The sequence below is a fragment of the Chiloscyllium plagiosum genome, unplaced genomic scaffold (assembly GCF_037043375.1).
Source record: "Chiloscyllium plagiosum isolate Xiang-an unplaced genomic scaffold, Cpla_swu_hap1 HiC_scaffold_17, whole genome shotgun sequence".
NCBI lineage: Eukaryota > Metazoa > Chordata > Chondrichthyes > Orectolobiformes > Hemiscylliidae > Chiloscyllium > Chiloscyllium plagiosum.
Genome location: NW_028270155.1, coordinates 12,130,847 through 12,275,025, shown reverse-complemented (window position 1 = coordinate 12,275,025; position 144,179 = coordinate 12,130,847).

The following is a 144,179-nucleotide window of genomic DNA, read 5'->3' as shown; positions in this document are numbered from 1 at the left end:
GAAATTGAATTAAAAACCTAACCTAATGGTGACTACTGTTAACTGTCATTAGAGTAAAAAAAACGTTTACCCGGTGTTTACCCGAAGGGAAGGAAATCTGCCATCCTTACCTGAGTCTGGCCTACATGTGACTCCAGACCCTCAGCAGTGTGGCTGACTCTTAATTGTCCTCCAGGAGATTAGGGTATAGGCAATAAACCAAGCCAGCTATGCCCAATTCCTGTGAATGAATCAAAAAAATTCTCATTTTACCCAGTATGTAACTTAATGACTGGATAATCTTCACCTCTTTTTTGATGATGTTTCCTTCCAAAGTACAGCTACGTATGTCCATTGTCTAGGCTGGACAGACATCGGGTTTTGCACCAGAGGGTCTGGCTTTTAGGTGCTAAACAAAAACTGAAAGAACTGCGGATGCTGTAAGTTGGAGAAGGGAACAGAACGTCTTCCCAGTTCTGAGGAAGGGTCACTGGAACCAAAACGTTGACTCGAATTTCTCTTCCCAGATGCTGCCGGACCTGCTGAGTTTTTCCAGTGATTTCTGTTTTAGTTGGCCAGACCAACATTTTAGTCCATCATAATGGAAAAGGAACAAGAGCAAACACATTGCCCTACTTGCCCAATGAGACATTTGCAATAATACGATATTCCATCATTGCAAGTGTAGGCTTACTTTTACTTCTATGCCCTCATTCTTAATCATCATCGCAAACTGCTAGATTAAAAACTTTCTTTGTATAAAGACAATTCTCTCAAGCAGGTGTCTTAATTATAGAATGTAATTGCTCAGAATAGCAATGATGTTGAACTCCCTTGTTTCTGAGATGCGACTGGGAACTGCACCTCGACAATCAGGGAGGACACAAAATGCTGGAGAAAGTCGATCTGAAGATGAAGGCACTGCTTTTCTTTTAACCTGCGATTAGATTTCTCTTTCATGTTTCAGCATGCAAGCTTGAAATACTGAGAAGTCTCTAAATACTGCGGTCAATTAATGTGGAGGATACAAGGATGCAATTTGCTTATGGGTCAATGTTTATGTAGTGCAAAGGATATTGAAAATATTGAAGAACGCACAATGGACAGCATTTAGCAGCTCTGTTTCTGTAATGAGACTGTGAAATTGCCCTATTGGTAGTGAAGTTAATTGTTTTGAATACATGAAGTGGGTGTTTAGAGATGTCAGCTCTCTAGTTTTAATGATAGCTGGTCGAAAATGAAAGCTTAAAAATGATTTACAGATTTATCAATGATTAATTTCCCACAGTGTTCAGGGATGTGTAGGTTAGGTGCATTAGTCAGGGGAAATGTAGAGTAATAAGGTAAGGGAATGTGTTTGGGTGGGTTATTCTTCAGGTGATTGGTGTGGGCTTGTTGGGCCAAATGCCCTGTTTCCACACTGTTCTGTTGTAATATGGTTAATGCTATTCTTCTATTACGTACCAGAACAGATCCAACAACCTCAAATTAATATTAGGAATTACTGAAGAAACTCAACAGGTCTTGCAACATCTGTGGGGAAAAGAAGAGTTAACATTTCAAGTCCTTCTTTAGACCCATCTGTTTCTTTCTCTCCACATATGCTGCCGAGACCTCCTGAGATTCTCTAGTAATTTCGGTTTTTGTTGGTTTCAGATCTCCAGCATCTACAGTTCCCTGTTTACTTTTCTAGTCAAATCATTAATGTTAGATGGCTCCCTCTCCAACCACTTTGTCAACCCTTTCCTTTTCCAAGGTTTCACCTTGTTTCTCACCAAGCCCTGTACATTCATCACTTAGCGATATTAACTTGCAATCTAATGACACTTGCATTTTTAAGTTCTCACCCGTGTTTTTGTATCCCTCCATGGCCTTGTGCCTTTCCATCTCTGTTACAATTTCCAACGTGCAAAGATCTCAGTTTTTTGCACATCCCCAATTTTTCAACTCCATCACTGGTGGCTGTATTTTTAGGTTGCTGGGACTTAAAGCTCTGAAACTCTGTCTCCAACCCTCTCCCACCTGTTTATCTCTCACACTCTCCTCACTTAATGTGCCCCTTAAAAGAAACTACTCGATCAAGCAATTGATCAACTTGCCTTCATTGGTCAGAACATTCAGTATAGGAGTTGAGAGGTCATGTGGGGCTCTGAAGGATATTGGTGAGGCCACTTTTAGAATACTGTGTACAATTCTATAGAAGATGTTCTTAAACTTGTGAGGGTTCGGAAAAGATTTACAAGGATGTTGCTGGGACAAAAGTGTTTGAGTTATAGGGAGAGGCTGAGTTGGCTGGGGTTATTTTCCCTGGAATGTTGGAGGTTGAGAGGTGACCTTATAGAAGTTTATAAAATCATGAGGGGTATGGGTAAGGTGATTAGCCAAGGTCTTTTTCCCTAGGATAGGGGAGTCCAAAACTAGAGGGCATAGGTTTAAGGTGAGAGGGGAAAGATTTGAAAAGGACCTGAGCAGTAACTTTTTCACGCAGAAGGTGACGCTTGTCTGGAATGAGCTTTCGAGAGGAATTGGGAAAGGCTGGTACAGTAACAAGGTTTAAAAGGAATAGGAAGGGACATATGCTGGCAAATGGGACTAGATCACATTGGGATGTCTGGTAGGCATGGATGAGTTTGACTGAAAGGTCAGTTTCCATACTGTATGACTCGATGACTACGATTCTATAACTGACTGAGTACTTCATTCCATGGAATGTTTCACCAGGTAAAAGGTGCCATACAGTGGCAAATTGTTGTTATTGTTTTGCCTCTGTTCCCTTTTTGTCAGACCATACACTCAAATCCACACCGATCCCGAGCGTAACTATGGGTGCCCCTGGATGTTCCTGATATCTATTACCATGAGGATTACACAATATTGAGTTGGATATCTGAAAACTGTCAATCATAGAGTCAGAGATGTACAGCATGGAAACAGACCCTTCAGTCCAACTCGGCCATGCCGATCAGATATCTTAACTTAATTTAGTCCATTTGCTAGCACTTGGCCCATATCCCTCTAAACCGTTCCTATTCATATACCCAACCAGATGCCTTTTAAATTTTGTAATTGTACTAGTCTCCACCACCTCCTCTGGCAGCTCATTCCATACATGCACCATCCTCTGCGTGAAAAAGTTGCCCTTTTGGTCCCTTTAAATTTTTCCCCTCTCATGCTAAACCTGCCCTTTAGTTCTGGACTCCACTACCCCAGGAAAAAAAGACATTGTCCATTTACCCTATCCATGCCCCTCATGATTTTATAAACCTCTATAAGGTCACCCCTCAACCTCTGACACTCCAGGGAAAACAGCCCCAGCCTATTCAACTTCTCCTTACAGCTCAAACCCTCCAATCCTGGCAACATCCTTGTAAATCTTTTCTGAACCCTTTCAAGTTTCACTACATCCTTCCTATTAGGAGGGAGACCAGAATTTCACACATCTTGGCTCTTCAGAATACAACCTGCTCAACACAATAAAAAGAATGAGAGATCCAAACGATCCCATGATCTGTCAGCATGGCATGAAACCAACTGATCCTGTGACCCATGGTCCAAAGCTTGGCTCATGTGATCCCATTTTGGTGGGAAAAGGAGGGGTTTGTGTTATTCAGAAATTAGTGTGAAACCATAAGTAGTGGGTAAGCAGGTACAAGGTTCTATTTTATTTCCTTTTCTTGGATGTAAGTAGATGTCCAGAACGGGACACACAGCAGACAAGGGCATTCCTAATGGCTCAAATAAGAGTGATTCTGGTGGATCCACATCAACAAGACCAGAGGAAACATAGCTGAGAAGGTTCCGGAGAAGCACAGTCATTTTGTACCTGGTCCCTGTAGAACATGTGTGAAGTGGGAGACGCTATCTGATGGAAGGAGGTGGCTATATCTTTGAAAGAAAGGAGCTGTAATTGTACCTTAGAAAGATTAGAGCTTTTTAAGCACCGTGCAGATGAAGTTAATGCTGATAAATCTGTGAGAGCTATCTTTTTAATATTGGCTATTTAAAGTGTAATTTATAATTTATATTGACCTTGATTTTCCTGTTATTTCATCTTTTATTTATACTGATTTTGGTTTGATTGTTGAAGCAAAATTTACAAAAAGGTTAAAAAAAATTCTCATTGTAGGTCAGTCAGTAAACTTGTTGTTATTGTTTCTCAGCGGGCATCATGGCAGACATTATTTTGCTCCATTTTGTGGATTTAACTCATCCTTTTCCTTTTTCAGTCTGTTTATGCAGCAAAGAAGAAGACATAATATACATAAGAATATAAAAGAAGTAGCAAAAGTGTAGACCCTTGTCTCCTGTCCAATGCAACCAGCTCAGCTCAATATTATCCCCAACGACAACAACAACAATAACAAAAGTTTGCATTTATCAGACACCTATAACATATGAAACATCACCTGGTGCTTCATAAGAACATAACGAAACAAGCCAATTCAAGAAGACAGCTCACTGCCACATTGTAAAAACAACTAGAGATGGGTCATGCCCATCTTGGTGCCTGTTATATCTGCAGTGATTAGACAGCAACTGGGAGTTTATTCCGATACTGATATCTTTAAGGGATCATTGCTCGAGCACTTTCTGAATTCATTTCATGCCTGGGTCTCCTTTGAACACCGGACTGGCAGGATTCTACATCCTTGCTGAGCTATGGCAAAATCTAGGACTCCACGTGTCTATTAAAAATGCATGGAAGGCTTTGATTAGTGAAGACACTTACTGTTACCAGCAAAAGAGACAAGTGCTTCCATACTCATCTTACTGAAATTATAATGAGAGTAAGTGAAATTTAATCACTCTGAGTTCTGTTCACATTGTCTCAATTAGACTTTGAAAAGTTCAGAAATCGTTATTTTGTGCCTGATGCAGGTTCAGCTTTTCTCCGAATAGACTTCTACTGCAGAAGATAGATGTTTTTAATCTTGATATTGATATTGGAATTAATAGCTGAAAAATATGTTGCTGGAAAAGCGCAGCAGGTCAGGCAGCATCCAAGCAGCAGGAGAATCGACGTTTCGGACATGAGCCCTTCTTCAGGAATTAATAGCCCATGTAGCACACTGCTGAGGACTATAGTGCTCCCTAAAAGATTAAGTCACAAGAGACAAAACCAATTCCATTTTAGGTTTTGCCAAGATTCTGTCAATAAAATGTGAAGTAGCCATTGTCCTATCATACCATAGGGCTACGATCTCATTAGAGAGAGAGAGAGAGAGAGAGACAATGGTCAGTGATTTAACTGAGGGACACCACACCTCAGGGCAACAGGAGAGGCTGAGAAGGAGAGACTTTCAGGGCAAACTCAACCAGTACAGGAATTGAACCCATACTGTTGGTGTTAAGTGCTCAGCCAACAGACAGTACCACTCCCCAGGCACCCCCCCACCCCCTAACCAATTCTGATAATGCGTCTTCAATAATGACAGATCTTATTTTTGCAGAATTGTTGTGCCCATTGGATTTGGAAGATTTCCATCCCTTGATGCTGGCAGTCTGGAGAACAGACTCCAGCTGTGATACAAAGCTCAGTCAGTGATAGCGATTTTGATTGACACCTGACAGGTGAATTATTTTTATTCTAACAGCTCTGGTGCATTGGGATGGAGCTGAATTAGTTCAGGCATTTTTGAGCTGGAGGTCAGGAAGAGAAAGAAAGAGTTGCATTTACCTAGTGCCTTTCTGGGTCTCAGGCTGGGGCAAAGTGCCTTACACAAGAGCAGATATGTTTTAAAAAAATGTCATCGCTGCTGTCACTGCAGGAAACACAGCTAGGTACCACAAGCAGCAGTGCAGTAAGGACGAGGAAATCTCTTCAAGTCATGTTGACTGAAAGATAAATATTGGCCAGGACACTGAAGGGGACTGTCCTGATCTTCTTCAAAATAGTGCCACCTGAGTGGGTAATTGTAGCCCCAGTTCAACATTTAAGTTGAAAGGCAGCACCTTTGACAATGTAGCGCTCTCACAGTTGAATATATTCAAGGCTGAATTAGGTGGATTGCATCCGAGGAGCAGGAGAGTTGACCTTTCGGGCATTAGCCCTTCATCAGGAATGGAGACCAGCTGACAAAGAGGTGGTTGCTGAACAGGATTTGATGTGAATTAGGATGAAATGTAAGATGTAAATGAATAAACAACATGGGCCAAACACAGGCAAGTGGGACTTGTTTAGTTTGGGAACATAGTTAGCATCTACAAGTCAGATCGAAGGGTCTGTTTCCATACTGTATGACTCTCTGACCCTGCAACTTTAACCAATGACATAGCCACAGTGCAAACTGGCATTGTCAATCAGAGAACAAAGTCAAGCTGTTGTCATTCAGACACCTGGTTGCATGGTTACCAGCATCTTGTGTTTAGAAGGAGATAATTCTGACAGAGAGGTTTTTGTTCCACTTTCGAATTGCACTCATGAAAATAAACAACAGCAACCACAATATAATTTGGAGTTGCTTCTCACAATGGAAGCCTTGTTGCATCTCACAAGCACTGTACTGCACACACCTATTATTGAAGCAGAGATTTATTGTCATATTATTTTGTGAGATGTGGGATCACTGTCTTTATTGACCATCCCTAGTTTGTTGACGATTACAGTGACCTTTTGATCGAGCCATTGACATGAAGCCTGTCTCAAAATGCAGATTCAGGATGGGGCAGAACTTGACACCTGATATTCCTCAGCATGTGTTCTGGGATCTCAGCTTTGCCCTATATTCATAAATAACATGTATTAAAAATGGAAAGGGCTACATCCAAGTTTGTTGACAGAATTTAATCTTGATAGCTCAGTGAATAGTGTGGACAGGAGCAGAAAGTTACGACAGGACATTGAAAAACTGGGAAGTGGAGAAGTGAATTGTGAAGTTGTCAATTTTGGATTAACAATGTAAATTCAAGGTACTTACTATATGATGAGAAGCTGGAAATTGCAGAGGAACAGAAGAACTTTGTGGTCCCAGGTACAGAAATTGCTAAAACAAAACCATGGACACAATGTAAAAATTAAGTGTAATGTTAAAGGGGATGTGATACTGGTGATTTTCTCAAAAGGTTGTGGAATCCAAAAAAAGGTGGATGTTATGGTACTGTTATATGAAGTGCTGTTTAGACTCTCTTTATGGCATATTCTGTCTCTGCAATGTGCCTCAGAGAGAATGCATTAACCTTGTCACAGGTTCAGTGCATGTTCGTAATTATATTTGGCTGAGAAAAGTTAAATGAAGAATAAGTGCTTGGTGGCACAGAACATAAACTTTGCTAAATGAGACAGTAAGTCAAGCCTTTTTGAGTTGGGGTTGGTGGTGAAGGCTGAAGTTGGGACCAGAGAGTGGAGAGATATGGGCTTGGAGGTGTCTGGGGCATAAGAGGTGTACTTGAGTGGGGAATGCCAGGGGCTCCATTTATTAGTTACCCTGGGGTTAGAGTGTAAAGAAATGAAATGAAGATTTATGATTTATGACCCCTCAGGAGGAGCCTCTTGGTTCGAAATTGGTCAAAAGAATCAACGAATGTGGTCTATTCAAAAAGCAAGGGTCAATAGTTTAATGAATTAAGATACCTTGATGTATTTCAATTCAGCAACACAGAGGTTAAAGCTTCTGTGTTCCGTGGTGAAGTTGCTATAAGTTATAAGTTATAGGTTAGAGTATATATAAGTTATATTCTATAACCTATACTGGGTAACCATTAAGCTTATGCGAGGTGCAACACACCAAGTCTTTGATTGTAAGGTGTTTTTTGAAGGATTTTAAAGATGGGAAATTGCCCATCAGAATTTTCAATTTCCCAGACATTACCTTTGGAACCAGCTCCATTGGGATTTCCACCTGGTCCTGATGCGCATCCCCAGTCTTCATTGCAGAAGTAATTATCTGATCATTAGAATATCTGGAACAATTACATTCATACAAGTCAGCATTGCACGTGTTTCAGATAACACTAGTGTCCTTACATATGCCAGAGAAAGACACAAGAGAGTAGGTCGTAGGAAAATTTTAATGGTATGGACTCAAAAGGCCACAAGTCCTGTATGATTCTATGAACAAACAGTTGGATTAGATGAAGACAAAGTTTCTCACTCACTTGTTCTGCTTGGCCCATTGTTTAACATTTGGAAATATTTGTATAGCTGTGTGAGGAACACTTACGTAATGATTCATTATACACTGGCAGCTGATTGCTTTAATTTTTGTATTTTACTTAATTGGAGAGAGCCTTCAAACTTATAAATAATTGAAAGGGATCCACTTTACTGACATGAACAGCTGCCTGCACTTTCAGCAAAGTTAATCAAATGGAGAGAGGTTGGTTCAGGACCAGATTAGGTGTGGTAACACTATACCTCCCTCCACCTTTCCTCTGTGTCCCGCAGACCCTTCCACATCTACACCCCCCCCCCACCACCCCCCACCCTGCCACCTTCTACCTCCCATCTGCATAGTGGAGAGGCATGAAACACTTTATCTGTATCAAAGTCTGACATACATAACTAGCGTTCAGGGAGAAAGTGAGGACTGCAGATGCTGGAGATCAGAGCTGAAAATGTGTTGCTGGAAAAGCGCAGCAGGTCAGTCAGCATCCAAGGAGCAGGAGAATCGATGTTTCGAACATGAACCCTTCCTGAAGAAGAGCTCATGCCCGAAACATCGATTCTCCTGCTCCTTGGATGCTGCCTGACCTGCTGAGCTTTTCCAGCAACACATTTTTATAACTAGCGTTCATCCTGGTTTCCAAGGCAATGGATTAAACATAACAGGGACTGCTACCCCGTTCTCAAAAGGGAGCAAATAAAGTAAAAAAAACTCATTAAATTACTCAAAGGACTTGCAGAAGTCACACCAGAGAGGATAAAGTGATCCACTGATGTGTTGATATAATTGTCTTGAAAGAGCCTATTTTTGGACATGGTGACCTATTGTCCGGCTGAATTTGTTCAAGATCTTTGACCAAGTTCCAAGATGTTGGGCCCTGGAATATTGTTAAATTGGAGATGGTGTATTCACAGGTGGGGGAAATATTAAAGTGCGATTGGGGGTTGATTTGAAAGTGTGAGTAACACCACAGTGTACCATCACTGCTTTATTGTGCATTCCATGGTTCTCATCTTGCTGCTACATCTTCATCCTTTCAGCTTTGCTCAGATCTCTCCCACTTACTTGTTTCACCATCTACCCTGAGGCTCATCAGCTCCTCTAGTCATTGATGGATCCCCTTCGTGATTGATTGGTGATCTCTCCATAACTTGCCCATCTCTTCTATAGGGCTATTTCCGTTATAAAACTAGATTGGGACTTCCTTCCTCTTTGGGAGGACTGAAGTTGAAGAGGAGATTTGACCAAAGTTTTCAAAATCATCAGCACAGTGTAGATAGGGAGAATGTGCTCCTTAAAAAGGTTTGGGAACAAGAGAGCATGGATGGAAATGAATTCACGAAAGAAGCAATGGAATAGTGTTTTCACACAGAGAGTAGTTAGGGTCTGGAATGCACTGTCTGGCCTGGGCAAATTCTTATTGAGCTCCCATAATGACCCACACATGAAGTGTGAATGCAGTTTCTCTGCATATATACTGCAGAGTTTTCAAACTGTCCTGTTTCAGGTATAAGAATCAGAGATATTTAACTCCGTGTTCACAAGCTGACCATTGGGAATACTTACAATGCAAGTTACAAATTCCATATTCTAGATTGCTAAAAAAAGGAAGAACTTGCATTCATAAAGCATCCTTCAAAATTGTAGGTTGTCCCAATGAATTTTACAGTTAATTCAGTAATTAAAGTGCAGACACGATTCTGATGTAGGAAAATTAGCAGCCTTGTTTCTCACAGCAAGGTTCTGCAAGCAGCAATATAATAATAATCAATTAAACTGTCCAGAACTGTTGATTGAGGGGTTAATATTCGCCAGGTCATTGAGAGAAGATTCACCTGCTTTTCTTCAAAATGGTGCCCTATGATCACTTTCCATCCCCTTAGTACGGCAGAAATATAATATATTCTTAAAAAAAGAACATACCTCAGCTCTCAGAGTTCAGCTCTCTCTTGGGACCACACTGGAGTATCAGCCTAGGTTACGTATTTACATGCCTGGAGTGGAAATCAAACTCACGACTCGAGGAGAAAGACTCCAACTCCTGGACCACATCTAACAGCCTCTGAAAAGAATTGCCACAGACCTGTCAAATCTTTGGAGGAAGATGAAGTCAGATAGGTCCCCTTTGTCTGTCCTTTCCCTACAATCATCACTTCTTAGTTATAAGACTTAATTCAGAATTGATTCACAATGTGATGGAATATGTTGTTGGGAACAGAAACTGAGTGGAAAATAAAAACACTCTTGCCTTTGTGACTTACTGTAGCCTTCACCCCTGGTTTAAATATAAACTTGTAACTTTGGAGTTAACTTAGGCCTCCACTGGAGCATCTCCATTAAGTGCAAAGTGATTTCACCACTTGCCTGTTCAATTCTACAATTACACGGTGCTCGATATAAATGAAGTAAGGAAAGCGCAATTGCTTTGTGCTCTCAGGAAATCACATTGCAGGAGGTTGATCACGACATGGAATAAATACACTGATTCGTTTCAAAAATATACCCAGCTCATTAAATATTAAAGCTCTTTCTAATTTCTCAGTAGGCAATCGCTCCAACTCAGAGTGGCTGAAAATGACCATTGCACAAATGTCTTCCAATCACCAACTACTATTGGTTTTCTGACTTTAAATTATTCATGCAATGGCCTTTACAGCATTGTAAAGTGAAGCTTTGTCGCTGATTATTGTATTGGAAAGTAATTTAGACCTTTTTTCATCCTTCAACTGACTTATAGTAACATAATTGTGGCGTGTTCCAGAAAGGAAACAGATCGTTTTAAGTAACTATCTAATTTCCTTACAAAAGGATGCACAGATTCTCTTTCAACAGGAATTGGAAGAAGGATTTGCATTTGCATCGAACTGTTCATGAAGCCCAGAAATGTTTCATGGACAGTGAAGTACTTTTGACCTGGAGTCAGTGTCACATAGGAATTTTCACTGCTGCTGTACACACTACAAACTCTTACAAACAGCAATGTGATAGGACTAATGGTAATTGTCTTTTCCCTAGATGGGGGATTTCAAGATTAAGGGGCACATTTTTAAGGTGAAATGGAAGATTTAAAAAAGACCAAAGGGGTAAATTTTTAACAGAGGCTGGTTTGTGTATGGAATGAACTTCCAGACAAAGTTGTGGAATTGAATACAATTAATGGGCGGCATGGTGGCACAGTGGTTAGCACTGTTGCCTCACAGCACCAGGGACCTGGGTTCAATTCCCACCTTGGGCAAATGTCAGTGTGGAGTTTGCACACTCTCCCCGTGTCTGCGTGGGTTTCCTCTGGGTTCTCTGGTTTCCTCCCACAGTCCAAAAGATGTGCAGGTTAGGTGAACTGGCCATGCTAAATTGCCTGTAGTGCTATGTGTAGGGGAATGGGTCTGGGCGGGTTGCTCTTCGGAGGTTCGGTGTGGACTTGTTGGGCCGAAAGGCCTGTTTCCACTCTGTAAGTAATCTAAAGTGTTTAAAAGACATTTGGATGAGTGCATGAATATGGAAGGTTTCGAAGGATATGGACCAGGAGCAGGCAGGTGGGACTAGTTTAGTTTGGAATTATGGTCAGCATGGACTGGTTGGACCAAAGGGTCTGTTCCGTGCTGTATGACTCTATGACTAGATATTTCTTGTGGCCTTGTGGGCTAGATGTTGACCAGGACAGAAGGGAAAACACCCCAGCTTCTTTTCAAACAGTCTCGTGGGATCTCTTTGCGCACACCTGAGGTGACAGATGAGGCATCCAACTTTATTAAACAAAAAACAACAAACCAAAGGACTTTGGATGCTGGAAATCAGAAACAAAAGCAGAAATGGTGGAAAAACTCAGCATTTGTGGAGAGAAAGCAGAGTTTATGCAATGTTCATGTTCTGTGCCACCAAACCTTTATTCAGAACTTAAGCCTTATCAGTCAAAAATAATTGTTGTGGTTCTGTTTGCCAAGCTGGGAATTTGTCTTGCAGACGTTTTGTCCCCTGTCTAGGTGACATCCTCACTAGCCACGAAATGACACGACCAGCTATCCTTAGTAGCCACACACGCAGATGACAAGCCACATGAATTCGACTGGGACAACACTACTCTTATAGGACAAGCCAAACAGAGAACAGCCAGGGAATTCCTAGAGGCATGGCACTCATCCACAGATTCAATCAATAAGCACATCGACCTGGACCCAATATACCGGCCACTGCAACAGACAGCTGGAACTGACAACCGGAAGTGGCAGATGCAAACTACTACAAATGCCGGAAGAAAGATCACAGAAGCGCTTCACAGGAGGTTCCCAAGCACTGAGGATGTCACCTAGACAGGGGACGAAACGTCTGCAACACAAATTCCCAGCTCGGCGAACAGAACCACAACAACGAGCACCCGAGCTACAAATCTTTTCACAAACTTTGAGCCAAATATAATTCTGAACACACACACACACACACACACACACACACACACTTAAATACTCATGAGGTTAACAATGCACAGAGCAGAATGTAACAACTTAGAGGGCATCTAAACAGCACTTCATATGACAGTACCATGACGTCACCATTTTTGTATTCCACAGCCTTTTGAGAAAATCACCAGCATTACATCCCCTTTGACATTTCACTTAATTTTTCCTTTGTGCCCATTAGTTTTTTTTTTAGCAATTTCTGTATCTGGGGCTATTAGGTTCAGTTTCAGGTCCAGTGACCTTTCTTCAGAACCTGAAATGTTAACTCTGTTTCTCTGATCACAGATACTGCCACGTGCTGAGTTTCTCCAGCAGTTTCTGGTTTTATTTCCCCATTGAACTTCTCTTCTGAAAGATAGTAACTTCGACAGTGTAGCACTGGATTATCAACGTGAGAAGTTGATGCTCATCTGGACTGGGGCAGGGAGCAGAGGACTGATTGTGATGCTGAAGAAGCACAGCAGGTCAGGCAGCATCCGAGCAGCAGGAGAATTAATGTTTCGGACAAAGGCCCTTCATCAGGAATAAGGCAGATGACGGGCTTTTGCCCGAAATGTCGATTTTCCTGCTCCTCGGATGCTGCCTGACCTGCTGTGCTTTTCCAGCACCACACTCTCGACTCTGAAATCTCTAGCATCTGTAGTCTTCACTTTCTCCTTCCAGGGAGTAGAGGACTACAGATGCTTAGAAAATAGGCGACAGGTTTAGATGGAGGATCTGGATCGGTACGGGCTTGGAGGGCCGAATGGCCTGTTCTTGTGCTGTAATTTTCTTTGTTCTTTGTTCTCCGTATAACACGCTCTTCCTCTGTCTTGCATTCTTGTGGCAAGATGAATACATAGTGAGATGTTTCTTAAATAAAGTTAAAGTATCTCTCACACCAGGAGATTCTGTAGTATTCTTTCCTGGCAAGAACAAGACCAAGAATATTAGAGAAATATGCCATTCAGTTATGTCAAACGGCAAAGATGTAAACCCAACAGGTGTACCTGTGTCACATTGACTGGATGAAGTGGGCAATTCACTATCTTCTTTAAGGGAAAAATACGGAAGGGCAATAAATTGTATTCATGCCTATGATGGTCACATCCTCGAAACAACAAAACTTGAATCTTTTTTTGATTGAATGTATGCTTTTTCCCTTCTGTTAATTTGTGTTACTAACTCCACTCGCTCCAATATGAATCCTACATATTTATTGGAGGATTTCACATTATCAAGGCTGATACATCAGTGCATTGGTGGGAGGGTGTGCTTCTTTATTGGACACCTTGATTTTTTGGATGACATGTTTAATTCTGGGCCCCATCTATCCCTTGAGATAGGAACGTAGTAAACAGGAGTCAGCTGATCAAGTCTGTCCCACCATTTAATATATTCACAGCTGATCATATGAATGTCAAGTATCAACACTGTCCAGTTCTCCTGCCCTATATCCTTCTTCCAAAGGCACATCAAACAGACTATCCAGTCACTTGATCATTTATTGCTGCTTGTGTCACTTCACTATTCAGAAGCGGTCTGTCTGTAGCTGCTTCTAAACAACAAAGTAGGGTTGTTATTACCTCAGCACATTGTCACACTTTGGACTGTGTAGAAACCATGATGATGGGATAAATAAAGACAAGTTTTCTTCAAAGGAGAAAGTCAGAAGTCACATGACACTAGGTTATAGGCCAACAGGTTTATTTGAAATCACAGGTTTTCGGAGCACTGCCCCTTCATCAAGTGAAGTCCTGACCTGACCTTCACCTGATGAAGGACCTGTTGGACTATAACCGGGTGTTGTGTGACTTCTGACTTTGTCCACCCCAGGCCTGAACATCATGGCTGCCAAGGAGAAGCATCAGAACAGAACAGACCATCCAAACTCGCAACCTTCAATGAGATTACAACTGCACTGCATCTTAACACAAACAATTCGATTCCCTCAGCCTAAATACCATAACTCAATTTAAAAATTATCAATTTTAAGTCTTTGTATTTGCATTTAACTTTTCAGCTTCGATAGTTTTCCATGAAGATGAGGTTTCGGATTTCTGCTCCCAGGAGCAGGACAAGTCATTTGACACATGAAGCCTGAAGCATTCAGCTTCTTCATTTAATTTTCATCAATTTTATATTTAATTTTAATGCTGTGCCTCCTTGTTCTGAGCTCCCCCATCACAGCAAAGAGCTGCTCTAATAACCATTTCAATCACCTTTCCCATCACAGTGGAGAACCATTGTTATAACATCAATACATCGTGGATAATGTCACTGGACAAGTAATCATTGAATCACAGCATCCCTACAGTGCAGAACAAGGCTATTTATCCCACCAGGTCTGCACTGACCATCTAAAGAGCATCCCAAACAGACCCAGCCCCTTATCCTATACCTGTAACCCTGTATTTACCATGGTGAATCCATCTGGCCTGCACATCCCTGGACATTCAGAACGTTCAGAAGATAGTCTTGAATCCTCACATACCAGATGATGAAATTTGATGAGACTAAAGAAAAACAAATCTGGTATAAAGAGCTAGTCCAATGGCGATCATTGTAGTAAAACCTACCTGGCTTAATACTGCCCTTTAGGGAAGGACATTGGCTATTCATACGTGGTCTAGCCTTCATGTGACTCCAGACCCACAGCAATGTGGTGGACTACTAACTGCCATCCGGGCAATTAGTGAGAGCCAGTGATATCCACATCTATTAAATAATGAAAAAAAAAACACTGGGAGTTTGGAGTGTGGGCATTGGTCAGTAACAAATTTAAAACCGATGCAAACTTACTTGGACGATGCAAAAGTAACTCTAAAGGAGGAATAATGTAAAAGGGGAGTGATTTCAGTTAATCAATTATTTGAAAGGCTGGACGAAAAGCTGTTATTGAGACAGATGATCATTAATTTCAAACCAATGGAGACCTGACAAAAATTCACATTTTGCAGTTACTACATTTTAACAGTTGATCACATCGCAGGGTCAAATTTGAGTTTTGATGATTGGAGTCAATAGGTGTTAGCAAACTCAAAATGCAGTCCGTTGCTTTTTTTGACCCATATCACAGTTGGTATGGCTGGCGCTATTTTGAAAGGGGTCTATTTCAGGGTGCCTACATCACTGCCTGCTGCAGGCAATAGTGTTTTCTCGATTTGATGATTTGCTTTTATTTATTGTCACATATATCTAAGTACAATGAAAAGCTTTGTTTGTGAGCAGTACAGGCAGATCATAGTAAGCAAGGATATACAGATCTTACTTCGACAAAGTGAGGCACACAGGTTACACTAAACGGAAGGTGTTTGAAGCAAGATCAGCATTGACAAGATCAAAATTATGTAAAGTTAGAACATCCCTTCACCAGTCTAATAATGGCAGGGAAAAAACTGTTCTTGAATCTGTTGATGAGTGTGTTCAAGCTTCCATCTGCTTGACGGAATGGGTTGTAGGAGAGCATTTGTGGGCGGCACGGTGGCACAGTGGTTAGCACTGCTGCCTCACAGCGCCAGAGACCCGGGTGCAATTCCCGCCTCAGGCAACTGTCTGTGTGGAGTTTGCACATTCTCCCAGTGTCTGCTTGGGTTTCCTCCGGGTGCTACGGTTTCCTCCCACAGTCCAAAAAATGTGCAGGTTAGGTGAATTTGTCATGCTAAATTGCCCGTAGTGTTAGGTAAAGAGGTAAATGTAGGTGAATGGGTCTGGGTGAGCTGCTCTTCGGAGGGTCGTTGTGGACTTGTTGGGCCGAAGGGCCTGTTTGCACACTGTAATGTAATCTAACCTAATCTAAATTACTGGGGTGGGAGGGGTCTTTGATGATGTCGGCAGCCTTTCCGCTGAAATGAGAAGTGTAAATGGAGTCAATGGATGGGAGGTTGGCTTCAGTGATAGTCTGGGTTGTGCACATAACCTTCTGCAGTTTCTTGTGGTCCTGGGCAGAGCAGTTGCCAGAGCAGGCTGTTATGCAACTCAATAGCATGCTTTCTGTGGTGCATCTGTAAAAGTTGGTGAAGGTCTTTATGGACATGCTGAATTTCCTGTGCTGCCTGAGGAAGAAGAGGCATTGTTGTGCCTTTTTGACCGTCACATCGAGGGAGGAAGTTCAGGACAGATTGTCGGTTATCATCACTCCTACGAACTTGGATTCAAAATGGCGCCGATGCCAGGCGACACATTGCAAGCTCCCTTTTTTAAATATAGAAACCAGAGAAGTAAAGTTCAAAGAAGGCCATTATTGCTAAAGAGTCAGGGTTAGGGTGAGGGTTAGGTCAAAATGGGGAGGATATCCCTTCTTCAGGCTAAAAGTCAAAATGGACAATGTGAGGGGGTAAATGATCATTTAAAATGATCCGAGAACTGTATGTGATCAGCTTCGGAAGGTTCTCACTCACTCGTAGAGAAATGTTGGCAGCCATCATCAATAATAATCTCCTTCTCTGGTGGCCAAGGGAGGTTGCCTGGTTTTATTGTTGTCAGTCAGCACGTCCACTTTCTGAAATATTTGGCTTTTTACTATTTTGGTTTGTTTGCAAAGAACTGAAGGAATCATTCCATGTGCAGTAAATTTATGTGGCATCTTTACATTAGAAATAATTATTCCTCAGCACTTCATAGAGAGTTAATCAGTTGAAAATCAGGACTGAAGAGTCTTAGACTGAGATTAAAAATGATCTAGCTAAAATTGTGGCTTTGGAAAGCTGAGCTTGTGCCTTCTAAACCTTGTGCCATGACCCTATTATAAGTGCAGCTGAAGATTTCTATGATTGTCTGCCCATGCCTAAGGAAGAGTATCTGGGCTATGGTAAGGATACCTTGTGGAGAAGTTTCTTTTTATAAAGGCATTTCTGTCACATGACTTCATTGTCTTTTCATGTCTGTGCACCTTTCAGACACTCTCACTCATTCAGACATGTGAGTGCCTTCCTAAAATAGACATCAGATCAGGCCCAAAGCCTCACTGAAATGAGTAAACTTTATGTTCAAAATGTAATGATCATCCGGCATATGCAGGGGGTAGTGCTGTCACCTCAGAATTCGAAGGGAGCTGAGGGAAATGTACCTTTACTCCAAGTATAGTGACTGAGCATGCTCATACTGTTGTAGGGAAGTCAGGACACGGAGCTGGTGTCTGTCCGTGTAGTGTTCCAAGTAAGATGTCCTCTCTTACAATCCTCTGTGTGTGTTTAAGTTCAGTGAAGCCTCTTGTTTTCATTCAGATGTAATGTGGACTTGATCTCACTAGAAAGGATATAGGTTTTAAGTCACACCTCAGGGTGTAAAATATTGCAAACACTCCGAGTGCAGTACTGCAGAAATACAGTAGAGGTCATAGAATCATAGAATCATAAAGTACAGAAGAAAACCTTCAGGCCTTCAACTCTGAACTAACAAAAATATACTACTACCTCCATTAGTCCCACTTTCCCACACTGGGGACGAGATGGCCTAGTGGTATTACTGCTACACTATTCATCCAGAAACTCAGCTAAGACCAGTGTTTGAATACTGCCATGTTGGATTTCAAATTCATTTTTAAAGAAAAATCTGGATTTAAGTATCTGCTGGTAATCATTAAATCATTGTCAATTGTTGGAAAAACATATCTGGCTACTGAATGTTCTTCAGGGAAGAAAATCTGCCATCCTTACCTGGTCTGGCCTACATGTGACCCAAACCCACAGCAATGTGGTTGACTCCCAACTGCCCTCTGAAATGGCATAGGAAGTCCAATCAGTTGTATCAGTTGAGGTCTATGAGGTCTCAACAAAGAAATGGAATTGAATGGGCCCCTTGCTGTTGACCTAAGCACTGGAAAAGACAACAGCAAAACCAGCCCTGGCGAATCCTCCTTTTTAACATCTGGGTGCTCGTGCCAAAATTGGGACAGCTGTCTTACAGACTAGTCAAGCAACAGCCTGTTATAGTTAAACTCATGGAAGCATACTTGACATACTTGAAATACAGGATGATAGGATAGATCTGAGTAGGATGGCCTTTGAAGGGTCACTGTGGACTCAGTGGGCCAAATGGCTTGCTTCTGCATTGTGGGGGAATGCTATGAAGAAGGCAGCTCACTGCCACTTTCTCAAGGGCAACTAAGGATGAGCAATAAATGCTGGGCCAGCCAGTGACACCTATGTCCCACAAGACACTGTCATTGCCTTCCTTAGATTGTCCTGTCCTACAGGCAGGATCGACCCAACAGAAGTGGCTGCACATTGGTGTACCCTGGGAGTCCTCAGCATTGACTGTGGATCCCAATCCCCTCCAAGCCACTCACCATCCTGACATGGAAGGAAGTGAGGGCTGCAGGTGCTGGAGATCAGATTCGAGAGTGTGGTGCTGGAAAAGCACAGCAGGTCAGGCAGCATCCAAGGCGCAGGAGAATCGATGTTTCAGGCAGAAGCCCTTCATCAGGAATGAAGAATCAAGAAACGTTGATTCACCTGCTCCTTGGATGCTGTCTGACCTGCTGTGCTTTTCCAGCACCACACTCTCGATCCTGACATGAAAGTGTATCAATGTTCCTTTGGGGGTCAAAATATTGGAACTCCCTCCCTATGGGCATCGTGGGTCAACCTACAGCACATGAACTGCCATGGGCCAAGATGGCACAGTGTCTCAGTGTTAGGCACTGCTGCCTTATAGCGCCAGGGATCTGGGTTCGATTCTATCCTTGGACAACTCTTCCTGTGTGCAGTTTGCACATTCTCCCCATGTCTGCATGAGTTTGCTCTGGTTTCCTCCCACAATCCAAAGATGTGCAGATTAGGTGGTTTGGCCACGCTAAATTACCTTAGTGTCCAGGGATGTGCAAATTAATTGGATTAACTATGGGAAATACAGGATGATAGGGTAGATCTGAGTAGGATGGCCTTTGAAGGGCCACTGTAGACTCAGTGGGCCAAATGGCTTGCTTCTGCATTGGGGGGGGGGGGGAATGCTATGAAGAAGACAGCTCACTGCCACTTTCTCAAGGGCAACTAAGGATGAGCAATAAATGCTGGGCCAGCCAGTGACACCTATGTCCCACAAGAAAAGAATAAGTTAGGCCGAAAGCCTTGAATATTATGGCACATCTTATGGCACAACCTTTTTAAAGTTTGTAAAGTTTCCAGTTTCAATTACCCTCCCAGGCCCTTACCAGATTTTCCAGACCCTTACCACTCTCTGGGTGAAGAACGATTTTCCTCAATCCCCTCTAAGCATCCTGCCTTTCACTTTAAACAATGTCCCCTTGTTATTGACTGTATGACAAAGGGCGATTCTATCCAATGTGCCCATGCCTCTCATAATCCTTTACACTTTTATCAGATTTTCCCCCTCAACCTTTTCTGCCCTAAAAAAAGCCCAAGCTTATCTGAACTCTCCACAGAGTTAAAGTGCTCCGTCCCAGGCAACAGACTGGTGAATCTCCTTTGCAACCTCTCCAGTACAATGACATCCTTATTGCTTGTTGGTTCAGATGTTAAACCAAGACTGCACCTGCTCACTTAGATGAATACCACAGATTCCCTTGGCGGCATTTTGAGGAACAACAAGAAAATGCTGATTCCCCCAGTCAACATCACCAAGAGCCAAGCAGCTGGTCATTGTCACATGGACATTTGTGGTCCTTACTAATCCACAAATCGATGGTCACGGCTACATAGACTGCAATGAGGTAAATGGCTAGTGTTTGCTTTTGTTTAAAGAATTACTTGAAGGACAAATATTGGTTAGGACACCCTTATTTGCAGTTAACATGTCTAGCCACTGGTTAAACACTCTGTTTCAGACGCTGCCAGTTTCGATGCACGTCTTCAGTGCATTCTGTGGCTCTCTGAAGCTTTTCAAAGAACAAGGGATAAGAGAGAGTCAGACGTAAGAGAAAGTGAAGGAGGGTGAGTATTTAATCTGCTGCTGCCGGGGAGAAAGTGAAAATCAGCTGTCATTTGCTGTAGCTATTAACTGGACCACCTCAAAGCGAGATGCTGCAGCAGTTGAAAAAAAAATGCACCTGTCATGCAGTCTACAAATTGTGTGGTCTGAGGACCTATTAAACCAGACAGAAAAGCAGCCCGCAAATCCAGTGATTATACCTCTGTTGCTTATCACCTATTGACTGTTGTCACACTGTACCTTTGCATTTCCTCACGAAATAAATTAAAAGTCAGAATTAATTTGCTTGATGGAGGGTGCAGGTGGTTTTACGTGTCACAGGCTAAAATTATGTGCTTTTTCAGAAAAATAATTTAACCCTTCGATGGCAGAAAATTGCTTATTTTCCTTTGGTCGACAGTTTCTCATACGATGGGGACTGGGTGATAGTGCTAAGCAGAGATATGGATCTGATTAAAATTTAAAGTGAGAAATTGAGGTCTTGTTACTGTACAAAGTGGACCAAAGCCTCTCATTTCTATCTCAACATCACACGAGGATGAATTGTGTCTGCCAGATGATAAACTTCAGGCGGTCCTTTGGAAGTAATGAATGAGTGAGTGGAATATGTCACTGAAATGGTCACAACTCAGCATTGTTAGACGTGGAGCTGTAACCACTTGGCAACACAGGCTCAAGCGATTTTACAGACAAGCTTTAAGAATATAGACTAATAAAAGTACTGTTACCAGTACACAAACATATTAATCAAGAACAGGCCATTCAGTCTCTTGAGTCTGCTTCCCACTCAATAAGATCTTGGCTGATCTAACTGTAATTGAAAATTCATAATCTATCCTGATAACCTTCTAACGGCTTGCTTCACAAGAACTTTAACAAGCACTTCATAGGTCATAACATTCAAAGCTATGGGCCAAGTGCTGAAAAATGGGATTGATGGTGCTGACTCGATTGGCTAAAAGGCCTCTTCTGTTCTCTATGACTCTAAGGATCTATTGACATCTGCCTCAAACATATTCAAGGACTCTTCTTCAACCACCTTTTCAGGGATAGAGTTCCAAAGACACATGAGAGAAAATCAAAATGCACTCTGGTGCCTGACTCTATATGAGGTAGTGCAAAAGTCAAGGACTGTTCATGTGTAAATAAAGGATGACTTGGTGATGGGATACTGGCCTCTCCTGAGTTATTTTGCAATCTATCTACCAAATTTGCTGCATTCACAAAAATTGCTAGTGCTACAAATTCCTGGAATTTAGTCTACTATTACTCCAGAACAGAGAACTGTGCACCTGCCTAACAAAGGGTATCTAGTTGGGACTCTTTTGGGTGTAATGATGTTCATCACAACTGGAAGCCTCCATACAACACCCCTCCCTAGGCTTCCTGTCCTCACAATTGCCATTCCCCCTCCACATTTACTGACTGGCAAATACCCACAAGCTGCACGATACTTACCCACAGGTGACCCGTTTATAACTCACCCATTGTCACCTTCCATCTCAGTGCGCTCATATGGGGAATCTTCTTCAGCAAGGTCTACCAGAAATATTCTTTGGACCAAGGAACAGTAAACGTTGGGAAATCATCCACAGGTTCCTTGGGATGAATTCCGTCTGCCGAATGGCAGGCTGTGAACTACCACTGCAAGAATAGCTCATGCTAAACAGGGTCAGGACAAGCCTTAGGTCCACTCGCCAACTCGCCCTCAGTTCAAACAGCCTTATGTACTCAGAATTTTATGTACTTGGAATTTTGCAAAAAAACTAAGAGCAGTAGTGGCATGCAAATACCACCCACTACATGTGTGTGTTCTTCCTCATGTCAAACTCCATTATGACTAGGAACTACATTGTTTGCTGTTTAATCGTCACTGGGTTGAAATTCTGGATCTCTCTTCTTAACAGTACTATGGGCGTGTCTACACTACACACAATTGTGCTTCAATAAGATGACTCACCGTCCCTTTCTCATTGAAACCTGGGAATGGGAAATAAAAGGGGGTTCACTAGCAATGTTTAACTCTACATAAATATTTGAAAAAAATATATCCAGAATAAATCCACCCAGAGTGGTGCAAGTGACCTGTATGGACTTCAGTAAGGCGTTAGACAAGGTTCCTCATGGGAGACTGGTTAGCAAGGTTAGATCACATGGAATACAAGAATTAGCCACTTGGATACAGAACTGGCTCAAAAGTAGAAGACAGAGGGTGGTGGTGGAGGGTTGTCTTTCAGACTGAGGCCTGTGACCAGTGCTGTGCCAAAAGGATTGGTGCAGGTTTCACTGCTTTTTGTCATCTCTATAAATGATTTGGATGTGAACATAGGAGGTATAGTTAGTAAGTTTGCAGATGACACCAAAATTGGATGTATAGTGGACAGTGTAGATGGTTACCACAGAGTACAATGGGATCTTGATCTGACTGGGCTAATGTGCCGAGGAGTGGCAGATGGAGTTTAATTCAGATAAATGTGAGGTGCTGCATTTTGGAAAGACAAATCAGAGCCGGACTTATGCACATAATGGTAAGGTCCTCGGGAGTGTTGCTGAACATAGAGACCTTGGAGTGCAGGTTCATAGCTTCTTGAAAGTGGAGTGTCAGGTGATTAGGATAGTGAAGAAAGTGGTTGGTATGCTTTCCTTTATTGGTCAGAGCATTGAGTATAGGAGTTGGGAGGTCATATTATGGCTGTATGTGATATTGGTTAGGCCATTTTTGGAATATTGTGTACAATTCTGGTCTCCTTCTTATTGAAAAGATGTTGCAAAACTTGAAAGGGTTCAGAAAAGATTTACAAGGATGTTGCCAGGTTTAGGGGGTTTGAGCCTATTCAGGGAGAGGCTGAATAGGCTGGGGCTGTTTTCCCTGGAGTGTCGGAGGCTGAGGGGTGACCTTATAGAGGTTTATAAAATCATGAGGGGCATGGATAGGGTAAATAGACAAGGTCTTTTCCCTGGTTTGGGGGAGTCCAGAACTAGAGGGCATAGGTTGAGAAAGAGAGGGGAAAGATTTAAAAGGACCAAAGGGGCAACCTTTTCACGCAGAGGGTGGTACTTGTATAGAATGAGCTGCCAGAGGAAGTGGTGGAGGCTGGTACAATTACAACATTTAAATGGCTTCTGAATGGGTATATGAGTAGGATGGGCTTAGAGGGATATGGGCAAAGTGCTGCTAAATGGGATTAAAATAATTTAGGATATCTGGTCAGCATGTACAAGTTAGGCCGAAGGGTCTATTTCCATGCTATATACCTCAATGACTCTCTGACTCTAAATGTATTGACCCAGAAAGTAAAATTGAAACATTCTGGCCTAATTCCAAAATGTTAGTTCACCTGGAATTATAATTCTAGTTGATAGTAACACTGAAGAAGTCAGCTCCCAGTCTGACAGCTGGCTTGATAATGCTTAAGTTTTATTTTGTTGACCATGACACCAAATACTGAATGTATTCACAAGAGGCTGCCAATGTAGTTTCAACAAAAATAAAGTTTGTTATCTAAAACAAAAATATGAACTATGTTATACCATGTACAAAGAAAGATGGAATAAATTCATTTGAAATGTCAGAAAAAGAGATTCAACTCTTTTTGCTCCAACAATAACCTTATAGACAATAAGCTAACAGATACTCAAATCTTAGTGAAGGATGTCCACTATCTCTCCTCCAATGTTTCTTATTCAGATGCAAAAGCAGAAATTGCTTGTGAAACTCATCAGGTCTGGCAAGGACTGTGGAGAGAAAGCAGAGCTAACATTTTCAATCCAATAGATGGTCATCAGATCATCTTATTCAAATGTAATCAGATTCCTTTTCAACAAATTTCTCTGCATTTCCTCAACTTTATTTTCTTCAATTATTGTGCATGTAATGTTACTTTCAATAAGCTGCCAACTCAGCCTACTATTATTACTGAACTTATGTTACCAGCCATGTTGGATGTTTTCCTATCTGACACCAGCACAGCACCTTCTGATTCTGGAACTTTCTTATATGCAATTCAAGACTCCTTTCCTGCCCTGCTCTGACCGTTTCTGGCCTCTGTCTCTCTCTCTCTGGGTTGTAAAACTCAAATCAGCAAACATCTTCGCAATTATCTCTGCAGGGAGCTTGCCAGTCATTTGGCTAATATCACAGGACCTCTTACACATGTTATCATTAGTTCACTGTTAAAAATGACTTTCTGACCCTCAAATATTAAGCAAATCAGACCTTCACTGAACTGAAAATTAACTATTTTCTTCCTCCATATTAGAACCAAAATTTCAAAATAATAATAGACATTATGGACACTTATCATACTTGGATTGACATCACTGTAACATCTTTGTAATAAATGACATCAGGAAGACATTGTTTGATCAAGGGAGAGATGAATGTGTCATACATGATCCGAACGCCATTAAAGGTGCAACATCGAAGCAAACTTATCAAAATTGCATGTTTTAAAGTCAGCATTCTATTATTTTTTTAAATGGAAAAGACTGTCTCATTTCAACCTTCTTGCATCCACACTTTCCCTCCCACAATATCCCCCCATCACTCCCAACCATCTTTCCCAGACACTGGCCTTGTTTTCATTCTATGTCCTGTCCTTTCTTTTTGCTTCTTATGTTTTTTTTTTATCATGCTCTTTCTCTCTCAATCTTTCTCTCTAAGTCTTGTGATGTGCACTTTTTTCACTCAGTCTCTCGTCTCATTTCCCCCCACCTCTCTCTTGTGTTCCTCTCTATTTTTGTTGCAAGACAGTGTCTCTTCCTGTTTCATATTTCCTTTCTCTCTCACACACACAACTTATCCCATCTCTCTCGCTCTCATACTCCTGTGTTCCCCCTTTTCTTTCTCTCCCTCTCTCCTATGTTGCTAATTTAATACTGCTGTCAAATAGTTAACTGCTACACCTGCTCTGCCCAATAGACTTCATTCTCATTCTTAAAAGCCGTTTCTTTGAGCAGGCTTATAATATTTATACTATCTCCGTCTTTAGCTTGACATCCATTTTTATCTGATTATACCACTGTCAAGTGCTTAGAGACAATTTTCCTATGTTATGTAAAGAAAGCTTGCCATTGTGCTTGTTGAATAGCTAAGTTGTGTTGTTGTTTTCTTTTTGTTAGTGCTTTTACTGCGGAATAACGTTTAGACAGGGATCTGTCTTCTGAACTGGAGGAGCAGAGACATCCTGGAGGGCTGTGGAGCTGGAGAAGACAAGAAGGCATGAGACCATGGAGGAATTTGAAAACAAAGATGAGAATTGTAGAATAGAGATATTGTTCATCTGGAAGCCAAAAGGCTACAGAGGAGAGGACTTTTTGTGAGTTAAGACATATCATAGAATCCCTACAGTGTGAAAACTGACCCTTTGGCCCAACAAGCCCACACTGACCCTCTGAAAAATAATCCACCTAGATCCATTCCCCTTAGACTAATGCGCCTAACCTTCATATCCCTGAACAAGATAATACAGCCAATTCACCTCACCTGAATATCTAACCAGAGTACCTGAAGGAAACCCACACAGACACAGGGAGAATGTACAAACCCCACACAGACAGTCACCCGAGGCTGACTTGGGTCGCTAGCACTGTGAGGCAGCCATGCTAACCACTGAGCCACCATGCCACCACATGGTGGTGTGTTAAATGTCTGTGTTAAATGCATGGAGTATAGAAAGTGGGTGGCCTGGCAGAAGTGTTTTGAAATAGTCAATTCTGGAGTAAGTAACAACATGGATTTCAAGAGTTCTGTCAAAAGACGAACTAACGCAAACTATAGTGATGCCACAGCAGGTGGAAACAGATGGTTTTGGAGTCAGAAACTTACAGTGTTTTTATATGATAACTGGATTGCATACAATTTGCTTTAATGTCAGAGAATTGCCAGGAAGAGGGATGGAATGCAGAGGAACATGGTCTGAAATAGTCACAAGAAAACAGTGTCTTCTCAGTGGCTAATAAATGAAATTTCTGCTCCTTCGGTATTCAATATCAGATAAATGTCTGATTGTTTAACTACAACAGTGATCTGGTGATCTCAAGTTTGTGTTCCAAAATGTGTCAGTCTGAGCAAAAACCAAAAGATCTGCAGATGCTATAAATCAGAAACAAAACCAGAAGTTGCTGGAAAAGCTCAGCATGTCTGGCAACATCTGTGAAGAGAAATCAGAGTTAATATTTCAGGTCCGATGATGCTTCCTCAGAACTGATGTAGCTAGGAAAAGGTTGGATTATACGCAGAAGATAGGGTTGGGGGGGTGGGGGGTAAAGAGTAAATGGCAGTTAGGGATAGAGTCAAAATAGAGAGAAGACAGTTGGACAGACAAAGGAGTCGGTAATGATCTGGCTGAGACAGTGAATTGCTAATAATGGAGACTGTTAGTGGCTAACAATACACAGTGTGTAATAGCAAACTACGCTATAATAAGGCCTGGTGTGTGGGGCAGGGGGTTAGGGCATGGGAGACATCAGGCCCTAAAATTATTGAATTCGATATTGAATCTGGAGGGCTGTAGAGTCCCCAGGTGGAAAATGAGGTGTTGTTCTTCCAGCTTGTGCTGAGCTTCACTGGAGCGCTGCCTAGCTACCATCAATTCTGAGGAAGGGTCACCGGACCCGAAACGTTAACTCTGATTTCTCTTCACAGATGATGCCAGTCCTGCTGAGCTTTTCCAGTAACTTCTGTTTTTGTATTACGCTGGGCATGGCTGTTGAAGGAGAGATGTTAGGAAGCACATGTACACAAAAAGGGTGATAGATGTTTGGAACTGTCTTCTACAATGCAAGTTGATGCTAGACCAATTGTTAATTCTAAATCTGCAATAGATTTTTTTTGTGAAGCAAAGGTATAAAGTGAAATGGACCAAAAGCAAGCATATGGAATAGGACTACAGATCAGCCATGATCTCATTGAATGGTGGAACAAGCTGGAGGGGCTAATGGCCTACTCCTGTTCCTATGTACCTCGGTTTGAAACCTGAATTTTGAATGTAATTTGATATACACCTTCACCACCAAAAATTCCAAACTCCCCAGACTAACTTTAAAATGATAAACCTCCCCTCCCTCATGTCCTTTCACTGCTGCTGTCAAAAACAGACCGAAGATGAGAAGATACCTCTCAAGGAGACAAATCACATTTTCAAGAGGTCTGAAAGGCACTCGGACACAGACCTTTAAAGTTGTCTTCATCCCTAGTTTTCTAAACTGACCATCATTTGGTTTCAACTTAGAGCTTTATTCCATTTTCATCCTCATTGAATCTTATTGTCAAGGGAATGTTCCCTGTGAACCTAATGTGAAATCTGGTCAGAAAGCATGAGTTGAACCGAAGGGTCTGTTTCCATGCTGTACATCTCTATGACTCTATGAGGTGGCCTTATGTCTCTTTTCAGAATGAGATGGTTAAACTGTGACCCACTGTAAAAAAAACAGTGCTCCATAACAACATCTTAAAGCGGAGGTGCTGGTGTTGGATAGGGTAAACTAGGTAAGAAATCCCATGTCACCATGTTATGGACGAACAGGTTTATTTGAAATCACACGCTTTCAGAGCGCTGCCCCTTCATCAGGTGAAGCCAGCTGAAGGGGCAGCGCTCCGATAGCTTCTGATTTCAAATAAACCTGTTGGACTATAAGCTAGTGTCTTGTGACTCCTGACCACAAAATCCTAAGCTGAGAAGGCATTTATACCCACTTGTGTCACTTCAATCTATGCCAGAATCCAGAGGTAAACACTCAGTTTTATGGTCATGTCTTTGGACAGGGAGACTACACAATTACAGCAACAATATAAATATACCTTAGACTATTGCTGTCAAGGCTTAAATGCCATTGAGGACGGTCACAGCTGGTGAAGCTTGCACAGCCTTTGCATTAAGAATGCTTTCCGAGCGTTTAAAAATCTAATCTTCATATAATGACGGGATGGCCCCACTGGGTTATTTTTCCATTTGTTTTATACAAGTGCAAATGCCCTGTAAGAACAATGGGACTTATATCGATGCCAGGTGTTGGATTCTATTTATACAGGGTATTTTGGAGCTTAGGGTCGTTTCAAAACACCACATGCTGAATCTATTTCTAATGCATATTGGATTTCTCTCCTTATTAAATAGCGTTGTTAAACTGAGATGACAGCCCCGGGAGAGTCAAACACTCAAATGGATAAAACTCTGTCACAAAAGAAATGTTTTTGCATTCCTGTGCCAGAGTCTGAAGTTTCGAGGCAAACTCTTTTGTTGTAAGGTGTTTTTTTGCTGCTCTTAGAAGCAGGCAAAATCCAACTGGCTGAATCTCACAGAGCATGGATTGTCCTCATTCAGCAACGTTTCCTTCTGCGAGGTTTCTTCAAGATGCAGAAGCACCAGGTGTTGGAGCTGCATCTGCAAAATAAGTCTTTCATTGCTGTACGTAGCAAACGCTTGGCAGCAGCAGAAGACACTTCAACAACTAGGCAACGGGCTTTTTGTGTAGGCACCAACTGATTTGACCACCAGGGAATTGATTCCCTCACAGAACAGAACATGCCAAGAGCTGTAATTTCTTAAAAACACATCATCAGTAAAAAGAAACAAAAGAAACTGAAATTGCATTGATGTTCTCTGATCTCAGAACATCACAAATCATTTCCATGCCCAGTGAAGTCACAGATGAAGTTCGGTGTAAGTCAGAAGTCACACGATACCAGCTTAAAGTCTAACAGGTTTATTTGAAATCACAAGCTTTCTGAGGACTCCTCCTTTGTCAAGTGAAGCCAGTCAAAGGAGCAGCGCCCTCAAAGCTTGTGATTTCAAATAACCCTATTGGACTATAACCTGGTGTTGTGTGACTTTGTGGGAAAGGTGGTGTTGTGAGAGTGGGATGGGGTACTGTAAAGGAGTGATGGGGCACTGTGTGAGTGGAATGGGGGAGCTGTGGTAGTGGAATATGGATGCTGTGAGAGTGGCACATAGGATGCTGTGGGGTGTGTAGGATGGGAGTGCTCTGGGAGTGGGATAGTGGAACTATGAGAGTGGGATATGGGTCACTGTAGGAGTGGGATATGGGGCGCTGTGGAAGTGGGATATGGGGCACTATGGGAGTGGGGCAGGGGTGCTGTGGGGGTGGGATATGGGGCGCTTTGGGAGTGGGGTAGGGGCACTGTGAGAGTGGGTACGGGCACTGTAGGGGTAGGATATGGGGCACTGTGGAAGTGGGAAATGGGGCACTGTGGGAGTGGGGCAGGGGTGCTGTGGGAATGGGACATGGGGCGCTGTGGGAGTGGGGTAGGGGCACTGTGAGAGTGGGGTATGGGCACTGTGGGAGTGGGATATGGAGTGCTGTGGGAGTAGGATATGGAGTGCTGTGAGAGTGGGGTAGGGGTGATGTGAGAGAGGGATATGGAGCGCTGTGGAAGTGGGATGGGGGCACTGTGAGAGTGGTGTGAAGAGTATTGTGGGAGTGGGATAAGGGGTGCTGTGTGAGTGGGGTGGGTGTGCAGTGGGAGTGGGATATGGGGGTGATGTGGGAGTGGAATGGGTGTGCTGTGGGAGTGAGGTAAGGGGGTGATGTGGGAGTACGATAAGGGATGCTGTGGGAGTGGGATGGGTGGGCTGTGGGAGTGGGGTGGGTGTGCTGTGGGAGTGGGGTAAGGGGTGAGGTGGGAGTGGGATAAGGGGTGCTTTGGGATTGGGGTGGGTTTGGTGTGGGAGTGGGGTAAGGGGGAGATGTGGGAGTGGGGTGGGTGTGCTGTGGGAGTGGGGTAAGGGGGTGATGTAGGAGTGGGATAAGGGGTGCTGTGGGAGTGGGGTGGGTGTGCTGTGGGAGTGGGGTGGTTGTGCTGTGCGAGTGGGGTAAAGGGGTGCTGTGGGAGTGAGGTAAGGGGATGATGTGGGAGTGGGATGGGTGTGCTGTGGGAGTGGAGTAAAGGGTGCTGTGGGAATGGGATGGACTTGGTCTGGGAGTGAGATGGGTGTGATATGGCAGTGGGTTTGGGGATGATTTGGGAGTTGGTTAGGGGGTGCTGTTGGAGTGGGTTTGGGGTATTTTGGGAGTGGGTTGGGGTGCTATGGGAGTGGGTTAGGGGGTGATTTGGGGTGGGTTGGGGCTGCTGTGGGAGTGGGGTAAGGGGTGCTGTAGGAGTGGGGTAAGCTGTGCTGTGGGAGTGGGGTAAGGGGTGCTGTGGGAGTGGGGTAAGCGATGCTGTGGGAGTGGGTTAAGGGTGCTGTGGGAGTGGGGTAAGGGGTGCTGTGGAAGTGGATTGGGGTGCTGTGGTAGTGGGGTAAGTGGTGCTGTGGGAGTGGGGTAAGCAGTGCTGTGGGAGTGGGTTAGGGGTGCTGTGGGAGTGGGGCAAGGGGTGCTGTGGGAGTGGGTTAGGGGTGCTGTAGGGGTGGGGTAAGGGGTGCTGTGGGAGTGGGTTGGGGTGCTGTGGGAGTGGGGTAAGGGGTGCTGTGGGAGTGGGTTAGGGGTGCTGTGGGAGTGGGGTAAGGGGTGCTGTGGGAGTGAAGTTGGTGCTGTGACATTGAGAGCATGTTTGAGCAGGGGCACAGTTATTTAATTTGGTTAGAGCTCCATCATCACCCTTGCTGTCTGAGACCTCATGATCTCAACATTTTTGCTCATGAGCCCACTTTCGGTAGCCCTGACTAAGAGCGAGGAGGACCCAGTTATATAGTGTGGGAAGGAATGCTGTTTCTCACTAAACCATGTGATTGTCCTCATCTGCTGATTGTACAAAGCCTACCTGCTGCAACAAACTAACAGTGTGTTATAAAGATCTATCAGATGATGGCAAATGTATTTCCCTGAAGGGTTGTGAGGATTGCATTGACCATTGTTTGTACATCATACATATATCATACATACTCAAGATTTCATTAACAGTCCTGGGAAGAAACTCACCTGATGCAGACATCAATAAACCCACTGATTCATCAATTACTTCTTTCTGCTTTGCAAATATCAGCAGCATGAATCCTAAGGTATGACATTTCATACCTGATAAACTTGAAGCCGACTCTGAACCATTGCAAACCACTTCTGCCATTCTGCTGTGAATGAAAGTATAAGATCGGAACAAGATGAATCCAAAAAAAAAAATCCGTCACAAGTTCCTCGCTGTGGGTAATGAATTTCACTCTGGGACTTGCAGAGGAAGCAACAATTGCGAGCTTTAAAAGGAGGCCTATAATTTATTGTCAAACTCAAGCATCTTCTGGAGGTGACATTATACACTCTGCATGAACCGAAGTCAATGAACAGGGAATGGTTATCCTTAATAAAGAATGACCTGTATGAATTGGAAATGTCATACCTTGGGATTCATGCTGTTGATATTTGCAAAGCAGAAAGAAGTAATTGATGAATATCCTTGGGTTTATTGATGTCTGCATCAGATGTGTTTCTTCCTACGGCTGTTAATGAAATCTTGAGTTTGAACTGATATATGTATGATGTGCAAACAATGGTCAATACAATCCCCAAAACCCTTCAGAGAAATGCATTTGTCATCATCTGATAGATCTTTATAATACACTGTTAGTTTGTTGCAGTATGTAGGTTTGTACAAACAGCAAAGGAGGACAGTCACATAGTGAGGCAGCTAGTGTCACATCACCAAACAACTGTTCCATCTGGAGCCAGTGTTAAATCACAACAACATCTTCCATCTTTGCAATATCTGTATACTAAGAAAGATATTATTGCATTTAACAGAAATGTAAACAAGTGGAGACCAAACTGAAGAAGGGAAGATTAGATTAATGGAGACTGAAAGCTTGATCAAAGCGATGACCTACGAAGATGCATAAGGACAAAGAAAAGGGTTTATGGAAGTTAAAAAGAAAACCCTTTTGCCTCCTCCCTTCACACTATCTAAGATCACAAACCCTCCTTCGGATTAAAGCAGTGATTATTTTACACTTATTTTGACTTATAGAATCATAGAGATGTACAGCATGGAAACAGACTCTTTGGTCCAACTTGTCCATGCTGACCAGATGGTCTAACCTAATCTAGTCCTATTTGCCAGCATCTGGCCCACATCCCTCCACATCCTTCCTATTCATATACCCTTCCATATGCCTTTTAAATGTTGTAATTGTACTAGCCTCAACTATTTCCTCTGGCAGCTAACTCCATACATGCACCACTCTGAGTGAAAACATTGCCCCTTAGGTCCCTTTTATATCTTTCCCTCTCACCTTAAACCTATGCCCTCTAGTTCTGGACTCCCCCATCCCAGGGAAAAGACTTTGTCTATTTAACTTATACATGTCCCTCATGATTTTATAAACCTCTATCAGGTCAGCCCTCCGTCCCAACCTGTTCAGCCTCTCCTTGTAGCTCAAACCCTCCAACCCTGGCAACATCCTTGTAAATCTTTTCTGAACCCTTTCACATCATCTTTCCGATAGGAAGAAGACAGATTTGCACACAATATTCCAAAAGTGTCCTAACCAATGTTTTGTACAGCCATAATATGACCTCCCAACTCCTGTACTCAATGCTCTGACCAAATGCCTTCTTCACTATCCTATCTAACTGCGACTCTACTTTCAAGAAACTATGAACTTGCACTCCAAGGTCTCTTTGTTCAGCAACACTCCCCAGGACCTCACCATTAAGTGTATAAGTCCTCCGCTGATTTGCTTTTCCAAAATGCAGCACCTCACGTTTATCTAAATTAAACTCCATCTGCCACTCCTGAGCCTTTTGGCCCATCTGATCAAGATCCTGTTGTACTCTGAGGTAACTATCTTCGCTGTCAATGACAGCTCCAATTTTGGTGTTATCTGCAAACTTCATAACTATATCTCCTATGTTCACATCCAAATCATTTATAGAAATGATTAAAAGCAATGGACCCAGCTCTGATCCTTGTTGCACACCACTGGTCATAGGCCTCCAGTCTGAAAAGCAACCCTCCACAACCACCTTCTGTGTTAGAATACTGCACTGGCTTATTTACTTCATGGGACATGGATGCGAGCATTTATTACCCATCTTTGATTGCCATTGACCAGATGGTGGTGAGCTGCCTTCTGCAGTGACTGCAATCTATACCATATGGAGACGCCGACAGAACTATCATGAAGGGAGTTGATTGCACTATCCTGAAGGAACAGTAAGATGGTTGCAAGTCAAGACAGGATGGGTTGGAATTGAATTTCTATATAATGTTGCTCCCCTACACCTTGTCCCTCTCGTTGGTTAGAGCTCATTAGTTTGGAAGCAACTTCATTGAAGTACTTTATTGAAGTCTTGCTTATAGTATGCACCATTATCACTGAAGCAGTGGACATAAATGTTTAAGTCGATGAGAATCAAGTGGAAAACTTTGTCCTTGTCGGTGTCAAATTGGTCAATGTTGTCGGTGTTTCAAGCAATTACATAACACTCCAGGCTCTTGCACTGCGTGATGACAAACAGATTTTGGGGAGTGGTTGGATGAGTTACTCACCTCTTGGCAACCTCTGGCCTACTGTTGCAGCCACAATAATTACATGTTTTATCTAATTCATTTGCTGGTTAATGGTATCCCCAGGATGTTGATGGTGAGAGTTTCAGAGGTAATGACGTTCAATGTAAAGAGAAGTTTGGAGATAGTTATTGATTTGAGATTCTGAAATACTGGTCCAGTGACAAAACCACTACGCCACCACCTCCCCCGAGGAATGTTTGTTGTGCAAGATGTGAACATAGTTTCACCTGAAAATTCCCCTCCAAGCCACTCACCATCCTGACTTGAAAGTATATCACCATTCACCCAGTATCAGTGGGTCAAAATCATGGACTTGTCTCCTAAGGACATTGTGAGTCAACTCGCAGCATACGGACTGCAGCAGTTTGAGAAGGCAGCTCAAACACTACGTAGGACAAACGGGAAGAAAGTTAGCCACCAGGATACACGAACACCAACCAGCTACAAAAAGACATGACCCTCTCTCCCTTGTAGCCCTACACACGGATGAAAAAAACCACCATTTCGACTGGGACAACACATCTATCCTGGGATAGGCTAAGCAAAGACATGCCAGAGAATTCCTAGAGGTCTGGCACTTCAACCACAACGCCATAAACAAACACATAGATCTAGATGCCATCTATCAACCCCGCTGAAAACGGACAGGAACTGACATCACCACAAACCCCAGGAACTCCATCCAGGAGAAAGATATAACTAGAAAGCAGGAGACAACAGCTTCGCTTCACTTGGAGGTTGCCACTGATGATGTTACCTAGCCAGGTAATGAAACGTCTGGATATCAAACCTACAGCTCAGCGAGCAAACCTACACCCTAAACCTCAACCTGAGCTACAAACCTTCACAAACTTTGCAGCTCACCATCTCCTGTTCAAGTGCAACTAGGGACAGCAATAAATGCTGGCCTATTAGTGGCTCCCACACCCCGTGAGTGAAATCGAAAAAGGTGTAGTCTCTTCTACTTCAGCGAGGCTTAAAGAAGATTAGTTGGCTGTTTTGTGGAAGATCTCCTTTCACTTTGAACATGGATCCTTGTTACTTCAATTCCTCTCCTTACTTCTACTGAGATCTTGGCCTGATGCAGTGTTCCAATGAAGCTTAGTATCAAGGAACTTCACTCCATAGTTCCTCTGAGCACTTCGCAGCCCACATTGAATTCGACAATTTCTGATTTTGTTTTTGTGTGTGGTATATTTTTATTTATTTTTCTTGACCATATTTAAGAGACTTCCTGAAGCACAGAGTAAATTGTTGAGGGTCTAGATAGAATGACTTGCAAGAAACCATTTCTACTCAAAAATGGACTAAGAACTAGAGGGCAAACTCTGAAAGTGAGTTACAAAAAGGGAAAGGAGAGGGAAGCGAACACTTTGCCGCACTGCGAAAAAAGGAGGCAATGCCCTGATAGTATTATTTCTGGACTATTATTCCAGAGATTCAGGAAACGTTCTGGGGCCCCAGGTTCACATCCTGCCACAGCAGAAGGTGGAATTTGAACTCAATTTTTTTAAATCCTGGAATTAAGAGTTTAATGAAGAACATTAATCCATTGCAGATTGTCAGAAAAACCCATCTGGTTCACTTAAGAAAGGAAAATGTCATTACCTGGTCTGGCTTACATGTGACTCCAAACCCACAGCAATATGATTGACTTTCAACTGCCCTCTGAACAATTTGGGGGGTTGGGCAATGAACCTGGCCTAGCCAGTGACACCTTCATCATGTGAATAAAAAACAGGAATGGTCTAGATATGGAATGTACTGGAAACATGGACAAGGCAGATTCAATTGAGGCAATTGAGCAGTACAGGATAATTATTGACACAATATGCAGGGCTATGTGAACGGTGGGTTGGAACAAAGTCAAAGAGCCAGTACAGATCTGATGGGCTGAATGACTTCCTTCTCCACTGTAACAATTCTGTTCTACTCTAAGGACTCCCAAGATCAATGCCTCCAGACACTGTTTTCTTTGCTGTTTCTCTCTTCATCTCTTTATTTTCAACTTGGACAGTTGTGATCCTGCCAATCTGTTTATTTACCAACTTTATTTGCATGTGCTTTTGTGTAAAATGAAACTTTTTGTCATTTATTCTATCCTGTCCTGCATCTTATGTTAAACCCTTGTTAGGTGTATTTGGAGTATCGTGTGCAGTTTTGGTTGCCACACTAACAGAAGGTCGTGGAAGTTTTAGAGAGAGTGCAGACAAGGTTCACCAGGATGTGGCCTGGTGGCATTGGCTATGAGGAAAGGTTAAAAAGACTCAGGTTGTTTGCACTGGAATGACTGTGGCTGAGAGGAGACACAATAGAGGTCTATACAATTGTGAGAGATATGGATAGGGTTGATAGATTAGATTCCTTACAGTGTGGAAACAGGCCCTTCGACCCAACCAGTCCACACCGACCCTCCGAAGAGTAACCCATCCAGAACCATTTCCCTTGTAACACTAACACTAGTGGGCAATTTAGCATGGCCAATTCACCAGACTTGCACATCTTTGGATTGTGGGAGGAAACCGGAACACCCAGAGGAAACTCACGCAGACACGGGGGAGAAATGTGCAAACTCCACACAGACAGTCGCCCGAGGCTGGAATCGAACCTGGGAGACTGGTGCTGTGAGGCAGCAGTGCTAAACACTGAGCCACTGTGCAGTCCTAGTCAGAGGTTTTTTCCCAGGGTTGAAGTTTAAATGACAAGGGGACACAGGTTCGAGGTGCAAGGGGGAAAGTTTAAGGGAGATGTGCAAGGAATGTTTTTCATGCAGAGCGTGGTCGGAGCCTGGAATGCTCTGCCTGATGAGATAGTGGAAGCAGGGGACATTTAAGAGCATCTGGATGGTTACATGAACAGGGATGGAATAGAGGGATTATGGATCGAATAAGGGCAGAAGGTTTGCTTTTTAGTCTAGTAGGGGCATGATGATTGGCACAGGTTTGGAGGGCCGAAGAATCTGTTCCTGTGCGGCACTTCTCTTTGCTCTTTGTTCTTTGTCCTATCACCGACCTTTTGTTTAATTCCCTTCCTGCCTTGCCTCATTCTTTGCCTGGCTCAAAACCTATTAAACTTTGCAATTCTGAAGCTCTGATAAAATGCTATATGGTCTGAAACGTTATATCAGTTTCTTTCTCCAAAGATGCCCCCTGACCTGCTGAGGCTCCGAGCATTTAAAGTTTTAGTTTCAGATTGGTAGCATCTGCATTATTTCAATTTTGGAGATAGAGAGTTGAAAACTGTAGCAGCTAAGGGCACAGCTAAAAGGTCATGGGATTCTCAATAGCCTGGAGTGTGAGAAGTGTGGAGAATTCAGAGGGGTTACAGAGTTCATATGAACTGGTGGCAGTGTGGTACTTGACCACGGGGATGCAATAAATTGGATGAGTTGAATGATTGAGAAGCAAGGCCAGATCTATGAGAGGACAGAAGAAGAAAGTTCTGGACTTGGTGTGGGACAGATTATAGCAGGGAAGGTTTTGGAGGAACTGGACATGACAGAATCTTGCCATTAGAGGACTGGAGCAATGGGGGCCAGAATTAACAGAGGCATCTATTAGGGTTCGGTGTAAGAGTATATGAGTTGTGAATGGAGGTAGTTGAGAGATCTTTTTAACAGAGAAGAACAAAGATATGACCTTGTCAGACTTCTGACTTAGGATATATCCTAAAAATGGTTCACATCTGATTTAGGCTGATGGTAAATGTTGGCCCTGGGTATGAATTCAGAATTCCAAAGTGTTTAGCATCAAACAAAGAACTACTAGAAATCCAGGCGCAGACAAGATCATACTCCAATTGATAATTGAAAAGATTGTATAAGAAGGCTCAGAAATGGAGTGCTACAGTTACCAGTTGGGAACAAGGCTGACATTGGATAGAATTGAGTGTTGCCAGCAAGCGCTGAGGAGCCCGCATCTTCTATCCAATTAAATGGCTGCCCCTAGTGCTGTCATCCCATTTGTTATGGCAACCCATCTCTGAGAGTTGACGGACCAATCAGAAGACCGGCAGCTCAGCTGCCCCGATAGCTCCAACACAATTGATGGTCACTGCTGAGAAAGATGGGGCTGGGGAGTGTTTGAGACAGCCAGCTGCAGAATCTGAAAATGTTCATAAAAAAATTGGGACGCCAAGTATTAGAGAATGAAACCCTCCATGAGAAATGGCTGAGGCTGTGGATGCTGTTTAAGGGTCCCTTTTCTTTGTTCTCAAAACCCTTCTGTCTTGGGCTGGCACTAAGAAGGAGCTTCTGTTTAGATGATAGCGTCACCATAAAGTGATGCATTGTGGGGGAGAGTGATGGGTAGTGCGGTGCTGGGGAAGTGATCTACCCTTGACAAAACACCAGCAGTCCTGGTAAAATGGCCCTCCGCAGGACCTTTCCTTAGTTGCTGTCTGCTCAATCTAGTCCTGCTGTTGGTAAAGTTATCCATCGGCAAGACATAGCCAGAGAGCCAATCCAACATGATTTCCCATGATTTTAATGGCTGCACATCTCCAATCTCACCTCTTAGGGGCCAGTATTTAAATAGCACCAATCAGGTCAAATAAATGTTGTAAGCATAACATTTATTACTCATGTCCATTTGATAACATGTTATTTCCAGTAATTTACTGCACATTAAGTTTTGCTAATCATGCAGTGACTAGAATACGTAGATATTGTATCAGTGAGGTTGATACAATTCATCACATGACAGATACAGATGAGGTAGTCTATTTGACCCATTATTGTTCTTCCATGCAGAAAGAGCCAACATTCTTCTATCATGTCTCAAATAATTACAACGTTCATTTGCAACCAATAATTTATATCGCCTGCCAATTAGACCTTGCAAAATCAAAACTTTATGACGTTGTTCCTGAATTTGCCCACATTAATATTAAACTTATTATTTCCTTCTCACACCTACTGTCAATGTTGATGTTGAAGTAATGCTTAGATATTTTTTCTTTTCTTTTTATGTTAAATGGCATTTATCAATTTTTGGTTTGGTTAGTTTCTTCACTCAGCTTGAATTTAAATCCTTCCATGACCTTGCTTTCTCCTATGTAAACAACCTGTACAAAATGCTCAATGCTGTCTTGGCCAAATTATGCAGGGCTCCCATAATCTCTTCACCCTTTCTGCCCAGGTTAAAGGTCAGGAGGGAATGTTCTGACAGGAACACCTGTGGTACTGCAGCCACTAATAGACCTCTCAAGAACAGGAAGACTATAATCTCCATCCCCAGACCCCACAAGAGTTATTGGTCAATTGGAAGCAAGCAGTTCTGCAGCACTGGCTTTGCCACTGGCAGCAGTGGCCAGCACTGGTACTGCATGGTGGACATCGAGGAGATGTTCAGTGAGGGACACGGATTTACAGCTATGTCTGAGCTTGCCAATACCAAGCTGACAGACCCTGGCAATTTGGAACAGGGCAGGAGTGACAATGTGGACACAGACAAGAAAAAACTTTAGTTAGGAGAGCTTCTGATTGGCCTTATTTGCCAATGTAATAGCTGTAATGGATGGGCAATATGGACAGTGATGTCATTGTGGAATTAGTAATCCAGAATCCCAGGCTCGTACCCTGTGAAAATAGATTCAATTCCCACCAGATACTGAAATTTAGAGTCAATTAAAAATAAACCTGTAGATTATTGTAAGAATAATTGTGGGCGGCACGGTGGCACAGTGGTTAGCACTGCTGCCTCACAGCGCCAGAGACCCAGGTTCAATTCCCGCCTCAGGCGACTGACTGTGTGGAGTTTGCACATTCTCCCCATGTCTGCGTGGGTTTCCTCCGGGTGCTCCGGTTTCCTCCCACAGTCCAAAGATGTGCAGGTCAGGTGAATTGGCCATGCTAAATTGTCCGTAGTGTTAGGTAAGGGGTAAATGTAGAGGTATGGGTGGTTTGCGCTTTGGCGGGTCGGTGTGGATTTGTTGGGCCGAAGGGCCTGTTTCCACACTGTAAAGTAACCTAAAGTAAAGTAATCTAAATCTAAAAATGTTTCACTAATGTCCTTTGTGGAAGGAAATCTGCTGGCCTTCCCCATTCAGGCCTATCTGTGACTCCAGGCCTTCAGAAACATAACTGCCTCTCGGTAATAAATGCTAGCCAAGCCAATGACAATGCCTTCTCCTGAGAACACAGTAGAAGAAACCCTGTCTCTGTTTGTCAAACCACAGAGGGTACAGGACAGGCTGTCAGGGTGGCTATAGTGTCAATGGCATGGCACATTATTTTATGGATGTATCATCTACTCTCCTGCCCACAGGTGGCCCCTAATTCCAATTCTCTGTTTCTCTGACTCTGTACACACTCCTCGACCTTTGCTGTATTTGCCAACCCAGCCTCAACCAGCTGCTCTGCCAAGGACCATAAAAAACTGCAGAGAGTTGTAAACACAACTCAACCCATCAACGAAGCCAACCTTCCATCCATTTACTGTATCGACACTTCTCATTGCCACAGAAAACAGCCCAACTTCATCAAAGATCCCTTCCACTCTGGTTATGATTTCTTCCACCCTTTTTCCATCAGGCAGTAGATATAAAAGCTTAAACACACGTATATAGGTTCAAGAACAGCTTTTTCCCCTCTGCTATTAGCCTTTTGAATGGTGCTCTCAAATTTCAAATCTAATGTTGGTCTTGCTCTTTGTGCACCTTCTTTGTATTCCTCACTCTGTTCAATCACCCTATTGTTTCTGTGTCTTTGTATGTTATGATCTGCTGTACTGCACACAAAACAACATTTTTCACTGTACAGGTAGAAGATCCTTTATCTGAAATGCTCGGGACCAGTTTTTTCTCGGAATTCCCTTATTTTCATTGCTCTTTAGTGGAAAATATCCCTCAGTAGAAGTCACTGTGATATGTTATTGAAGTTTGCTTTGCACTTTGTTGGTAAATAACCCTGAGCTCTATCAAGGACGTCCTGTATAGAAGTGCATTTTCTTGCTATAGCACTCCCAATTTTTTTATTTGTTGTGCAGTCACAATACGAGGGCAATGGGAGTTGGTTTCTTTACACTTCCGCTTTTGGAATAAGTACAAAGACAGTCCATGAAGAACTAACACACAGATTAGGCTGTTCGGCAAACAGGCTGAATCCAGTACCAATAATTCCCAACTGGCTGTATTAAGAGGAAGCATTCAATCTGCGTTGGATTTGAATAGAGACGTATGGATCAGTACACCACCTAACCGCATACAACATCCTGTCTCATCATTCGAAGGACAATTTCCTTATCGATTTAAGCTGAGGACAATTCCACACCATTTAAGTGCGTTGTATGTCACATCTATTAAACTTGCCAGAGAGGATTTGCTGTTGTGGGAATTATTTCATAGAACAACCTTCACAAATTTATTTTGTTGGATGTAGAAGTGTAAGATGACAGTACACAAAATGTTCTAAGAAAATCTTTCACGTTATAAATTCAGGAGAAGAGGGCATCCATTCATTTTTAGCAGAATGTTGACCCATTTGAATTGTATCAAACGGATACTGCTCATCAAATGTGATTCAATTTCTTACATCGAGGCTTTTGCAGATCGAACATGTTAAGGATCCCCGTTCAAAGTAAATTATTCTTCCAGGTGACTACGCTTATCGTAGTTGCAGGCTTTTGCTCTCGGAATGGAAAAGAGCAGAACCAATATCAGTGCCATCACAATTGATTTGAAAGCTTTGTCTCAATCTGCATTCTAGGGGCAAATGGAACAGATAAGAACACTGAGCAAAGTGCTGTTGTAAGAATGAGATGTCATTGATTTGATGGGCTGAAGTGATAGTTTATTTTTCAGCATCGCTTTGAGAAGCGGTATTGAAGACTAACAAGAAAGTGGCGTTTTTACAGATTGACAGCCAAAGCCAATTTGCCTGGAGTGAACCTGGCTACAGAGAAACGATGTTTGTAATAGGGGAGAAATTCCAATGTCACACTTCACTTATAGAACTGAATGGAGTAAAAAGCCTGCTGTAATGAATTTACTGTCCGTTCAGCGTGAAAATTGGAATGGTATATTCCATTGTCTAGCTCACAGGATCTATGCAATGTGCCTCACTGATCAATGAGCACACACTACCTCCAGATATAAAGCATTCAATCTTTGAGTGTGTCTCTCTTTCTCTGTTAAAGGGTTCAAGCTGCTAAAGAGTCTGTGCGTGCGTTTGTGTGTATGTGCGTGTCCAGCTCTATCCTATTATTTCACTGGCCAGTTTCATAACTCTTTATCTTTTTCCTCCTGTTAACATTATTTCTTCCTGTGGATTTGTTTTTTTTTGTCATCACTTTAAGCAACTCAATCATTGACTTTCTGCAAGTCATTCAGCTTTCAGCGACCTTCAGTTATGGATTACATTTACTTTGTAGATGTTGATGTGGATGTCATTTTTTTCTCCCCATCAATTGCAAATTCAATGTCATTCTTGTTCCCAATTTACAGCTTAATCAGCCTAATTCTTAATGCAACAAAGCTGGTGATTGAATGATATCCGGTTGTGGCAAATTAGATTCTATTTTAAATGATAATGAAGATTAGTTTGGCACTGAATCACTATTCAAGTTCCAGAGGCTGTAAAATCTGGAGATCTCAGAAGTGAAAGGTCTCGGTTGCATTGAAAAACAGAACCTCATTCACACACAATGATTTACTTTGCTGCTTTCTATTTTGAGCCAAGTTCAAGCTACAGAAGGATATGTTCTTAAGATGGAAGTGATGGAAGGGTCATTGATAATTCAATTCACTCAATAATAACCTAACTGAACTACATGTGCCAGGCCTCACTACAGCCTTGGTTCAAACATGGAATGACTGAATTCTAGAGGTGAGGTGAGAGAGGCTACCCTGAATACCATTTGATTAAATATGGCGTCCAGGAATGCTAGCTAATTTCTAGCTATTGGGAAGTGTCGTTCCCAGTTACTGCCTGCCTTGCTGAGTGTTTCCAGAGCTTTCTAATGTTTTTTTTTAAATATATTAATGATGAAAAATGCCAGGAATCACATGGTGCACAAAGCACAATGAAGGTAAATCAGTTTCAGAGCAGTGGGACACCTTCAAAGCGGTGATTCAAGGGGGTTCAGAATCAATAAAGAAAAATGATGAGATGGCCAAATATGAGGCCTCTGGGTGTTAGTGAGCTTGCAGAGTAAGATCAGTTAGTATAGGACTGACAACTCAATACTCCAGAAAGCCATGAGGGGACTAGAAAGAGGAGGGATAAAATCAAAAGGAAATTAGAAATGCCAAGAGAGGTCACAAAGAATAACAGCAAGTATTATTAAGGAGAAAATATTTTGTCAGTATATTAAGCGGAAGAGGTTAATTTAACAAAGAGTAGGACTCATTAAACACAAGAAGGATAACCTCTGTGTCTAAACATGTTGACATGGATCTGAATAAACATTTTGCAATGTGTTTACAAAATGGGGGACTGTAAGATCATAAAAAACAGGAGTAGGCCTTTGGGCCCCTCAAACCTCCTCCATGATTCAGCAGGATAATGGCCAATTCAATATTCTTCCCCTACATTTCCTGTGATTTTCCCGTAACCCTTGATTCTCCTTCAGATCCAAAATCTAGTTATCTCAGTTCTCCGTAACAAGGAGGTCCAAAGACTCACAACTTTCTGAAGAAGCTTGGCGCACCTTTATTCTGAGACTATGCCCTGTGGTATTCAACTCTCCATGAGGGGGAACATCCTCTCAAGATTTACCCTGTCAAACCCCTTAAGAATCCTGCCCTAAGGAAGGGTACACTCGACCCTAAATGTGAACTCTAATTTCTCTCCACAGTTGCTGCCAGACCAGCTGAGCTTATCCAGCAATTTCTGCTTTTGTTTCTGATTTACAAGATTCACAGTTCTCCCTTAAGAATCATATATGTTTCAATGAGATCACCTCTCAATCTTCAAAACTCCAGTGAGCAGAATCCCAACCTGTTTAAATTTTGCTCAAAAGACAATACCTTCATACTGGCGGACAACTTAATTAATTTCACTGAACTGCCCCCAATTATTTGATACATTTCCTTAAATAAGAGATCCAAAACTACTCTCAATACTTGGGATGGTGTACAGTTCGGTAAGACTTCCCTACTCCTACCCCCTTGAAATCAGGGCCAACACTCTATTTGCCTTCCTGATTACCTGCTGCACCTGTGTGCTTGCTTTCTGTGTTTCATGTACAAGCATCTCCTTGTCACTTTATGTTGCAGCTTTGTGCAATTTCTCTCTAATTAAATAATACTCCATTATTTTGTTCTCCCTTCCAAAGTGAACAACTTCAGATTTTCCCACATTATCCACCCTTTGTCAACTTCTTGGACACTTGCTTAACATATCAATGTCTCTCTGTAAACCATTTGTATCTCTCTCAAGACTTGTCTTTTCAGTGCAGACATTGAAAAGTGGAGGAATGTGGAATAGTAGACATGGTGAATATAGGAAGATAGGAGGTATTAATAGGATGAAGGTCTTGAAATTAAATGAATCACCAGGTCTTGCTGAAATACACAACAGGCTGTTCAAAAGAAGCCAGGAGGATACAGTAGAAAGTCTTACCATCATTTTCCAATCCCTCATGGATTACAGCTATGATGCCATACGATTGGCTGGTATTGGACCTTTGTAAAAATAGGGAGTGGGAGATAGACCAAATAATTGCAGGTAAGTCAGTCAGTTATGGGAAATCATTTGGATCAATTCTGAGGTCAGAATTAGCTGTCATTCAGGCTGGAATGGATAAATCTAAACAATAATCAGAACAAATTTGTCTGACTAAGTTGATTGAAGTTTTTGAAGAATTGATGAGGAGGATTGGTAAATGTAATGTTGTTGATATGGTTGAAATAGATTTTAACAAGACAATAACATTTTAACAACACAAAAGAATGGGCCAAGAGTTCTCTTTCCATTCTGTAAAACTCTATGACTTCTATTTTGACAAGGTGCCAATTGACAGCATGGTTTAAAAAGAAAAGCTCATAGGAATATAACAAACTAAGTACAACATTTGCTAATGGGTATGAAGTGGATAATTCTAGATGTATGTTTTTGAGACTGAAAGGCTGTTTTCAGGGGCTCAGCAAGGCTCAATAATACTTCTCCCACTATTATCAATTTGGAAAACTATAATTTGGATGTGATCACAAAGTTTGCAAAAAATGCAAAATATGGCTGCATGGTTGTCAGTGAGATGGATAGCTGTAGATTGAAGGCAGGTGTCAGGCAGGCAGTAGGAAGCAAATAGAATTCAACTCAGAGAAACATGAGGTGCTGCATTTGTGAAGGTCAAAGAGGTAACAAATACACAATAAATGGGAGGATACTGAGACATGTAGAGGAAGTGAGAGATCTGATCAGCATGGACTAGTTGGACCAAATGGTCTGTTTCTGTGCTGTACATCTCTATGAATCTATGACTCTCTGAATGTCCACCGATCCTTGAAGTTAACAGCATAGTTGGATAAGATGGCTCAGAAGGCATTCTATACTTCATTAGCCAAGATGTAGAATATGAGAGCAAAGAGGCTTTGCTGGAAGTGTGTAAATCATATGTGATTTACTCCTGCAGTTTTGGACACCTTGTTGCAGAAAGGATGTGTTTGCAAGTGCGACAGTGGAAGAAGAGATTTGCAAAGATATTACCAAGAATGGGAAATATAGCAACAAAGAAAGATTAGATAGAGCAGACATTATTCTCCTGGCAACAGTGGAGGTTGAAGGGAGATTTGATTAAGTTGTACAATATTGGAAGGGGTCTGGATAGAATTGATTGGAAGGGTCTATTTACTTCAGCAGAGAGATCAGTGCCTAGTGAGTACAGGTTTAAAATCATTTGTAGAAAGATTGGAGGAGAGATTAGGAAAATATTTTTTACTTGGTGGGTGGAATGTCTCTGGACCTCAAGGCAGGTTAGTTGATGCAGATGCCCTCAATTCACTTAATAGATATCTGAGCATGTACCTCAAGTATCATAATTTTCAGGGCTACAGACCAAATAGCGGAAATGAGGATTGGGTTGATTGGCTTGAGTTTTGGCCAGTGCAGACACAATGGACCACTTGCCCCCTTTCTCTTCCACAATGCAATATAGTTTGATGCTGAGGTTGTCAGAGACCAATTGTTTCTGTCCCTGGCTTTCATTGGACTTTTTTTTGGTCTAGTGCCCAAAATCCAAGCATCTCTAATTGCTTCATCAGTGACCTTCTTTCCATCGTAAAAGAAAAGGAGATGTTCACTGAGGACTACAGTATTCACCTGTATCACCAACAACTGAGACACTGAAACAGTCTGTGCCCCCCTGCAGCAAGATGTGCGTAATGTTCAGGTTTAGGCTGTTAAACATCAAGGAACCTTTGGTCCACACCACCACCAAAGAATAATTGTCTCCCCTCAGCATTCAATAACATTACAATCACTTTAATTTTCTGGAGGTTACCTTTGCTCAGAAACTAAACTGGTCCTGCTCTCGTGGATGAAACAATTTGCAAGCACTCTGTGGCAAAACTTAAAACCTGCCTCCAACAGTCTGACCATATGCAAGCCACAAGCCACGTGTGATCCAATCTCCCCACTTGTCTGAATAAGAACAGCTCCAGCAAGACTCAAGAAACTCCACACCATTGAGCACAAGTCAGTCAGCATCTCATCCATCAATGCACTGTGGGAGCAGGTCTACCAGCTAATCAATTGCTTGATAGTCATAATGTTAGTACTGGTAGGAGAGTCCAAAATGAGAGGGCATAGGTTTAAAGTGAAAGGAGAAAGATTTAAAAGGAACCGAAGGGACAACCTTTTCATGCAGAGGGTGGTGTGTGTATGGAATGAGCTGCCAGAGGAAGTGGTGGAGACTGGTACAATTACAACATTTAAAAGGCATCTGGATGGGTGTATGAATCTGACTGGTTTAGAGGGATATGGGCCAAATGCTGGCTAATGGGACTGGGCGGGATTGGGATGTCTGGTAGGCAAGGATGAATTGGATCATGCTGTCCATCTCTATGGTGGTTAATCATTTAATTGCAAGCTCTCTATTGCACTGTGAACTTGTAGTCTCGCAGAAAGGCATCTTTTAAATTGAGCACTTCTCAGGCTTAGACATTCAACATCTTGGGGATGGACAGGGGCCTAACAACCTCAGGAAGAAGAAACTCCAGAATAATAAACATCTCACCAACCCCAATGAATCCATTATACAACAATCATTGCTAAAAGGCTTACCTTTTTTCTGCATTTCAGTGTTTTGCACTACTTTGATACAGAGTGTGTCAATGCAGCATCACGAATCACACCAACAGAGTTATTTTCTCAGTTTGAACTATAACATCTCACTTAGTAAAGGTTTAGACTTTAACATGGAGCTAGCCATTAACTGCCTGACATCATTTCACGACTGGGTAATGGAACTGTGAGCGATTTTATATCTTGACATGCAAGGGCGATGTGACCGCACCAAATTGAAGTTGGGATTCAAGCCTGTATTAAACGCTATGTAGGATTACAACAGATGTGATCATTTAATAGAAAGAGATCTTTCATTTGGTTCCCTGGAAGAGTTCAAAATGTGAAAATGTGGGTTTGATTTTGAGGCTATTTGAAGAGCAGTTTTTTCATGCTGTTTAAGTAATAGATGCCTCACATTTTGGATAACTGAGTGAAAGGTTTAAAATCACAAATGGTCAGTGAAACAGACATTTTCTCAGCCAGAAGGATGTTAAAACTCTGCACCCTTGGTGTCTGTTGGGGGAGAAAGTCAGTCAGAATTCTCACTTGTCACTGACAAGTCGAGATAACCCAGCAAACAATGTATGTTCATATCACAAGGACAGAGCCATGCTCAGCTTTAATGCCCTTCTGCATGTTGGACAATCTGCTCAGATGGACTTCAAAGTTTAAAGGTGAATAAGTATAATGTGAGCAAGGTGATAAAGTCCTGACCAGGAAGTACATGCAATGGAGAGTGAGGCAGGATTGCTGAAATTTAAAAGAAGACAATTGATAGTGTCACATTATCCAATACGGAGGAACCTCGATTATCCAACATTCGATTATCAGAAAATCAGATTAACCAGCAAGATCGCAAGGTCCTGATGCTTGGCTAAACAATATTATCTGGCATTCAATTATCCGGAATTCAATTAATCGAATGAAATACTCCCTGCCCGTGTCCTTTAGATAATCAAGGTTCCTCTGTATTTGAAAATCTCTTTCAGAGATTTAAATACATGTCAGGGTTATTTTTAAGGGTTATAGTTGTCCACCATATTGATAAGGAATCTCAGGTAGTGGCATTAAAATCTTTCTGATTTGTGAACTGTATGGTCAAAGCCCCAACTTAAAAGTTCAGGTCAACTTGTGTCTGTGAATCAATTGGTTTATAAGTTGACTTTGAGTGACAATAAAGCAAATCTTAGGATTTCAGCCCTGTCGAGTCCTGTTGGCCTGGTTTCTATCCTGTATATGTTCCTCGGCTTGGTGCAGGTGTCAAAGCTCATTAATATAATTTCACAGAAAGGATTTGATTTCTTCTTGTAAGGGATTAATTATACATGGTGAGATTGGATACATTGCTTCACTGCTTTATTAGTCATGTCTGGGGTCAGTGGACACAATGGAGTTGTTTCGAGGCTTTCATCAATGTGAAATTAATTGATTAGGTAAGTCTAAAATTGGACATCTCAACTGAGAGGAGGTGTATCTGACTTATTAACTCATGCACGATCAAACAAAAACAGAAATTGTTGGAGAAAGTCAACAGGTCTGGCAGCATTTGTGGAATGAAACTGAGTTAACATTTCTGTAACTGTCTTTTTGACTAATCTTTAAATATTTTTGTTTGCAGTCAATAGAAATTAAAGTTGCGTGTTTCTTTTCTCCTGCTGAGTTTGTTTAAAATGAGTCCTTGAGGGTGATCAGAACGGGGAGACAGCATAAAGTACAAAAGGAAGCATGGCAACGCTGTAAAAACAAACCAATGCCAGATTTCCTTTCCAAAAATTGTTTCCTTTGGAGTAAAAGTCTAACTCATTGTCAAACCCAAACCCGGAAGGGTTCTGAGGAAGGGTCACTGGATTTGAAACATTAATTCCAATGTCTTTCCACTGATGTTTCCAGACCTGCTGAGCTTTTCCATCAATTTCTGTTTTTGTTTCTGGTTTGCTTTCACTTGAATGTTGGAGGCTGAGGGGTGACCTGTTAGAAGTGTACAAAATTATGAGAGGCATGGATAGAGTCTTTTATTCCCAAGTAGAAATGGCAATTGCTAGGATACATAATTTTAAGATAATAAGGCTAAAGGATATGTCAGAGGCAAGTTTTTTGCACAGATGATGTCAAGTGCCTGGAATGTGCTGCCAGAGGAGGTGGATACAATATCAACATTTAAGAGACACCTTGACAGATCCATGAATAAGCAGGGAATACTGTATTGGGATATGCACCATGCAGAGGTAAGAGTGTTTTGGCTAGAAAGACATCATGTGTCAGCACGGTCTTGGTGGGTCGAAGGGCCTGTTCCACTGCTGCATTGTTCCTGTTCTTTTTCTTTATGATGTCAGGTGTCACATTCCAGATGTTGGCTACTCGCTGCATGAAAATGCTTATCTTTATGCCACCATTGCACCTTTTGTCAATTAAATCTGAGTCCATTTATCCTTCCATCAGTGAGTAGAGAAGGAGTTTTATGCTTTCCACTCTCAAATTTCCTCTCAACCTTCTTTTCTCTAAGGAAACAATTGTATCATCTAGAATTTGTAACTAATTCAACATCGCTTGAACCTTTTCATGAATAGTATACCTGTCTATGTTTGGATTTTAACAACACTCATCCCAGTCAGTCCTTTAACAAAAATGGGAACTCACTCTCACATTTGTGCAAAGCCTCTTGTCTTGAAGTCAATTATTGTGGGTGCATTCCATTCATGACAGCATGCAATTCAGGTTGACTGTTCAGTGCAGGATTGAAGGAATACTACATTGTCATAGGGACTGGCTTTTGAATGAGTGTTGTTGTGTCACCATAGTGGGACCAAACCATTGGAATGCTCTCTCATTAGAGAGAGAAGCAGTAATTTAACCTGAGGGTCACCAAACCTCAGGCAAGGGAAAAGGTTGAGAAGGACAGTGCTTCATGGTAACCTCAAACCAGTGATGGGAATTGAACCCATTCTGTTGGCATCATACTGCTCTGCAAACCAACAATCCAGCATGAGACAGCAAATTGAAACCTATTCTTCCCTTCTGTTTGTTTTTATTTATTGATGGGATGGAGTGCATCCCTGGATAGGCTAGCATTTATTCCTCATCCTGAATTGTCCTCAAAGGTGGTGGTTAGCCACCATCTTGAGTACCCACAGTACCTTTGGATGGGGGCACAGGAGGAAGCAATCTAGGATTTTGACTCATGACAATGAAGGAATACTTGCAAGTTAAGACTTGTAGAAATACATTTAGTTTTATTGATTAAATGAAGGTGGAAGGTTTGAATAATCATTGAGTTGCAGAATGTTCATCATATGTTTTCTGAGAACTTAAAAGTTAACAGGTCAAACAGAACTTCGAATTATCTGCTGTTTCTTGAAAAAAGAAAAAGTGTTGGAAAGCAATTTGTTGCAAAGATTTTGAAAAGAGGTCAGAGTTGGGTCTATTCTTTAATTGCTTGACAAACAGGTTGCATTTTGGAAGAGGTCTTTACTGAATGGTGTCTAGCAATAGCCTCTGGAATTGTTATATATTCAAATATGCCTTTGTACAGTCAATTGGGAAAAAACAAAACGCATGTTCAAATTGGTAAGTTGTGGCTGTCCTGAAAAGTGGGAGCTGAAAGAGTTTAGGTAGGAGGGGAGAAAAATCTATTTCTGTCGCATTCACAAAAACATTACTTTTAAAGAAAATGAGCTGAAGAGGTGTCTTCGTTAAGTATTTTCTAGGAAGCTGAGAAAATTCTTGAAATCAGCATAACAGATCTTTTCATAGTTTCTGAATGCTGAACTGTTTTCACAGTCTAAGACTAAGATCAAAATGACCTTGCACCGACAACTACTGATTATCATTGGCATGAAACTGAAGGAATTGTGAGAAGTCAACTCATTTTACCTTTCTCTGTTTGGATTCTTGATTCACCAGAGTATTATTTATATTGATAATTATTTACCACCTATTATACCTCTGTAGAGCTTGCCTTGATGTGTGTTTGTGTGTGTGCGTGTGTTGGAGAGGATATAGCTCAAGTCTGAGTAGTATCTTAGCCAATAACCCATTCTACTACTTGTTTAAATAAAAACCTTTCATTTAATAAACAAGGTTTTGTTTTAAGTTTATTGAGAAAAATGCTGGTTCATCTCTCCCTGGTTCCAAGTAAGTGTAACAAAGATAATCAATATGACCATTTGGTCATGAAGTAAGACATTTGTAATTTTTGTTGTGTAGGAGGGAGACTTAGTTCCCAGTGCATGCTTCATGTTAAAATTGTAGTGAGATGGCGTGTGACTTAGAAGGGAATTTGCAGATTTTGGTGTCCTCTTGGATCTGTTACCCTTGTCCTTCGGTTGAGGTCATGAGTGTGAAAGATGCTAACCTTGGAGTATTGCTGAGTTACTCCAGTACACACTGGTTTTGTTTTGTGTCAACAGTGAAGCAAGCAAATCTTTCAGTGTTAGCAGGGCACCGTATTTGGATATTTTTGAGCATTTTGAGTGATGTTGGACCTGCAACCATTCAGGCAAGTGTTGAGTAGAGTAATTTTAGATTGGGAGACAAGAAGCTAAAATTTGATTTTTGTAAAATTGTAAAATGGACAAAGCATTGCATAGTCCCTTTAAATGATGGTGTTTTGTTGTGCTTAGAGATTTAAATGGATGCCTGTGTGCAGCAGCTTGAATTTGCCAGTACACAGAAAGACCGAACTGACGCACTCATTTTGAAAGGCCGTGCAGTTAGCAGGCCAAGCAGCAGTTTTTATCAAGCCAATAGGTTTTTCAATTTACCCAATTATTTGGACCAAGCACTTAGATGCACAAACTTATTAAATTTAAATCTGATGGTTTTGACAACATAGGACCAAACCTATTCTAAGAAATGTGATATGTCATCAAGAGTGTAAAAGAAGGGGGAAGTTGGACAAAGATTCCAGAGCTAACTGTGATCTGCCAGAGCTAATGGCCCTTACCTCTTGACAGAGAATAGCTAGCTCTCACAGTCATCTATGTATTAGAGAAAGCACCATCGAAATAATAATGGTACCAATGATGAAGAAGGTATCCCTGACAGAAGAATCAGAAGAAAAGGCGTTCCCGACAGAAGGAATAATGGAGAAGGCACAGAACATTCCAGAAGACATGTAACCTGGCTGTAATTTCAAGAGACAAAATTGTATTTTTGCTATATGCATGGGATTTGTATTTATTGGAACAGCATACCAACAGAACCTTGTTTTATATGGGAATAGTAGGTAGTTAGAAGGGATTGTTAACAGTCTACTTAATTTATGCACTGTTAAAGTTAGATAAGTAAATTGTTACTTGTAGATTTTAAAGTGAGTGCCAGGGATTTATTTTATTTAACCACTAGAAGTTGCTGAAGAGGAGGTTACAACACTTTTCACACTCATTTTACAGATTATAAGGTGAGTTGCTCTTCTTTGGGTGTTTCAGTTTTAATTCCCATGGGGAGTGGGGGGGGTCAACCTCCGCTTTATAACAAAATGGAGAGTATTCTATCCTACTGCTGACCTGGATTATTAGATGGTGGAAAGGCATTGGATAGTAAGGTGATAGATTACTCACTGCAGAGTTCCTAGCCTCTGACCTTCTCTTGTAGCCACACTATCTATATGGTCGGCTCAGTTCAGTTTATAGTTAATGCTAATCACCAGGATATTGATTGTGAGGGATTCAGTGATGTTAATTCCATTGAATGTGAAGGGCATTGGCTGGATCCTTTCTCTATGGAGATGGTCATTGACAAACATTTTTGTTTTGTGAAGTTTGGCACATCACTTCTCAGCCAAAGTCTAAAATTGCCTTTTTTTTTGATACACAGACAGAGACTGCATCAGTATCTGACTAGATGCAAATTCTGCAATCATTGACCAATCCTCAATGAGTATTTCCAACTCTAACCTTATTAAAAACAGGGTTAAGATAGAACATTTCCTCACACATATTCCCTCGCAGAAAACCAATTGAATTCTCCACATTTCTCTAACTACTACTAGTGCCCAACCAACATCACAAAATTGATTGATAGTTTTGTGATATTGCAATACAGTGTTTGTCAAATTTGCTCCATTATAAAAAACTGAAAGAACGTTGGATGCTGGAAATTAGAAACAAAAACAGAAGTTGCTGGAAAAGCTCAGAGGTCTGGCAGCATCTGTGAAAAGAAATCAGAGTTAACATTTCAGGTCCGGTGATGGAAGGGTCACAGACTTGAAATGTTAACTCTGATTTCTCTTCACAGATGCTGCCCTGACTTGCTGAGCTTTTCCAGCAACTTCTGTTTTTTTTCTCCATAATAGCGCTGACTACACTGCAAAGAAAACTCTTTTTTTAATCACTGCAATGTGTTTTGTGGCATAGTGAGGTTGTGAAAAGTGTTATACGGATGTTATTTCTTTTATTTGGACAGTATTATCTCCAGGCTTATTATTTCATAAAACAAACTTTGTGGAACTTTTCCTGGATTCCAATGTTTGTTGTTTACTGCTCTGGAACTTGCATACCAACTTCTATTGACAGTTACAGCATGTGATGACGAATGCATTTTTCTGGATTGCGGTGATAATTTTCTCAGTGGGAGTTGAAATCATTGCTTGAATTTTAAAGAGTGAATAGCGGCAATTTTTATAAAATGGCTTAAAAATATATATTTTAAATGGTGGAAATTTGCATCGCTTTACCGTACAGATTCTAAAGACATTAGAATGGGTTCAACCTGTCTCGAATTAGCTGACTGGTGGCAATTGCTGCAGATAATGTAAGTGCCGGATTGCTGAACAACTCATCAAACATCAGATAAGTTATGTACTCACTCAGATGTGGACCAAGCCATCATTTACAATCATGCAGAACAAGAATAAAAAGAATTACAACACAGGAACAGGCCCTTCGATCCTCCAAGCCTGTGCTGATCATCATGCTCTTACTAAACTAATATGGCCTTTATTTGGTCCATATCCCACTACAGAGCAACCAAGGTTATCTGAACATTGATTATCCAAATTCCGGATCACCTGAACATGATCTCAAGGTCCCGATGTTTGGGTAAACTGTGTTATCTGAACATTCGATTATCTGAACATTTGATTATCCGAACAAAATACTCCCCGCACGTGTCGTTCAGATTATCAAGGTTACCCTGTATTCCCTTTCTATTCATGTGACCATCAAGGTGCCTCTTAATGTCACCAACCTGCCTGCTTCCACCATCACATCTGGCAGCGTGTTCCAGGCTCCTACCACTCTTTGCGTAAAAAAACTTCCCTCGCACATCTCCCTTAAACTTCCCCCTCCTGCCTTGAACCAGTGCTCCCTTATAATTGAAACTTGAACCCTGGGGAAACAGCCTCTGACTATCAACGGGCCCTGGCTGACAAGGGAAATCTTCAAATCATAATCAAAGCCATATACCACGAATCGACTTTCTATGACCATGTTTGGGTAACAGGTCAGCTGATGAGAGGGATCATATGATGTGTCAACAAACTTCTTTGTGTGTTTTATGACACTATTTTTTTCTGGCCAGTCAGACAAGAAGTAGAAAATCTGCAGCTCAGTAAGTATCCTGAGGGGGCACTCTCCAACCACCAACAAAGCTTGAATCCTTCCTTTGTTTAAGCAGCCATACCCTACAGGCAGCATCTAAAAAAATCAACTAACAGCTGGTAATTCCTGGAGATCAAATGTCCATCAACATCATTAAAATATCTTGAGGCAGAATTCAGAAAGACCATTGAATCCAGTCTGAAACCATCCAAACATAAATCTATCAAATCTGTACACAATTGATATTTTCTGACTCTTAAACCACTTATGTTTTCTCCACATGCATTCATGGAACATGGATGCCACTGGCTGGGTCAACATTTATTGCTTTTTTTTTGTTACCCTTTGGAAGGTGGTGGTGAGTTGTCTTCTTCAACTGCTTTTACCAGGACTTGGTCCATATCCCTCCAAACCCTCCCTATTCATATACCCATCAGGTGCCTTTTAAATGTTGCAATTGTACCAGCCTCCACCACTTCCTCTGGCAGCTCATTCCATACACAAACCTCTGCATTAAAAATGTTACCCTCAGGTCCTTTTAAAATCTTTCCTCTCTCACCTTAAGACGATGTCCTCTAGTTTTGGACACCCTTAAAAAAAGACCTTAGCTATTTACCCTATCCAGGCCCCTCATGATTTTATAAACCTTTATAAGGTCAATCTTCATCTCCAATGCTTCAGGGAAAATAGCCTCAGCCTATTCAGCCTCTCCCTCTCGCTCAAACGCTCCACTCCCAGCAACATCCTTGTAAGTCTTTTCTGCATCCTCTCAAATTTGGTGGAAATTTGATTTATACTGGATATACAGACTGACATGTAGCAGTAACGATGCAAAGTATCATTGCCTCATATTTTCTTCACCTTCTGTTCTTTCCAAGCATCCTCAAATAGAAATTCATCACAGTTTAAGAATCTGAGTTAAGGGATTATGAGTTTAGGGATCTGATTCATATATATTTCTTTAATACAATTTATAATTTAATATAATTTGTTCTTGAGAATCTATCTTTGAATTTAAAATAGTGATATATGGGATTTCTATGTGTCTGAAGGGGTTTACTGATTAACTTGTAAATAATTTTGTAGTCATGATAATGTATTTGAAAAAGACAGTCTGAAAGATAAATTTGGAGGCTAATGGGAATTTATTAACATTTGGGTCATTTATGAGCAAACAAAATAAATGGTGTAATGTATTAAGCTTTCAGATAGAAGATTCTGGAATTGTGTTTGGGTTTTAGAGAAACAAATTTTGAAAAATAAACAGCTATTAGTTTCAACTTGGGCAACTCTATATGATTCCTAGTTGAAGCTGAATATGTAAAGCGTTTTCAAAAGGGAGGAGGAAGTTTAGAATTATTAAAATAAGTTACTACACTGTAAGGAATTAATTTAGAAGTTCCAGACCAGAAGTGTTTGGTTAAAACACTGGAGGGTTCATTTGACACTGAATAATTCTAAATTCAGTTATGATTTGAAGTACTGGTGTTGTATTGGGATTTATAAAGTTAAAAATCACGCAACACCAGGTTATAGTCAAACAGGTTTATTTGGAAACACTAGCTTTTGGAGCGATGCTCCTTCATCAGGTGGGTGTGGAGTATAAGATTGTAAAACACAGAATTTACAGCAAATGTTTACAGTATGATATAACTGAAATTATATATTGAGAAAGAACTGGATTGTTTGTTAAGTCTCTCATCTTTTAGAGTGACCATGTTGGTTTCAGTTCTTTCATATGTTAAACACAGAACTTTTTATAAGTGACGTTCTCAAGTGAACTTTAACAATAGATGCCATGTCGGCCCGGATAATGCATTGAAAGTGTGAGATTCCCTGTGTGAAGCTGTCTGTGCCCCAACGTTCAGACTGATTCTATTTCTAAAAAGGGGAGTTACAGAATCTTAAATGGACGCATGCAGTTTTTGAGCAAAATAAAACGTAATTCTGTCAGTACAAATTCACCCCACAAGCGGTGGTAGCACGGTGGCTCAGTGGTTAGCACTGCTGCCTTACACCACCAAGGTCCCAGGTTCGATTCCAGCCTTGGGCAACTGTCTGTGTGGAGTTTGCACATTCTCCCCCTGTCTGCGTTGGTTTCCTCTGGGTGCTCTGTTTTCCTCCCACATTCCAAAGATGTGCAGGTCAGGTGAATTGTCCATAGCGTTAGGTCCATTAGTCAGAGGGAAATGGGTCTGAGTGGGTTACTCTTCTGAGGGTCAGTGTGGACTTGTTGGGCCGAAGGGCCTGTTTCCACACTGTAGGAAATCTAAACATCTAAACTTATATGTGTGTGTGAGAGGGGGTGTATGTTTGAATGTGTGTGAGTGTAAAGGGGTATAAGTCTGTGAGAGGGTGCATGTATGGGTGTGAGTGTGGGAGTGTATGTGCGAGTGTATAAGAGAGAATTTGTGTATGAGAGAGGATGTGTGTGTGTGTGTGTCTATAGGAGTGCTTGTGTGTGTGTGTGTGTCTGGAGGTGTGTGTTCTGTCTATGTATTGTGCAGTGGGGTCACCTGTAGTGTGACATGAACCCAAGGTCCCAGTTGAGGACATCCACATGGGTACCGAACTGAGCTTTCAGCCTCAGCTCAGCCACTTTGCCTGTCCTGAAGAATGCTTGGAGGACAGTCACCCAAAGGTCTGAGGTCAAACATCCCGGACTGCTGAAGTGTTCTCCGATTGGAAGGGAACACCCCTGTATTGTTCTGTGGTGTCCATTCATCTGTTGCCATAGCGTCTGCTCAGTCTCGCCAATGTACCATGCCTCAGGGCATCCTTGCATGCAGTGTCTGAGATAGACAATGTTGGCCAAGTCACATGAGTACCTGCCGTGTACATGATGGGAGGTGTCCCCACGTGTAATGTGGTATCCGTGTCGACATTCTGACACGTCTTGCAGTCTACCATGACAAATTTGCATGGTGTTGGCCTGAAAGCCAGACAGTTTGCTGCGAACAATGTTCTCTTTGAGGTTTGCTGGTTGTTTAAAGGCGAACAGTGGAAGTGTGGGGAAGGTATTGGCAAGATGCTCATCCTCACTGATTATGTGTTGCAGGCTACGAAGAATGTGACATATCTTTTCAGATCCTGGGAAGTACTAGACAATGAAGGGTACCCTGTTGGTTGCAGCTCGTGTCAGTCTCCTGAAGAGGTCATTATGGTTTCTCGCTGTGGCACGTCGAAACTGGCAGTCAATGAGTTGAGCATCGTACCCCATTCTTATGAGGGCATCCTTGAGTATTTCCAAGTTCCTGTCACACTCCTCCTCACCAGAACAGATTCTTTTATGCGTAGGGCTTGTCCATAGGGAATGTTTTAATGTATTTTGGATGGAAGCTGGAGAAGTGTAGCATCGTGAGGTTTGCGGTAGAGTGTGGTGCTGAGGTGCCCAGTCACACTACAGGTCACCCCGCTGCACTACACACACACACACACACACACACACACACACACACATACAGACACACACAGATACAGACCCACACAGGCACTCCTACAGACACACATACACACTCCTATAGACACACGCACACTCCTACAGACCCATACACTCATGCAGACCCTCTCTCATACACAAGCTCTCTCTCATATGCTCACATATACACCCCCACACTCACACACGCACCCTCTAACAGACTTATTCCCCCATACACTCACACTCACACACATATACATACACACACTCTCTCACAGACACTCATAATACCCCCTCCGCACACACACCTACATATGCACACACATATAAATTTGTGGGGTGAATTTGTACTGACAGAATTACATTTTATTTTGCTCAAAAACTCCATGAATCCATGTAAGATTCTGTAAATCCCTTTTCTGGATTAGAATCAGTCTGGGGCACAGACAGCTTCACACAGGCCATCTCACACCTTCAATGCATTATCTGGGCCGACATGGCACCTATTGCTAAAGTTCACTTGAGAATGTAACTTTCAAAAAGTTCTGAGATTTCATATGAAAGAACTGAAACCAACATGGTCAATCTAAAAGATGAGAGACTTAACAAACAATCCAAGTCTTCTTCAATATATAATTTCAGTTACATCACACTGCAAACTTTTGCTATAAATTCTGTGTTTTACGATCTTATACTCCACAACCACCTGATGAAGGAGCAGAGCTCCAAAAGCTGAAGATTCCAAATAAACCTGTTGGTCTATAACCTGGAGTTGTGTGATTTTTAACTAAGTTCAGTCATGCAGGCTACAAAATGAAGTTGAATAGAATCGCTGACAAAAATGCAGTAATGAAGAGCTTCCAGAGGTTAGTAATAGCACACATCAATCCAGGCTGCCCAGAATGCCTTGATCCACTACAATTTTCTGACTGTAGCAATAGGTCCACAACAGATGCCATCTCCATGGAACTGACACTTTTTCCTGGAACATCTTGATAATAAAGACACCTACATAAGGCTCCTATTTATTGTCTTTAGCTCTGCCTTCAACACCATAACTGCAACCAAACCCATCTCCAAACTCCGAGACTTAGGTCTCTGCTTCCTCCTCTGCACCTGGATCCTCGACTTCCTAATCCCAAGGATTGCAATTAATAAGGGTAGATGACAACACCTTCCCAACGATAATCCTCAATGCTGGTACCCTGCAAGGCTGTGTACTTAGCCCCCTACTATACTCCCCACACGCATGACTGTGTGGCCCAATTCAGCTGTATCTTCATTTAGAAAATTTCTTATGACACCCCCCCAACCCACACACACAGTGGATCGGCTTTCAAACAATGGCGAGGCAGGGTACAGGAAAGTGGTAAAGAATTTAGCAGCGTGCTGTAAAAATTACAAGCTCCCTCTCAATGTCAGCAAAACAAAGGAGCTGGTCATCGACTTTAGGAAGCAGAGTGGGGATACACACCTGTCTGTATCAATAGTGCTGAGGTAGAGATGGTCAAGAGCTTCAAGTTCCTTGGAGTAAACATCACCAACAATCTGTCCTGGTCCATCCACATTGACACTACACTCAGGAAAGCACACTAACAACTTAACGTTCTCAGAAGGCAAAGGAAATTTGGCACACCCACAATGACTCTTAGCAAATTTTGAAGATGCACCATAGAAAGCAGCCTTTCCAGATGCATCACAGCTTGATACTGCAACTGCTATGCCCAAGACCACAAGAAACTACAGAGTTGTGAACACAGCCCAGTCCATCATGAAAACAGCCTTCCACCCATTTACTGTGCCCATTCTTTCCACTGCCTCAGGAAAGCAGCCAATATAATCCCTCCAACCCTAGTTAGACTCTTTTCCACACTCTCCCATCGAGCAGAAGGTACACAATTTTGAAAACACATACCAATTGATTTCTTTTTAGATTTAGAATGAGGATTAGGATTAGAATTAGACTTTAGTGTCATGTCTACTCAAGTATAAGAATACAGAAATTCAGTAAAATGTGTATAAATTGCCATAGCTTCCTTCCTGTTGTTATCAGACTTATGAACAGACCTCTCATACATTAGAGTTGATCTTTCTCTACACCTTCTCTGTAGCTGTAACACTATATTCTACATTATATTCTATTTGCCTGATGTACTTATGGTATGCTTTGTCCGGTCAGCACACAAAACAATGCTTTTCACTGTATCTCAGTACATGTGACAATAATAAATTAAATCAAATCAATGATGAATGAAAACAGAAGCTATCAGATGCCCGTGGCCGGTAATGGAAGCCATATCTAAGTCACATTCTATGTAGGATAGAGAAGAGCATTGTCTCTAATGTTTGAGTACTGAGATAAGATACTGTTGAAATCTTTAAATGTGTGATATATGTAAAATCATATTAAGTCAAATTAAACTCCATCTGCCACTTCTCGGCCCATTGGCTCATGTGATCAAGATCTCGTTGTACTCTTAGACAAACCTCAGCACAGTCCAATATGCCACGAATTTCAGTTTCATCCGCAAACGTTCTCAGCTAACCTCCTATGTACTCATACAAATTGTTGCTATCAATGATGAATAACACTGGATCCAGCACTAATCTTTGTGGCACACCATTTGTCACAGGCCTCCAGTCCAAATCACAACCTTCCTCTAACTCCTACCTTCAAGCCATTTTGTAACCAATTGACTATCTCTCCATGGATCGTATGTGATCTAAACTTACTAACCAGTCCTCCATACGGAATCTTCTTGAAGGCCTTGCTAAAGTCTATGTAGACAGCTTAGTTTAGCTTAGCTGATTTTACTTCTATTTCTTTTGTGTAATAAGCATATTTTGTTGTTCAAACTAAATCTTCAAAATTGAGTTTTTCAGTGAAAGATCACCTGTTAAAATGAATAAAACAAAATATGATCTTTCAAGCCAGACTTCAGTCTGGGTTCCGACTTGCCCAGTATTAACATCAGCTGGGATCATAACACTATTCAGTCAGAGCATCATTTACGATGGTACCTTCAAGAAAGTTTATTCCATAAGTTAATGGAACTCTCACCTATTGGTATCCTAGCCTAGTCACATGTTGTCTGTTTTGGGCTGCACTCTTATGTTTTTAATGAAGAGAGAATACATGGTGGCACAGTGGGCGGCATGGTGGCACAGTGGTTAGCACTGCTGCCTCACAGCGCCAGAGATCCGGGTTCCATTCCCGCCTTAGGCGACTGACTGTCTGGAGTTTGCACATTCTCCCCGTGTCTGCGTGGGTTTCCTCCGGGTGCTCCGGTTTCCTCCCACAGTCCAAAAATGTGCGGGTCAGGTGAATTGGCCATGCTCAATTGCCCGTAGTGTTAGGTGCAGGGGTAAATGTAGGGAAATAGGTCTGGGTGAGTTACTCTTCAGCGGGTCGGTGTGGACTTGTTGGGCCGAAGGGCCTGTTCCACACTGTAAAGTAATCTAATCTAAACAATGTTTTGAGTCACAGTCCTATGTGTAAGAGAGTTGAAAATTGATTTTATTTATTCTAGGTTTTGCCTGTGTTTTTGCAGCTCCCAAAATCTTTACACCTTACAGATTGTTAAATTAAAGGTACCGCGGAGAACTTCCACTTTGGGCACTTACGGATGTCAATTGCTGTTAGATTGCCAGCTTTAAAATGAATCTCTGATTGAAGTTTCTTTTCAATGATATTTTTCAACATAAAATTTCCTATGAACCAGGACAATCAAGCAGTGTAATCAACAGTGTCATTTCATTATTTTTCCTCGCCTTTACAAAATGGCATTTCATATATTTAAGTGTGTGCCCTGGTGCAATTTTATTATTAAAGCGGGAAATGGGATCATCATATAAAATTAAGGATTCTTATGAAAAGTGTCTATATCATCACAAAAAGCAAACAGATTTTTAATCATTGAAAATTGCATTTTAAAAATTGCATTTGTAGGAAAATTTATGAAATTCATTGGTGCACACTTGGCAGTCTTTTTAAACGTACGTTATTTATTAAATTATTTTTAGCAATTTGGAAAAATGTCTAAAAGCGCCCTTCTCCAAAATTTATTTTTGGTAAGAAGGACGTCTCTGCCTAGTTAAGAACCAACCACGTTGCTATGGGTCTGCAGCCATATGTAGGTCAGACAAAGTGACGGCAACAGATTTCCTTCCTTGAACATTAGTGAACCAGATGGGTTTTTAACGATAATCAACAATGGCTTCATGGTAATCCTTAGACTCTTAATCCCAGATTTGTTTTAGAAAAAATGAATTCAGCTTTCGCCATCTGCCTTGGAAGGATTTCAGCTGCGGGCCCCAGAACATTACCTGAGTCACTGGGTTAATAGCTCAGCAATAACACCGCTGGGCCATTACACTCCTAAATTGCAAGACTCCTAAAGGATGTTTAATTGAAGAGCCCCTCGAAGAGTCCAATGACAGCCATTATTTGAGACTTAGAGTTGTAGAGATGTAAAGCATGGAAACAGATCCTTCACTCCAACTTGTCCATGCAGACCAGATATCCCAACCTAATCTAGTCCCACTTGCCAGCACCCGGCCCATATCCCTCCAAACCCTTCCTATTCATATACCCATCCAGATGCCTTTTCAGTGTTGCAATTGTATTAGCCTCCACCACCTCCTCTGGCAGCTCATTTCAATTCCCTGAAAACATGGGCCATGTGTCTCTTTTAGTGTCAGAGGAAAGGTCACAATCACACAAACAGCCCAAATCAGAGCAGTGATAATTTCCAGCTTGAGAACCAGGTTGGATTATTAAAAAATATCTCTTCATTGTTTACAATATTGAAGAAGCGTTTAATAAAATCTAATGCTATTTAAACCCTGTAACAATCTTCTTCTTTTAAAAACACTTGTGTATGAACTATAACTGGAGTTACTGCCATCCGATGAATGACCCTTTAAAGCGATGACAATAACCACGAAATAAACCCATCATAACCCGTCACTGAGTTTTTGAACAAATTGTGCAGAGTTTCGTAAAGAGCATGTCCTACTTGCCAGATGAATAATTTGATCTGCGGATGGCATCAGTTTTATTTGACCAGGTCGGATTTTGGAATGCTTCCTTTTGCAATGTGAGTCCAGATGCTGCATGGGCAGCACGGTGGCACAGTGGTTAGCACTGCTGCCTCACAGCGCCAGAGACCCAGGTTCAATTTCTGCCTCAGACGACTCTCTGTGTGGAGTTTGAACATTCTCCCCGTGTCTGTGTGGGTTTCCTCCGGGTGCTCCAGTTTCCTTCCACAATCCAAAGAAAAATGTGCAGGTTTAGGTGAATTGGCCTTACTAAATTGCCTGTAGTGTTAGGTGAAGGGGTAAATGTAGGGGAATGGGTCTAGGTGGCTTGCTCTTCGGCGGGTCGGTGTGGACTTGTTGGGCCGAAGGGCCTGTTTCCACATTGTAAGTAATCTAATCTAAAAGATGGCGGAGGCGCAGGGTAGGTGGTGATTGGGCTCGCATTCCCTTCGCTTCCTCTCACATGACCAACCACATCCTCCTTTCTTTTGTTTAATTTTATTTTATCTACTTAAGTTTTGAATCAAATTAATCTTTTCTTCTTTCTGTGGTTGCGGTATTGGAGAGAGGAACTCTTGAGCAGGGGATCTGGTCTATTCCTCATGGCCACAGTGGTCGCAAACTGAGCAATGGCTCCAGTGTCGATGAATTGGAGTTGGTTCTTTCCTCTGATGTTTTGGCAGCCACTGTAATGGTGGCACAGCCAATGTCTCCTCAGTCCTTGGGTGTTAATTTGGATGGTCCATCAGTTTGCCTCTGATCTTCCAGAATTGGGACAGTCTCCTGGTTATGGCAGTGGCTGGAGCATTGGTGGTGACATGGTGGCTTTGGCAGAGGTGACACACTGGGTCCGGTCAGCAGTGCCAGGGGTTGCTTCAGTGTGCTTCCTCCTTGGTGTTGTGGTCCTCAAGAAATGAGTCAAAAAGTGTGGTGCTGGAAAAACAGCCGGTCAGGCAGCATCCGAGGAGCAGGAGAATTGATGTTTCGAGCAGACGTACTTCATCAGGAATATCTTTCTCCTCCCCAGGGAATGGTTTGGTGCAGTAAGATGCATTCCATAGCCACTCAACAAATCCAGAAACTGTGAATGGAACTTTGTTCTAACTTTGTATGATTTATTTCTTTTCATAGTTTATGTCATTAAAATGGTGACTAATTCACACTTTACCGTATTTTCATAAATGTCACAATAAGTCACTGTCACTATTATTATGACCACTTGTACCTGCTTACCCAACACACTCATTCTGTGCTGAGGAAAAAGTGGGGACTGCAGATGCTGTTGATCAGAGTGGAGAGTGTGTTGTTGGAAAAGCACAGCAGGTCAGGCAGCATCCGAGGAGCAGGACAATCGATGTTTCGGGCATAAGCCCTTCATATTCCTGATGCTTATGCCCGAAGCATTGATTCTGCTGCTCCACGGATGCTGCCTGACCTGCTGTGCTGTTTAAGCACCACACTCCCGTCTTCCTCTGTGCTGACACATGCACAGTTTATCCCGCAGGTGACATCACTAGCATGCGCCATTGTCCCATTTTCCTTTAATGTCTCCATATTCCTTGTCATCCCCTGTCCTATGCAGCTCTCACAACGTCCCGTTAGCAAGTTGGTTAGGACAGCTGGAAAGAGTCAAGGGGTGTGTTGGATGACACATGTGTAACAATGATGCCAGCAGTGGAAGAGCTCACTTGTAAATGGCCTAGCTGCTGAATAGTCATGTGAAACTGTTCATGCACGGTTGCTAACAAATAGGACCCCTTTGAAACACTTAAAGATGATGCATGCTGTATTTTCACTGCATGTAACGTGCTAAAAATTCCTCGATCTTTAACATTAATTTAACTGATTTCAGACAAATTGCACTGGTAGAACCTCTAGACTATTAAGTATTTTACCTACAGCTCAAGTGTGCAGCAATCTAATTCTTTCACTAAGAGGATCACTGAATATTTTGTTTCCCTGAAAGGAAAGAATAGTGCCCTGTTATCATGAAATTGCCAGATCAAATTTGCTGTCCTTTCACTCAGAGGATTTTTCAGCATTTAGTCAATGTGTATGAGTTGATGTGAGCATTTATGGCTGGAAAGGACTTTTTGAGTTGAAACTTTATTGCTGGAACAGCACAGCAGGTCAGGCAGCATCCAGGGAACAGGAGATTCGACGTTTCGGGCACAGGCCCTTCTTCAAAGGACTTTTTGATCACTACCACAAGCAGTTTAAACTTATCACTCACTTATTGACTTTGGCTTCAGAGGTCAGAGCAATGACTTATCAAAATATTTTCAATTTAAACAATTCATCTTTATCTTTAGCATTTATGGGGTGTTATCAGACAAACAAAAGTTGGGAAATTAGGTGAATTTATATAATTTTTAAAAACACATCAAGTTTCACAATCTGGAATGCATGAGTGTACATAGATTCCAAAATAAATTTAATTAGTTATTATTACAATGACATTGTGGGAAACCCCAAATTACTGTGAGCAATTCTAACTTGGTAATTCTAAAATGTATTTTTTAAAAGCAGACTGTTACAGCCAAAATGGCTGTGGGTGTAAATATGTGTGTTGCTGAGAGGGAGATGTTGAAATGCAATATTTAAGTTCTCATCAAAATTTCAAACAGACTGGATTGAGATCTCTTAAGGTTACAAAAGATAATGAGGGGCAGACAATCCCTGCTTCAACAGCAGGTCACCCCCTGTGGATTATGTTCAAAACTGCAGACATATTTTGTGTTTATCTCTTTAGGAATACGCAAGGACAGGAGCTAAAAAGCCATTTGCAAGGGTATCGCCCAGGCCTAGTAGGCCTGAATGTTCTCATGTTTACCAGTCTGAGTCCAGACATTAGAGTGCTGCGAAAGTCACAGTCAAAGAGCTATCCTTTGATTATCCCTGCATTATAGCAAGTTCGGAGCCAGACAATAAGAAAACAGGACAACTGAATGACTCTGAATGCTTGACTTCAAACATGGTTGAAATGAATTCGATCTACAGAATCTCAATTAATTTCCAAATTTAAGGATAGAGAAAATGTTCAACTACCAACATCAATGCCCACCAATAACCTCTACTGCAATGGCCACAATGATCAACTATCTGCACAAGAGTTGTGCCAGTCTCAAAACATTAACCCGCTAACTCAGAACACAGATGCTGCTGGAGTTTCTCAAGAATTCTGAGTGTTTGTTTCAGATTTCCAGCATCCACAGCATTTTACTTGTATTTAACTATCCACTCTTCGTGCCCAATGAAGAGACTGATTCACATAGCTCTTTTTTTTTAAACTCTGATTTGTTGGACTCACCTCTTATTTGTAATCAGTCAGCTCAGTTGACTGGACAGCTGGTTTGTGATGCAAAATAACACCAACAGCATGGGTCTAATTCCCACACTAGTTAAATTTCCTCTGGAAGGATTCTCCTTCTCAGCCATTGCCCCCTTGCCTGAAGTGTGGTAAACCTCAGGTGAAACCATGACCAGTTGTCGCCCTCTCTCTCTCTCTCTCCCCTTCTCCCTCTCTCTCTCTCTCTGATGAGAGGGCAGACCTGTTGTTTGATAGGACTATGATTACTTTACATGTTGACAGTTCATAGTTGTTTATCTGCGTCCTGGGGTCAGAGAGTCACACAGCATGGAAACAGACCCTTTGGTCTAACACATCTATTTCCCAAACTAAACAAAAGGCTGCTTGCCTTTTGGCCTATATCTCTCCAAACCTTTCCTATTCATGTACTTATTGAAATGTATTTTTTAAAAATCTATTTGTTTATAATAAATTATAGTTTCTATTAAGCACAGAAACCTTGGAAATGTTTTCTGTTAACCTGGGCCTACCCAAAAGGTAAATTGTGAACTTTGTACACTTTGTCTTTTTTAACTTTTGTGACATCTGTGGGAATAATGGCACATGATTTCCAGCACACTATCCCAGTGACAGATGTCAAACCTCTCTGTACATCTGTTGCATTAGTATTTCACCTTGCATGCAGTAATTAATAAGGTCATGCTTTTTGTTAACCAGTAAACCTGGTGAAATTAGATTCTCTTAAAAAAACATAAATTCCTTTGGGTTTGCGAGAAAGGCATCCACAAGGAGAAGGATCCTTTTGAGATTGAGCTTATTACAACCAGATATGGGGCAGGAGTGATTAAAGAAGGGGAGCTAGCTTCTCTCTCCACAACCAGGAGCTTAACCAACTCATCACCATTCCTGTCAGGTCATAAAACAAACAAGTAACCCCAATGCAAATGTATGGAAAGAGATATTTCCGTTCACCTTACTTCTTGCTTGTTCTGAATAGCTTACAGCCAAATTTCACAAAAGCTGATTAGACAGAACGTACGACCGAAATGAAAGGAACATACGTGGAATTTCAGAAGATGGTCCAACGTTGAAACATAGAAGATAGGAGCAGGAGTCAGCCATTCAGCCCCTTGTGCCTGCTCTGCTATTCAATGTGATCATGGCTGATCATCGAATTCAATACCCTCATCCCACCTTACCTCCATTTTTTCACTACTTTTACTATTATTCTGCACTGCTTCAGTTTAATACTCAATTTCTAAAACACTTGCCAGAGAAATTTTAGAAAGCTCTCTATTTTCTATAGTTTAAGCTTTTTCTTTACAAATTTGAATAAAAACCTCAAAAGATGATCATGCACAAGTGAGCCTTTGGCATTTCACATGCCTGTTGGTGTTTTTTAAGCCATATCCTGGATGCTGCTATGCAAGAGATATGATCTAAGAAGACATGCCAAATCTTTGTGCTGAGCTGTAGCTCTCATCCAGGTAGACAAATGGAACAACAACAAGAATCATCACCTCATTTTGGAGTGGTTTCTTCTGAGGCTGGTGTAGGGGAGTTCTGTTGGACCCTTTAGCCGTATCAACTATATCTACCTCTTTCTTGAAAATACATGATTGCTTTGGCCTCAATCACTTTCTGTGGTCATGAATTCCACAGCTCACCATTCTCTCAATGAAAATATTTCTCCTTATCTCAGTCCTAAGAGATTTTCCCCTCACCTTTAAACTATGTCCTGGCGTCCCCCAGCATTGGGAACATGCTTCTTGCATCTGGTCCTGTTAGAGTTTTCTGGGTTTATATGAGATCCCCCTCATTCTTCGAGATTCAAGTTAATACAATGCTGACCAATTCAATCTCTCCCATACATCGATCCTGCCATCCCAGGAATTGACTTGGTAAACCTTCACTACATTCCCTCTATAGCAAGAGCATCATTTCTCAAATAACGAGGCCAAGACAGCACACATTATTCCAGGTGTGGTCTCACAAATGCCCTTTACAATTGCAGCAAGACATCCTTGTTCCTGTGACAAGATGTCTCACAGAAATGGTCTTTAGCTTAGTAAATATTTCTGGATATGGAAAAGAATTGGATAAATAATGTAGGAATCAGATTAATTGGTCCTTAGTCAAGAAGGCGCAGAATCATAGGAAAAGCATACAAAAATTCCTAGTTTGTTGTAAAGCTTGGACAAATTGTAAGGGACTTAATGGACTCCTCCCTAACTATAAGGTATTGTGATTCGATAGGATTTAGACAGATAACATTTTCCCGATGGCTCAGCTGGTCAGGCAGGAGCTAGAAAATTGTTGGGCTCAGTGCCCAGTCTACATTCTGTGGTTATATTTAACAGAATGAGTAATCCAGAGGATGTGAGTTCAAATCCCAACAGGATTATCTGAAAAATTGAATTTTAAAAATTCTAATAAGCAAAGTGACCTCAAAATCAGCTGATTGTCTTGAAAATTAAATGAATCAATAACACACTTCAGAAATGAAAGCATAACATCCCTGCTCAACCTGACCAACATAAATTCAGTCTAACAGAAACATATTAAGTCTGAACCTCCAACCAAAATGGTTAAACAAGCCATTATTTTGTAATCTCCAATGGGCAACAAATATCAGAGTTGGTCCAATGTTAAATTTGATAAAAGTATGTTTTGAGAAATGGTTAACTTCAGCCAGTGCTCCCAATCTTAATCACCATCAAATGATCCCACTGGAAAGTTTACATTTCTCAATGCAGATTAATGTCAACACTGATAAACTCTTAGCTGACACTCACCACCAAGCTTCACATATGAAGAATGGTCATTGCTGAAAGAGGACTCATGTGTGCCTAGTATCTGTGGAACAAGGTGTTTAAGACAGTTGCCTTCATCACTCAGACCTATGAGTTGGGGCGTCATGTTGAAGTTATACAGGATATTGCGCTGAGAGGTGGCGAATGGAGTTTAATGAGAGAAAGTGTGAGGTGATTCACTTTGGAAGGAGAGCAACAGGAATAAAGAGTTCTAGGCTTATGGTAAGATTCTTGGTGGTGTAGATGAGCAGAGAGATCTCGGTGTCCATGTACATAGATCCCTGAAAATTGCCACCAACATTAATAGGGTTGTTAAGAAGGCATACAGTGTTTTAGCTTTTATTGGTAAACAAATTGAGTTTCGGAGCCATGAGGTCATGTTGCAGTTGTACAAAACTCTGATGTGGCTGCATTTTGGAGTGTTGTGCACAGTTCTGGTCACCACATTATAGGAAGGATGTGGAAGTATTGGAAAGGATTCAAAGGACATTTACTAGGGTTTGAAATGTGTTGCTGGAAAAGCGCAGCAGGTCAGGCAGCATCCAGGGAACAGGAGAATCGACGTTTCGGGCATAAGCCCTTCTTCAGGAATGAGGAAAGTTTGTCCAGCAGGCTAAGATAAAAGGTAGGGAGGAGGGACTTGGGGGAGGGGGCGTCAGAAATGTGATAGGTGGAAAGAGGTCAAGGTGAGGGTGATAGGTCAGACTGGGGTGGGGGCGAAGAGGTCGGGAAGAAGATTGCAGGTTAGGAAGGCGGTGCTGAATTTGATGGATTTGACTGAGACAGGGTGGGGGGAGGGGAAATGAGGAAACTGGTGAAATCCGAGTTCATCCCTTGTGGTTGGAGCGTTCCTAGCCGGAAGATGAGGCGTTCTTCCTCCAACCGTCGTTTTGTTGTGGTCTGACGATGGAGGAGACCAAAGACCTGCATATCCTTGGTGGAGTGGGAGGGGGAATTGAAATGTTGAGCTACAGGGTGGTTGGGTTGGTTGGTCCGGGTGTCCCAGAGGTGTTCTCTGAAACGCTCCGCAAGTAGCCGGCCTGTCTCCCCAATATAGAGGAGGCCACATCGGGTGCAGAGGATGCAATAGATGATATGTGTGGAGGTGCAGGTGAATCTGTGGCGGATATGGAAGTTTCCTTTGGGGCCTTGGAGGGAGGTGAGGGGGGAGGTGTGGGCGCAAGTCTTGCACCTCCTGCGGTTGCAGGGGAAGGTGCCGGGAGTGGAGGTTGGGTTGGTGGGGGGTGTGGATCTGACGAGGGAGTCACGGAGGGAGTGGTCTTTACGGAATGCTGATAGGGGAGGGGAAGGAAATATATCCTTGGTGGTGGGGTCCGTTTGGAGGTAGCGGAAATGACGGCGGATGATGCGCTGTACATGGACCTCTTTCCACCTATCACATTTCCGACGCCCCTCCCCCAAGTCCCTCCTCCCTACCTTTTATCTTAGCCTGCTGGACAAACCTTCCTCATTCCTGAAGAAGGGCTTATGCCCGAAACGTCGATTCTCCTGTTCCCTGGATGCTGCCTGACCTGCTGCGCTTTTCCAGCAACACATTTCCAGCTCTGATCTCCAGCATCTGCAGACCTCACTTTCTCCTCAAAGATTTACTAGGGTTTGCTTGGTATGGAGTGAAGGTCTTATGAGGAAAAGGTAAGGGACTGGAGGCTATTTTCGGAAGAGAGTGGAAGGTTAAGAGGTGACTTAATTGAGATATATAAGATAATCAGAGGGTTAGGTAGGGTGGACAGTGGGAGCCTTTTTCCTCAGATAGTGATGGCTAGCATGAGGGAACATAGCTTTAAATTGAGGGTTGATGGATATAGGACAGATGCCAGAGGTAGTTTCTTTATTCAGAGTAGTGGGGGAGGGGAGGGAATGCCCTGCCTGGCAGTAGATTTGCCAACTTTAAGGGCAGTTAAATGGTCATTGGATAAACATATGGATGAAAATGGAATAGTGTAGGATGGATGAGCTTCAGATTGGTTTCACAAGTCGGCACAACATCGAGGGCTGAAGGGCGCTGTAACATTGTATGTTCTATGCTCTATTGGTAAGGCCTCTTTTGGAGTACTGTGTCCAGTTCTGGTCGTCCTGCTGCAGGAAGGATATTATTAAACTGGAGAGGGTTCGGAAAAGATTAACCAGTAATGGAAGGTTTGAGATATAAGAATGAACTGGATAGGCTGGGACCTTTTTCACTAGGAGGTTGAGGATGATCTTAGCGACATTTGTAAAATCATGAGGGGCAGTGAATAGCAAAGGTCTTTTTTCTCATGTTGGGGAGTTAAAAAATAGGGGGCATATTTCTAAGGTGAGAGGAGAATGAGTTAAAAAGAATATGAAGGGTAACTGTTTTGCACAGACAATGCTTCGTGTGTGGAATGAACTTTCAGAGGAAGAGGTGGATGCGGGTTAAATTACAACATTTAAAAGAGATTTGGATAATTACATGAATAGAAAGGGTTTGGAGGGATATGGGCCTAACTTAGGTAGGTAGGGCTAGTTTGGTTTGGGAACATGGTCATCATGGACTAGTGGGACCGAAGGGTCTGTTTCTGTGCTGTCAGACTCGATGACCCTATAACTGTACTTTAACAGCAGTGAAGCAGAAGTTGGAGAACAAGAGTCCAAAAGAGCTTGTCTTCATTGAAATGAAGAAAGCTCACTCAGGAACGTACCAAACAAATTGAGAAATGTTGTTAAAAATAATCAGTGGTAGAGTTAGGTGACAGAGGGAGTGCACAAATCTCCAGATAACCCATCGTATCTCTCAGGCAACACCTGTCCAGCATGTAGAAGAGTCTACAGGTTGTGCAATGGGATTTATCAGCCAGCTCGAAATGAAACAGTCATCCCCAATCCCAAGAGATTGTCTCAGGTAAGCAATCATAAATTACTGGAATAGAGGTATAACGAGTGCAACAGTCACAATCCGCTTTTATGTCGAAACAAAAACAGAGATTGCTGGAAAAGCTCAGCAGGTCTGGCAGCACCTGTGGAGAGAAATCAGAGTTAACATTTCGGGTCCAGTGACCCTTTCTAAGAACTTTTCTGAGGAAGGATCACTCAGCCCGCAAATTTTACGTCTGGTGCAAATTGGGAGGCTCGTCGTAGCCTGGTTGATCTTAGAATTGTTGCACCTAGAGGTGAAAAAAAGGCACAAATAATAAATCTACCTCAACTATTCACTTAGCAGTCAGATGTAAATTGTAAACAGATATGAAAGTAATGTTAGCTCTCACATCTTTATTATAACTCATCAGTAACTGAGTTAATTAAAAATAAAAGTCACTGTGGATGCAGCAAATATCATTAAAAATATTAACAAAGGGATTTGTGATTCGCTTTGCAAAAAATCATAAATCACGATTAAAATAAGTTATGACCATGAAACAAATGAGAATATCAAGGAGATGCTAATGGGTTATTTTATTAACTATCCTGTCATATTTATGTCAATTACATCTTTCTTCATAATGTGTTGGTGCAGCAAATGATGCCGAGATATTGGACTGAATTTTCAGTGATCAGCTGCATGGGATTGGAGGTGTGCAGGCCTAGAAATCCCTGCTGTCATTTGGTGAACTGACTTATTCCGACAGTCCCATCACATGCCATCATTTTCAAATAGGCTGGGTCAGGGTTAAGCGAAGAGCATCTCCATCAGAGAGCCAACACGTACTCAACTCAGCTACTATGCAGGTAGACGAGAGTTGACGTTTCAAGCATAAGCTCTTCATCAGGAATGCGGTGGGGTGGGGTTGGGGGTAGGGGCGGGGGATGGTGCGGTGGTTGTGGTCAAGGGGGCTGAGAGATAAATGGGAGGAGGGTGGGGGGGTGTGGTGGGGGTAGGTGGGCCCACTGCCACATTCACTCCAATTTATCTCTCAGCCTCCATGGATGCTTCATACATTCCTCAGATGCTGCTTGACCGGTTGTGCTTTTCCAGCGCCACACTTTTGACACTGATCTCCAGCATCTGCAGTCCTCACTTTTTCCCACTATAAAGGTAAAGCAGGTAATAAGGAAGGGAAAAGATATTATGGCATTTATTGCAAAAGGAATAAGGGGAGCAAAATGCTGTTGCATCTATACATTGCACTAGTAAGATGGCACCTGGAGTATTACGTATGTATTTGACCCCCTTATTTGAGAAGGGATGTAATTGTATTGAATGCAGTTCAGACGAGGTTCACTTCTCTGCAAAAGACGAGTTGCTAAAGTGGGGTTACAAAATAGGTATAAAGAGGATGTTCCCTCATGTGGGATAATCAACACTGAAAGGATAACTCGTGGCAGATTTACAACAGAGATGAGGAGAAATTATTTCTTTCAGAGCATCGTGAATCTATGGAATTCACTCCCCCAGGGCGAGGTGGATGCTGGGACAATTTGAGAAGGCAATAGATAGATTTTTAAAATCACTCACGGGTTAAATGGTTTTGGAGAGAGGGCAGGAAAGTGGAGTTGAGGCCGAGATGAGATCAACCACGATTGTCTTGAATGGCGGAGCAGGCTCAAGGGGCTGAATGGCCTACTGCTGCTCCTAGTTCTTACGTTATTATGACAGGTTCAATAGCCTCTTTCAGTGTGTGAACTAAGCTGTGATTCAAAATGCAAGCAACAGGCAGCCAATAAAACTAAATAAGGTTCTGAGGAAAAGTCAGTCGACCTGCAATGTCAACTCTGGTTTCTCTCCACAGATGTTGCCAGGCCTGCTGAGCTAAATAAGGGACTTCAATAACTGGGGATGGAGATGAGAAATAGGGATCTACAGTGGGCAATGTTGCTGAATGATTCCTTGGAGCTCACAGTGCTGATTTCAAAATGCGGCCCCTGGGCCAACTTCAGTTTTCTCAGTGCACGACCTTTGCCCTTGATCATGGTTGTCTGATATCTGCAGACATATTAACATTTAAATGTTTTGGGTACACAAGAGAGTACCTCCATCTTGAGGCACATCTCTTTCTCATACCTGCAGCAGCTTTGCCTCTACTGCCTCCTAATGGCCCTACAGTGTCAGCAACCTACCTGTCATTCTTAAATGACTGAAGAACAATTTTTTTGTCAATTATTGATTTGGATGTGAAGGAAAGAGATAAGGTTAGTAAGTTTGCAGATGACACTAAAATTGGTGGAGTAATGGACAGTGAAGGTTATCTCAGAGTACAATGGGATCTTGATGAGATGAGCCAGTGGGCCCCAAAGTGGCAGATGGAGTTTAATTTAGTTAAATGCGAGATGTTGCATTTTGATAAGGTAAATCAGGGCCGAACTTATAACTTAGTGGTAGGTTCTAAGGAGTGTTGCTAAGCAAAGAAACCTTAGATTAGATTATTTACAGTGTGGAAACAGGCCATTTGGCCCAACAAGTCCACAGTGACCCTCTGAAGAGTAACCCACCCAGACCCATTTCCCTTTGACTAATGCACCTAACACTATGGCCAATTTAACATGGCCAATTCACCTGACCTGCACATCTTTGGATGTGCACACCTTGGAATGCAGATTCATAGTTCCTTGAAAATGGAGTTGCAGGTAGACAGGAGAGAATTAGTAGGCTAGCCTTTATTGGTCAGAGCATTGAGTAAAGGGGTTAAGATGTCATGTTGATACTGTACAGGACATTGTTTAGGCCACTTTTGGAATACTGTGTTCAATTCTGGTCTCCCTGCTATGGGAAGGATGTTGTAAACTTGAAAGCGTGCAGAAAAAATTTGCAAGGATCTTGCTGGGTCTCGAAGGCTTGAACTAAAGGGAGAGGCTAAATAGGCTGGGACTATTTTCCCTGGAGGGTTGAAAACTGAGGCCTCAGAGAGATTTATAAAATCCTAAGGGGCACAGATAGGGTGAATAGTCAAGGTCTTTTTTGCTATGATCAGGGAGTCCAAAACTAGAGACAATAGGTTTAAGTTGAAGGGAAAGATTTAAAAGTGACCTAAGGGGCATCTCATTCATACAGAATGAGCTGCAGAGGAAGTGGTGGAGGCTGGTACAATTACAACTTTTAAAAGGCTTTTGGGTGGGTATATGACGAGGAAGGGTTTGGAGGAATATGGGCCAAATGCTGGCAAATGGGACTAGATTTATTTACCATATCTGTTTGGTGTGGACAAGTTGGACTGAAAGGGTCTGTTTCCGTTTTGCATATCTCTAAGACTCTATGACGAGATTGTCCATTCCTTCGAATTTTGTTTCAGCTGATTCACGGGATTGTTCCAGGAATGAGGAGTTTCAGTTAAGGAGGGAGATTGAAGAAGTTGGGACTGTTGTCCTTTTTGAGGAGAAGGCTAAGTGGAGATTTGATAGAGGCATTGAAAATCATGACCTGTCTGGACAAAATGAATAGAGAGCGACAGAGTGAATAGAGAGAAAATGTTGTCATTGGGGAAGCAGAAAGGGCAACAATAAGAATGCACAAATTTAAGGTAATTGACAAATGAAACGACAGTGTGAGGGAAATAATTTCGTGCACCGAGGTTGGGATCTGGAATGTGATGCCCAAAAGTGCTGTGGAGGCAGATTCAATTGAGGCTTTCAAAAGGGAATTAGATCATTATCTGATTAAAGCATAAGTGTGCAATGTACCAAGGAGCACAGCAAGGAGTGATATTAATGAAACGCTGCATAAAGTCAGCACAGATAGTTTAGGAACATAGAAACATAGAAAATAAGCTGAATGACCTTCTATGCCTAACCATTCTGTGTCTCTGTGGTAATTTCTAGCATGTTATGGATTGGTACACAGACCTGATTCTGGCTTTGGTGTAGGCATGCCTTTATTGCATCTGCCTTGTGATAATTCCTCGTTGACTGAAATCCCACTTCCAGGTCAGTCCCTGAAAGCCAATCCATTCACTGGTTCAACTTCAGACATCTGCTCAAAGAATTCTGAACACACCTTGACTTACCCCTCTGATACTCTCAGCCACAGTCTCCAACTCCTCACCTGGAAACTTGCCTGATACTTCTTATACTGTCCGACTGTACATTGGTCAACCTTGCAATTTCAGCATTGATAAATCACAGGGGCCCCAAAGAAATGTGTGATTGGCAAATTCATGTACACAATAAGCTCTTATTAGCCTAATACAGTTCAGCTGCCAACTTTTGATCTCATTTGCTTTCCATAGTATTTATATCAGACATTGGGAACCTGACTTGACGTCATCCATGCTCAAGATTACAACAGATTGGAACAGATATCTTGCTGCTTCCCAGCTGTAAAACTATACCGCAAGATGCTCAAATGTGCAATAAAGATATCATCCACCATTGAGTTGCATTATTCCTCAACATCATAAGTTGCTGTCATTACTGACAAAGCCCAACTGGAAAGGAACATAATTTATTGTTGAACACCAAAATGTATCTCTTATTCATGGCATAAAAAAAGCCAGTTGCAGCTTAGGGCAGACAGGTTTGCAAACACATTCCTGATTCTGCTTAATAATGGCCTGAGGTGATGATTACCAGCTAGGTAGACCATTTCCTATTATCAAGGGAACTCAGACTCAACAAATTCCACAAGGTGATTAATTAGTGATTCACCATGGGCTTATAGGGGTTATCGCGTTCATCCATTCCAAACTTGCAACCGAAATACAATGGAATCCTATCACCAAAAGATCCCCTCCAAACCACTCACCATTCTGTCATGAAAATGTGTTGCTGTTCCTGCACTGTCACTGGGTCAAAATCCTAGCATCCCTCACCCTCTGTCACAGCATGGGGGGATGTACCAGCACCAAATAGATCACCACCTTCCCAGAGTATTTCAGATGGCAATAAATGTTGGCCTCACCAGCAATGCCAATACCCTATGAATGAATAAAGATAATCAAGTCACCCACGTCAGAATACACTGATATGCTGAATGACCTCCTTTGGCATTCTAACAATTCTGTGATTCTGTGTGATTCAATACCTAGATTAATGTATATAGAACAACATGATGTATTATGGAGGGGACGCAAAATAGCCATGTATGGTGGACTACTTAAGAATGTAACAAATGTCATAAATGCACCTTTGCAAATATAGCTTTGAAAATTTTGTTAAGGGTACTGAGCTTGGCTTTCTAACTGCAAACACAAAATAACATGCATGTCTGTGAACAGTGGCTACAGTTCCTAATTCAATTCTTTCTTCTGCAATATTATTTCATATCCTCTGAGTTGATTGTAAAAATAATATGCAGAACAAAAAAAAAGCAGGAGAATCTCTGACGCTGATTTGTTTTGCTTGCGTTCAAACGTATTTATTTGGAATGACAAACTATAATTAGTCTCTCAGGTTGGAGCCAATTACATGGCAATGCTAGACAGTAAGCAATCTGTCTGTCTTTGATGACAGAAGGCATTCACTTGCCTTTGTTAACTGGATATTGGACTTCAGACGACATTTCTTTCCTTTGTACCATCTTGTGTTCTTTGATGTCCTTAATGATTGTGAATAATAGGCTTGATTTTCCCTTGTGTGTTACAAAACTTTGGAAAGATCAAAGTCCTGAATATGAGCTGGTGAAGTGCGTTTGGCCTGAAAATACTGAGAGGAATGAACTCTTCTATGTCCAACTTCTGAGTGTGTTCCAGTCATCAAGTCACGGTGAGGTAGGTCCAGTTTGATGGTGGGCTGATAACTCTTGATGGGATTGCCAAATATCCAACACCGCAGGAATTCAACTCCTGGACATTGCTGCAAGAAATCAAAGAAAAAAATAAATGACAAGGCATGACGATAATTGTACATTTTTATCCCTTTTCAACACATTTATCTTTTGTTTGTGCTTAAATATATTGGAGGTGGAGATAAATAGTTGCTTGAAAAGTTGGAGTACAACATAGGTTTACAAGAATGACGTTTGGACATTAGGGGTTAGGCTTTGAGGAGAGATTATACAAATTAGGCATCTTTCTCAAGAATTTAGCAAGTTTAGGGGTCAGAGTCTTCAAGATATATACAGGAAAAGATTGGGTCGATAAAGATAAACTATTTCCCCCTAGTTGTAGATTCTAGAACTCAGGGGCATGGTCTGGGAATTAGGACCAAACCATTATGAGAAATGCTAGAAAAATGCTAGATATCTTGAACTCTCTTTCACAAAAGGCAGTTGATGCTAGTTCCATGGTTAATTTTAAATTTGAGGTAGATAATTTTTTGTGAGACAGAGGGGTGGCATGGAGGCTCAGTGGTTAGCACTGCTGCCTCATTGAGTCAGGGATCTGGGTTTGATTTCACCCTCAGGTGATAATCTGCATGGAGTTTTAACATTCTTCCTGTGTCTTTGTGGGTTTCTTTTGGGTGCTCTGGTTTCCTCCCATAGTCCAAAAATGTGCAGGTTAGATGGATTGGCTGTGCTAAATTACCAGGTTACAGGGATAGGGTAGGGGCGTGGGTCTAAGTGGGATATTCTTTGGAGGGTTGATGTGGACTTGATGGTCTGAATGGCCTGTTTCTATATAGATGGGACATGGGCCAAAGGCAGATATATGGAGTCAGGCCATGATCTCATTAAAAGGGCAAGCAAGCTCAAGGGGCTGAATGGCCTACTCCTATTCCTGTGACAGGATGTGAAGATTTTAGAGAACTCAGCAGGAATATGTTCAGTCAGAATTGCCACATGGTATACTTCACACAGACTGGCAGGTCCAGTTAGTGAAAAGTGAACTGGGGAATAGAGGTACAATAGAGGAGTCACTATGAGCATATGACTAGCCAGAGTCAAGATTGGGCTGCTGGAAAAGCACAGCTGGTCAGGCAGCATCCGAGGACAGGAGAATCAACGTTCCAGGCAAAGGCCCTTCATCAGGATTGAGGCTTGTGAGCCAACGGGGTGGCGAGATAAATGGGAGGGGGGTGGGCCTGGGGGGAAGGTGGCAGAGAGTACGTTAGGTAGATGGAAGAGGGGGTAATGGTGAAAGGTCGGAGAGGATGGTGGAGTGGATAGGTAGGAAAGAAGATGGACAGGTAGGACAGGTCATGAGGGCGGTGCCGAGTTGGAAGTTTGGATCTGGGATAAGGTGGGAGGGGAAATGAGGAAACTGGTAAAATCCATATTGATGCCAATTGGTTGGAGGGTTCCAAAGCAGAAGATGAGGTGTTCTTCCTCCAGGTGCAAGGTGGTTAAGGTGTGGTGATGGAGAAGGCCTGGGACATGCATGTCCTTGGTGGAGTGAGAGGAGGAGTTGAAGTTTTCAGCCATGGGACAGTGGGCGATGGAGGAGACCCAGGACCTTCCTCCTAGCCCCAGCCCCCTCCCATTTATCTGTCCACCCCCTTGGCTCACAAGCCTCATTCCTGATGAAGGGCTTTTGCCTGAAATGTCGATTCTCCTGCTCCTCGGATGCTGCCTGACCTTCTGTGCTTTTCCAGCATCACACTCTTGACTCTGATCTACAGCATCTGCCATCCTCACTTTCTCCTATATGATTAATCAGGTCCTAGGCATTTTTCTGCAGTCAGCTGATCGGATGGAGGAGCAGGCTTGAGCAAACTGCCTGGTCCACTCCTACTCTTATATCTTGCGGTTTCCATATGCCTTAAAGGTCTTTTACAATCCCCATTTGGTCTGGATTCAATTACACTTTATGCTGGCTACTCTGTCTTAACTGACATTGGAATAGTTTGAAATTTGAATCTATTTTGTAATCCAAAGTAACACCTGAACATTCTGGCAGCATCTGTGGACAGAAAACAGAGTTAATGTTTTGAATCCAGTGACCAATTTTTAGTATTAGAAGACCGGTCACTCCACTGATGCTGTCAGACCTGATGACTTGCCACAGCACTTTCTATTTGCGTTAGTTTCAGATCTGCAGCATCCACAATTCTTTATTTTAGTTTAGTAGTAGCTTAGCTAACAAGATGGCCCATGGGGGGGGATATTTGTTATGATTTGTTTTAAAACATACATTTTATTTCCTTCCAAAGATTATGACTCTATCAATAGAAAATGCAGCATGCTCCTGGTTGATGAAGACCCACTGGGAATTCATTCTTATCCCAAAGAGTGTTCCAACTCAGCAACAAAGCTGACACTGAGTTATGGTCAACACTGCAACTGGGGCATTAATCACATTGGTGGGTCTTTGTATTGGATTTGCTTGACTCCAGTTTTTATAAGTGTAGTCAGTGAAAATGGGTTAACGGAGAGACATTAAAAATAAAACTACCAGAGAAAAAGACATTCTTCATATGTTAATCTGGTCAATGAACATCAGCTTCTGGGATGAAGATGGAGCAGGCAATTCCAACAGTTTTTTTGCACTTACCCATTTGGCCACTGTTAACAGGTAATACTGATGGATTCTATAACTTGCACACACTTAGAAACATTACATGCGGACTGTCAGTCTGATGGAATACAGCCTTGATGTAGTGGGAACCTGTCACTTTCCTGGTCAACTTGTCTTGGAACCACACCAAATGGTGTTAACAGGGAAACAGGCTCACAGTTCAGTCAAACACTAGCTCAAACTAAACGATTACGTGATTGTTTCACAACACACCGTATTTCCAAAACAGGGACCCAATTTTGCGTTTCAGAAAGGAATGTCTGGGAGTTCACTTTACAATAATGTTAATATTTTTGTGTGGAATAAGTACAGCAGTCAATTTTGTGGTATTGCTTTATGTTGTCAGGGGTGCTGTCTTTCTAATGGTCTCCCAGTTTGCTCCAGTGAGCCTAAAAAAGTCCCTTGGTACATTTCAGAGGAGAACATGCCCACCTTAATGTCTGATTTCTTTACTGTTTTAGATCACAGAACAGTACAGCATTGGAACAGGCCTTTTGACCCATGATGTTGTGCTGAACATGTCAACAAATTAAATGCATCCGTTCTGCCTGCCTTTGAACATAGAACATAGAACATAGAACAGTACAGCACAGAACAGGCCCTTCAGCCCACGATGTTGTGCCGACCATTGATCCTTATGTAAGGTAAACCTAATGTATGAACCCTCAAATTTCTGTGACCATATGCATGTCCAGCAGTCTCTTTAATATCCCCAATGACCTCGCTTCCACAACTGCTGCTGGCAACGCATTCCATGCTCTCACAACTCTCTGCGTAAAGAACCCGCCTCTGACATCCCCTCTATACTTTCCGCCAAACAGCTTAAAACTATGACCCCTCATGTTAACAATTTCTGCCCTGGGAAAATGTCTCTGGCTATCAACTCTATCTATGCCTCTCATTATCATGTACACCTCAATTAGGTCCCCTCTCTTCCTTCTTTTTTTCAATGAAAAAAGTCCGAGCTCAGTCAACCTCTCTCCGTAAGATAAGCCCTCCATCCCAGGCAGCATCCTGGTAAACCTCCTCTGAACCCTCTCCAAAACATCCACATCTTTCCTATAATAGGGCGACCAGAATTGGACACAGTATTCCAAGTGCGGTCTAACCAAAGTTTTATAGAGCTGCAACAAGATCTCACGGCTCTTAAACACAATCCCCTGTTAATGAAAGCCAAAACACCATATGCTTTCTTAACAACCCTGTCCACTTGGGTGCCATTTTAAGGGATCTATGTACCTGCACACCAAGATCCCTCTGTTCCTCCACACTGCCAAGAATCCTATCCTTAATCCTGTACTCAGCTTTCAAGTTCGACCTTCCAAAATGCATCACTTCACATTTATCCAGATTGAACTCCATCTTCCACCTCTCAGCCCATCTCTGCATCCTGTCAATGTCCCGCTGCAGCCTACAACAGTCCTCTATACTGTCAACGACACCTCCAACCTTTGTGTCGTCTGCCAACTTGCTGACCCATCCTTCAATCTCCTCATCCAAGTCATTAATAAAAATTACAAAGAGTAGAAGCTCAAGAACAGAGCCCTGTGGAACACCACTCACCACTGACTTCCAGGCAGAATTCTTTCCTTCCACTACCACTCACTGTCTTCTGTCGACCAGCCAATTCTGTATCCAGACAGCTAAATTTCCCTGTATCCCATTCCTCCTGACCTTCTGAACAAGCCTGCCATGGGGAACCTTATCAAATCAAATGTCCATATCCCTCCTGTCCTTGCATATTCATGTGCTTAACTAAAAGTATCTGAAACAGCCCTATCGTATCTGCCTCTACCACCATCTCTGGCAGCATGTACCACATTCCTACCCCTCTCTGTGTAAAAACGTGCCCCCCGACATCCCCTTTGAACTTTCTCGTTAAATGCATACCCGCTAATTTTAAATATTTCAACTCCAGGAAAAAGATTCTGATCACCAACTCTATCTATGCCTCTTATAATTTTATAGACTTCGATCAAGTCTCTCCTCAGCCTCTACCACTCCAGAGAAAGCAACCTGAGTAGTTCTAGCCTCTCCTTATAGCTCATACCTTCTAATCCAGGTAGCATCCTCGTAAACCTCTTCTGCCCCTCTCCAAAGCCTCCGCATCCTTTCTGTAATGTGGTGACCAGAATTGAATGCAGTACTCTCAGTGTGGCCTAACCAGAGTCTAAAAATGCTGCAACATGAAACTTATATAGATGAAACTCCATTAGCCATTTCTCCAACCATATCTGCAACTGATCTGTGTCCTGTTGTATCCTTTGACAACCTTCTACATTATCAACAACTCCACTGATCTTTGTTTTGTTGGCAGACTTACTCACCCACCCATCCACATTTTCATCCAAGTCACTTATGCATATCATAAACAGCAGAGGTCCCTGTAAGGAACCCTGCGGAACAGCACTCGTCATGGGCCTTCAGCCTCAAAAACAATTTTCCACCATTGCCCTCTGCATTCTATGGGCAAGCCAATTCTAAATCCACGTGGCCAAGTCACCTTTGATCCCATGCATCCTAGTCTTCTGGATGAGCTTACCATGAGGGACCTTATCGAAAGTTTTACTAAAATCTATGTTAACAACATCCTACCTTCTCTGCCCTCATTAATCACTTTCAGCTCCTCCTCAAAAAATGTAGTCAAGCTGGTAAGACATGACCTGCCATGTACAAAGCCATGCTGGCTGTCCTTAATTAGGCCATGCTTTTCCAAATCCTATAGCTAAGCATTCTCAATAGCTTCCCAACCACCGCTGTGAAACTCACCAGTCTATAGTTTCCTGGACTATCCCTATTCCCTTCTTGAACAGAGGAGCAGCTTTAGCTACTCACCAGTCCTGTGGGACCTCTCTAATGACTAATGATTATGTAAAGATCTTGGTCAAGGCCTCAGCAATCTCCTCTCTTGCCTCTCTCAATAACCTGGGGCAGATACCATTTTGCCCTGGGAATGTATCCACCTTAATGCTCTAAAAGAGACCCAACACCGTTCTTTTCTTAATCCCAAAGTACCCTAGCATATTAGCATGCTCCACACAAATCTCACCGTCCTCCATGTCCTTCTCCAGGATACTCATGCAAAGTATTCATTTAGAATTTCACCCACATCCTCTGCCTCTTACACAAGTTCCCTCCTTTATCCTTGAATGGTCCTACCTTCTCCCGAGTTAACCTCTTATTTTGAATGTATGTATTGAATGCCTATTTGCCAAGGTCATTTCATGACCTAATCTTGCTCTCCTAATTCCTTGCTTGAGCTCTTTCCTGCTTTCTTTGTATTCCTCACGGGCCCTGTCCAATTTTAGCTTCCTAAATCTTACACATTATTAATTTATCCTTTTGACTAAATTCACAAACAGTGCCTCGTTATCCAAGAATCCCTTACCTTGCCAATCCTTGTCCTTCCTCCTTACTGCAACGTGCCAATCCTAAACTCTGCCCTGCAGATCTTCCACATATCAAATGTGGATTCGCCTGATAATAGCTCATCCCAAATAACAGTCCCTACCTCTTGCCTAATACTGATGTAATTTGCCATCCCCTAATTTAGTAGTTCCTTGCCACAAAGTACACCTTGTTTTTGTGGGAACTTGCTGAATCGATGCATTTTTGGAGTATCGTTCCTCACTTGAATAGGTGGAATTTGAAGGTGAGTCAGATGTAAAATAGAAAGACTAATTAAAGGTCTCAGAGCTGGTCTGTGAACCTGCTTGGTTGCCACTGAAGTGAGCCATAAAGCCACTGGGGTTTCTGATAAACATAAGGAGGATATTCCCAATCACCAAGGATCACAGTCTGAGGATGCGGGGTAGATGAGTTAGGGCTGAAATGAGGTGAAATTATTTCTCTCAGAGAGTGGGGAGCCTGCTGAAATATCTTCTGCAGAAAACAGGTAAGGCCAACAACGTGTTTTCAGGAAGGAGTTAAATATAGTTCTTAGGGTTAAAGGAATCAAAAGTTATGTAGAGAATGAGAATTCTGGGCACTGGGTTGGATGATCAGCTACAATCACATTTAATAGCAAAGAGGATTGAAGGGCTGAATGGCATACTATTTTGTATTCCAATGTATCTATGATTCTACATTTTTGACAGTGGAAATCACTCAAGATCCAGAATGGAACTCCTCAGGACACACTGGTTCCACAATAACCCAATGGAAAACTTTGCATGCCAATTTCCAGTTTGAACAAGAATAAAGAACAAAGAAAATTTACAGCCCAGGAACAGGCCCTTCGGCCCTCCAAGCCCGAGCCGGTCCAAATGTACTGTCTAAACTTGTCGGTCGATTCCTAAGCATCTGTATCCCTCTACTCCCCACCTACTTGTGCATTTGTCCAGACGCATCTTAAATGAATCTACAGTGCCTGCCTCTACCACCTCTGCTGGCAACCTGTTCCAGACGCCCACCACCCTTTCTGTGAAGTACTTGCCACGTGTATCCCCCTTAAACTTTCCACCACTCACCTTGGTGACTTCTCGTTATGGAATCCTTCACCCTGGAAAAAAGCCTGTCTCTATCCACCCTGTCTATACCCTTCATGATTTTATAAACCTTAATCGCCCCCCCATCTCCTTTTTTCCAATGAAAATAAACCTAATGTACTCAACCTCTCTCCATAGCTAGCACCTTCCATACCAGGCAATATCCTCATAAACCTTCTCTGCATGCTTTCCAAAGCATCCACATCCTTTTAGTAATGTGGCGACCAGAACTGTACACAGTATTCCAAATGCGGCCGAACCAACGTTGTTTTGCCGTGATTTGCCATCTCTTATACTCAATACTCAGTCCAATGAAGGCAAGCATACTATATGCCTACTTGACCACTCTATCCACCTGTGCAGCAACCTTCAGGGTACAATGAACTTGCACTCCCAGATCTCTCTGCTCATCAACTTTTCCCAAGGCTCTTAGAACATAGAACATAGAACATAGAAGAATACAGCGCAGTACAGGCCCTTGGGCCCTCGATGTTGCGCCGATCCAAGCCCACCTAAACTACACTAACCCACTATCCTCCATATACCTATCCAATGCCCTCTTAAATGCCCATAAAGAGGGAGAGTCCACCACTGTTACTGGCAGGGCATTCCATGAACTAACGACTCGCTGAGTGAAGAACCTACCCCTAACATCAGTCCTATATCTACCCCCCCTTAATTTAAAGCTATGCCCCCTTGTAATACCCGACTCAATACGCGGGAAAAGGTTCATACTGTCGACCCTATCTAACCCCCTAATCATCTTGTACACAGCTCTTCTGTTCATTGTGTAATTCGCTCTAGAATTAATCTTCCCTAAATGCATCACCTCACATTTTTCTGGTTTGAAATCCATCTGCCACTTTTCCGCCCAACTCTCCAGTCTATCCATATCCTCCTGTATTCTCAGACAGTCCCTTATGCTTTCTGCAAAGAGTAACCCATCCAGACCCATTTCCCTCTGACTAATGCACCTAACGCTATGGGCAATTTAGATGGCCAACTCACCTAACCTGCACATCTTTGGATTGTGGGAGGAAACCGGAGCACCTGGAGGAAACCCACGTAGACACGGGGACAATGTGTAAACTCCACACAGACAGTCGCCCGAGACTGGAATCAAACCTGGAACCCTGGTGCTGTGAGGCAGCAGTGCTAACCACTGAGCCACCATGTCGCCCAGTTTGATTGAAATATTAAATGGTCCACTCTTAAGAGATAGTACTGCTCTATGGAGGGACAAATAGAAAATAAAAGGTTGCCTCCAAGTACATTTTCACATTGTCTTTTCAATATAGTGGCAACTATAGGGCCTAAATGAAAACCTCCTTTGGATTTCTGAAGTTCCCGTGTTTACCATGTAAAAATTCTAATCTGCACCAACCAGTGACTGAACAGTCTCTGTAACAGCCTTTTGATCAAACTACAAAGGAACAGAATGCACAGTTACACCTATCTCTGTTACCTTATTAACTATGCCTAATTCTTTCCATCCCAAAATTTTAACGCATGATATCAGCAAACTACATTTGCAAGGCCCATGGGGTATGATTAATGTCCCACTCATCGTACTGACCATAACTCAATCTCAACTCTGTCACTGATGATTTATTGGGTCAGGACACTCTTGGGATCTAAATGAAAGCCCATGGGTCTTTGTAATGTTTCCTTGCATCAAATTTTCATTCATCTCACTTCTTAAAGGTGGATAATAAATTTTTACCTCCAACTTTGTGCATTCAGCAAAAATATGCTGCCCGTGTTTTGTACTTTGCATATTTTTTGCAACCTGAAACCTGTGCTGCATGGAGGAACTTTTATCTTGAATCATGATGATGAGATCAAGATTTGTTAATGTTTATCTGCTCCTAGCTAAACCATAGATTCTTCAGAAATAATTCTTATTTTTAAGTATCTGCAATGCATTTTGTGTGTTGGCTCAGACGTTCATTAATGGGGCTTTGATTCTGAAGATAATCCAGTGAAAGTGTTCTCTGCTTCTGATTGATGTTCACACTTAACCACTTCCAAAAGAGTTGCCTAAACCAAAGGAATAATTTGCATTTATGCATTTGTAAGGACCACATTTTTCTTTTCTTTTTGACAACTAACTGGAAAATTGAAATTGGATGCCACCAAATAGCTGAAGAGTACCAAGACAACTTCATCTTGCATGTTCTATTAGTTCTGAATCACTCAGTGCTGTTTCATTGCTTTTAGTCAAAGTAATCCTCCTGTAACATTGAAGATAGAGCAGGCAGAACATAACTCATTTGGAAACTAATCTGAATTATTTTCCCACACTTGTTAGCAATGTACCCACTGGCACAATATTACAAAACACAATGCCCCACTGTGGCAGCATGATGGCTCAGTAGCTAGCACTGCTGCCTCACAGCACCAGGGACCTGGGTTTGATTCCAACCTCGGGTGATTGTCTATGTGGAGTTTGCACATTCTCCCCATGTCTGCATGGGTTTTCTCCAAATGCTCCAGTTTTCTCCCAAAGTCCAAAGATGTGCAGGTCAGGTGAACTGGCCATGCTAAATAGCCCACAGGGTTAGGTGCATTAGTCACAGGGAAATGGGTCTAGTTGGGTTACTCTTCAGAGGGTCAGTGTGGACTTGTTGGACCAAATGTCCTGTTTCCACGCTGCCGGTGATCTAATCTCGTTCCAATTAGCAAGCCCAAGTTAATTTTCTGGGTAAAGACAGAGAGCTATGAATATTGTAAATCAGAAACAAAACAGAAGTTGCTGGAAAAGCTCAGCATGTCTGTGAGGATTGTGAAAGGAAGTCAGGGTTAATGCTTTGGGTCTGGTGGTCCAAATCCTACCATAGCAAATGGTGAAATTTGTAATCACTAAAAATAGGAAACAAAAGCTAACCTAATGGTAACCATGTGATCACTGTCGATTGTTGTAAAAAAAACATATGGTTCACTGATTTGCTTTTAAGGAAGGAAATCAGTGATCCTTACTTGGTATGACTGAAACATGACACCAACCGATAGCAATTTTGTTGAGTCCGAACAATTCTTTGAGCAGTTAGATGTGGCCAATAAAAGCCAGCTAAGCCAGCAAAGACCACATCCCAAATACTAATTTTAAAAAATGTTTTGTTGAGGATGCTTTTCATTTCTTAACTCACATTTGGCAATGACTACCAGGCTGTCAAATCTTCCTCAGGAACAGATGCAGCTGTGGCAATATCCCAGCAGCTCCGAGATGTGAGGGATAAGTATGGGATGCTTTGTGGGTATTCTGGACAGACACTGGTAAACTGATTCCAGGCATTGCCAGATATATGTGTGTGTGTGTGTGTGTGCGTCTGTCTGTCTGTCTGCGTGTGTGTGTGTGTTTGTATGTCTGTATGTGTGTTTGCGTGTGTGTGTATCTGTGTGTTTGTGTGTCTGTGCGCGTGTGTGTGTTTGTGTATGTCTGTGTGTGTTTGCACGTATGTATCTGTGTGTATGCATGTGTGTGTCTGTCTGTATGTGTGTTTGTGTCTGTGTGTGTCTGTGTGTGTGCGCGTGTATATCTGTGTGTTTGTGTGTGTGTGTGTTTGTATGTGTGCATGTCTGTGTGTGTGTGTATCTGTGTGTATGCGTGTGTGTGTATCTGTGTGTGTCTATATGTGTGTTTGTGTCTGTGTGTGTCTGTGTGTGTGCGCGTGTGTATCTGTGTGTTTGTGTGTGTGTTTGTATGTGTGCATGTCTGTATGTGTTTGCAGGTGTGTATCTGTGTGTATGCGTGTGTGTGTATCTGTGTGTGTGTGTCTGTCTGTGTGTTTGTGTCTGTGTGTGTCTGTGTGTGCGCGTGTGTATCTGTGTGTTTGTGTGTGTGTGTGTTTGTATGTGTGCATGTCTGTGTGTGTGTGAGTGTGTATCTGTGTGTGTCTGTGTGTGTGCATGTATGTGCGCGTGTGTATCTGTGTGTTTGTGTCTGTGTGTGTCTGTGTGTGCATGTGTGTGCGCGTGTGTGTTTGTGTGTTTGTATGTGTGTGTCTGTGTTTGCGTAGTATGTGTGTGTTTGTATGTGTGCATGCCTGTGTGTGTGTGCGAGTGTGTATCTGTGTGTTTGTGTCTGTGTGTGTCTGTGTGTGTGTGCATGTGTGTGCGTGTGTGTATCTGTGTGTTTGTGTGTTTGTATGTGTGTGTGTGTGTCTGTGTGTGTGTGTGTGTGTCTGTGTCTGTGTGTGTGGGGGGAATGCTTTGAGGGGTTTGCGTCAGTGCCAGGGCAGATTTGTTTTCACTATTAGAATCTTTCAAAACTTCCAATAATCCTTCATCTTCCCCCAAGTGGGCAATTATATTCAAAACAATTACCAACCCAAATAATGTTCTCTGATCCCAACCTTCCTCTCTGACACATTATGAATGTAGCATTGACCAAGGATGGTTACATGTCTACACCCTATTGATTAAATAATTCATTCTTGGTGAGGGAAGCTTTTACAGAGCTTCTGCTCTTGAGCATGACATAACTTGGGCCTGGATGGCACGGTGGCTGAGTGGTTAGCATTGCTGACTCACAGTACCATGGATCTGGGTTTGATTCCAAACTTGATTGATTGTCTATGTGGTGTTTGCACATTCTCCCCATGCCCATGTGGGTTTCCTACCAAGATCTAAAAATGTGCAGGTTAGGTGGATTGGCTGTTAACTTTACCCCTGATGTGCAGGCTAGAAGGGTTAGCCAAGATAAATGTGGGGTTACAAGGATAGGATAAGGGGATGAGTCTCGGTGGGATGATCTTTGGAGGTTTGGTGCAGACTCAATGGGCTGAATGGCGTCTTTCCGCATTGTAGGAGTTCCATGATAATTTAGAAAGAAGTGCTGAAATATCAAAAAAGGCTTTATCTGGGAAGGTCACAGCTACATTTACTGCTTAAATGGCACATTGAAGTACATATTTAGAATGCAGCACATTCTCTGACTCAATCAAGAGTGCTGTTGTTAAATAAATTCAGGGATAAAGCAGCTAGGATTTGTACTTCTTTGTAACCAATGATTTTCACCTCTCTAGCCTGCTGCATGACAAGTCTTGAAGGCAAGGTTAGATGTCCTTTCCCCCATAATCAAAAACCTTTAGAATGGTTAATACTAGTTCTCACACATTTAGAACGCCCACATAAAATCAAGGAAGGATCAGACTGAAAATCATTGACGTAGTTTTCCATTTCAATGCCACAACTCAACAAGATCTTTGATGCAACAGCTATGGTTCCTTTTTCACAACTGACTAATAATGGAAATAAAGTGAAAAGCCACATACTGAGCTTATAACCGATGAGTAAAGGATACATATTTCATAAATTGGCAGTAGACGGATAGTTATCCAGTTGAGAAAAAGAAATATTCACCACAAACTACTAAGTAGACTTGAGACCAAAAGAGAAAATGCTGGAAATTCTCAGCAGGTCTGGCAGCTTCTGTAAGGAGAGAAAAGAGCTGACATTTCAAGTCTAACTGACCCTTTGTCAAAGCTTTGACAAAGGGTCAGTTAGACTCGAAACGTCAGCTCTTTTCTCTCCTTACAGATGCTGCCAGACCTGCTGAGATTTTCCAACATTTTCTTTTTTGGTTTCAGATTCCAGCATCCGCAGAAATTTGCTTTTATTAAGTAGACTTGAGAAATAGTTATAAAGTAAACCCTGAACTTTTGGCCAAAAATTACTTAGTTTTTCAAAATCTCCTACGTGTTAGTTAACCCCCAACGTTTGGCTTGAAAAGCCTTATTTTCTCGGAAAGTTCATGCTGGTTTTCAGACTGGAGTTGAAAGGAAGAGTTCCGGAATACAATTTCACTATCTCTCTTTTTTCATTAAAACCTGCAGAAATTAAAACCTGCCTGGGATAGCAGCTCCCTGCTGAATTCAGGACCATGGCCAGCAATCATAGAGCCAGAGGCACCATCTGCGATTCCGAAGATCTAGCATGGGTTTCAACTCCCTGAAAATAGGACTTGTGTCTAAGTTGGCAACATAGCGCAACCCACTCCCCCCAACACCCCCGACCCCCTCCCTCCAACCCCAACCCCGCACCAGCTCGCCCCCACCCTTTTGCCGATAAACGTGAAGTCAAAAACCCAAGTTTCAAATGCGTGTAAATGGTGTAGAGGATAGAATTTGGGAAGCTAGGTTGCAGTTGTACAAGGTGTACTTGGAGTATTGTGTTCAGTTTTGGTCACCTTGTTATTAGGAAGGATGTTAGCAAGTTTTGAGAAGGTTTGTAGCTCAGGTTAAGGTTCTAGGTGTAGGTTTGCTCACTTAACCAGAAGGTTCATTTTCAAAATGAGCCTTCCAGATCAGTGAGCCAACTACACCCAGGAAGGAAGCTATTAAACTGAAGAGTGCAAAAGAAATTTACAAGGATGTTACCTGGAATCAATGGTCTGAGCTATAGGGAGAGGTTGGACAAGCCAGGACTTTTTCTTTACAGCATAGGAGACTGAGGGGGAGCTTACAGAAGTGTATAAGATCATGAGAGGCATGGTTAGGGTAAATGCACTCAGTCTTTTTCCCAGGGTTCATGGTTAGAGGATAATAGATGAAAGGGAACCTGAGGGGCACAGAGGGTAGTACACTTTTGGAATGAGCAGCCGGCGGAAGTGGTTGAGGTGGGTACATTCACAACATTTAAAAAGCATTTGGACAAACACATGGATAGGAAAGGTTTAGAAGGATGTGGACAAGATGCAGAGAAATGGTGTTAGCGTGGATGAACATTTTGGTTGTTATGGACCAGTTTGGGTCAAAGGGCCTGTATTTGTGCTATAGGACTCTGACTCGATGACTTTATAATTCTATGGCATATATCATCATATTCAATAATCAATCACATTGGCAATGAGCAATATGACTTCTTTTTAATATTATGTGGTAGTTTTGGTTTGAGGAACAGACTTGATGATACATGTAGTCTGATTCACAAAAAAAAATCATAGTGCTTTCTATGCAATTATAGGAAAGCTAAGTGGAGGTCTACATGCCATTAAAAGGTTATATTGTGTAATCAGCTTGTTTACTCAGTGAATCCTGACATCATGTTACTTGATTTGTGGTTCGTATGTGCAAATTCTTATCCCTCTCGAGTTGATTATTAATTATAGTTGCTCATTAGACATTAATGAACCGAGTTGCTATTTAAGTACATGTGAATATTTACTGAACACTTAGCTAGTCTCTTCCTCTGGTGCCACTCTATATTTAGATTTGTATGAAAGTTTCTGCTGTTTGACATTAATATATATCGCTGTTTACACTGAGGCTTTCATTTTTTTTTCGTATTTGTGCAGGTTGTAAATTTTAACATCTGCACTCATCTGGGATTTTGGAGCAGATGAAAAAAAAAGACAGATGCTATCCTGCTCTTTCCCCCACAAAGTGCATTTGCTACTGGAACATGGCCAATCTACCTAACCTGCACATATTCGGACTGTGAAAGGAAACCAAAGCACATAGCAGACATGGGGGGAATGTGCAAACACCACACAGACAGTTATCCAAGGTTGGGATATGGACCTAAGTTTCTGGTGTCGTGAGGCAGCACTACTAAACACTGAGGCACTGTGTCACCATCTCAAGGGCCCTCACATATTTCTGAAGCTTGGTGAAAAAAAAGGCATAAAATCCAAATTGTGGCCTAACCAGAGCTTGATAAAGGCTCAGCAAACGTCCCTACATTTGTATTCAATGTCTCTCTTTGCTTGGGCCCAGGTTCCTACATGTTTTGCAACATAAAAAAAAAATTACAATGAATTTGCACAAGGCAAGCCCCAAGAAACTGCAATGTGATAAGGTCAGTGATAATAGTCAGAAGATAAATATTGTCCAGGATACTGGGAAGCCCCCTGCTTTAAAGGGTTGCAAGGTATCTTTTCCATTTACTGAGAGGGTAAACATCAGGTCATCTAACATCAGGTCATCTAACACTGTCAGTTTTGACCTTGATATCAAATGTTCGGAATGATACATGAACCCACAGTCACCTGACTCAGAAATACTTGTACTGAACCAAAAGTTAACGCTTGCAGGAGATAGAGGGGTTTGAAATGAATAGCCCTACAAAAGCAATAAATAGCGAGTTTTGAGAAAATTTGTAGCTCAGGTTGAGGTCTTGGATGTAGGTTTGCTTGCTGAGCTGGAAGGTTCATTTCCAGACGTTTCGTTAACCCACTAGGTAACATCTTCAGTGGGGCTCAGGCGAAGCAATGCTGAAAATGCCTGCCATCAAATTATATGTTTGGGTTTCCAAACTTCGATACAAGAATAATGTGTATCAAGTCAACATAGAAAAGAGAGTTGGGCAAGCCATTTTATTGAAGTCAGGCTTCCAATAAATCCACTGAATATTACTGATAATCAATAATGTTGTGTGGTCTGCAAGCAGAGGAAAAAACAGTTGACTTTGCAAGATACACAACCAGATGTGGGAGGGAGACAATGTCTAATTGAAATGATGTACCCTATGAACTTACAGTTCCAAGAGGATCATCTGATAAGAATCTTTATTGCTGGTGGTAAGTTTTTAAAAGTAGTCTGAATTGTGAGTAAAATGGCTAGAGATAACCACCCAGCTATTGCAGATCAAAGGGGGAAACAATAGCCTAGTAATATTAGATACTGAGCCCAAAATGCAGTCTGACCAGAGCATTGTACAGCCTCAGCAGTACATCCTTGCTTTTTCATTCCAGATCTATTTTATTACTTTATTATTTTATCTTATTGTTATAGCAGAACTTGAAAGTGAAGACTCAAACCCTTTAGAACTGAGATGAGTACGAATTTCTTCAGCTAAAGGGTAAGAAATCAATGGAACTCATCACCACAGAAGTCAATGGAGGCCAAGTGATTGAGGGTAGAGAGGAACCTCGATTATCCAAAGGACACAGGTGGGGAGTATTTCATTCGGCTAATCGAATGTCGGATAATTGATGCCGGATAACATAGTTAGCCACATATTGGAGCCTTGCGATCTTATTTGGATCATCTGAAATTTAGTTATTTGAATGCCTGATTATTGAGGCTCCTCTGCACTAAGACAGAGATAGATTAGTAAGGGGATCAACGGTTACAGGGAGAAGGCAGGAGGAACAGGGTTGAGAATAATATCAGCCATGATTGAATGGCGAAGCAGACTCAATGGGCTGCTCTAATATCTCATCGCCTTACACTTTGATTGCTAGACTGTTAATCTGGAATCCCACGTCATGAACCGCAAACCAGGTACAAATCCTGCTGTGACGGATGGTTGAAAATGAATTCACTAAAAATCCAGAACTAAAAGTTTAATGGTGACCATGCAAACATTGTAGACTGATTAAAACAAAGATTTTGGTTTACTATTGTGGGTGGCATGATGACTCAGTGGTTAACACTGCTGCCTCACACTGCCAGTGACCCAGGTTCAACTTCAACCTTGGGCAACTATCAGTGCGGAGTTTGCGCATTCTCCTCATGTCTGAGCGGGTTTCTTCCGGGTGCTCCAATTTCTTCCCACAGTCTAAATATGTGCAGGTTAGGTGAACTGGCCATGCTAAATTGCCCATCGTGTTAAGGGATGTGTAGGTGAGGTGCATTAGTTAGGGGTAGAGTAATAAGTTGGGGGAACGGGTCTGGGTGGGTTACTCTTCAGAGGGTCAGCATGGACTTATTGGGCCAAATGGCCTGTTTCCACACTGTAGGAATTCTAAGTTCTAATGTCTTTTAGGGGAAAAAAAATCCCTACCTGGTAAGGCCAACATGTGACTCCAAATCCAACATGTGACTCCAAATCCACCGAAATTAGGGATGAGATAATAAATGCTAGCCAAGCCCAGCCAGCGATACCTACCTCAAAAACAAATTAAATCAGGGAGTTGGGAAACCAGTGGTTGTTGGCTACAACTCTGGATTGTTTAAGAAGAGAACTTCAATTCCTTATACAATGCAATGAATGATAAGTATAAAAAAGAAATCTTCCTTGAATTTATGGCTTAAGGTGCTCACCAAAAGAAAACAATGCCTCGTCAATAGTGCTTTGACTTATTTTTTACGATAAAAGTTTTAAAACCTGAAAGCTTGACCTGCCATTTTTTTAAGCTATATCTGCAAGTTTGAATTTCATTTTAAACATTGAATTGTTTTTACAGAGATTGTAACAATGCACTCAGACCATGTTGCTGAGCTCTCTTGATCCACTAATCTATTTTCACAGTCTCTCTTTGCATGTTTTATTTTTGTTGTTTAATTTCTCCCTCTGCTCTTTTTGCAATCAGCTTGACTCTCCACTGAGCTCTGAAACCAACATTTCCCATGTGCCTGTGCGTCTTTATTCTACAAACGTTGAAAACAGGAACAGGGGTAGACCATTTGGCCCATCACCTTACAATTCAACATGATCATGACTGACTTCTATTTCAGCATTGCGGTCCCACTCTTCCTGCATACCTTCGTGCCTCCAGCAATTTATTACTTCCTTAAAACATGTTCAGTGGCTTCATCTTTGAAGTTTTTGTGGGAGGCAATCCATATGCTCAGCACCCTCTGAATGGATGCAATTTCTCCTCATCTCAGGCTGAATCCTTTAACCCTGTATCCTGAGATCCTGACCCTTTGTTTTAATGCCCCCTCCTGACCTCCTCAAGCCTACCCTCTTTCAATCAGGGCTTATGTCACCCCACGTCCAATCTGTCAGAATTTTATCCATTTCAATGAAGTGCTCGCTTCACTAGATCTTGAAGTAGAAGTAGGCTACGCAGCCTTTTGTTTCTGCTCCAACATTCAATGAGATCACGGCTGATCTGATAGTCTCCAAATCCACTTTCCTGCCTTTTCCCAACACCTCATCATTCCATTCCTGACTGAAAATCTGTCTCTCATGGCCTTGAATATTCTTAATGATCTAGCAACAACATTGGCTGTCTGTGGTGAATGATTTCACACATTCACTAACTGCTGATAGTGGGTGGCACGGTGGCACAGTGGTTAGCACTGCTGCCTCACAGCACTAGAGACCCGGGTTCAACTCCCACTTCAGGTGACTGACTGTGTGGAGTTTGCATGTTCTCTGCGTGGATGTGCTCCGGTTTCCTCCCACAGTCCAAAAATGTGCAAGTTAGGTGAATTGGTCATGCTTAGTTGCCCGTAGTGTTAGGTGCAGGGGTAAATGTAGGGGAATGGGTCTGGGTGGGTGCACGTCGGCGTGGACTTGTTGGGCCAAAGGGCCTGTTTCCACAGTCAAAGTAATTTCTGCTTACCTCTAATTTAAATGATACATATTTATATGAACCACTTCTTTTTTGTATCCCCCTTACTCTGTTATTTTTCATAGTATATTTTGGGATAACTGAATTCTCGTATTTTCATCACTCCAAGGTCTTACATCTTCCTGCAATTTACCTTCAGATTTGTTCCTCTGTCTATTTCCTATCATTTGGTGGCCATTAGTACACAGCCAAGCTTATAAGAGGTCCTGCGTTGTAACCAAATAGATTCTGGTTTTGTATCCTCAGATACATTATTCCTCTCTAATGTTTTAGAAATATCTATAACACTGTCAACCATTCTCTTCCTTTACTTCCTTCCCTGAGTGTGTAATAGGCAGGAATCTTGTTTGAACCAAGTCTCCATTTTTCGCACCACATCCTATTTATTTTTAAATGAATTCATTCACAGGCTGGGCCAGTATTTATAGCTAATGTTGTTTTACCAAGTTACTGAATCGCTTGCTACAAACACAGTGAATGCTGGAGAAACTCAGAAGGTGTTCTGATCACCGCATTATAAGAAGGATGTGGAAGCTTTGGAAAGGGTGCAGAGGACATTTACTGGGATGTTGCCTGGTATGGAGAGAAGTCTTACGAGGAAAGGCTGAGGGACTTGAGGCTGTTTTTGTTGGAGAGAAGAAGGTTGAGAGGTGACTTAATAGAGACATATAAGATAATCCGAGGGTTAGATAGGGTGGACAGGGAGAGCCTTTTTCCAAGTATGGTGACGGTGAGCACGAGGAGCCATAGCTTAAAATTGAGGGGTGATAGATATAGACAGATGTCAGAGGTAGTTTCTTTACTGAAAGAGTAGTAAGGGTATAGAATGCTTTGCCTGCAATGGTAGTAGATTCGCCAACTTTAAGTACATTTAAGTCGTCATTGGACAAGCATATGGACGTACATGGAATAGTGTAGGGTAGATGGGCTTCAGGTTGGTATGACAGGTCGGCGCAACATCGAGGGCCGAAGGGCCTGTACTGCGCTGTAATGTTCTATAGTCTGTAGTGTGGCAGCACACAGAGAGAGAGAGAGAAAGAGAGAGAGAAATATGGGCAGGGATAACATTCTGAATCAAAAAAGACTCTTCTTCCGTTAAGGTTATTTCAGAGGGTAGTTAAGGGTCAATCACGTTGCTGTGGATCTGAAGTCAAATATAGGCCAAACCAAGTAAGGACAACAGATTATATAAAACAAAGACAGAAAAGCACAACAGATTTCCTTCCATAAAAGGCATTTGTAAACTAGTTGGATCTTTATGATCATGGTTACATGGTCATCATTGGACTTTTAATATCATATTTTTATTATTAACTTAAAATTCTATCATTGACCATGGTGAACTCAAGTCCCCAGAGCATTATCTGGATCCTTGTATTGCTCGGTTCAGGGACAATACCACCAGGACACAGTCTCCCTTTATTTCTAATTTGATGTAGTTACTTGTATAGAGACATAAAGTCAAATAGTACAGAAACAGACCCTTCAGTCCAATCAGTCCATGCCAAACATGTTCCCAAACTATATTAGTCTCACCTGCCTGCATTTGGTCAAAATCCCTCCAAACTTTTCCTATTCATATTCTTATTCATATGTCTTTTAAACATTGTAACTATACCTGCATCCAACACTTTCTCTGGTAGTTCATTCCACACATGAACCACTCTCTTTGTAACAAAGTTGCCCCTCATATCCTTTTCAAATCTTTCTCCTCTCACTTTAAAAATATTCTGCTCAGTTTTGAACTCCCTCCACCTTTGGGAAAAGACTTTTCCTAATCACCTTATCTATGCCCCTCATGATTTTATAAACCTTTACAAAATTACAACAGGCTGTGCTATAGTAAATATCATTCAGCTGATGTGAACATTAATGGCAAGAGCAGCATTCACTCCCCATCCCTAACTGTCCTTGAGAAGGTGATGGTGGAGTCTGTCTTATGAATTTGTTTCCACATGCACTCTAAATCCAACTCAGGATTAATGTGTCTCACATGTCCCTAACCCTGTTAGATTCCTCTCATTTCTGAACTCCCGACTATTCTAATAATGAGCAAAGTAGAAATCCACAACTGATACCTTTAGGTGATGCAGGGACAGACCTGACAAAGTGACAGCTGATCTAAGCTCTGACCTAGAAAGTCTGCAAACCTGTATGGACTACTGATGTGAATTAATTTCCAGAGTACATTGTGCTGACATATTGCAGGTACCTCGTCTGGTGATGTTACTCTTCCTTCAAAGTGCTGAGCCTTGCTCTTGTGACCCTGACTCTGGTAAGCACTGACCATTGTACTATTAACAATCTTTCACTGATATCAGTGATCTGTTTAGGGATTTAGAGAACAATTAGACATTGAAGGAAGCATTAGACCTAACATTGGTGGAGGAATCAAATTGATTCTGGTTTTCTTCCATTTTCTCCTTGTATTTATAAGATTATGGGGGGTGGGGTGTTGAGGGATGTGGGGTGCGGGGAGGAACTCAGTTAGCTGGATAGCTACTTTCCATGCAGAATGATCCCAACAGCATCACTTCAATTCCCACAATGGTTGGGGTTACCATAAAGGACCCTCCTTCTCACCATTTCCTTCTCCTGAGATGCAGGGGCCCCCCAGGATAAAGCAGCATCAGCTGCCCCTCTCTAACAGGAGAGCAGTCTTTTGGGATTATGACTATTTTACCTTAATTAAATTTCCATTGAAAATGACTATTGAATCTGGCCCTGTCTTTTTTTGGGGACAGTGCATTCCAAATTGGAACATCCTGCTCCATAAAAGAATGTTTCCTCATGTCTCCTTGAGCCGTTCATTGTAAATTTGTATCCTTGGTAACCAGATCTTCAAACTCAAGAAACATTCTCTCATTCTATTCTCTTATTCACTTCTGAAACAATTCATAACTTTGAGCATCATTTAAATCTTGTGATAACTTTTTTTCCTTATCCCTAGACTCATCCTAACAAATCACTTTTGTCTTTTTCCTAGGCCTTGACACTCATCCTGAAGTAAGGTACTCAGAACTGTTACAATTCTTCAGGTAAAACTGAGTCATTGTTTTATCAAACTTCCTTGCTTTTGGATTCTACCCCACCATAATCAAAGATCATATCTACATTATTTTAAACAATACTGTCAACTCCACCTACCTCCTCCTTAAGTGCACATGCACATACCATAATTGTGCATCTTCATCAAAATAATAACACTGAGTTCATATTGTTTAGATTAGATTACTTACAGTGTAGTAACAGGCCCTTCGGCCCAACAAGTCCACACTGCCCTGTCGAAGCGCAACCCACCCATATCCCTACATTTACCCCTTACCTAACACTACAGGCAATTTAGCATGGCCAATTCACCTGACCTGCACATCTTTGGACTGTGGGAGGAAACCGGAGCACTCGGAGGAAACCCACACAGACACGGGGAGAATATGCAAACTCCACACAGTCAGTCGCCTGAGGCGGGAATTGAACCCGGGTCTCTGGCGCTGTGAGGCAGCAGTGCCACCGTGTCTCTCCACATTCCTCCCATTGAACTGCATAACTTCACAAAAGCAAAATATTACGAATGTTTGAAAATTGGAAGAGAATTTTGAAGAAATGTTGGAAACACTCAGCATTTGCGAGAGAGAGAGAGAGAAATAATCTTACAGGTCCCAGTGCCAACAGTTTAGGCTCAGCACTGGCTGGAAGTGAAGAACAGTTAATTTTGACTCCTTTTCTCAACATACTAATCCACTGTGAGTCATTACCTTCAGCATAATGTAGACACAAAAGCTAAGTCAATGAGATTCCTTAAACAGTAAAATGATTAGTGTTTCCTTCATCCCTTCAATTCTGTCCCACCATTGAACATGATCATGGATGATCATCTAACTCAAAATCCTGCTCCTGTTTTCTTCCTGAACCATTTAATTCCTTTAGCTCTCAGAACTATATCTAACCTCTTTTTGGGGGAACATTCAACATTTTGGTCTAAACAGCTTTCTGTGGCAAAGAATTCCACAGGCTTCCCACTTTCTAGGTCAAGACATTTCTTTTCATCTTAGCTTTAAGTGGCTTAATTCATATTCTTAAACTGTGACCCCTGGGTCGGGACTCCCCCGTCATCAGGAATATTTTTCCTGCATTTAACCTGGTGAGTCCTTTTAGAATTTTACAGATGTCTATGAAATACCCTTCATCCTTCTAACTCTAGTGAATATAGTCCTAACTAATCCATTCTCTTTTTCATATGGAAATCCTGCAATCCCAGGAACCAGTCTGGTAAATCCTCATTGCACTTCCTCCATAGCCACAACATCCTCCCTGATGACTGTGTAGTAGTGTTTAAACCCAGAACTTTCAGATGCAGAGATGGGAATGCAATGACTGAGTCACATCAAAAGGTGTAGTGGAGGTGGTGAAATCATAACTCTGGTTCATTACCCCATGCTCCTTTGAAGTGTGGTTTCAGCAAAGCAACACAGGATTGCTGAATTAACAAAAGCCATCACCAAGTTGTGATTGAAAAATTGGCCGTAGCCAATTATAGACACATAATCGTCACACATCCGCCTTTGGATCCCAGAAGCTGAAAGAAATGTGAGCAGATAATTTGTAATTCTGCCCCAACTTTGTTGTGGGCTGAAAGATATTCCATCCAGGATTCCAGCAATAAACTTGTGACTTTTACATCCCTCTGATTCCACATCCACTCAAAATGGCAAGCAACCTGATAATATCTCAAGACCGACCAGTTCTTCACTAACTGCTACAGGAGGCTGATGGGTTTTCGGTTCAACATAAATTGTTTAAATTCCACATACCTTTTAGTCAAAATGAGGTTGACACAGCTGATGGTTAACCACACTTACAATCAATTTAAGCTTTTTGCGAAGAGATCACCATCATGCTCAGCTGCTTGGCTAATGGCCTTTTTAAACTCAATTGCAGCTTCTTTTATTTATGAAGACTAGAAATCTTCAGTCTGTGCACCTGATTAGCAATTGTTACTCATAAATGCAAGCATACAGTGGATTACTATGTTGTTCAATGTGGTTTGCAAGAAAATTACAGCGAGTGAGACTGAAGCATTTTAATATACTGTGATACAAGCATTAAATAATCCACTGCAAGACTTTGAAGTTACTGGGTCATTTGGTGATGTAGAGGTTCAACTATTCATTGCTTGATGAGATTTATGCTCAGTTTTACAGCAAATTCAATGCCTCATTTAATTTATATATGCCTGCTTGAAGTTAAATTGCTTTTGGATTAAACACAGAATTCATCATTCATCTTATCTTCTGATAGCAGCCTCATTTTATCCCATCTAATTGTATCATCATAAAATGAAAGGCTAATGGTCGCGGGGACAATTGATAGACTTGGACGATTGAGAGCTGACATCAAGGAAAGGTTTATGAATGTAGCTTTAGGAAGATTCATTTTGTGATTGAATACATTAAACATTATGAACATTTTATAACCAATCTGTTACTTTTCTATCAGAGACAACCACAAACTGAGACAGCACAAAAAAAGAAGTTTACACTGGTGAGAAGGATACATAACATCTACAGATCGGGGTCCGTTATGCAGGCATCTGTGCAGCAATCAGTTCTAACCCAGCTCTACATACAAACAGAAAAAGATGTTCAAGCTCATTCAGCATGTTCCACACTATTACAATAAAATGTAAATCATGATAGGCACACAGTCAACTCACCAGATAACCTTGGTTATTGCCTGGGAGAATTGAGGTGCTGGATAACCTGAATGTAAGAGTTATAGAACTAGCAGAAAAGACATATCTCACTTTAATCAGAAGGCTCATGATCTCTGTTGGATTTTGTGTTTTATTTCTTTGTATGAATTGTGTGCATATAAGTTTGTGGGCAAAACCTAGAAAATAGATTGGAAGAAATATTTCATCTGAGGTTTGAATTGATAAGTCAGGGCATAATCCTAAATCCGGACATTATCAAAGTGGTAGGACAAAGGATGGATCCACTGAGTGGGCTTGATTAGATGAACTTCAGAGTGGACTTTCAATGCTTAAAGATTTAGGCAAAAGGGAAGTTTGAGTAAACTAATTAAATATTATCCTTGTGCATTGTTAACGGAATATCAGAGAGCTGCTAATGGAAGTAACTTGAACAAATTATTGAAATTGAGGATATCTTCATTTCATGAAAGGAAATAGTCAAGAGAGTAGGAAATGCCTTTGGCTGCTCTACCTTGACGGCTGAAATAAATTTAAGTAGATTATGAGCAGGCAGCCATTCATTTATCCTTTCCGAGGGATGAACCCTGGATGTCTTAGGTTGGTATCAATACTTCTCTGACCCTGAAAGCTATAATGGTTGAAGTACTTGTGGTTGAGCCAACAAAGCAAGACAAGATGAACTTCAGAACTTAAGTAAAATTACACCATTGTTCGTGAAGTAGGGAGATTTGTCAGTCATGTAAAAGATTAGTGTTAAAATATATTATGTTGGTGAAACAATCCAGACTTAAGAGTGTTATAAATGTGCAGAATTATAGTGTGGTTCATGTGGTTAATGAACCAATCATGGTTCAAGAAATATCTGTCTCTGAAGGATGTCTCTATTGGAAGGATGTCGTGAAACTTGAAAGGGTTCTAAAAGGATTTATAAGGATGTTACCAGGGTTGGAGGATTTGAGCTATAGGGAAAGGCCGAATAGTCTGGTTCTGTTTTCCCTGGAGCATCGGAGGCTGATGCCTTTGACCTTATAGAGGTTTATAAAATCATGAGGGTATAGATAGGATAAATAGACAAGGTCTTTTCCCTGGGGTGGGGGAGTCCAGAACTAGAAGGCATAGGTTTAAGGTGGGAGGGGAAAGATATAAAAGGGACCTAAGGGGCAACATTTTTGAGCTGAGGGTGGTATGGAGTGAGCAGCCAGAGGAAATGGTGGAAGCTGGTAAAATTGCAGCATTTGAAAGGCATCTGGATACATATATGAATAGGAAGATTGAAAAGGATATGGACCAAGTGCTGGCAAATGGGACTAGATTAGGTTAGGATATCTGGTCAGCATGTACAAGTAGGACCGAAGGGTCTGTTTCCGTGCTGCACGTTAGTATGAACATACATGCATAATCTAAATATCCCTTGATACAAAAGTCTGTAATTAACTATGTCAATAGGAGATTACAACAATGAAGCTATATATTTGTTGGAGAGCCAACTCATTACAGGGTGTAGTTATCTTCTCTGGTTGACAGACAGGATTGAAGGAAAAACTTAACCCTTACACTAAGAGTTTGAGATTATAATTGAAAACTGAAACACCAGCATGGTTAATGAGGGGGCTGCTATATTGTCAGAGGCACCATCAATCAGATGAGGTACTGAATTTAGGTTCAGTCCTTTTCCAATATAAGTTAATGCTGAAATCAGAATATTGTATGGAGTGGGATATCAAATGGACAATCGGTTTATTTTCATTCAAATGGAGTTTGTTTACTTCAAGAAAGACATGTACCTCATTCTTTGAGCATGTGACCGTTGTGTTATTCCATTGATTCTAGATGAGATGGGGAGTGTACCTTTAAGACAGTCACTATGACTGTGGTATGAAGTCAGCGTGCTGTGTTCTGAAAACTAGTCATGTGTATGTAATGTATGAAAAAAAAACAATCAGCAGAGAACCTAGATTATGCAAATGCATGTGATGTTATAACAATGTGAATAGTTAAAGTTGTTAATACCCTTTGGGACATCTGACACAACAAGAACCCCTACCTTTCTGTATATGATCAGTGAGTGAGCATATAGGGCAACACTCAGATCACGTTGTGATGTCAGTATGATCCAAGAAACCTCATCAGGGACAAAGTGTTGCTTGTAATTGTTAAACTTTTCAAATAATGGTACACAAAAGCGTTAATCATACAGTAGAAATCTTCTTTCTTTACCAGTTTTTTTAAACCTCATCTGAAGAATTCTTCTCAGACTATCATTCCACAAGCATCAGTAAGTTAGGCATTCACCTCACCAAAGTGATGATTATTGTGGTATTTGGCTTAGTTAGCGTAATAGTTTCACTCACAAAGGCCCACACAACACTTCCTACAGTGCAACATGATGTCAGAAAAACTCTATTGATGTATAAACTTCTTATGCCACTCATTGGAATTTGAAAAGGAAAATACTCAATAGTGATGGACTCATGAACTTTACCAACATCTTTGACCTTTGTCAGATATAACAGTTGAATCAATTCTTACCATCAATCACATCAAGTGTCATGTTGATGAGACCAATGAACTCTGCGTCGGCTAGATCTGTGCTAGCTCATCACACCCTGCTACCTTTCTGGTCTGTCTCACCCATGCATTGACTGAGATCCGAGCAGCTTTCTGTTTACGCTGATGATCTGATACAGTGACTTTTCTATTAAGTCTGAAGAATAGCATTGGATAACATAGGAGCTGAAATAAGCAAACATGAAGGATCAATTTCAGGAAATGCAAAGGATATTAACAATATATTTAGGGAATTTTACAAATGCTGTCTACAGAGCAGAATCTATTTTTTCAATAATGGATATTGATGCCTTCCTCAGGGAATGCAATTACCATTTCTCTCACTCTCTGAGGAAAAATGTATTGATATTGAGCATTCTGTTACCATACAGTAAAGCTATACATACTCTCCTTAGCTGGTGTAGATGCCCTCTCTTCTACCTTCTGTCAGAAACTGGCTCACATGATATCTTCCTAGCATTAAAGCTTGTTCAATTTTTGACATCTTAATCACAAAATGCAAGCATCCATTAGATGGCACTGGTCAGTAGATGTTTTCTGCACAGCTTTTGCTTCAGTCAGGAGAAGCAAAGTGTGTTTGAGCACCAGGTTCAGTCAATTGAAATTGAAGTTGGGTGGCATGATGGCTCAGTGGTTACCACGGCTGCTACACAGTGCCTGGGACCCAGGTTTGATTCCACCCTTGGGTGACTGTCTGTTTGGAGTTTGCACATTCTCTGTGTCTGTTTGGGTTTCTTCCTGGTACTCTGGTTTTCTCCCACAGTCCAGGATATGCAGATTAGATGGATTGGCCATATTGAATTACCCACAGTATTCAGGGATGTGCAGGCTAGGTAGATGAGCCATGGGAAATGTAGGGAAGGGAAAAAAAAGTTTGATTGAGGAAATGGTCCCTTCAGGATACTGACAGGAAAGGAAGATAAAAGGAAGATGTATATATTGCTGAGGTCATGCTGGAGGTGGTTGAAATGGAGGAGGGTGATCCTTTGGTCTTTTGGGAATATAAGGACATGGGGGACATTTTCACAGTTGAGAGAGAGAGAGGCAGGGACGAGGTAAGAAATGTAGGAATGGGGTCAGACACACTTGAGGGCCCTTTCCAACAATAAAGAATATTTGGATGAAGAAAATGGAAGCATTGCTCTTGAAGTTACCTTAATTCAAGTAGCTGCAATGCAGTTGGTGATAGTGGGAGAATGGAATAGAGTCCTTCCAGGAAGCAGGGTGTGAAGAAAATTTGCTACTGCAACTGTGGGATTCAGTAGGCTGATAAGGAATGTCAGTAGCCAGTTTATCGCAAGAAATAGAGAGAGTAGCCAAGAAAGGGAAGGGCAGTTTTGGAGATGGCCCAGAAACGGGAGCGGGATGGAAATTGCAAGAAAAGTTGATTACATTCCTGGTTCTAGACAAAATGATACTGATACAGTAGGATTGGAGGAATGAACATTCTAAATATTGAGAAAAAGACAGGCACAAATATGACCCATTCAGCAACATCCAGCAACAACTGGTGGAAGTGAGACAAGATAAAGGGCACATCCATTCCTGACTAAGATTCTTGGAGGACTTCCAGCTTCTTCCTTGCACAGAGGCACTCGCAGTCTGTATGCAGCACCACAAGCAGCTGAACTCTTTCTCGCATTGAATACTTTCACCTGGAACTAATCTGCAAGAGCTCACAGTCATCTACCTGGCTGCACAAGCAGGAATGGGTTGATTACAAGTCCAGGTGAAGCAACAGCCAGACTATGCACCTGAAAGGAGAGAGGTGCATTTGAGTAGCCACAGATGTTGAAACTGTTTCAAAAGGTGGTGTGTCAATGGAGCAGCAAGCCAGAGAGGTGATTCACAAGTTCTCAGGTAAAGCACTGACTGCCTTAATCTTGGAGATGGTTAGAAGGAGAGCTGTCTTTCCACAGTGGGCTATATTTGGTGAAAGGAATGGGCACAGGTAGCCTTAATGGTCACCATAAAAGGGTCTGGCACCACGGACAAGGCCACAGCGCCGAGAGGTCCAACCTTCACACTGGGTGAAGGTCAGTGAATCCATCTTCAAATAGCACCAGCCACCAGCTGCAACATCAACCTCACACACTGCTTGATGCATCACATTCTCATTGTCTGCTCATCAGCGAAGAGGACTCCCGCCCAGAGACCCGGGTTCAGTTCCTGCCTCACGCGACTGACTGTGTGGAGTTTGCACATTCGTCCCGTGTCTGCGTGGGTTTTCTCCGGGTGCTCCAGTTTCCTCCCACAGTCCAAAAATGTGCAGGTAGGTGAATTGGCCATGCTAAATTGCCCGTAGTATTAGGTGCAGGGGTAAATGTAGGGGAATGGGTCTGGGTGTGTTGCGCTTTGGCAAGTCGGTGTGGACTTGTTGGGCCAAAGGGCCTGTTTCCACACTGTAAGTAATCTAATTTACATGCTCCACATTACTCTCACTCGCTTTACCTTTGCAGCAAGTCTCACCCATCACATCTTGCAGCTTTTACATACATCAAGCTATTCAATTGTGACAGGAACATCAGCCAGATTGCAGCACACCTACTAGCTGTCCTCCCTCTGTATGCCAGGTCAAGGTCATATGACCAGGAGCAAGCAGCTCCTGGATAGCTCCATAGAAAAGTCGTTGCTCAGGGTAACTGAAGCAGCTATGACTGAGGCTATTGCAGACAGCTCCTCTGTAGCAAGTCCTGGCTCCAGCCTGGTACAGATTTTCACTTGGAATCCATCCTTTCTGATATAGAGTCAGACTGTCATAGAGATATACAGCAAAGAGAAAGGCCCTCAGCCCATTGTATCCATGCCAGGCATTTAACTATTCTAATCCCGTTTTCCAGTGCTTAGCCCAAAGCCATATATGCCTTGGCATCACAAAAGTGCATCTAAATACTTCTTCCCTGTGATGAGGGTTTTTGCCGTTACCCCCCTTACAGGCAGTGAGTTCCAGATCCCCACCACCCTCTGGGTGAAAAGGTTTCCTCACATCTCTTTTAAAACTTCTGTCCCTTAAATGTATGCCCCTCTTGTCAGGGATCCCTCTGTTAAAATGAAAGATACCTTCCTATCTTCCCTATCTATACCTGTCATAATTTTATACGTCTCAATCGTGTCCCCTCTCAACCTCCTCTGCTCGAAAAGAAAATAGTCTCTCCAATCTCTCTTCAAAACTTAAACTCTCCAGCCCAGGTAACATCCCAGTAAATTTCCTCTGCACCCTCTCCAAAGGTGAATTCCAGAACATGGAAGTAGATGCATGAATTGGGTGAGAATCTTGTAGACCCAGCTGTGCTGTGTTTGGTGGTCAATATCTCAGCTTTCAACACAACACCTGCACAAATTGCTTAATGTCTTGGTGCAGCATGGAAATCTCAGACTGAGGTCATGAAGTGTCAGCCTGATTTGATGCCACCCTGGCAGCAGACAAATATTGAAAGGGGCATGGGGCCTTTCTCCACAATAGGCAGCAGCAGGTTTCTCAAATGGGTGAGGCACTCTGCTTGGAGAATATCAGTGGTTTCATTGTGTGGTAACTCACTGTTCTCTCCCTCAGGAATGCAGAATTCATGTACCAATGAATGGCACGCTAACCGTGCCCTTGCTGGTGCCTGTAAATCAGCCCAGACTGCTTCCACTCATCTCAGGGTCGTGCCTTTCAAAGCTGGGCCACCTAGACCCAGACCACACAAGGGCAAACCCAGTCTCTCCTCCTGAAAGATGGCAGCTCTTCACCAGCGATACTATAACCATGAAAGTTACACCGTGTAGCAGCACAAGAGCAGGAAACAGTATCCACCTGATAGATATAAAGAGAACAGACTTGAATGAAGTATTGCATTTTGTATTGCATGTTGTTATCAATTCATTTCAAACCCTTATATTTTTAAGGTAGACCTTAGGGAAAATGGAAACACAAATCAGGAAAGGAAAAGGAAACTGTGAAAGCTTCCAAGGAAATAAAACCTGAAACTGAGATGAGAAGCCAGAAACTGTCTAAAAAGCGATCTAAAAGGATTCTGAACCAGCTTATCTCAGCAGTACCAGTGATGATTCCAATGGTGCAGTACAGGCAGGTGCAGCAAATGACCACATGCAAATCCAGAGATGGTGTAGCAGTTTCTGTTACTTGAAGATGACATTGATGAATCTCTGCCAACCAGATCAAGTTGAGGACATCCAAATGTATGGAATTTTCTTTGCCAAAGACCACACCTCCGGTTCTGTGGCTAGTGAAGCGGAGTCAGGCTGAGACTTCATGACCTCAGTCTGAGATTTCCATGCTGCACCGAGACAGTAGACAATTTGTGTTGAAAGCTTAGACATTCACCAAACGCAGCATGACTGAGATTCAGACTAACTCCTGAAAGGAGAGGACTTGAACTTCTTTGAAAGGAAAACAGAGTTTTGTTAGTGACTTTGATGATATATATGCTGTAGATTACTCAGCCAACCTGCAAGTCCTGGCTTAGCTGGATTTTCATTGATTGCACAATTCATCAGTTAATAATTAAGCTCCACTTGCCAGTTAATTTCCCCTCAAATTAAGTGGCTTACTCAGCTATTTCCAAGGTCAGTTAAGAATCAACAACATTACTATGGTTGCATGTAGGCCAGACTGGGTAAGGGAGGGTGCGTTAGGTGTCGCCAGCCATGCTTGCCCAAACTAAAGAGGCCATGAAAGAATTAAGAAACAGATGCCCTGCACTTTCTGAATCCACAAATCCTCCAACAGCACAGCAGAGTATTTCTACAAACTGCCTCAGCAAATAACCTTTAACATGAGTGAAGGATTCCCAGTAACTGCTCCACCTGCTCCCCAAATTTCTTCACTCAGATGAACCAAAGATTGAAACTCTTTTCACCACTTACTGTCTTTCTTCAGCTTTGGGTTCATCTCAGAAGCCCTCTTTTAATTAACTCTCAACATTTAAGAGGACTTCTCCAACAATATATGAAAAATCTATCATAAGGCCCAAAAGCAATTGATATGAAACAGTCCTCAATCAATGCTTCATTGATAATGGTAATTGGTTATGATCTCTATAGTGGTCAATAATTTCTAAAAGGTGATTTGAATCCCCAGAGATCATTTTAAGGGAATCACACAAAAAGATTTCAATTTTGAATTTTTTACTGTGACAAAAAAAGTATCAACTGAACATTATGAAATAGGTAATTAACATTCCGAGCTACAGAAAAGCCATCCCTAATTGACTTTGTAACATGACCAATAACCCCATAGTATGAGCCCGACAGGTTTACTGACTTCTCAGGACATTATAGTCCACAGTTGCTCTGAATTTTCAATGGATTCCTGACTTCCGAGTCTTTCACTGAGTCTGATTGCCAAATAAACATCAGAAACAAGTTTTGAGAAGATTTGTAGCTCTGGTTGAGGTTCTGGATGTAGATTTGCTCATTGAGCTGGAAGGCACGTTTTGTCACCATACTAAGTAATATCATCAGTGAGCCTCCGGATGAAGGTGGTATGGCCAACTTTCTATTATGTGTTTAGGTTTCCTTAGAAAAACACTGTATAAGTGTATTCAAAAAGAACAGGCACCCTATGAACACAGTCCACCAATTTCTCAGCAACAAACCCCAACAAGCAGACAAAACACGTCCAGAAACCCTAGCCACTCTCCCCTACATCAAAGACATCTTGGAAATGACTGCCAGACTACTCAGACCTCTTGACATCATGGTAGCACACAAACCCATCAACACACTAAAACAGCAGCTAATGAACTTGAAAGACCCTATACAGACAACAAGTAAAACCAATGTCATTTACAATATACTTTGTATGAACTGTAACAAACACTACATTGGACAAACAGGCAAAAAACTAGACATGAGGATACATCAACATCAACTAGCCACAAAAAGACATGACCCAGTCTCACTAGTATCCTTACATACAGATGAGGAAGGACACCACTTCAACTGGGACAACACATCCATTCTAGGATAAGCCAAACAGAGACATGTACGGGAATTCCTAGAAGCATGGCATTCCAACCAGACCTCTATCAACAAACACATTGATTTGGATCCCAGTTATCACATCCTGAGAAAAAGAACAGGAAATGACATCACCACAGGATAATGATGTCACAACAGGAAATTACAACACTAACCCAAGGAAACCTAAACACATAATAGAAAGTTGGCCATACCATCAGTGTTTCATCTGAAGATTCACTGATGATGTTACCTAGTATGGTGATGAAATGTCTGAAAACGAACCTTCCAACTCAGCAAGCAAACCTACATCCAAAACATTGGAAAGTCTGTCTCAAACAGTTGGTGAATTTCCAAAACATTTACATTCAGCAGGATCCAATCCAGTGAATACTGTTCATTGCCCCACTAAGATAATTCATCTCAGATGCTTACACTTGCATGGAATGTGTCTCTATAACTAGACACCATCCTCCTCTCACATTCTGCCCAGTAGCTTGCAAAGCAATTGAAAGCCTTCTCCACTGTGCAGATCACGCTAGCTGCAGCATATTGTCTGTCTGATCTCTTTCTTTTTCCATCCAAAGATTCGGAGACTGTTTGTCTGGAAAGTTTGTCCACAGTTAGCCGCCCTGCTTCTGCCTTTGTTTTCAAGTGTGAACATTTTGCATTGAAAACAGAGACTGCTGGAGAAACTCAACAGATCTGGCAGTATCTGAAACAGAGCCAATGTTTCAAGTGCATTGTGACTCTACCTCAGAACTAATTTTCATTTCATTCCCATACAACCTCAACCTGGTTCCTGCCTTGCCGACCAGTAACAAGTTTCCTATTGATTTGATTGGAGTTAATTTATTATTGTTGCATGTACTGACATACAGTGAGAAGTATTGTTTTGCATATTAACCAGACAAATAATACCTTACATTTTTACATCGGGGTAATAGAACAGAATGCAGAATATAGTGTTACAGCTACAAAGAAGGTCCAGAGAAAGATCAACTCTCTGTCACTCATATTTTAAGAGATTATGAGGCAAGATGAGCTTTTTTGGCTGTTTAGTTTGATTAACAGAGGGATTCACCGTCGTGTCGTAACAGTAATTTCCTTTTGTTTTGGCAGAGCAGATGCCATACCAAGCTGTAATGCATTTGGATAAGATGCTTTCTATGGTGCATCTATAAGAGTTTGTAAGAGTCATTGCAGACATGGCAAATTTCCTTAACCTCCTGAGGAAGTAGAGGCATTGATGGGTGTTCCTGACTGTAGTATTGACATGGAGTTGACGAACGATGGATTGTTGGTGATACTTACTCCTAGGAACTGAAAGCTTTTGACCAGCTCCACCTCAGTACCATTGATACAGACAGGGACATCTACTAGAAATGTAAACCAATCTCATGACCCTCTTTATTCCTCAACATTACTATGAAGTAAAAATGACAATCCAAAAATTATTATTATGTAATAAACCTCACAGCCATAACAATCTTGAGAGTAAGATGATTGCACAACCACTGAGAAGCTGGCCCAGCGATGTGTTCACTAGGAGAATAAAATTCTCATTTGCATTTAGAAACTCCTCCATGGTTTCCAATTCTGGTCTCTTGCACACACCACCAATTGTAATTGCTTCCTAAAAGTAAAATACTGCAGATGCTGGAAATCTGAAACAAAGGTTCATTTTTGTACATGTTGTTTCTGTTCAACTATTTTCCAACACCTTTCAATTCTGAAGAAGAGTCATAGCTGACTCGAAACATTGATTCTTTTTCTCTATCCACAGATGCTGCCAGGCCTGCTGTGTTTCTGCAACATTCTCTGTATTTGTTCTATGATTAGCTGTTTCACTAACTGCTGAGGCTATGTGCTCTGAAATTCCCTCCTCAAGTAACTCATTGTTTTATTTTTAAGATACTTAATACCTACATCTTTGGTCAGCTGGACAAATACATCTTCCATGTGACTCTAACTTCATCTGACCAAGTTCCTCTGTCAGGCTTCACAACCTTTCACTGTTTTAAAGATGCTATGCAAATATAAGTAATTGTTGTTGTTGAAAAGAATAAATAACCATTCTTTACTCTTCGAACCTGCTTCCATTCCATTCTCAAAATCATGACATTTAAAACTCTCTTTCTATCTATTTAGAGCTGTCATTCCACCACTAACTGCCTGTCACAGCTCCCATCAAACAGAGTTCAGGCACAAATTGATGTTGCTGGAATTGAACAAGTTTTTTTGCAGACTTTGACAGAGCAGTAAGAAGTCAACAGCATTTAATTCGCTTTCTATATCAAAGAAACTTGAAAAATGCTTCATGTTAATGCGCATCGCTGTCGTTTTTTTTAAATTTTTTTGCCAACTGACTTTCACATAGAATATATAGACCATGTCCATGACAAAGGAGGAAGTATCATTCTTAAACCCCAGCCCAAGGGCAGAAGACCTGCAGCTGCTAAACAGGTTCCCTCGTGTCAGTTCTAAAGGTCACTTGACCTGAAACGTTAACTCTCTCTCTCTCTCTCTCTCTCTCGCTCCCTCTCTCCCTCTCTGTCGGTCTGCCTGTCTGTCTCCGAAAGCTAGTGCTTCCAATTAAACCTGTTGGACTATAACCTGGTGTTGTGTGATTTTTGACTTTATACATCCCAGTCCAACACTGCCATCTCTAAGTTATGCCTCTGATGATTCTGTGGACCTCTAGAAGGTCACTCCTCAGTCTCGTACACTGCAAGGAAAGAAGTCCCAGCTTACCCAAACTCTTGTTATAACTCATTAGGTACACCACCATCTGCAGGGCAAAAAGCAGTGAAGGACAAATGCTGCACTTGCTAGTGATCCTCTGATCTCATGAGTCAGTAAAAGAAAAGATGACTGATCTTATTTGAGGGCATCACCTCAGCTATTGTAAGCAGACGATATGAGTTAAAGTCAACTTTATTGCAGATGCTTGTTGATCTTAGGCACATTATTAATAGTAATGTTTTGAACATTTACACATTAACTAAACATAACCTTGGTATAAGCTGCACAGAATAGAACTGTTGAGTGCTTGGAATGTTTTCTGGGTTAAAAGCATTCTAGACATCCAAAAATCATGATGAATCATTATTATTGATGATGACAAGGAGGAATCAGGATGTGAGTAATTGTACATGGTACCAGAATAGCTTTTAACTGCTTTCAATTTCCCAGTGCCTGTTAAAGCTGTCCAGTATGGCATCAGGGAGAGAAATGAATTCATGTTTTGTAATGTTGCATTTGAATATATCATTTAAACGTCTCTTTACTTTTGGACTTCTGATGCGATGTCAGCAGTGATGTTCATCAATCATGACCTTTTTAATGGAATTGTTAATCTTTGCTTTCCTCAGATTATAGTATGACCAATTCTAGCAGCCCTGTGTTTCAGTTCTACAATCTACTATTGAGAAAGCCATTGTACCTTATGATTTTCATTCTTTTCTATCAATGGCTTTGAAAGCGAATTCCAGTGTGTAGAATTTCTCATTTGCCAATAGTGCATGCTCTTCCCCTCTCCTTCCATTGACAAGCTGACAGGGCTAGAGGGTAGTAACGTTGATCTTGATCGATCTTGATGACCTTGAAAGGGATGCAAAGGGTCAGTGCTCATCCTGGTGCTGCTAGTATTGCAGTAGGTCAGTAGTGAGTTATTACCAATTCTGTCTTCACTGCCACTTGTACAGCATATATGGACAGTGAAACCGGTGCCATTTCCACTTCCAGAGTTGCCTCCATATTTTGGCATTGGTGGTTTTGAATATGAAATTCATGTTTCTAAATATACAGACATGTTCAAACATGATAAATTGCAGATGATGTTTGTGTCTCTGTATCTGTTAATGAGCTTTAAATAGGGTAGTAAGTATTTCATCAAACATATTCTGACACTAGTGAAGATGATTTACAAATCTGTAAATTTCTCTTTATGCCAATTAGCAGAAGCAAATGAATATAAGAGCAGAGAAGTCATGATGAACTGATTTAGGACACTGGTTAGACCTCAGCTGTGGTGTTGCTAAAGTTCTGGATGCCACATTTTAGGAAGGATGTTAATGTTTTAGAGGGAGTGCAGGATAATGGCAAGATGGCTGTTGGGATGAGGTACTGCATCTATGAGGATTGTGATGCCACTACAGCTTTAAGAATTATTTTTGGTCCTTTTATTTAACAAAAGAAGGTTGAAGAGCAATCTGTGTGGCCTTGGGGTTTTACCCCAAATTCAGAACAATAGAAGCAGCCTGAATGGATGGAGTCAAAATCCCACAGAACCAGGATTTTTCATGTTAGTTTTTCAGTAGCAATTGTCGGGGTCTTAAAGCTGGGTTTAGAAGCTGCAGAACATCTTTCACTGGTACTCTCTCTCTCTCTCACAGAGTTTTCTCTTGATGTATTTTCTTCCTGGTCTGGAGATTTGCCTGTCAGCCAATCTATTTTACTGAACTTGACTTTGCCAATGGTTCATTTATGGGATGTTACGATATTGGAACAATGTTAAAAATCACACAGCACTAGGTTATAGTACAGCACTTGGAAGCACTAGTTTTCGGCGCAGTGCTCCTTCATCAGACGGTTGTGTTCAGTTAGTATATGGTAGTTAACTAATTTATTAATCTTTGAAGTTTTCCAATAGAGTTAAGTTATTATAATTTCTTCTTTCTTTTGTTGCATTTTAATTGTAGTGTTTGAATAAAGTGCACTTTATTTCAAGACTTGCAGTTGACCAATTGAATTGCATCTGGAAGGCAACACCTGGCACTTACCTTTAAAAATAAGTTAGATTATCTTCTTAATATACTTTGAGGGGGTTTGGTCTGGTCCATGGCAGGACAGATTGGAGAAGTTGCTTTTTCTTCCTTGGAGAGGAGCCTATACATAGAGATTTGTTAGTGGTTGTCAAAATAGAGGTCAGGACAGAATATTTAGGCAGAAACTGTTACTGCTTATAAAAGGATTGAGAACTGAAGAATCAGTTTTATGGAGTGGGAATCTTACAAGATCTTAACTAACCTGATGTGGATAATGGAGATAACTGTAGCGGAGTCATGTGAGAAGTCCAGTGAGGCTCATCTCGATGTCGGAAACAACTCGCTGCAACTTTTCACTAAAATCTGGGCATTGAAGCAAAATTCTCATAAGGCAGTGACAAGTTCCCCGTCTTGGGAAATTCTTGTTTTTTTAATGACCTTAAGAACTGCAGGTCTCACCTCATTAATATGCAGCTTTCTATCCCACCAAGTACTGCCAGTAAACTAGACACTGAGAATTCTCAACACGGAGTTCAAAGCAGGGACCTAGTGACTTCAGCTCACTGCTCACTCCAAAGGGCCTCCATGTTGGACACTGGGCACCAATTTGTCAGAGCACACTTCACTTTTGATAGCAGGGGTAACGCAGGAACCACAACTGACTTCATTCTGCATCTGGACTCGGTATGCCATTGAGTACTAAAACTATTTTTGGTGTGTCTTCAGAGTGGTTTTCATGCACAGTATTTGAAGAACTGATTCAGAGACAGGCTGGTTGGATCTGGTATTATGTTATAACTGATGGGTTGATTTATAATCCTGTTGTAATAGAACCTTGAGAGATGTAGAGCGGTATGATTGAACTTTACATTATGTTAAAAAGCGAGGTTGTTCAGTCGGAAACCAGACTGTTAAGTTGCGGCTGGAGGAATTGTGAAAGCATTAGGTACAAGGTAGCTGTGCTGGTTTGGGAAACTGCATTAAACAGCATGACTGTATATCGGCGCAAATTACTACAGATGCTGGAAGCTGTACCGAAAACAAAACAAATCCATTGATGCTGCCTGACCCGCTGTGATCTCCAGCATTTTTTTTGAGTTTTCATAATTGTATGTAAGCACTTGGAAGTCTTTCAAAAAGCATTGCATGGCTTACAGCTACTATACAATCATTTTCCATGTGAGAGAATTCAGGATGAGAGTTCATAATCTCAGAATAAGGGATTCAGAGATGAGGAGGAATTTCTTGTCTTGGAGGGTGTGAAACTGTGGAATGCTTTACCACAGAATGTTACTGAGGCTGAGTCGTTAAATATATTCAAGGCTGAGATAGACAGCCATCTAATCTGTAAGTGACTCGAGATTATGAGGGAAAGGCAAAAAACATGAGCTGATCATTATCAGATCAACGATGATCGTATGGAATAGCAAAGCAGTCTCAATGAGCTGAATAATTTACTTCAGCTCTTCTATCTTATATTTTCAGAACTCATAAATGAGGAGACAACTGTGGCTGACAAAGGAGGTGAGGGAGCTAATAAGATTAAAAGAAATAGCTTATAAGATGGCCAGAAATAATAATAAATCGGAAGATTGGGATTTATACATTATCGATTTTTGAGAAAGATTTATGGCTCAGGTTGATGATAAATATGTAAGTTAGCTCGCTGAGCTGGAAGGTTTGTTTTCAGACATTTTGTCACCATACGAGGTAACATCATCAGTGAGAGTCTCTGGTGAAGTGCTGGTGATAGCATTGGCGGCACGGTGGCACAGTGGTTAGTACTGCTGCCTCACAGCGCCAGAGACCCGGGTTCAATTCCCGCCTCAGGCGACTGACTGTGTGGAGTTTGCACATTCTCCCTGTGTCTGCGTGGGTTTCCTCCGGGTGCTCCGGTTTCCTCCCACAGTCCAAAGATATGCAGGTCAGGTGAATTGGCTATGCTAAATTGCCCATAGTGTTAGGTAAGGGGTAAATGTAGGGGTATGGGTGGGTTGCGCTTTGGCGGGGCGGTGTGGACTTGTTGGGCGGAAGGGCCTGTTTCCACACTGTAAGTAATCTAATATGTCTCGTCTCTCTATTTATAGGCTGTGGTTTCTTAAGGTGGGTGATGTCATTTCCGGCTCTTTTTTTCAAGGGAAGGTAGATAGGATTTAAATCAATGTGTTTATTGATGGAGTTCTGGTTAGAATGCCAAACACCCACCTTAAGAAACCAAGACTTATTAATAGAGAGTCAGGACATACCGCCAGCACTTCACCGGAGGCTCTCACTGATGACGCTACCTAGTCATGGTGATGAAACATCTGAAAACAAACCTGCCAGCTCAGTGAGCTAACTTACGTACTTATTTCTACTTAATAGCAAAGGAGGACCAAGAAATTGATAAGGAAAGGTGAATAGAATATCAAAACAACCTAGCAAGAAAACATAAACATGGACTGTAAAACTTCCTACTAGTACATCAAAAGCTAACATTTCACTAAGTTAAATGCAGTTCCACTTAAAGCACCATCAGGAAAATTTACAATGGGGAATAGAGAAATGGCAGAGAAGCTAAATGATTATTTTGTGTCTGCTTTCACTGAAAAACTGTTATCCGAGAACTCTCTCAGAATTAGATATCAAAGTAACTGGGGAGAATGAAAAATTGAAGTAAATCAGTATTCATATAAAGGTTGTACTGAAGAAATTAATAGGACTAAATGGTAATAAATCTCTAGGATCTGATAGTCTACAGCCCAGAGAGTTGAAACAGATGGTATTGAGATAGTTAGTGCATTGGTAATCACCTTTCATAGATGATGGAATGATTCCTGCAGATGAGAAGCTGTTAGTCATAAAATTGGTAATGGATAGTCAATGGACGTGGCATATTTGGATTTCCAGAAGGCTTGTTATAAAGTCACCAACATTGGCAATAGAGAGTTAGGTGAGTGGGGGAGAAGGTTTCTGTTTGTTTGCCTTTGCATTTGTCTTGTCACCCATCTTGTCCTGTACGAATTGGTTCCTGCAGCATTACAGAGAAAGGAGCTGGGAGATAAACCAAAGCAGTTCTACAATATTGAGTGAACACAACAGTGTGACATCAGGGGTAAATGACTGGCAGGTGAATATTTCCCACTTCTACCTTTTCTGACGTGTTTTCAGATTAAAGATTCCGGACTTATTAAGCATAACTTATTTCTCAAAAAAGGGAGTAACTAAGGGCTTAAGGGAAGTCATGGCAGCATAGCTCATATCCAAAATTTGCTGCTGGTGTGCTATGGGCAAATCATGGGAGCTGCTGCTGTCCCTGATGACCATGCATGCAGAAAGTGTGTCCAACCACAACTACTGGCTAAATGTATTTCAGACTGGAGCTGTGGATATATACACTGCAGAACATCTGTGACACTGAGTATATGATGGATAGTACATTTAGTGTGGAGGTCACATCATAGATGAACAGTCAAAGTGGCATGAGTAACCACCAGGCAGTGCAGAAGGCAGCAGATAATGCAGGAGTCCCTGTGTCCATCCCCCTTTCTAACAAACCATTTTGGAAACTGTTGGAGGAGATAATTGGACAAGGCAAAGCAGTGGGAGCCAACTTTATGCCACCATGAATAGATCTGCTGCACAAGAGGGGAGAAAGGAAAATGGCAGGGTTATAGTGGTATAGGGGATTCAACTGTAAGGGGAGCAGACAGGCATTTCTGTGACTGTAAAGAGACTGTAGTATGGAGTGTTGCTTCCATGGTGCCAGGGTTAGGGATATCACTGAATGACTGTGGAGTATCCTGAAGAGGGAGGGCAAACAGACAGAGATTGGGGTACATACTTGCACTAAGGACATAACTAGAAAAAAGGATGAAATGATTCAAGCAGAACTTATGGAACTTGCAAAGATTAAAAAACAGAATGTAAAATGTTGCAATCTCTGGATTGCTTCTCGAGCCACGTGCTAATGTGTAGAGTAATAGAAGGTTAGTCCAGATGAACGTGTGACTGGGAGAGATGGTGCATGAGGGTTCCTGGAACATTCAAACCATTTCTGGGGACGAGTTATACTTCAACAGGAATGGGACCAGCATCTTTGTGGGAAGGTTAACAACTGGGGAGGTCTTACATTAACTTGCGGGGATGGGGGAGGGGAGGTGGAGGATCCCAAGAGAAGGTTCAGCAGGGGGAGATACACAGCCAGAACTAGAAGAGACAGCAAGCCAGGAATCCATAGGCAGTTCAGGCCAGCTAAAGCACAAGGAGGTTTAGTATATTTTGGATGCTATTTGTTTAATTGCAAGGAGTCTGATGAATAGGGCAGATGTATTAAGAGCACAAATTAACATGTGGAAGTACAATGTCATTGCTGTCACTGAGACATGGTTGAGAGAGACTGTTCAGTGGAGTTTCACTAGATTGATCCCTGAGATGAGGGGTGTGTCATATGAAGAGAGATTGAACAGTTTAAGCCTATACCCGCTGGAATTTGGAAGAATCAAGGGAGATCAAATTGAGGTATTCAAGATGATAAAATAGATGTGGAGCAGATGGGACATTCTAGGATGAGTGGTTATAGTCTTAGGATAAGGGATAGCAAATTTAAAGCAGAGTTGAGAAGAAATTACTTCTCCCAAAGGATTGTGAATCTGTGGAATTCCCTACCCCAAAGTCAGTGGATGCTGGGACAGTGAGTAAATTTAAGAAAGAATTAGATTTTTAATTGGTAATGGGTTGAAGGGTTTTGTGGAGAGGGCAGGAAAATGGGGGTGAGGAGCATATCAACCATGATCGAATGGAGCAGACTCGATGGGCCAAATGGCCTAATGCTGCTCCTATATCTTTTGAACTTATGGGAGTGCAGGATTGGCAACTCAATATTCTTGGAGGCAGAGTCTTCGTTCAAGACAACGAAGTAGGTAAAAGAGGTCAGTGTTTTGCAATATTAATTGAGGATCTACCATAGCAGTATGGAGGGATAGCCTCTCAGTAGGCTCCTCAAAGGAAGGTATATAAATATAACTTAAAAACCAAAATGAAGCAATTAAATTGCTGGGAGTGTACTATAGGTCCCAATGAGTCCAAAAGAAAGAGAACAGTAGATATATGGCAAAATTTCAGAGAATATTAGTATAGTGATCATATGGGATATCATCATTAATTGAGGTGGTCATGATGTAAAAGGTTTAGAATGAACGGATTCTTAAAATGCATCCAGGAGACCTTTTTAAGGAAGTCCATAGAAGGCCCTACAAGTGATGGTCCACTGCACTTGGACAGATTTTGCAGAGAGCAATCATAGCACTGGTAGGCACAATATTGTTATGAAAAAAGATAAGGATGGGCCTGAAATCAAATTTCTAACCTGGCGAAAGGCTGGTTTTAATAAGATCAGGTATGATTTGATCAGTATAGACGAGATACTTAAAATAAATATGTGTCAAAGGAGTGGGATGCATTCAAGAAGGTTGTAGGGAGAGTACAGGTCTAACATTTTCCAATAAAGATGAACCCTGAATATCAAGGGATATACAGGATTGGATAAAGACATAGAAGGATGCTTAAGGGAGGTATTAAAGGCTTAAAAGGAGATAAACTGCCAGGGCTGGATGAAATGTATCCCAGACTGTTGAGTGAGGAAAGGAAAGAAATAGGGACAGTGGAATAGATTTTCAATTCCTTTCTGGGATAGGAGATGTGCTAGAGGACTGGAGGATAGCCAATGTAATACTGTTAATGAAGAAGAGAAGAAAGGACAAATCAGGAAACTATCGGGCAGTCAGTCTAACCTCAGTGGTGGGGAATCTCTCTAAACAATTCTGAGGGACAAACTTAATCTGGATTTGGAAAGGCAAGGATTAATCAAGAACAGCTAGTGTGGTTTTGTTGAGAGGAAGAAATATCTGACTCACGTTTTTGAATGTTTCAAGGAAATGTGTAGATGAGAGCAATGCAGTTAACATCATCTACTCAGGCCTTAGCAAGGTTTTTGACACATGGGAGAACAACAGCCAAGGTAAGAATCCATGGGCTCCAAGAAAATTTGAATCCATAATTGGCTGAGCGACAGGAAGCAGGGAATGATGGTTGAGGGGTATTATTGTGACTAGAAGCATTGGGGATCCCACAGGAATCAGTGTTGAGATCCTTGGTTTTGACTTGAATGCTAGAAGATTGATGTTGGAAGAAGTATTTGGACAGGTTTTGTGAATGGGCAGATGGAATATATGGTGGAAAAATGTGTAACTCTTCAATTTGCTAGGAGCAACAGAAATACAGAATATTTCTTAAAAAGTAAGAGGTTGGGAAACACAGATGTACAAAGGAATCTGGTGTCATAAGTGACTGAAAATGCAGCAAGTTATTAGGAAGACTAATGGAATGTTAGCTTTTATCACGAGGATTTGAGGACAGGAATAGTGAACATTTGCTTGAATTGTATAGGAGTTTGGTTAGACCGCATCTGGTGTATTATGCATAGTTTTGTTCACCTCACCCCAGGAACTATTTTATTGCCACAAAGTTGAATCCAATGAAGGTTCACCAAAAGTGTTTCTGGGATGACTAGATTGTCCTTTGAAGAGAAATTAGGCAAACTGAGCTTGTATTCTCTGGAATGTTGATGAATGAGAGGTGATTTCACTGAATCTTACAAAATACTTAAAGGGTACATGCAGGTAATATGTTTCCCCTGGTTTGTGTGTCTAGAAGCACAGACCTGAATTTACAAACAAGGATTTGCCTCTGAGGACTAAGTTGAGGAAAATTCTTTTCCTCAGAGAGTTGTGAAACTTTGGAATTCTCTACCCCAGAGAGCTATGGGAGCTCAATCTCTGAGTATACTTAAAATAGACATTCATGATATTTTGACTATCAATCATGTTCAAGGTTATCAGATTGGGATGGCTAAAAAGCATGTAGGTGTTCAATGGGAAGCTGAGATTGTGTTGAATGGAAGAGCATGCTCAATGGGCTGAACGTCCTAATTCTATTCCCATGTTCCCATCTTCCTTACAACACTGCATGTGCAGCGGAGAGCTGAAAACTAAAAACAAAGCTTCATGGAATATTCAATGAGCTACTTGCATTGGTGTGACATAAACAAACCAGTTTAATTTCTGATCCTTCTGTAAAATTTCCATCATTGAGAGAGACCCCAGAGAAGGGACATCATAACAATTTGCTTATGCATATCAGGAGAGCTTTAGGGGTCTGGAGGAAGTGGGAGGATTTGAAGCAGAAATTGTTGAGGGTGAGGACCAGATAAGCCAAATGAATGAGAGTCTAGATTACCATTTCCTCATTTCCCCTTCCCCCATCTCACCCCCAGCTCCAACCTTCCAGCTCAGCACTGCCTTCATGATCTGTCCTACCTACCTATCTTCCTTTCCACCTATCCACTTCACCCTCCTCTCTGACCTATCACCTTCATCCCCACCTCCATCCATCTATTGCACTCTCAGCTACCTTCTTCCCAGCCCCACACCCCCTCCCATTTATCTCTCCACCCTGGAGGCTCCCAGTCTCATTCCTGATGAAGGGCTTTTGCCCAAAACATCGATTCTCCTGCTCCTCGGATGCTGCCTGACCTGCTGTGCTTTTCCAGCATCATACTCTTGACTCGATGCACATCAGGAGTGTGGCCATCTAGTGTTTAGGTCATAAAATGCAAGCACCACACATTTCACTCAATTAACACAGAGATCAATTAATATTTATGTTGTCAGAAAAACTAAAAAAAATCCAAATCTCCTGCTTATGCTGTGGGAGAAAAGAGTAATATTTAAGTAGTGTTAATCTTTTTTTAGTAATTAACAAGAAGAAGGGACAATGCATGAAGGATATTATTTGAAATTCTAATAACATCAGTCATTCAAAGTCTCCATAATTAAAGACAGTTTTAAGAATTAATGTTCCTGCAAATTGTTGGAAAAACATCATTAATGGGCATAAATCAAACTTCAAAGATTGCATTTTTTCCATGAAAGTGGTTGCTTTGAATGTTTCAACAGCAGCTAAACTGTCCCAGTTACATGTTAATGAAAATTTTAACATACCAAATCCTTTTGAAATACACAAAGTGAGGAAGAAATTGATTTGTGTCATGGCAGAGGAAATCTGAGGAATGAATGGGAGTATAAAATGCCCCTTTTCTCTTCTGGTTGCCTGGATTTCCATTCTCTATATGTTTCCAGATCTCTGTGTTGTCAGCCTCTCATGTTATTCTAATAAAAGATGGAACAGCTTGACATGCTTGATTTCATGGCCTACGGACCTCAACTGTGTCAAATAGCTTCACTGGCTTAGCTTTTCAGACAGTGACTAGCTGTCGTGGAGTCAAAGAGTCATAGAGATGTATAGCATGGTAACAGACCCTTCAATCCAACTTGTCCATGCCAATCAGATATCCTCAGTTAATCTGCTCCCATTTGTCAGCATTTGGCCCAAATCCCTCTAAATCTTTCCTATTCCTATACCCGTCCAGATGCCTTTTAAATGTTGTAATTGTACCAGCCACCAACACTTCTTTTGGTAGCTCATTCCATACACTCACCACCCTCTGTGTGAAAATGTTGCCCCTTAGGTCCCTTCTAAATCTTCCTCCTCTCACCTTAAATTTATGCCCTCTAGTTTTGGACTCTCCTAACCTATCACCCTATCCATACCTCTCTTGATTTTCTTAACCTCTATAAGGTCACCCCTCAGCCTCCAACGTTCCAGGGAAAATAATCCCAGCCTATTCAGCCTCTCCCTACAGCTCAATACCTCCAAACCCTGCAACATCTTTATAGACCTTTGTTGCACCCTTTGAAGTTTAGCACCATCTTTCCTGTTGCAGGGGGAACCAGAATTAAACACAGTATTCTGAAAGTGGCCTCCATTTTGCTGTTAATATTTTAACTTTCTCTAGATGCTTGTTTTGTTTCTTTACTTGTGCTTTTTGCAATCTCTTCAAACCTTTTATCATCACCACAATCTGCCCTTCAATCTGTCTCAGATATTCTCTTTTGTAACTGCGCTCCCCACACAAACTGTTCTGTATTTCTAACTTCTCCCAATTTTCATCAAAGGTCACATAATCTGTCTCCACAATTCCTGCCAGGCCTGCTGAGTAACTCCCAGGATTTTCTCACTTCCAGCATCACAGTCTAAAACGGTTGCTCTTGGTAAGTTATCACGAATGCAAGACTGACAGGATTTTGATTAGATTACTTTACAGTGTGGAAACAGGCCCTTCGGCCCAACAAGTCCACACCGCCCTACCGAAGCGCAACCCACCCATACCCGTATATTTACCCCTTACCTAACACTACGGACAATTTAGCATGGCCAATTCACCTAACCTGCACATCTTTGGACTGTGGGAGGAAAGCGGAGCACACCCACACAGACACGGGGAGAATGTGCAAACTCCACACAGTCAGTCGTCTGAGGCGGGAATTGAACCCGGGTCTCTGGCGCTGTGAGGGCAGTGCTAACCACTGTGCTACCGTGCCGCTGTTGTCATTTATCCCTTCTTCAGTCCACCTCTTGTTTCATTCCTTGTGCCATCCTCTTTTGCATTGCACAATCTGAGAAGCTTCTGAAGATTAAAGTTTGGTTAGTCAGAGTCCAAGCGTATTCTTGTCCAATCAGATGACCTCTCATCTGACTGGGTAAAGTTGGAGAGATGCACCAAGTATAGAAACTGAGGTCATTTTATCATCAGTAGGCCATTCAGCCCTTAGAGCCTTTACTGTACTTCCATTTTCACATGACAAAACTTTTACACAATTGATTACATGTTCCTTCTTTATATCTCCAGTCAAATTCTCACCCAGTTAAGTATGTGTGACTTGCCATTGTTTCTTAGGTCCATTTGGACTTAGGCATTGCTGCAAAACTCTGCCAGATACTAATGTCATCAACTCTTCTTTTATTTAATTGCTGTAGCTCTCTACCCTCTATCAGACCTCATCTCGCTTCTAATCCTCTTCCTTTGTAAGGGGCAAAGTGCTGAGAACAAATTTGAGGCAGAATTTCTTCATTCAGAGGGTAATAAATCATCAGAAATCTCTCCTGCGTGTGAGTGATGAGGGTTCTGTCACCGAAGACTGAGATTAATGGATTTTTTTAGATACAATCGAGGGATAAGGGAATTCTGCAGGAGAATGGCATTGAAATTAATGATCAGACATAATTGAGAATGGCAGAGCAGCTTAGAGGGGCTGAACGGCCTACTCCAGTTCTCTGGTTCTGTATTTGGTCCATGTCTCTAATTTGTTGTAGTGTAATGAGAGGTCATTGACATGAAATGTTAACACAGTTTCTCCCCCTATTGCGTTGTCTGACCTATTGATATTTTCACTACTTTTTGTTCCGATTAATTTTCCGCCTCTGCAGAATTTTGCTTTTATTACATCTATAAAGCATCTTTTACAACATTAGGATAGACAAAGATATTTTGCAGTCAAGGAAATGCTTTTCAACTTGAGTGACTGTGAGAATGTCAGAAATGCAGCTGCTGATTTGAGTACATCAAGCTTCGACACATCTCAACGTGATACTTTGAGTGTAGGATCTTGCTTGGTGAGACAACATGTGGGATATTGTGTGCAGTTTTGGTTTCCTGACCTGAGTAAGGAAGTTCTGGCTATGGAGGGAATGCAAAAAAAATGTTTACCACACTGATTCTTGAGTTGGCAATTCTGAGGTATGAAGAGAGACTGGATCAATTAGGATTGGTTTCTGTGAAGTTTAGAAGAATAAAGAGGGATCTCATAGAACCCAATAGAATTCCATCAGAACCAGACAGGGTAAACAGAGGAAGAATGTTCCTATTGACTGGGGAGATCAGAATCATGAGTTATTTAAAGAGGTGGGGTGGGCCATTTAGGACTGAGATGAGGAGAAATTTGCTCACCCAGAGAGTGGGGAGCCTGAGGAATTCTCTGCCATAGGAAGCATTCGAGGTCAAAACATTGAAGGCTTTCAGGAAGGAGTTAGATATAGTTCTTAGGGCAAGAGTGATCAAAGATATAGAGAGAGCATTGGAATGGGGCACTGAGTTGAATGATCAGCCATGATGACGGAGCAGGTGTGAAGGGCTGAATGGCTTACTTCTGTTCTAACTTTCTATATTTCAATGCGTCTAATGATGGAATATGTTATTTTTTATTGATATTGGTCGATATTGATATTTGTCAACACATTGAGGAGAATTTCCCCATGCTTCTCATGTGCTTGGATTTTTTACCTCCACCTGAGAGGGCAGATAAGACCACATTTTTATGCCACACCCTTCAACAGTGTTTTATTTTCATATTAATTGTTGGGGAGGCAATGACCCAGTGGTATTATCGATGGACTATTAATCTGGAGAGTCAGGTAATGTTACAGTCATAGAGTCATATATTCATAGAGTCATACAGCATGGAAACAGAACCTTTGGCCTCACTTGTCCATACTGACCAGGATTCCTAAACTGAACTGGTCTCATTTGCCTGTGTTTGGCCCATATCTAGGAGACAGTGAGGTCTGAAGATGCTGGAGATCAGAGTTGAGAGTGTGTTGCTGGAAAAGCACAGCAGGTCAGGCAGCATTCGAGGAGCAGGAAAATCGACGTTTCAGGTCAGATCCCTTCATCCTGAACACACTCTCAACTTTGGCCCATGTCTCTCTAAACTTTCCTTATCCATGTACCTGTCTAAAGTTCTTTTAAATTTAGTAACAGTGCCCACCTCTAGCACCTCCTCTGGCACCTTGTTCCATACTCAGAGGAACCTTGATTATCCGAAGGACACTGCCAGGGAGTATTTCTTTCAGTTAACTGAATGCTGGATAATCGAATGCCAGATAACACAATTAGCCAAGCATCGGGACCATGCAATCTTGTTTGGATAATCTGAAATTTGGTAAATTGAATGCCAGATAATTGAGGTTCCTCTGTACATATCATCTTGGCAGAAGGTAAAATTTTAATTCAATAAAGATTTGGAATTAATTGTTTAATGATCATGAAGCAATTGTTGATTGTCAGGAAAAATTCATCTGATTCATTAACAACCTTTAGGGAAGGATACTGCCATCCTTACCTGTTCTGGCATACATGTGACTCCAGACACACAGCAATGTGGTTGACTCTCAACTGCCTTCTGAGCAATTTGGGACAGGCAATAAATGCTAGCCTGGTCAGTGACACCACATCCTGTGAATGAATAAAATAAATGCCAGCCTTGGATTTGTTTCCCAGATCTTTGGAGTAAGACTCAAATTTTAACCTTCTGACCCTGAGGCTTGAATGTTACCATGTCTATACCTTAAAGCAGCTGAGTTCATGCGGAGCATGTGTGATGGGTTTCCCTATTGGACCCAAGGCTTTAGTTATAGATCTGCTAAATGTTCATCATCCAACACATCTCTGCCTCCATCTCTTCACTGACTGCCAAGCACCCTACTCATTTTAAGAGTCATTTCTTGAACAAGAGCACCTATTTAATCTCATTTACAGAGAGGCTGTAAAACATTCTGCCGCTCGTTCATTTAAACAATATGACAAGAGAAAACAGCTGCATGCACAGGTTCTAAGCAATTACTTATTCCCTTTGTAATCAGTCACTCTCTGAGAAACAGATAACTAATGAGCAGGAGAAGTGCACAGGAATCCTCGTGAGGTTAACATTACTTTTTGTAATTAATGCTGCCTTACGCTACAGCACACAAGTTTCCATTAGACTCTAATTATAGTCTGTGCTTAAACCCTTCAACTACTAAACAGGACACTTTTTACAGGATGGTTAACGATATCACAGTCACAAAGTGAATTAATGTTGAGCAGCTAATTAGGAAGGAGAGAAAAGTGAGTTCAATCCAGCATCATGTTTCATTTACCAAAACTATCTGTGAGGGATGACAGGCTAAAGGAATGAGTGATTCTTACATTATAGAGCAACTGTCAGATACTGTTCATTCCGTTCCCTAAAAACATACTGAATTAGCAAAGAGTCCCGTGTGAATGAAGAGAGAGAGATGTATAACTAATACTTTCTATACTTGCATTTTACATTGAACTACATGGATGTTACATCACTGAAATAGATCATAAGACCTAATCAGCTCTTACCTGAGATCTGACTATAATGTGCCAAGTCAAACATTACTGTCAGTGCGATATTGTCTGCATGTTGCCCTATTTCTTAGCTCTTGTTACGTATACCACTCAGATCTTCTTCATGGTGTGACCAATATCTTGAAGTTTACTACTCTAATTGTTATGATTCGGAGATGCTGGTGTTGGACTGGGGTGTACAAAATTAAAAATCACACAACACCAGGTTATAGTCCAACAGGTTTAATTGGAAGCACTAGCTTTCAGAGTGCCACTCCTTCATCAGGTGGTTGTGCTAATGAAGGAGCGGTGCTCCGAAATCTAGTGCTTCTAATTAAACCTGTTGGACTATAACCTGGTGTTGTGTGATTTTTAACTCTAATTGTTATTATAGCTATGAAATCACAGACTAATACATTGTTTTGATTCTGTGCTTATTGACGTTACTATACACTACATTAATGTAACTTACTGTCTGAACACACTGCACTCACTGTCATTAAATTGAGAGAGTAACTGAAAGCATCCTTTATATCAAAACATCATGTGCTGTGGTATCATATAACTGCCTTAAAGGTACACTGCTTGTCTTGTCTGGAATCTATAAAATACCAGATTTGCACACCACATGAGCGTCTTTCTGGCCTACCTCAATGTAACATCCTGAACATATTATTCTATTCCTTTCTCCGCTCTGTTCTTAATTAATTTTCTCCTTATTGATGGCTATCTTAATTAATGGTCTCTGGTGTTGGTCTCCCCTGCCAATTGGCCAATTTCTTGATGACTGCCTAATCAAACAACTTATTTGGTCAGCTCTCGCTCTTCGCATTTTAAGAGAAGTAAACAGTAACCTCTGCAATCTTTTATTCATGGTTCTAATCTCGCACTTCTGGTGTCATCCATATAAATCTCTTTTCCTCTTTCTCTGCAGAGTGTCTGCAACTTATCCATAATTTGGAGATTGGAACTGTGCAGAATGACTGTCAGACTCAGCTTATTCTATTCCCTAGGAACGGAACTAGCAAAGAATCCCATGTGTTAGGAAAGGGGATAACTAGCACCTTCTACACTTGCATTTCACATTAAACTACATGAGATCAACCAAGTTTACAACTTCTCTGTTTAGAGGTCTATTCCTCTGTCATTCTCTGTACTCTGTTTGAACGCTGTTCACTTTCATTGCTGTCATAGGATCCACCTGTGAACTACTCATCTGCTCTAAGACCATAAGCAGATGATAGCATTGTGCATATCCAACTGTCATTTTGTTTGCCAGATTTCCCAAACTGCCTGAGGAAAGGGTATCCAACTCAACAAATTGAAAACCCTCCCGGAAATTTGAGTGCTGAACAAGACCATGGCTAATTCGCAAAATAGTAATGCCAGCTGAGAATATTGCCTCTGAAGACGCAGCCAAGTTCCCGCCTCGGGAGACTAATCCCTTTTCCTCTTGTGCACCATCCATTAATGTTGCTACAGAATGGTTTAAATTGAATGTGGGCCCACCCGTGTTTCAAACTTTTGATCTTCAAACGTACACCTGCAAGCTGATGTGAAGACAGAACTTACCCTTGTGTGACATCACGGAAAATAGAGAAAGAGAAACAAAAAGAATATATTTGTATAGTTCCTTTCACAGCCTCAGAAATGTCCTAAAGTGCTTTTCAGTCAATGGTGCTTTTGAAGTGCAGTCACTGTTTTGATGTTCGAATAGTGCCTCTCAATTTGCATGTTCCTGAAAGCAGTGACTGAATATATAATCACAGCATCTTTTCCTTTGTGAAAGCAGCTGAAGGACATGTATTGATCTGGAGAACCTCTGATGCTCCTCTTTGAAAATGATATGGGATGGCATGTGTCCACAATAAGGGAAGGTGGGACATCGGATCAGCACCTCCTTTGCGTGGAGCAATGATAGTTCAAGCAGTTCTGCTATAACATGTCTTTCATTAATGCAAATTGGCTGTAACGCAATTGGTGAATAAGGAGCACTGTTTCTATGGTATGAAGTTGTAAAATGTGTGTTGGCTATACGATTAGATCAGTAACATTTTGAGTGTTATTTGTATGACATGATTTTTATACAGCACAGGTTCACACATTATAGAAGAAGTGACTGTACCCATATCTCTAAGGACAAGCTCCAGATTCAATCCCACCTCACGATGCTATGACCATGTGTGTTTATAATGGGCTCAAACAGGTTGATTAACAATCTATACATTTGACCCCGACTGAGTGTTGCAGACTGGCACATTCCAAGGTCCAGGACTACGTGTTGAGGGATGCGCTGAAGCTTGGGGCAGCTGCCGCCAAGGCGCGGTGGGGAAAGACCACCGTCTAACATCTGCCTGCCTAAGAAGGACAGGGGGCCCACGCAGTCATTTGGGCTCCGCTGGCGTCTCAGCTAAATGTAATCGCACCAACCTGTGAATACGAATGATCACCCTGTCTCGATACGCAAAGAAATGGAATGTTTACAGAATGATGACATGTCCAATTGTATAGATTAAATATATATGAATAAAGTATATTTTTGAAATAAAAAAAAATCTATACATCCTTGTGTGTCTTTTTAACAAGTGGGAGAGTTTCCTGGTCAGCCAGAACTGTGCAGCACAACGCAGTTAACTCTACATACACGTCCTGGCTACGAGCGAGAATTGTCCTCCCTCTGTGCAGGCTGACCACATTTATGGACATCTGAATAAGTCTTTGATACAGTGATACACCCCCACCACAGCACTGAGAACGTAACACACATTTTATCCGGATTTTGTCTTAGAGGTGTTAATTGCACCAACATAGCCATGGCTATTCATTTATTCATTCATGGGATAGAGGCATGAGTGGCTAGGTCAGAATTTGGTGCCCTTCCTGAATTGTCCAAAAGTCAGATGTAGGCCAGATCAGTTAAGGAAGGCAGCATTCCTTCTCTAAAGGGCATTGGTGAACTGAATGGATATTTACCATTGTGGTTGCATGGCCACCATTTGATTAATCCTGATTTTTACTGAGTTGTGAGATTGGGACACCTGTCCTCAAAAGATCAGCCTCGTGTTTTGGTCCAGTAACATTATTACACCTCACCAGACTGATCATAGCAAAAAGGGAATGGAAGATATGAGCTGTGAATAGCCTTTTTCTACATCTTTCTATTTATAAAATAAAATGAAAATTACATTCTATACACACAGTTGTTCCCTGCATCTACATTTACAGTGAAAACAGCCTATGAAAACCTGTCATATCATAATTACTGCTATACCTCCATTCACAGGAGGTTGCAATAAGCATCCAACAGTGTTATATCGCTTCCAGTTTGCCTGTGGTCCAAGAGCCAATTAAAGAAATACAAAGATAAAGATGGAATTCATAACTTTAAAGTGACCCAATTATTGCTCCACCTCTAACCAAACTTCTACTGAAGGCTTCATTCCTTAAGTGCAATACAAGAGATTGACTAGTTTATTTATAAATGCCTGGCTTCAGTAAGCGACATAATTATACCACAGTGTTGATGTAGTACAGTTCCTCTGATTAATGTAATTTGTATAATTTGAATTATATAATTATAATTTGGAGCAATCTTGTATTTAGAATGTTCAACCACCTGTTTACTATCTAATTCTGATTGGTAATTTATCCAAATGTTTTTTCATATTTCTTCACATGCTTTCATGAAGGAAAGCCATCCATCGGGAGCCACTGGCCTTTCCTAATTAGACGGTCTTAGCCTCTAAGTCCAGGCTGTGAGGGTCAGTGGGATGTTTAACCTTGAGTGACAGAGTTTTCTCCAAATTATTTTCACTGGCTGTTGTTTCGTATTCTTTCCATTCAATTCATCATTCATCATTGGTTTGCACTCACCAGCAACAAATTTCTGTTAATAGTGTGCCTTGAATGGATTAAAACATCCCAAAGGATCTCATGGGGATGTTATCGAGCAAATTAGACTGCCAGCCTCAAATGGAGATATTAAGTGAATAATCAAAAGCTTGGTTAAAAGAAGGTAAGCTTTAAAAAACCATCACAGGAACATAGGACCATAGGCCTATGTTCAGTCCCTCGAGCCTGTTCTGCCATTCAATGAGATCATCACTGATTTATGGCCTAACTTCATGGATCTGCTTTTGGGCCATATCTCTTGGCTTTGTTTAACAAAAAAAAAATCTCAGATTTGAAGCTAACAACTGACCCAGCATCAACAGCCATCTGTGGCAGAGACTTTCAAACCTTTACCACCCTTTGTGTGTAGAAGATGTCTCCTGAATGGTCTAGCTCTAAATCTCAGAATAACTTACCTTTATCAACCCTGTCTTTTTCCTGCTCATATCTTTAAGATTTCAAACCTGAATCTTCTAACTTGTAGAGAAAACAGTCTTATTTTGTGTAATACCTCCTCATAACTTAATCCCTAAAGTCCAAGAACCATTTTTACAAACCAATGTTATAGTTTCTCCAAGGCTCATTCTTAGATGGGTGCCCAGATCCTATCACAATATTGCAAGTACTCCAGCACAAAGGATATTGGCTAATCATTAATTATAAAGAGTCCCTGAATGAATTATACTCTTCCTTGCCAGAGTGAACAAGGTGAACTGAGGTTCTACAATATACACAGTATCTGTAAACTGATGTAACTTGATCCTTTCTGGCTCTACAAGCCTTAAAACCCTGTGTTTAGATTAAATTAAATTACATTACAGTGTGGAAACAGGCCCTTCGGCCCAACAAGTCCACACCAACCCGCTGAAGCGCAACACACCCATACCCCTACATTTACCACTTACCTAACACTACGGGCAATTTAGCATGGCCATTTCACCTGACCTGTACATCTTTGGACTGTGGGAGGAAACCAGAGCACCCAGAGGAAACCCACGCAGACACGGGGAGAACGTGCAAACTCCACACAGTCAGTCACCTGAGGCGGAAATTGAACCTGGGTCTCTGGCGCTGTGTTCTTCTCCAATGTCTCCTTCATGTGACGCATTTCCAATTTTCATCCATCTATGACTGGCAGTCACGCTTTCTGAAGTTACGGGAGATGGTGGCAGAGTAGTAATATCACATGCCTAACAATCTGGAAGCTCTTCTTGGGGTTCTGGCGAAACATGGGTTCAAATCCCAACATTGCTGGTGGTGAAATCTGAATTCAGTTTAACAAAAAGAAAATCTGGAATTAAAGTTTGTTGTGTAGCCACAAGCCTACAAAAAACATGGTTGACATTTCATCGAAAAGAATCCCTACAGTGTGTAAGCAGGCTATTCAGCCCACCAACCCAATACCTCCATTCTATCCCTTGGACACTGCATTTCTCAGAGATGATCAACTTCGCCGGCACATTATGGACAATCGTGCACAGCCAATCCACCTAACCTGCGTGAATCTGGACTGTGGGAGGAAACCAGGGCATCATGAGGTAATCCACAAAGACACAGGGAGAATGCACAATCTCCACATAGGTAGTTATCTGAGGCTGGAATTGAACCTGGGCCCCTGGTGCTTGAGGACAGCAGCCACCATTTAAGTCCATTGGCTTGCCTTCTGGACAATAAATGCTGGACAAACAGGAAAACCCCTATCATATAACAAAACATAAAAAAAACTTCCTGTCTATCTGACTTCTCTTTCACATACTCCCAAGAATCATCCAGAACACAAAAGGCCTTTCATCCCATCAAGCCTGTACTGACCTATCTACATTATTCTGACTTCAAAGCACTTGGTCCATAGCCTGGAATGTTTTGACATTTCAAGTGCTCATCTTCATACTTCTTAAAGGCTGTGAGGCTTCTATCACCATCCCAGATTATTCCTTTAAGATATTTTTTGAAATCAAACATTAGTTCATTGGATAACCCCTTCTGCAGCTCAGTGTCAGAAATGTTTTTGTTTATTTTGGGAAACATTTTCTCTATCAAATTTGTTATATAAGTTACACAGATAGCTAGCACACAGCTGCTGCAGGTAATCAGGAAGACCAATGAGACGTTGGCCCTTATTTCAATGGGGTTGGAGTATAAGAGTAGGGAAGTCTTACTGTAACTGTACAACTTGCTGGGGAGACCACATCTGGAACACTGTCAGCAGTTTTGTTCCCATTTTTTAAGAAAGGATATTATTTAGTTGGAGGCAGTTCAGAGAAGGTTAACGAGGATGATCCCTGGTATGCAGGGATTGTTTTATGAGTAAAGATGAAACAGATTGGGGTTCTACTCACTGGGAGTTTCGAAGAATGAGAGGTGATCTCATTGAGACATATAAGATTCTTAAAGGGCTTGACAGGGTAAACGATGAGAGGATGTTTCCCCTCATGGGAGAGTCTAGGACCAGACGGTACAGTCTCAGAATAAAGAGGTGTTAATTGAAACGTGAGATGAGAAGGAATTTCTTCTCTTGGAAGGCTGTGGGTCTTTGGAACTCTTTGCCAGAGAGAGCTTTGGGAGGCAGTGTCCTTGCATATGTTTAAGACTGAAATAGATAGATTCTTGACCAGTAGGGGAATCAAGAGTTCCAGGGTAAGGGTAGGAAAGTAGAGGAAGGAATGTCAGATCAGCCATGATCCTATTGAATTGGAGAATAAATGAACTGCAGAAGCTGGAATCCAAAATAGACAGGCAGGAGGCTGGTAAAACATAGCAAGCCAGGCAGCTAAATTGGCTTGTCTACTTTCTGACTTGCTGTGTTTCTCCATGATCCTCTTGAATGGCAGAGCAAGTTCAAGGGACTGAATGGCTGACTCCTATTCCTGTTTCTTATGGTCTTATCGTCTAAATGCTGGTTATTGTTGTTGGTTAAAGCAAGGCATCTTAAACAAAAGCAATTGAAACTGCAACACAGGAGTTCCCTGAAACATTACTCACTATAGCAATTCACTTTAAATCCATGATTCGGAGATGCCGGTGTTGGACTGGGGTGTACAAAGTTAAAAATCACACAACACCAGGTTATAGTCCAACAGGTTTAATAGGAAACACACTAGCTTTCGGAGCGGAGCGACGCTCCTTCATCAGGTGATTGTGGAGGGCTCGATCGTAACACAGAATTTATAGCAAAAATTTGCAGGATGATGTAACTGAAATTTTACATTAAAGAATTGATTGTCTGTTAAGCCTTTCATCTGTTAGAATACAGTGATAGTTTCACTTCTTTCATGTGTAAATCACAAAACCCTTTTCTTAAAGTTGCATTCTCGGGTTAGCTGTTAACAATGGTGATAGCTAGACAATGTGTTGAAGGTGTTAGCCCCCTGTGTTCTCTGTCTATGACCTGATGTTTAGATTGATTCCAATCTAAAAAGTGAAATAACAGAGTTTTACATAAATGCATGAATTTATGTAAAACTCTGTTATTTCACTTTTTAGATTAGAATCAATCTAAACATCAGGTCATAGACAGAGAACACGGGGGCTAACACCTTCAACACATTGTCTAGCTATCACCATTGTTAACAGCTAACCCGAGAATGCAACTTTAAAAAAAGGGTTTAGTGATTTACACATGAAAGAAGTGAAACTATCACTGTATTCTAACAGATGAAAGGCTTAACAGGCAATCAATTCTTCAATGTATAATTTCAGTTACATCACACTGCAAATTTTTGCTATAAATTCTGTGTTACGATCGAGCCCTCCACAATCACCTGATGAAGGAGCGTCGCTCTGAAAGCTAGTGTGCTTCCAATTAAACCTGTTGGACTATAACCTGGTGTTGTGTAATTTTTAACTTTAAATCCAGTTATACAATAGGTGGAGGCTGTTCTGGATTTCCCTGTGGTTAGGTTTGAAGATAGTTAGTACAAGGATGCCTTATTGTATGTGTCATATACTATACCTGGATGAACATGATCTTCAACACAAGTAACTGGTTAGACCTATCAGCACATTTAATGACAAACATCTGGCAGAGATGTGGTTTCTTTGTAGCTATGACTGCTCAGAAATTAATTAAGTTAGAGCAAAGTTATTTGCTGACTGACCAATTCTTTCAAAGTTTGCCAATCAGCAGACTGTAAAATAGACAAACAGAATCCTCAAGAATGCTGAACCGTTTGGAAAATATGCATTGAGTGAAAGACCATAATCAGGTATTAATAAATCATGTCATGGATTTGTTGACTGACAGTATTTCTTTCTGTAATGTGGAAGAATTCTCAGAAATTATAATTTATTTCCTCACCTTTAGTTTTGGTTGAAGTTCCAAACTTTGTGAATGCATTATACATTTGTGGCATTTATGTACAATATTTCAGAAAACAACAAACTGTTTCATCCCAAAGTCTTCGAGCCAAAATATTTTGTGAAGGAAATTAAAATGTTAGTGTATTATTGCTATTTAGTAATAGAAAACAGAAAAAGTGTGTTCATTTGTGTAGGATTTTTAACAATATCAATCTCTCCTGAAATACTTTATAGGAAATAAGACACTAACTGAATTGTAATAAACAAAGAAGTGTGGATATTATATATATGAAACAAAAACTGAAAATCATAGAGTCACAGAGTCATAGAGATGTACAGCACAGAAATGGACAATTTGGTCCAACTCGTCCATGCTGACCAGATATCCTAAATTAATCTCGTCCCATTTGCCAGCACCCAGCCCATATCCCTCCAAACCCTTCCTATTCATATACCCATTCAGATGCCTTTTAAATGTTGCAACTGTACCAGCCTCCACCACTTCCTCTGGCAACTCATTCTGTGCACGCACCTCCCTCTGCGTGAAAAAGTTGCCCCTTAGATCTCAACTCAGCAGGTCTGGCAGCATTTGTGGGGAGAAAGCAAAGTCAACGTTTGAGGTCAGTGAATTATGTTCACTGGTGCAAGGTGGAAATTGTGACAAACAGTTTTTAACACAACAAAATCTCACAAGTAACTATGCAATAATGAAGGGTTGAGTTTAACACTTTACTTCCTCTTTTGACCAGTTATAGAGTCATAGAGTCATAGAACATAGAACATAGAACAATACAGCACAGAACAGGCCCTTCGGCCCACGATGTTGTGCCGAACATTTGTCCTAGCTTAAGCACCCATCCATGTACCTATCCAATTGCCGCTTAAAGGTCACCAAAGATTCTGACTCTACCACTCCCACAGGCAGCGGATTCCATGCCCCCACCACTCTCTGAGTAAAGAACCCACCCCTGACATCTCCCCGATACTTTCCACCCTTCACCTTAAATTTATGTCCCCTTGTAACACTCTGTTGTACCTGGGGAAAAAGTTTCTGACTGTCTACTCTATCTATTCCTCTGATCATCTTATAAACCTATATCAAGTTACCCCTCATCCTTCGCCGTTCCAATGAGAAAAGGCCTACTACTCTCAACCTATCCTCGTACGACCTATTCTCCATTCCAGGCAACATCCTGGTAAATCTTCTCTGCACCCTCTCCAAAGCTTCCACATCTTTCCTAAAGTGAGGCGACCAGAACTGCACACAGTACTCCAAATGTGGCCTAACCAAAGTCCTGTACAGTTGCAACATCACTTCACGACTCTTGAATTCAATCCCTCTGCTAATGAATGCTAATACACCATAGGCCTTCTTACAAGCTCTATCCACCTGAGTGGCAACTTTCAAAGACCCATGAACATAGACCGCAAGATCCCTCTGTTCCTCCACCTCACTAAGAACCCTACCATTAACCCCGTATTCCGCATTCTTATTTGTCTTTCCAAAATGGACAACCTCACACTTGGCAGGGTTGAACTCCATCTGCCACTCCTCAGCCCAGTTCTGCATCATTCCAAGTCCCTTTGCAGCCGACAAGAGCCCTCCTCACTATCCACAACTCCACCAATCTTCGTATCATCTGCAAATTTACTGACCCACCCTTGGACTCCCTCATCCAAGTCATTAATAAAAATTACGAACAGCAGAGGACCCAGAACTGATCCCTGCGGAACTCCATTTGTAACTGGGCTCCAGGCTGAATATTTACCATCTACCACCACTCTCTGACTTCGACCGGTTAGCCAGTTTTCTATCCAATTGGCCAAATTTCCCTCTATCCCATGCCTCCTGACTTTCCGCATAAGCCTACCATGGGGAACCTTATTAAATGCCTTACTAAAATCCATGTATACTACATCCACTGCTCTACCCTCATCCACATGCTTGGGCACCTCCTCAAAGAATTCAAGCAGACTTGTAAGGCAAGACCTACCCTTCACAAATCCGTGCAGGCTGTCCCTAATCAAGCAGTGCCTTTCCAGATACTCATAAATCCTATCCCTCAGTACCCTTTCAATTACTTTACCTACCACCGAAGTAAGACTAACTGGCCTGTAATGCCCAGGGTTATCCCTATTCCCTTTTTTGAACAGGGGCACAACATTCGCCACTCTCCAGTCCACTGGTACCTCCCCCGTTGACAGTGAAGATGAAAAGATCATTGCCAACGGTACTGCAATTTCCTTTCTTGCTTCCCACATAATCCTAGGATATAACCCATCAGGCCCGGGGGACTTGTCTATACTCAAGTTGTTCAAAATGTCCAACACATCTTCCTTCCTAACATGTATCTCCTCTCGCTTACCAGTCCGTTTCACACTCTCCTCTTCAACAATACGGTTCCTCTCATTCGTAAATACTGAAGAAAAATACTCATTCAAGACCTCTCCTATCTCTTCAGACTCAATACACAGTCTCCCACTACTCCTTGATTGGACCTACCCTCGTTCTCGTCATTCTCATGTTTCTCACATACGCATAAAATGCCTTTGGGTTATCCTTGATCCTATCCGCCAGAGATTTTTCATGCCCTCTCTTGGCTCTCCTAATCCCTTTCTTCAGGTCCCTTCTGGCTATCCTGTATCCCTCCACTGCTCTGTCTGAACCCTGTTTCCTCAACCTTATGTAAGCCTCCTTCTTCCTCTTTACAAGACATTCAACCTCCCTCGTCAACCAAGGTTCCCTCACACGACCATTTCTTTCCTGCCTGACCGGTACATACATATCAAGGACACGTCGTATCTGTTCCTTGAAAAAGTTCCACATTTCCACGACATCCTTCCCCGACAGCCTATGCTCCCAAATTATGCTCCTCAGATCCTGTCTTACAGCATCGTAATTACCCTTCCCCAATTGTAAAACCCACCCTGTTGCACGCACCTATCTCTCTCCATAACCAAGGTGAAAGTCACAGAATTGTGGTCACCATCACCAAAATGTTCACCCACTAACAAGCCCATCACTTGTCCCGGTTCATTACCGAGTACCAAATCCAAAATGGCCTCCCCTCTGGTCGGACAATCTACATACTGTGTTAGAAAAGCTTCCTGGACACACTGCACAAACACTGCCCCATCCAGTCTACTTGATCTAAAGAGCTTCCAATCAATATTTGGGAAGTTGAAATCGCCCATGACTACTACCCTGTGGCTTCTGCACCTTTCCAAAATCTGTTTCCCAATTTGTTTCTCCACATCTCTGCTGCTATTGGGGGGCCTATAGTAAACACCCAACAAGGTGACTGCACCTTTCCTATTTCTGACTTCAGCCCATACTACCTCTAAAGGCAGATCCCCCTCGAACTGCCTTTCTGCAGCTGTTATACCATTTCTAATTAGCAACGCCACCCCCCTCCTTTTTTACCACCCTCCCTAATCCTACTGAAACATCTGTAACCAGGAACCTCCAACAACCATTCCTGTCCCTCTTCTATCCACGTTTCCGTGATGGCCACAACATCGTAGACCCAGGTACCTATCCACGCCTTAAGTTCACCGACCTTATTTCTGATACTCCTTGCGTTGAAGTATACGCACTTGAACCCATCTCTGTGTCCGCAAGTATTCCCTGTCAGTGCTACCTTCTTCACAGCCTCCCCACACACTTGGACATCCTGACAAACAGCTAGCCTACTTGCTGGACTACAAGTCCGGATCCCATCCCCCTGCCAAATTAGTTTAAACCCCCCCGAAGATAGCTAGCAAACCTACCCCCCAGGATATTGGTGCCCTTCTGGTTCAGGTGCAACCCATCCTGCTTGTACAGGTCCCACCTTCCCCAGAATGCAGTCCAATTGTCCAAATACCTGAAGCCCTCCCTCCTACACCATCCTTGCGGCCACGTGTTCAACTGCACTCTCTCCCTATTCCTTGCCTCACTGTCACGTGGCACCGGCAACAACCCAGAGATGACGACTCTGTCTGTCCTAGCTTTCAGCTTCCAGCCTAACTCACTGAGCTCTTGAATGACTTCCCCACCTCTCTTCCTACCTATGTCGTTGGTGCCAACGTGCACCACGACTTCTGGCTGCACACCCTCCCCCTTAAGGATTCTGAAGACACGGTCCGAGACGTCTCGGACCCTGGCACCCGGGAGGCAACAAACCATCCGAGAGTCTCGCCCATGCCCACAGAATCGCCTGTCCGTCCCTCTAACTAGAGAGTCTCCTATATCTAGCGCTCTTCTCCTCTCCCCCTTTCCCTTCTGAGTCTCAGAGCCAGACCTCACGCCACAGACCCGGTCACTGCAGCTTACCCCTGCTAGGCTGTCCCCCCCACCAGTATCCAAAGCGGTATACCTATTGTTTAGGGGAATGACTACAGGGGATCCCTGCACTGCCTGCTTCCTCCCCTTCCCACTTCTAACTGTTACCCAGCTACCTCTGTTCTCTGGCGTAACTATGTCCCTGTAGCTTCTATCTATCACCTTCTCAGCCTCTCGAATAATCCTCAGTTCATCCAACTCCAGTTCCAGTTCCCTAACTCGTTCTGTGAGGAGCAGAATCTGATTGCATTTCCTGCAGATGAAGTCGGCAGGAGTATCTGTGGTCACCCCTACCTCAAACATCCGGCAGGAGGAACATTCCACTGCCTGCGCTGCCATTACTCTACACTTCGTCTCCAAAGAAAGAACACTGAGTAGCTTACCTGTGAACACACTCACTCAAATATCAATCACTTACCTTCCCGACCAGCTCTGCGCTCCAACTTCACTTCCGCCCAGCTCGCGCCGCTCTCTGCTGAGAAAAGACCGTTGGCGTCGAGGTAAGTTCTTTATATATCACTTACCTTCCCGACCAGCTCTGCGCTCCAACCTCACTTCCGCCCAGCTCGCGCCGCTCTCTGCTGAGAAAAGATCGTTGGCGTCAAGGTAAGTTCTTTATATATCACTTACCTTCCCGACCAGCTCTGCGCTCCAACCTCACTTCCGCCCAGCTCGCGCTGCTCTCTGCTAAGAAAAGACCGTTGGCGTCGAGTCATAGAGATGTACAGCATGGAAACAGACCCTTTGGTCCAACCCGTCCATTCTGACCAGATATCCCAACCCAATCTAGTCCCACCTGCCAGCACCCAGCCCGTATCCCTCCAAACCCTTCTTTTTCATATATCCAAATGCCTCTTTAATGTTGCAATTGTACCAGCCTCCACCACTTCCTCTGGCAGCTCATTCCTTACATGTACCGCCGTCTGCGTGAAAAAGTTGCCCCGTAGGTCTCTTTTGTGGGCGGCACGTTGGCACAGTGGTTAGCACTGCTGCCTCACAGCGCCAGAGACTCGGGTTCAATTCCCGCCTCAGGCGACTGACTGTGTGGAGTTTGCACGTTCTCCCCGTGGCTGCGTGGGTTTCCTCCGGGTGCTCCGGTTTCCTCCCACAGTCCAAAGATGTGCAGGTAAGGTGAATTGGCCATGCTAAATTGCCTGTGGTGTTAGGTAAGGGGTAAATGTAGGGGTATGGGTGGGTTGCGCTTCGGCGGGTCGGTGTGGACTTGTTGGGCCGAAGGGCCTGTTGCCACACTGTAATGTAATGTAATCTAATCTAGTCTAATCTAATCTAATCTATATATTTCCCCTCTTACCCTAAACCTATGTCCTCTCGTTCTGGACTCCCCAACCCCAGGGAGAAGACTTTGTCTATTTATCCTATCCATGCCCTTCATAATTTTTTAAACCTCTATAAGGTCACCCCTCAGCCTCCGACACTCCAGGGAAAACAGCCCCAGCCTGTTCAGCCTCTCCCTGTAGCTCAGATCCTCCAACCCTGGCAACATCCTTGTAAATCTTTTCTGAACCCTTTCAAGTTTCACAACATCTTTCCGATAGGAAGGAAACCAGAATTGCACCCAATATTCCAACTGTGGCTTAACCAATGTCCTGTACAGCTGTAACATGACCTCCCAACTCCTGTACTCAACACTCTGACCAATAAAGGAAAGCATACCAAATGCCTTCTTCACTATCCTATCTACCTGCAACTCCACTTTCAAGGAGCTATGAACCTGCACTCCAAGGTCTCTTTGTTCAGCAACACTCCCTAGGACCTTACCATTAATTGTATAAGTCCTGCTAAGATTTGCTTTCCCAAAATTCAGCACCTCGTATTTATCTGAATTAAACTCCATCTGCACTTCTCAGCCCATTGGCCCATCTGATCAAGATCCTGTTGTAATCTTAGGTAATCTTCTTTGCTGTCCACTACACCTCCAATATTGGTGTCATTTGCAAACTTACAAACTATACCTCTTACGCTCACATCCAAATCATTTATATAAATGACAAAAAGTAGAGGACCCAGCACCGATCCTTGTGGCACTCCACTGGTCAAAGGCCTCCAGTCTGAAAAACAACCCTCCACCACCACCCTCTGTCTTCTACCTCTGAGCCAGTTCTTTATCCAAATGGCAAGTTCTCCCTGTATTCCGTGAGATCTAATCTTGCTAACCAGTCTCTCATGGGGAACCTTGTCGAACGCCTTACTGAAGTCCATTTAATTTAAATGGACTTAAATTAATTTAAACTTAAGTTAATCTACAAAGGCAGTCCTCAAGAGTAATAACATCTGGATTACTCCTGGTGCTATGAGCTAGTGAGGGCAGGAATAGGAGGATAGAGCAGGTGAATGCATGGCTGAGGAGCTGGTGTATGGGAGAAGGATTCACATTTTTGGATCATTGGAATCTCTTTTGGGGTAGAAGTGACCTGTACAAGAAGGACGGATTGCACCTAAATTGGAAGGGGACTAATATACTGGCAGGGAAATTTGCTAGAGCTGCTCGGGAGGATTTAAACTAGTAAGGTGGGGGGTGGGGTTCAACCCAAGGAGATAGTGAGGAAAGAGATCAATCTGAGACTGGTACAGTTGAGAACAGAAGTGAGTCAAACGGTCAGGGCAGGCAGGGACAAGGTTGGACTAACAAATTAAACTGCATTTATTTCAATGCAAGGGGCCTAGCAGGGAAGGTAGATGAACTCAGGGCATGCTTAGGAACATGGGACTGGGATATCATAGCAATTACAGAAACATGGCTCAGGGATGGACATGACTGGCAGCTGAATGTTCCAGGATACAAGTGCTATAGGAAGTATAGAAAGGGAGGCAAGAGAGGAGGGGGAATGGCGTTTTTGATAAGGGATAGCATTACAGCTGTACTGAGGGAGGATATTCCTGGAAATACATCCAGGGAAGTTATATGACTGGAACTGAGAAATACGAAAGGGGTGATCACCTTATTGGATTATAGACTAGTTCAGACCAGAAAAGACAAGAGTAGAATTAGGCCAGTCAGCCCTTTGAGCCTGCTTTGCCATTTGATAATGGCTAATATGTTTCTCAACCCCATTCTGGTCCCTTTAACCTTTAATCCCTTACTAACCAAGAACCTATCTATCTCTGTCTTACTGACATTCAGTGATTTGGTCTCCACACCCCTCTACAGCAGTGAGTACTACAGATTCACCATCCCCTGATTGATGAAATTCCTCCTCCTCTACAAGGGTTGTTCCTCTCTCTGAAGTTGGGTCCTCAGGTCTCAGTCTCTCTTATTAAAGTTTTGAGTTTGATTTATTATTGTCACATGTAAAAAGATACGGTGAAAAGTGTTGCT